General features: G+C 39.1%; 1 protein-coding gene across 1 annotated transcript; it reads right to left on the reverse strand.

The window, feature by feature from the left end:
- Window positions 1-13,736: 13,736 nt before the first annotated feature.
- LOC124554971 (hippocampus abundant transcript 1 protein) lies at window positions 13,737-111,991 on the reverse strand. Its single transcript, XM_047128709.1, has 12 exons — window positions 111,694-111,991; window positions 92,439-92,534; window positions 80,866-80,928; window positions 71,834-71,961; window positions 69,011-69,125; window positions 68,001-68,219; window positions 66,596-66,709; window positions 44,527-44,708; window positions 43,671-43,768; window positions 38,999-39,186; window positions 24,032-24,158; window positions 13,737-13,845 (listed from the first exon to the last, which is right to left on the reverse strand). Exons 1-12 carry the CDS (start codon window positions 111,772-111,774, stop codon window positions 13,748-13,750), a joined length of 1,509 nt encoding a protein of 502 aa, XP_046984665.1. The 5' UTR covers window positions 111,775-111,991; the 3' UTR covers window positions 13,737-13,747.
- Between the last annotated feature and the right edge of the window lie 32,188 nt (window positions 111,992-144,179).

A 144,179-nucleotide genomic window follows, 5' to 3' on the forward strand; every position in this document is an offset into this window, starting at 1 on the left:
CAATTTTGATGAAATTGGATGAAACAAATAAGTCATAAATCCACTGGTAAATCTAAATCTGGTTAGTTAAATTACAGCTTTAATATTGAAAAGGATAGGAGGAAGGTTAAAGTTTAACATCTCATTATCACGGCAGTCACTTGGTGGTAGATAAGAACACAGCAGAAAACTGATCAGTGTCTTTTCGAAATAATCATCCTGACGTTCTCCTAAGTGGTTCTGGGACAGCATGGAAACCTTAGTAAAAAGAGTGAGAACTGACTTAGTACTAATCGCTGCCAAAGCCCTCCCTGTTGTATGAGTGTCCACTGTCTTAAACAGTGTACTACCTGCCATCTTTGTGCTTTCATTAGATATACAGTTTTTTCACTATTGCACTCAGACATGGCCTTTAATACAGGACACAATAATTACTAACTTCAAGGAAAGTACCCTAGGTTGTGTCAGTATCCCAGTTTATATGAAAAGTTATTGTCAATTATGATACACATGAATCAAATTATTTAAATTTAACAAACAGCACTTATACATTAGAGCATTACCTTCTGTAAATAATGTTCATTAATAAAGTACCTGAGTATAAAAACTGAGCGAGGTGGTGCACTGGACTCGTATTCGAGAGGATGTCTGGCCATCTAGATTTAGGTTTTCTGTGATTGGCCTAAATTGCTCCAGGCAAATGCTGGGCTTGTTCCTTTGAAAGGGTAGGAGCAATTTTCTTCCCCAATCCTGAAACATTTTGAGTGTGTGCTCCACCCCTAATGACCTTTATGTCGATGGGATGTTAAACCGGGGACTGATGACCATAGATGTTAAGTCCCATAGTGGTCAGAGCAATTTTTTTTGTGTTAAACCCTAATCTTTTTTCCTAAGCATAAAAAATATTATTTTCTATCAAGTAGACACTATCACTGCTGAAATATTCGTATGTATGGTATATTTTGAAACTAGCAAATATATACATCCTACAATTGTTATTTTTCATTCATATGTAGCAACAACGGAAAATACGTGCGAGGCCAGGACAAGAACCTGGATTGCCTCCTTATAATGAGCAGTCGCCTTCAGTACTTGGCTAACTGGGTACACCTGCATGCCTGACTCAAACTTCCATTGTCACTTATGATTTCCAGGGTCCCAATCTGACATACATTTTTAATAGGGACTGCACTCATGTCTACCTACAATTTCTTAATGATAATTTTTCTAACATAAATTTACTCTTTCAATACAATTATGCAAAAAAGAGGTTAGTGGGGCTGGGGGAATGAAGCATTGTTTGTAACAGCTTGGAGGTTTTCTTGCTACATAGTTTCAATTTTAGAAATCTTAAATCATCTTTACATTACCTACACAGTTGAATCCAGTCTCTTGGTTTCTGATATGTATGACATGTTTCACAAAATATTTAATCTTCACAAGATTTAAACATTTTTTAACTTTCAAACAGAGAATGACATATGGATAAATAAATAGTCATTATTTTCACATAATGGAGTTGAGACAGCAATATAATTACAGCCTGTAACCAGAATAAATTTGCTACAATTTACTTTTTTTTTAATTTCACAAATACACTTACCACTTAAAGGAGTGCAACAGCTTGTGCTTTCATCTTTACAAATAGGTATAAATTTAACATTAGCTAGTTATTTTGGAACTGTGCATATAATTCTAAGGATGTCGTTTACCAATATTTCTAGTTTTCATAAAATGCATAATATTTTCATAATCCACAGAATTGATATTACTCATCACACACTGTTAAAGTCTCCATTTATGAATAACGTGTTTTACTGTGAAATATCAATATCTATAAATTACAAAATCGGTGTTTCTGTATGAAATTTTTGAAACACTTTGGAACACAGGCCTCTGTGGAAAGTCTACAGTAGACTCTTATCTCTTTCCTTGCTATATTTCATCTGAATTGTGAACCAGACTAATCACAATTTGTGCACTAGGTTCAGCGTAGCCCCATCCACCTTTCCTATCATCAACGTAGCTATCACTCTCCAGCTGACATAAATAACAGCCATCTCCTAAAAATTCACTGTTTTAGATGAAGCAAACTAGTTCTCCACCATTGTTACAGATTTCTTCAATTTCTAAGTTAATAAGTGATCTCTATGTATCGCATTACTTGAATTCCACTATTTATATATTTTTAGAAATATATGAACACAGGAAGCTGCATACAAACAAGGCAGTTGATACAGAACAAAACTCTCTCCAACAATGTTTTTACCATGCATGCAGCATGTCACATTGGCACAACAGATATAAAACAAGAATTTAAATGACAACTAAATAAAATGGTGTGAAGAATAGATGACACACATTCTAAGTTAAAACTTAGTGACTATATGTAATATGCCTATAGGTCACAATCTGTAACACTCAGCTCTACCACAATATAGCAACAAATAATGAATTAGGTTAGTAATTTAATAATGAATACTAATATCTTTCAAAAGGAGGAATGTGAAATGGTTTCGTGTCATAAAACATGTATGCCTTAACATTGTGTTACTAAACAACATTCACTGGTGATTCATCATTTAACCTACAAGTTTTAAAAGCAAGAAAGCCATCAGTCTTTCCTCAGCAAAAGCGTACAATACTTCACAAGTGATATCAAGGTAAAAGAAGTTGGACTCACTTCTTTCAGAATTCATCTCAACAATATTTCACCAATATTAAGGTCTAAAGACAACTGCTAACAAAATAGAATTTTACCCCAATACAACTGGAAAGTAATTATTAATTTCAATTTTTATCACCTGTCTTGCATACAAATTACTTGCAAACTTCAAGGTAAATGCAGCTCACTTTCATGTTTTATGTATATGTTGTATGTCATGAAAAAGAATGAAGAAAATGAAAATTGATTATGTATAATAAATAAACAAGTCAAAATCCACTAAAATGTTTCCAGTTCATCAGCATCTTGCAAGTTAAATGTAATTTTCTTGTGCACTTCTTGATACACAATAAAAGCCAAATAAATAATCGAATAAAGTAAAACTGGAGAAACACTGTAGGAGATAATATGAATTATTAATTTTACTTGTTGGTGGCAATAGATACAGTTAGGCACGCATGCATAACATTTAGGATCTGGACATCCGACATACACCATAAGGAGGTAGCACCAATGGATTGGTCACTATGAATGAACAGCTCCAATAGCAATTTCAGGGGTCATTCAGTGGGCTGTCTTGCTTTCTATTCATCCTATAAGTGTTGGACTACTGACAGCTGGTTACACGATGTGAGGTTTACTGCACACCCCCACAGCATTGCACCCGACCCCCTTGATGTTGGCAATGACCGATGGACATAAGGCCCTGCAGACTGGCAATGGGTCATCTTTTGAAGCAGTCCTGTTCCTGTATCGGACGTGACAACCACCGAGTCCACGACTGGAGTGACAGTGATGAGCAATGCGAAGAGTAGTTTGTAGTCTCCCATCACACATCCTGCCAACTTGGAACAACAGTGTCTATAGCAATGTCCTATGGTGCTCATTCAACATTACTGTTCATAATGGGCTCTGTGACATGGATGAGGTCCTGCAACCACTAGCTCTGCTCTTATGAATTCCCATGACAATACCAGGTTTTGATAAGACATCTCTTGTCCTCATATTGCTGCCACATGCCAAGCATGCCCTGCAGCTGTGGATAATCTGCCACAGCCAGTGGCATAGTCCGATCTCTCTCCCATCGAGGATTTGTGGGGTGGCATGGAGCGTGTCATTAGGACTCCATCTCCAACCACCAATCTGTGTGCTGCAGTGCAAGCAGCATGCGATGGAGTATTACAGGGCTACATCCAAGATCTGCACAATTCTGTGCCATGATGTCTAGACACTTGTATTCACAACCGTGGGGGCCCCGATGCCATACTAACATGTACATTTTGTGACTGTGTAGTGCAATACATGTAGGTCCTTCACAGCTTAAAATGTAATCATTTCATATGCGAGCTACCATCTACATGGCTGCCAACACATAATACGCCTCGTCATCCTAGGTGTAGCCATACTGGTGGCAGTGAGTGTATTTTTTCATAATAATTCAATTTGCCATGTTTGTGAAAAGTTCAAACCAAAATTCCCTCAGAATACAATTTTTCGTTTTAACACCCTTCTTATAGAAAGCACAGATAGTTTTCCAGTTACAATTTAGAAGTTTTGTTATTTTGTAACCTTTGAAGCTTCAACTGGTATGAGATGAAAAACACACAGCATCTGGCAAGCATGGAACACACTGTTTTCATTTCAGTAGCAACAGCACGTCAACAGGAGTTGTTCAGACTATATTTTGTCGATGTCAACTGAAAAACTTATAACCACCGACAAATGGTAAAATTAATTGGGAATCTGATGTACATAGGAAGAAAATACTTCTGGTAGACAAAATTTTAGGTGAATTTTATTCCTAGACAACACATTTACAAGACGTCTTTGTACCGCACTACAAAGTTCTTCTCAAGTACCAATTATTTCATTTTATTCAAGTAGTATACACAATTGGTCATTTGTACAAAACAAAAGCAATTCATCTTTTACAACACACATCATTCAGGTGGTGAACCCAAACAAAAACTTGCAATGACATTAGACATTAATTTCATGGAAGTACATTCCAATCAAAAAAATAGACTTTTGCAAACCCTATAGCCAATAAAAACACACAAACAAACACACACACACACACACACACACACACACACACACACACACACACACACACACACACAAAACTTTCTCACGTGATGTTGCACTGCTGATTGAGTAAAGAAAATAATGAAAGGAAATAAAAAAATGAACCATTACAATGAAAATAAAAGGCTTGTCATTTATTTGAGAATCCTGTGATACCTATTTTGATTACATATAATTTGAGTTAATAATTGCACTCAATGACTAATCTGATACATTGAGGAAGACACTTCAGTATACTGAACTAAAAATGACTGCTCCTTGGATTTAAAAAGTGGTGATTATTATGCAATAGAAATGCAGCCGTTTATGAAAAAGCAGTCACTCATAAATGCTATTTACCATTATATTAAGCACACATTATATTATTTACACATATTGCCTCTCTGATTCAATATCTTTTAAAATAAAATTGGAGCCACAACCATGACAATAATGTATCAGATACAATCACAACATTAATACTGGTACTGTCATAAAAATAGGTCAATTTACTTTCTCTGCAACAGTCATAAAGTTTAGTTACCAAATACTACTTGTTACACAGGATGACAATTCTGTATAACAGTCAGACTGTACACATACTTTGAATGTGTAACTCCATCTGATGGAAAGATCCCACACATAATTCCACTTATGAAACACCACACTGTGCATCACCTTATTCTGCTACTGTCTTGTTACAGATATTCAATGTGCAAACCAGGTGAACATGATATAATACTGAAAAAGCATTACCAATACCTACAGAAACAAAGTTAACAAAAATATCACACAGTTAAAATACTAAAAACAGTTGAAACATGTCCATTTACATCAATAATAAACAATTCTGTAGTTGAATGTAAACATCAACTCATATTGTTAAGCTGGCTGTAACAATACTGTCATATTAAGATCAATGCGAAAATGAGTGAAGGCAAACTGGCAACACACAAATTTACTGCCTGATCTGTGGAAGCCCAAACGAGATACACAAGAATGCCTTAAAAGAAGCTTAATACCACATTTTTCGTGCTATGTATTATGGCAAGAAAGAAACATAATTTGATAAGAAACTTTACTAGTAAACTATCATCAAAGACATCATCTCAAAGAAAAGCAAAACACTAAAATTTTAATGAAAGAAGAGCAAACACAGCACCAGTTCTTTATAAATTTAACAATAAATACAGCACAGTACTTAAAGTCAGAAGCCATAATATAAATACTTGTAAGTCGTTTAAAGAAAAGTAATAACCAAAAGTAATACAAAAATGAAATAAAAATTGGGCAGAGGAGTAAGTAAGGATGGGAAACAATAAAATGAGGGGAAGGTTCCAGCAAGTAATTTCCTCTACTTCTCACTCATATCCTTCTTCTCTAATCTGTTTAAGCTTGATAGTTTAAGAAAAAATTACAGTATTTCATTTTGCATTTTACACTCCAAAAGGAGTTGACCAGTTTTGTGATGTTAAAATTACAACACAAGAAACTGTCTTAAATTGGCCATGTCCAAATTATACACGTTCTACAATACTAAAGTCTTATTTCAAAGTGGTCTCACTAAATAACTATCTCACGAAAAATTTGAACTTCGAGGAGATCACAAACAAATTAAAAAACAAGTTCTGTTTAGAGGCTGCAAATTTAGCTATGTAAATAGAATACTATACATTTACTTCAACATTAAAATAATTTTTGTTACCAACTGCAACAAAAAGAGATCAAAACAAAATAATACTATAATGTCAAACAGCACTAATAAAAGAAAAAGCTAGTCATGAACTATTTATCATTCCTTATTTAAATGAATGAAAAATGATGATTTCTTATGATTTGCAAAACATTCAATTAAGTATACAAATTTAGAAGCTAATTTTTTCCTCTATTATGGAACATTAGAGATCATTTTAATAGTTTCCTATGTGATTTTGCTATTGCCAGTGGAAATATGTAACATCACTCTGAATATGGCTCATCTACACATGGATAATCAAATTAGGTCATTCTATACGCATCTTATTTAGTGTTACCAAAAGGGGTGTTTCACACTGAGAAGTGAAACAGCGCACCAACATTTTTATGCAGTGCCAAAACTCTGTGGTATTTTAAGTTAATGAACTCAAAAATATGCATGCTTCTCTAGTTCATCAAAAGTTATTGAAATTACAGAGAGAAATGTTTCCATAATATGCCGATGTGAATAACAAATTATCTTGAAATGAGGATGACTGACATTTAGGCCAAAATATGTTACATTTCTACTTCCTTAGCTCAACTGCACATCTTCAATCTTACAGTTGGCATACATTACTTATTGTTCTGAAACAAGAATGCTATATTCACAAGAACTTTATCACAGAATAAAACTGGATAACTGAACAAAAGAAAACTCATATTCTGGTTTCATACTTAATGCATAAACAAATGTATCTTAAACTGCATATCTAAGTACAATACCTATAATAACATACAGATCCAGAGATATCTTCAGTTATGAGTTGTATCACTTAAACAAATTGGTATAAGTAATCACCAGATCTGATATTTTGGGACAATATTTTTTTACAATGACCAAAAGATTAACAACACTAAACAGAAAGAAACAACAAAGATATTCCCACTATGCTTGAACTGTATACATTATTGTTTGATAAATATGGCTGTAAAGTTGATTTCCTCCAGTAGCTTGCAAATTTCACATAAATTTAACTCATTGACACACTGTAAATACTGACTATACAGGCAGTTGTACGCAACGAAACCCGCAAGTTGAACTTTCATGTGTGGCAAATTATGAACTGAACACTGATGGCTCTACTAGCTGCATACATCTTCTAGACCAAAGGATAACTTTGGTTTTAAAAATCCTGTCTAATTATTGTAGATTTAACATATGTTGTCCTGCTGTCAATGTAACATTAGCACAGCTGAGACAAAGTTTCCAACAGAAGAATTGGTGCTGAATTAGTCTAAGTCAAGACAGAAGTAACAAAATTATATTTTCCTTATTATTAAAAATTCTTATGAAGGTACCATCTTGTCTAACACATTATTCTTACTTTACACTACCTTTTGTCTGTTCTCTCTCCATTTCTTTGGTCTACACATTCTCAGGATTTTAAAAATCACTGTGAGTTTCAATCATGTCTACTATCTCATGTTATTTTTGCACAGTATTCTATCTTCACCAAAATTTGTAGTTCAGTTGCCCTTTACCACTATTTGTTGCCAGTTATAAATTTTTCTTTATTACTGAATTCTGAAAGCAAAAATGAGACTGATTTTTCTAGCTGCAAAAAAATTATCAAATGCATATGACGAAAGGCTTAGGTTAATTCTTGTTTTGTTGAATGTCATATTTGTCAGCTTGAGATTGAAACTGGAAACACAAACAAAACCTTTCACAAATTTTAGCAGATATGCTGAGCAGATTATTATTATTATTATTATTATTTTTAATGTGATGAAAGTAATTTTACTTGTTGAATATATGTAAAACTAAAAGATTTCAACCTGCAGAGGTAGATCTGAAGAGTAAACAAAAACATTGTACCTAACTCTTTAACTTGTATTTATCTTCAGAGCATAGCTGGCAAACATGACTTGCCCTCAAAAACATACCTTCAAACACATGATATTCCTCGACTTCCTAAACACTATTCAAGCACATGTGAACTTTACTATAACAATAAATCCTCACAAAACTCTGCTGTTTTAAGATAGTTTCAGGTAACAAAACACATTTCCAATTTCATTCATGACCACTTAGACAGAGCACTCATTTGCACAATCATAAAATGGCAACACAGTTTCCAATACGACTTGACAGAATCACTGACTATATTGAAGGAAAATACTGTGTGCTTGCTCAAGCATCAACCTGAAGTACACCCTCATTAATTTGCGTCTCACATACTAAAGTTGATACATGCAAAAAGTATTGTATGAAAGCAGATCAGATTATGATTTCAATGTCATTCATTGTCAACACACAATATTATAATAAATTCAGCTTACTCTAGACAGAAAAAGTTTTCATGACATCTTTGTTTTCTAATGCCAGGCACTGACTGGAGTCGAGTTTTACAGCACTCTAATTTCCCTCACTGAACCTGATATTATATATTTATCATTCCCATTCACGACAGAATGCCCCCTATTATTCATCTTGAAATTGTAAAGGCACTGCTTCATCAATGTTTTCCATTATATACTGTTATAAGTGCATATAAGGATTTAAACAAGGAAGCAATTTCACCAACATAAAGTAAATGTTTTAAGGTCCAAAACATAAACAAGTGAAAGTGTGGATAGAGGGAGGGGGAGGGGGGGGGAGGGAGGGAGGGAGGGAGGGAGAGGAGAGGGAGAGAGGGAGAGAGGGAGAGAGGGAGAGAGAGAGAGAGAGAGAGAGAATCACGTATTTCATGTTTGGTAGGTTAACACTGTTCATAGGTATCTGCATTTTACATTCATAAAAATAAAAATAAAATGTAGAATGAAATTTTAACCAATATAAGTTATAAATGAAGAAATTCACAGCCAAATACTAAATACTCATGCAACACTGCTTCGAAATAATTGCTCTGTGACACAATTTTTGGTCAAGTAAAATGACACAGTCCATCACTTTTTACTGCCAGGAAAGTCTTACACTATATTTAATATGTTGTATACTTTGGTTTATGTCATATCTTCACTGTCACATACACTGCAAAACAAATTATGTTCTAAAAATGGCACCCAAGTCAGTATTCTGCTTGAAATTGAGAATAAATCATCAGAAATATGTGATTAACACAAGCCGTAAACATGATAAACAATGGGAAAAATATAACACTAAGCTGCTTTCGAATAATAGTATGTGCCACATACTGTGCTTTATGCACAACGGAAATCCTGCTTTGGGGGAGGGGGGCAATAAGCCATTAATAATTTGTTAGAATTTCATTATCAAGCAGCATAAAAATAAAGTGGATCTAAATGCTTTAGAGTATATCTGGGGGAGACATAAAACAGTACTATGTCAGTCCAGAATGGTTGGGATGTGGTTGTTTGGGGGAAGAGACCAAACAGTGAGGTCATCGGTTGCCTCGGATTAGGGAAGGACAGGGAAGGAAGTCGGTATGCCCTTTCAAAGGAACCATCCCAGCACTTGCCTGGAGCAATTTAGGGAAATCATGGAAAACTTAAATAAGGATGGCTGGACGCAGGATTGAACCGACGTCCTCCCGAATGCGAGTCCCGTGTGCTAACCACTGCACCACCTCGCTCGGTAGTCCAGAATGAGATCAGCAGAACATGTAGTAGAAGTGAGCATGTTTCTGTACTGCAAATAAGATTATTTCCCCCCTTCATTACAACATGATACCAGGTTAACAGTTTCACAAGTGTGATGGAGTTCAGGGAGGAAAACAGGATCACAAATCTAAATATGTCAGCTGATCTACACTTGGTGAAAAGCAGATGTTCAGAACTTTAAGAGACACTTGAATATGGGACACAAATGCTTAAAAAAATTTAAAAAAAATACAGAACTCTCAATTCTTAATACATGTTCTATAAGTACGGAATATGCTCAACATCATTGTCTTCCTACATGCAAATCTGGATATGTGGTAGGAGCATTTAATAACACAATAATATGTGGTCATTTGTGATCATTACTGTAAAACTTTTACAATTATATATTTGTAGAAAAAACGCATGATCAGAAAGGAATCGGCAGAAGAGCACTGAATTAATTGCAATTTGACATACCGATAGAAGTAAATAAGTAAGGTTCCATAACACAGTATCTGCACTGCTGGCATACTATCTGTCTCTTGAGAAGCCATTAAAGACATTCACACAGAGTTGAATAAAATCAATGATACATTATATGCCTTCTTGAACAAATATGGTTATATAGCATTATCCATGTATATCTTGCAACAGTCATTACCAGTGAAGCACCCTGGGAGGTAAGTACTTAATGACTACACACAGTGTTTTTCTGATGTACCACTACAATGTGCTAAAGCACATGGTGGCTTCACGAAATACTGATTGAGTTTCAGCTACATAAATGCACCAGTTTAAATCTTTACATTTTGATATTTCTATTGGAATATCAATTGACTGTTTTGCTTATGATCGCAATTTTAACAAAAATCATATTCAATGAATATGTGCAAAAAGTCAACTGACTGTTATGGTCATTTCTATATCTTGAAAGAAAGGCATAAAAAACTGAAAATGAGACAAAGTAACAGTTACAAAATTTTATATTGATTCAGGTTTAGAATCTTCTATGGGTAGCATTTCCACTGTTTACCAGATGAAACAATGAAAGTTGTCCTTCTAGTTGACATTAAGTAGTATGAGAATTTGCATGCAGAGACCAAAATGTTGGATGGCTAAAATAAAGTGTGTGCACATAACACTGAGACTGATCAGTATTACGTCTCTATAAATTCATCTTTATACAGGATAGTTGCACAACCTCAGCTGTTCAATATAAAATGTCAAATCAAAAGCATCTTCCGTTGTCTATATTTCCAATTTTATTTTATTTTTGCTACCACTTTCAGCATTACACTATGCCATCATCAGGCCCCCTGACCAACATGTAGAAGTATACCATCGATTGTACAATTGAAATACAGGCCAGACAACATGAATTTGGGAGTGGTGATCAAAGGGATCACTTTGTTAAAAAGAATTCTATGGATACCAGTGAGTGTATTATGGCCCCTATTTTGTTTGTACAAGAGGTGGGAATCTTCCTACACATAGTTCAGTGTAACGCCAACACTGATAGTAAAAATAAAATAAAATTGGAAACATAGATGGCTGAAGATATTTTTGGTTCAACATTTCATCAGTATTATGTCACTTTAGTTGCTCACAAACACTGTTTCTTAGAGACTTACAACTGATACACTGTAACAGTAAGTGCTAACACAAAAAAGAAAATTTCAACATATAACACATAAAATGTATTTTCCTTAATATGACATTTTTCTTTCTTCTATTGGTGCTTACTTTTTGTACTTACACTGTATCCATTATATTCCACAACAGAGTCACAATAAAGTGATGGGTGTGCAATAACAGTAGAACCTACCTCTTTTTACATTTTAGGCTACTGCCAACTCCTTGTTTATTTCCAGGTTGCTTATAGGTACAAATAATTAACTTGAATAAAAGTGAAGATGATTTTAGAACAGAGGCCTCCTTGTAAGATATGGCTGACAGAATACAATGTCTAGCAAATTAACACCTTATTATAAATGGATGCCACACTGAAGTGCTATTATGTGCTTCCTCCTAAGTATAATGCTCCTGAACTGTGTCAAGTCTTAGACTGTTGACAAACCTTGCATTACATAATTTTATGCAAACAATGCCTATGACTAATATTTACAACACAAAAAGTAATTAGATGGTTGGTGGAAACACGATGCTAAACAAATGAGCACATCATGCCACATTAAGAAAAATTAGTGCAAAGAAATATTAGGCAGTTATTTATTCCCAGGATGCCAATTTTTATTTCCTTACTGAACAATAAATGCAATCAATACCACAGTGTCTTCATATGTAAAATCGTCTTACAATACGTTTTACTGAAAGCGGTAACGTATAATACAATCAATTATAAAACTAGTAAATCAGTCTCAAAATGATTTGTTTCTTATTATACCTGGATTAAAGCCCAATCTGAGATACTAAATGCTCTTTTTCTCCCAGTTTCATTCCATCAAATTCCCATTCTTTTCAAATCACTGCAGCTTTTTAACTACAATTTTACTACATAGACACATCTTGTGATATCGCTCACTACTTTATCATTTTCTTGTACGTACAATGGAAGAGTCCTCTTCTAACACAACAAATAAGATAAATATATTGCAGTAAGTACAATAACAGCTTTGGTGGTAGTATTATCGCAAACTAAACTCATCTAATTTAGGGACATCCACCTACACATCACCACTCTCATATCATTTAAATACTGAATGACTATTAGCATTTACTGTTGTGCACACTTGTCTGACATTTCTTTCATACCTGAAACAAACACACCAAACTATTAACAGTATTTAAATGGTGTATATAGAACCTGCCACCTGAACTGCACATTATATCTGTTCTGTGGGTTGCAATCAGTAACTTCAGTTCTCCTCTCCAGAGGGAAAATGAGGAGGTAAGTACTTTCACAGTAACAACAGGTTCAGACAGACCGTAAATAACATTATTTTTTTTTAAATTGGACTCAAGCCAACAACAACAGTAATAACAACATCCACAACAACAACAACTTCAACAACAACAACAACAAACAAAGAAAAAGAAGTACAGGGATCATTAAAACCACTCTGAATTTCTGCTCAAACATCATTTTGTACTACACAATACTGTGCTCAGAACATATTACATACAATATCATCCATTTTTACTTTCTGTGCAAGTCCCAACACAAAACCTGAAATTTTCACTTTTTTGTGGAACATTACACCTAACTTCAGTATGTACACCACAGTAGAAATAGTTTCATGCACACCAGCTACTTTGTTTAATACACATTAAAAAACACTTTGGTGCAAAGACCACATGACTCCACTTGAATCAAAGTGATTTGACTTTCTTCAATAGGCAGGAAAATTTCTCATGTATTGTATAGAGAGCCAATCGGTCAGTCCAATTCACTCAGAGTCAACCACAGAATTCACGTAACAACTTTGTTGTAAGTAGACTCACCATGTCAGGGCTAATAAACAGTTCTTGAAAGTTTTCTTACAACAGTTATTTGCCATAAAACATTTCCTTGGTATAATGAACACAATATGTATTCATTATTTTTACACAAACAAGACATAAAAGAATTACAATTAACATGTAGTGTAGTATTCAATACGAATACTGTACACAGGATAGTGATACAACAAAATTTTATGTGTTTGGAAACAGACAAACAATTTATCTTCTGTAAAATCAAAGAAACAGTACTAGTCCTTGCACCAAAGCCATCATCTTTTTCTTTCACTTATGCTACAGGATGGCAGAATTGTCAACAAGTGGTGACAGAGGACTCACTCCATCGTGCTTTTTGCTACGCTCTACTTCATAATGCACCTCCATTGAGAGACCTGGAAAAAAATTAAATTTTGTCATTATATCCAAAAAGTAGAAACCCGAAGGTTGATATGGTAATAATGATTAACTTCTGTGTTTTAAATATGAGTGCTTTTTTAAAAATAGGAGTAACGTAGGGTCTACATCTTCTACTGCTTCTATTCAGTGTAGCCCCTTGTAAAATAAACCAAATGAAAGGGCACACACATGAACTTAAGAACAGTGTCTGCAATGTTACAGACTATGATGGCAGTACTAAACACTATGATGAAAAATTTTTCTTTATTAAAGGAATTACTGGAATAAAGAGTCAATAAAAGTATTATATTATTACTTGCAACTGTGAATTCAAACTACTGCAATTCACAGGGAGTTATACAAAATATAAGACCATTTATTGTATACTATGCTGTAAATGAGTAAAGGGCTCTCAATAACAACACTGTAAGACCTATATAAAGCACAGATTGACAGTGATTCCTAGATTACAGACACAAATTTACAGCTGTTTTCAGTAAGAACTGTCTGTCACAGTGATTCCATCACTGAAATGAGATGAAACAATAAATATGGTACAGGAACTTGGACTTCTGAATAAACAAATCCCTATTTCCAAAGTATTAAATGGTGAAACTGAAGATTTTGCTGCTGCTAGACTAAAAGAAATTTCCATTGCCATACCAACACAACTATCATATTTCTTCTGTACTACTGTTTGTGGTGTAGTTAATAGGAGTGTTGGCACCAGCTATCAAGACCACAAAGATGATCCTTGCTATTGGAACATCGCTGGCCACACCAGTGAGAATGAAGTAGCAAGAAACATCTACGTAAGTTCTCTGCACCACTGATGGCAGCCTGTCTCAAAATATGCCAACACATGGACACGAGGGCAGTTCTATGCCAGGCTAAGTTCCAGTCAACACCTAGTCCATGGCAAGTAGCAAGAAGAGTACTGTGTCCGGCAACAACAGAGTTAGAGGCAACCAATTAGACTCTTCAATCTGCAAGTACTTGTATATGTTTGTGGACTTTATCCTTGAACAGTGATACGACAAAGGGTTTCCATTTGTGACAACCAGTTACTACACAGCCCACAACCAAATGTTCATTCTTGCCACTCTACCCAATATGATGTAGTCACATTTCCTTTGAATTATTTTTTATGAATATGGGATTATTCACCAATGAAACTGCTGCCTGCTTCACAGATCGTTTGATAAACATTCTCTTGAAAAGTTTTCTCCTCAAAATTATTTTCTTTCATAGTGTGTCAGTAACATTATCTTGCAGAAAGGTAAAGAATGAACAACAGTATATCCAATAATTTTCTAAATGTGTGAAAGCCATTTAGCCCATCACTGACACTAAAGACCAAACTGCAGAGGTAATTGGTCCCTAGGCTTACACACTACTTAAATTAACATATGCTAAGAACAACACACACACACACACACACACACACACACACACACACACACACACACACCCCGAGGGAGGACTCGAACCTCCAGCGGGAGGGGCCACGCAATCCGTGACATGGCACCTCAAACTGTGTGGCCACTCCACGTTGCAAGACAAATTCCAACGACATTGCTAGAACAGAATGATGAAAATCTGCTGATTTAAAATGAGAAATGAATGAAGTAAACTCTTTAACTGCAATTTCACAGAAATTTTATCTAGAAAAATCAGAACAAAACATCAATTCTAAAATTACTACCACAAAGAAAGATTGTAAAGAGAATAAGTTAGATACTGAGGAAAGAATAATATAAAAAGGACAATGACATCTGAGGTAGCTACCTTAAGAAAGCGCCTGATTAGTGAGAGAATATCAATATCTTTAAGCTAAATTTGCACAACCTGAATCTTCTTGAGAAGTATGAAGAACTACTAAAATATCTCTTGATGTAGGTACTGTTCAACCCGAGTGTAGCGAATTGTGAAAAACTGAAATGGAAGCTCTAGTACTTACATCGTTTAATGAGTTGTCAAATGATTTGCATGCAGAAGTAAATAATATTGATCAAAAAGAAGACCCCCTACTGCAAGCTATGACAGTGAATAAAGAGCAGCAAGGAATTTGGTTTCAAAAGCTGAAATCCAAAGTGATTTACAAATCTTGCAAGTGTCTTACACGGAGAATGGCTGTAAGGTTGTCAGCAAAAATATTAGAACAAGAATTGATAATATCCCTGATGCGTGCACAAAAGATGATGGAATATTCAATCCACTGGGAAAACTTCAAGAAACAAAAGTATGGAAATTATTTGTCATTGGGACTACATCTGAAAACAGAGCTTACAGGACATGGAAAAAGTTCTCCTCCAACTAACTTGGCACAAAGACAGATAGCAGGTAGCTACTACCTGGTGCAAGTCTTTCGGTTTGACGCCACTTTGACGACTTGCGCGTCAATGGGGATGAAATGACGATGATTAGGACAACACAACACCCAGTCCCTGAGCGGAGAAAAATCTCCGACCCAGCCGGGAATCGAACCCGGGCCTTTAGGATTGACATTTTGTCACGCTGACCACTCAGCTATCGGAATGATGAAACCAGACATCATGTACTCTAACAATTGGTCCCCACTCTGGTTGAGTTAGCAAATGTGGTACATGAAATTATACTAGTCAATAACATTAAGCAAATAAGTAACAACATAAAAAATAAGGACTATAGAGGGCAAAATGCCAACACTGTTTAAGAAGGAATGAATGTGGACATTTTTGGCATATTTGGGAATCTTATTAAGCAGGTCAAATTTAGAGTCTCTTGCTACCCAAGAAGTGAAGGTAGACTTTGATGAAGTTTACAAGTAGGAAAGTGGGAGTATTGAGCAGGCTTTCATCACAGAAAAATGTTTAAATAATGAATCATTATTATGCAGGTCCAAATCTGACATTAATTCTAAGTTCAAACTTGTCCAAAAGCAGTGATCACTGACATCACTCAAATAGTGTAATCGATTATTACAAGAAAGATAAAAGCAGTCTTGAAAGAGTATCACATTATTACTGCCATGAGGCCATATGCACAACTGAGGTCCATTCACTCATGCATAGGAATTTTGTAATGAAGGAGCCATTTAATAAGTAAACTGAATGTATGCTTGAATTATGTACTGCAGACAAATTTGCCAGTCTGGATAAAACGCTCCAAACTGATGGCAACAAAGATGTGTGTGCTCATTGTGACTCATGCTTCACTCAAAGCAGATATGTAAAACCCTACTGGCAAAGTAGCCCCTGAAGAATTCATGAATAACGTTGTGTATCCGACTGTTACGTTAGAATCCATTGGAATGAAAGTACAATCTTTGGTAGATGGCAGTACTGGCGTATGTGTACTTTTAATTACAATTATGGAGAGTGTTCTACTTAAGAAGGCACAAGTCATTATGCCTGGTATAAACATCCTCATGATTGGCACTGTTGACACAAGGAGCACTGCAATTAAGCATGAACTGCAGCCCCTGATACACTTAAGTGCTGTAAGAAATGAACAAGATATCATGATCATACTGGGTCCAAGTACAGTAGCCTTAACTGGTACGACTTTTCCAAAAACCATCGAGGAATAGCCAAGTTCCGACATGTACCGTCTCTCATATCTAACAAAGCAAGATCTTTTATTAGCAACTAGGTATTTCAACTACCACGATTAAGGACAAAAATGTCAAGTTTAGCTGATCCATTAAAGGAGAGGACAGGGATATCAGTGAAGAAATTTTGAAGGATATGTTGAATGAATAAAAAAAGTACATTCTGATCAACCAGTGATGGTGAACAGCTTCAAATACAAATCCAGCATTAAAGAACATACTCATTTCTGTCCATTGCCATATCCTATTCCTGTTGTATGGAAGGAGGCATTCGATAAGGAAATTTAATGTCTGCTTGAATGAACTACTGTAGAAAATTCTGCTAGGTATACAATAATTTCCTCTTGGCAATGCATGTGTTTTGTTCTCAATGACTGTAAGTTGAATGAGATTGTAGACAGAGAAAGTTATCACAGGGCACTGAAGAGCTCTTACAGAAGTTCAAACGTGCTGCTTTCCTCAAGTATTCAGCCATATTCAACTATTCCATAAAATTTTGGGTGTGCAGCCACATAAATTCAGCTTCTTCTTATAATATTTCAGCTGAATACCATCCAGCCATCTTCAGAGTGAGCCGAGGTGACTAACGCCCCAGCACTTGCTCCGTCCTTTTAAACTCGAGGACAGAACCACTGTGTATACGCAAGGACGGAGCAAGTATTGGAGCGTTAGTCACCTCGGCTCACTCTGAAGATGGCTGGATGGTATTCAGCCAAAATATTAGAAGAAGAATCTGAATTTATGTGGCTGGACGCCCGAAAATTTATGGAACAGTCTTTATGCCACGAAAACATGAATATGCATATTCGCCTATGTCTATTTTTCACAAGTTATTCTTCATAAGTCAACATCAGACATCAATGAGTATATAATGAAAGTTCTCAATCAAGCGACATTTGACATAGCTGAATTTCAACTTGTGTGAAGCCTCATTCATAGGCCTGAAAATACTGACTAAATGGCTAATGATGAAGAAGACAGAAGAACAAAAAACGAGTCAAAATGAAGGACAAACTGAACAATCTTAGTTTTAATGGAAATTTTAAATCTACACTGCAAATACACAGTGTGTCCCAGGTCTGTTACGACTGTGGCTATGAAAAATAAAACTCATGGATTATGTTTACAAAGTCACTGTTTTCATTTAAAATACTTTCCCCCTGAATCAATACACAGCTCAAATTTTTTTTACAAGTGTTCTGAAACAGTCACTGTAGTCCTTCCTTGGAACTGCATTTAGCAGTACAGCTTTCTTGGATGTCCTTAATTGCACTGCAACAGTGTTCTTACTTGCAAACTTCAATTTTGGGAACAACCAAAAGTAGGCTGTGGTCTAATCTGGTGAATACAGTGGCTGATCCAGGACTGTAATTCATTTGCTGGCCAAAAAATCACATAAAATCATCATTTTGTGGACTGGGGGGTTGTGGAACAGAGAGCACAAACCTGCCTCTCGGTATGTGGGTCAGATTTGACGTATTCTCACCCTCAAACACAAAACTTAAAGCAAAGTTTGATGTTGCCTTGCTGCTCCACTGCCACTGTCTTACAAGTGTCCGACATGAGCTGTTACATTCGTGGCCGTGATGCCTGCTGCAGCATTTTACATTCTACATGACTGTTGTTGAAACTTCAAGGATCACAGTGCCACAACTTACGACAAAATAGCATTGCAGTTTGGAATTTCACTGAAGCTGTCCTTACGGAACTGGGACACACTTTGCATCTATGTATATACAGCAAAGTGCTTTGGTACCTATGCTTCTACAAGTAGAAGCTGCCTGAAAGCCTATCACTCGTAATTTTACAAAAAAAGCCATCCTGATATTCCCCTACATCCCTGTATGTGTTCTTTCTGTTCCCTCTACACTGAACTTCTCAGTAGGTACCAGATTTCAAACATTGGGCACTATGTGGTGCAGGCATGCTGAAGAAGAATGTATGGTATATTTCTTTTGTTGTGGAGATTTTTGGTGCAACATGTTTTTGGCATACAGGTTCAGTTTCATCAACTTAGCTACGTGTTGCTTGCACAATGACAAAACTGTTTGAGAGTTACTTCAAGTGTCTGATGATAGTGAAACTGATTTTTCGGAATATGATCTTGCAGATGACTCAAAGAATGATGTGGATTAAGTTCAAAAAGAAATTTCGGAGAGTTTATGTAAGAAATGTATGAAAATAAATACTAAGTATTTTCATTTGCATTTAAATTTGAAGAACTTTCACTGCATAACTCTGAAGTGATTTTATATTTAAATACAATTTTTTGATGGAGAATCAGAAAAGGAGGACAGATAACTAAACACTTGAGAGGCAAGTGGTATTGTTATTTCTCAAGAAATTACAAGGGAAGAGCACAGAGGACGAAGGACAAATGTCTGGTCTCTGAGGATGGTTGGATGGTGACTGATTGTGTGCCAGAAATTGCTGTATGTTGACAACTCTATGAGAACCTTATGTCACTATCTGCAGTATATAGTTTTAGCCAGTCTGAGGCAGGTACAGCTTGTAATTAAAGGCTCTGAGGTGGAGCCACCCAAAAATATACATTAAAATAAATTTCTAAACAATGCATTACAGAATTTCCATTATCACAATGTATTTCACATATTCCTACATGGATTTAAATAATATCAGTCAACGTTTTTGGAACTGTTTGTATGTAATATCACACAACGTTTTTCAAACAGGTAGTAGCTAGTCTTAAGGCTATGCCTTGAAATCCTGCTTAGCTCAACGTAGCAGAGGTTTGGGGGCGTGGCTTCCTCAGAGTACAGCTCTTATCAGCAACCTGAAGGCTCTTGTGTTTCAGCCTAAGGTTCTCCTACCAACCTGCACACAATTTTGATGTTCCACTGCTTACATCAAAAGGGAATGAACACCACTATTCGAATAAGTTTGCAAAGGTCTTGCCAGAGTGCAATGGAGTACGGTAACAAAGTATCACCATATAGTGAGAGTTTCACATATGATTAGAGGAAAAAGTACATGAAACATACCCCTTGCCGAAATATGTCCCGTCACTTTAGTTTCCTAGCTGGCTGACTGTGGGTAATGTGTTATTGGCAAGTTTATTTTTGTGAGTGTCCTATGTATGAATTTAGTGAGTTTTACTTTCTTGTGAATAACAGCAGCATACCTAAGTTCGAAAACAACACAACATAATTCAGTGTGCAATGTATTAGGTAAAATTGTAGAATGTGGAGTTAGGATGAAACTGAAGGAACTTGGTGCATCCAGACCCGATGTAAACATGCATCAAGAATAAAAACTGTGTAAATCCAAGAAAGGATTTGTTTGTTAGTTTGTTTTGTTTTAGGGCACAAAAACAATTAGGGTCATAAGCACCCATGTCAGAACTGTAGAACACAAAGACAAAGAGAGGAGTTAAAAATGACTACATTTTAATCCAAACTGGCGGAAGAGAAGACAGCTAAAAACATGGATGTGGAAAAAGGTCTATAAAATATGCTACAGAGAAACGGAGGCCATGAACTAAAAATTAAATAGCCTTTGCCGTATTGCTACGATGTAAACACAAACAAGAACGTAAATGGTTAAACAATGGGCATTCCCTGAGGAAATGGTGGACCGTCAAAGGTTAAGCACACTCAGTATAAAGTGGTGGGGGAGCGCCACTCAATAAATGGCAATGGGTAAGAAGACAGTGTCCGATATGCAACCTAGCTAAGGGGGTCATCCAAGCTGCTGGGAGAGGCTTAATAACCCAGAGCTTGTTCCCGTGAAGGGAGGTCCAGTGGTGATGCCAAAGTGATACCACTTACTGACAGACGGCAACATCATCAGAGTGAATGTACGAACTAACGGGCTGAGGTACGAGGACTGCAGCCTCAGCTGCAGCGTCAACGGCCTTGTTTCCTCTCAGACCAACATAACCAGGAACCCATGTAAACATCACAGTGGCTCTATCAAGAGTGAGCAAGTGACAGCTTTCCTGGACCCGTTGCACTAAGGGATGAATGGTGTACAGTGCACAGAGGCTTTGAAGGGCACTGTGACAGTTGGAGCAATGACACAATTGAATATCCTGTGTTGTCGGATGTACTGCATGGCCTGATACAGGGCGCGAAGAGCTCTGCTGTAAATACCGAGCAGCGATGTAGAAGCGTAAGTGTCAATGACAAAGGCACACCCGACACCACGGTCAGTTCGAGAGGCATCAGTGTACACAAAGGTACTATCGCGAAATTCTGTGTGGAGGTTGTTAAACTGAAGGCGACAGAGCGAGGCTGGAGTACTTTCCTTAGGAAGCAAATGAAGGCCAAAATGAACACCGGCTGCCCCACAAAGCCAAGGTGGTGAAGGGTTTACACCCACCAGGAAAGCTGCAGGAACGTGAAGTTAAGCTGCCGGAGCAAGAGCCGAAACTGAACTCCAGGAAGTAACAAAGAAGAGAGACATGCCCCATACTGGCAATCAAAGGAGTCATCAAGCAAGGAGGCATAGAATGGATGGCCACACATTGCAGTCAAATGGCATGCACATCTGCTGAGGAGAAAGTAACGGTGGTAGGACAGCAGTAGTTCGGCAGCTTCTGCAGACAGGCTCTCAACCGGGCTAGTGTAAAAGGCGCCAGTGGCCAAACGGATGCCACAATGGTGGATAGTATTGAGATGGCATAAGAGGGACGGACTTGCAGATGCATAAACAAAGCACCCATAGTCTAGTTTCGAACACACAAAGGACCGGTACAAATGGAGGAGGGTGGTTTGATCTGCTGCCCAGGAAGTAACATTGATGACACGCAGGACACTGAGGGACTGCGTACAGCGGGCTGCCAGGTAAGACACGTGGGTGGACCAAGAAAATTTCCCATCGAGCAGGAGCCCCAGGAATTTCATAGTTTCAATGAACAGAAGAGCAACAGGCCCAAGATGTAAAGATGGTGGAAGAAACCAGTTATGCACCAGAAATTCATACAAATGGTTTTGTCAGTGGAAAAATGGGTGCCACTGTTGATGATCCATGAATAAAGACGATCAAGACATAGCTGGTAACGCCACTCAATAAGAGCAAGTCCATGGAGAACTGCAATATGGCAAAATTGTTAACGAAAAGGGAGCCGGAGATGCCCGGCAGGAGACAGGCCATTATAGGGTTTATGTCAATGGCAAAGAGGACAACACTCAGGACGGAACCCTGAGGCACACCGGTTTCCTGAATAAAGATGTCCGACAAGATAGAGCCCACACGTATCTCAGTCTTTTAAAAATTTCTGAAGGGAACTAGGCATGCGGCCTCGGAAGCCCCACATGTAGAAAGTACAGCCAAGAAAGGGTATACACACAATTTTAAGAGAGCATTGTACTCTGCAGCTGAGTTGTTGGTTTGCTATATCACTTAAAATGCAATTATTGTAACACACATGTATAAATATAACAAATATGTTACACAAATTACCATGGCAATTGCTCGGGTTACTCATGTCAGTTAATCACAGCATAAGATCCTTGACAACATGTAAACATCACTGTTTCATCATGTGAACTCATAAACACCACAGTTTCAGTGCACAAAACATAAAGTGTCTGAAGTTTAGAAATGAAAATACATTAAGCATGTAGCGAAGCTAACATACGCCACATTAAATATCTCTTAAAAACACGTCTTTTAGTACAATTTCTTGTGGTAAAATGTCACAAAATGTGATGTTGAGGGATAAATGAGCTACCTAGAGATTTTATTTGGAGGTAGATTTTGATGTTAGTTAGTTGTTGATTATGAAATGGAAAGAAGATACAGTATGTAAACATATGGCTAGAGTGTAATATTGTCCCCCCTCCCCTGCAATCTTGGTTGTGGTGACAGACTGATCTGTAGATTAGCCTGAGGTCTAGGTTAGTTCCAATCAATAATGTTTCAGCCTTCCCCAGTATGGAAACCACGAGCTGCACTCGTGATCATAACTACTAGGTGCTCAGAACTGATAACTGCAGTTCAAAATGCTTTTGTGATTGTTGTCGCAGTAAGAGATGAAATTATCTGCTACTTTAATTTCCCCTGCTATTATCTATTGCCCTCATTTCTGTTTTACTTCAAAGTTTTCTTTCCCTCTCCCAGTCCAGACTAATCATTGTCTTCTACAACTGCACTACACTTCTATTTCTCTTTCTTTTTATTTTTAATTTATCCTAAACATTTGACGCATTGCTGGTGTATTTACATTGGAACAGATAAAAAATCCTAGCCCAATCTGATGAGCAAGATGGCAACATTCAACATTTATAATCAAATACAAATGAAAGATATGATGGCATATTTTTGCATACCATTTGTCATTTGTTTTACAAACAGGTGGAGGATATACACTACAAAATCAGCAGTACATGACCAGTGATCTCATTTTCTCAATTTTCCAGCTATCTTTAAGTGCTGGCTTTCCTAAGGCCCCATAATTATGGATGTTTATATTAATAAATGTCTTTGCTAATTACTTCATAAAAGCTTTTAAAAGATATTTTATGAAACAGATTCTCAAGTTTAATGTCACACATATGTATTCTGCAACACAATTTCAAAAATTATACTCTTAGATGAAACAATGTCAATTATGATAATTTTCTTACCAGATTGTCTCCGTGAATTAGTTCGAAGGTTGGAACCCATAGAGTTGCCTTCAGGAATGAAAACTGCTACCAGCAAAGCACAGATCACCAAAAAGGAACCAAAAACAAATGGTGGACCAGGAACCAACTGAAATGAAAAGAAAGAAAAATGTATTTAAATAGATATTTTACAAACATAACGTAAGATCAGATGCACTGTAAAAAGAACTAGATTCTGAATATGTTACGACTATCATAGTACATATTTCTGATCTGCTCGGATAGTTTTGTGCATTAGCACACTGCTCCCACGATTCAAAGAGGCATGCTGGTCCTGGATCGAATCTGCCAAGCGGGTTAACGATGAGGACGAGTGTGCTGGCTAGCCTGGATGTGGTTTTTAGGCTGTTTCCCACATTTGACTATGTGAATACCAGGTTCACATTCTGCCTCACTTACGTGATTAAGAAACATTTAGAAAATGTTTGTACACTTTTACATGGGATGACACTATGCACAGACTGCTGGGGTACGCAAATTCTGTCCCAGAGGGACAAAGCGGAAGCGGGGGGTGGGGGGGGAGGAGGTGCGACAGGAAGGCCATCCAGCCACCCTCTTTCATTAACTCTGCCAAATAAAAAAATTTAACGCGCTAACCCTGTGAAGATATGGGATAACGGTCAAGAAAAGGAAGTCATAGTACATATTTCTACACTTTATGATGTGAAGGCTTCATTAAAAACATCTGTAGCACAACACAATTATGATTTCAGCTCTTACCATGTGACACTATATCATGATTTCAGTCTCTGAACCATGAAAATTTTGAATTTTTTAAGCTATCTGTTATTTTGATAACATTTTTCAGGTTGCACGTATTTATCTCTTTCCTATAATGTAGAGAATGAAAGTACACAGTTACAACACTTTTGACTAGAAGTATTCATTTTGGAGACTGATACTGCTTACAAAACACTTTGATGGAAAATACAGAATGAAAAATAGTAAGTTTGAGAAAAATATATCAGCAAAAGTTTTGCATCACCCCTTTATTTTGAAAGCACACGAAAGAAAAATTGTCTCTGAGGCATTCATTCGTAATGTGCCCAGATCACAAATAAAAAAAGCAAGCATTTGTTAAACATTAAAATAATATTTTTTCATTTTTTCATTGGAAAGGGGGGGGGGGAGAGGTGTTCACAGCATTCCTGAGCAATGTTAATATGTGGTGGAATGTCCCCTTGCTTGGATGCATCCCTGTATCTGTTGTGGCATACCATCAATGAGATCATCAAGCCAGCTCTGGTCGAACTGTCCCACTCTTCAATAGGGATTCCGTGTAAGTCTCACAGAGCATGCGGTCATTGTCAATGACCAAAGTTCATTTCAATTGATCCCACACATGTTCAAATGGGTTAATTTCAGGGGAACAGGCAGGCTACTCCATTCTAGTGATCATAGCATGCTCAAGGAACATGTACATGAAAACAGCATAGCAAGCGCACAAGTTAGCATCCATCAAGACAAAATTGTCACCAAAATGTTGGCTATACAGTCCCACTATTGGTTGCTGAATCTTGTTCCTGTACAGCAGAGCTGTGAGACTGCCCTCTACAATCATGAGACGTGTACGATGGCCCCATGTAATGCCACCCCAGACCATCACTCCACAACACCTTGTTCCACATGTGGGACACACTGTTGGAGGCATTTGATATGACTGGGTTGTCTCCAAACACATTGTCTACGATTATCAGTGTACAAACTGATTTGATTTTCGTTTGTAAAAAACATATAAGGCCAACCCTGGGGCATCCAATCTGCACGATTTTGTACCCATCTGCAACTTTTTCATAACTGTTTGATACAATACGTGGCATCTTGTAGCCTCTTCGAATGCCGAATTCAGTTCTGGAGCATTCAGCTCAAAGTTAGCTTGACTCGAAGATTGTAGATATCGATCATCCCATGCACCTGTCCAATGTGGATGGCTTGCGTGGTGTAAGTCCTCAACACTTCCTGCCAACTGGAACTGACAGCACGTTCGCACCACATTACTTTGACTCTGGCGTGCATGTTCAGCAACTTCCATGGCTGACAAGCCTTCTCTACATACATGATGATGTGGGCCCAGGGTGTAGACCATTGTGATAGTGTGGTGGCATGATTTGATAAGGTACATCTTTGCTGAAAATGTATTTATCCTACATTAAAAAGTATACGAACAAGTGAAAAAAATGAAATTCCATTGCAATGTCTATTAACCGGTGACTGTGATAATGGCGTTTGCATAACAGTTTCACACAAACACCACGCCTGATCACATCAGTGCAGGAAAACAATGGATGGGTGTCCGGAAGGGAGAACAACGGATGGGTGTCCGGAACGAAGCAAACTTTCCTCACGATCGCAGGACACCGTGTATTTCATGGATGCAATGAACTGAAAGTGGAAACGAATGGAGATTTAATGCACTTCAAAGTACATTTCTCTCTGCCTTTAAAAGCTGATTCCCAATGAGAACTGTGAAATATGGTATCAGTGATATCTGGGATAACAAAAGACATTACAGTATCATGCAACAGGAAGAGAGATCTATAGAAAATGGCTGGGATAATCACAGATGTTCATCTGCTTTCATATTACAGAAGGTATTGTTCTTTATCGAGAAGCATAATTTATAAACCTTGCTTGTTATGTCAGAAATAAATAATTCTGAAAATAAAATCAAGATAATATCGCATACAGGTGGAAGAGAAACTTGGAAAGGAAGAGGTGACCTGGTAATTAAAAATAATGATCAAATGGTAAATGAAAACAAACAACTAGCAATCTACTGTAACAGCCACTGTCAAAACATAACAAAGAAACTTGATATGGTGAGCTCAAAAGGGAAAAAAGTATTATAGTGATTGATGATGAGAACCAAAAACTTTCAGTCAATTTGACACCAATTATTTCTTCCAAGGAAGTAAGAAAAACAATAATTTTTTGAAAAATTATCATCAGGTTGATAGAATTTTCCGTAAAATACGGGATGTTCAAAAAGTCTCTCCGCAGTGTCGTATGATTGACAGCCGCTCGTGCCATATGATTGTTCACCTTCCTGGGTTACTTCCCTTCAAGTAGACTCTCCCAACATTCCACTGTTTCGTTTATCTCAGCCAGCGTCAGTAGTAACGTTGGTGTGTGTCGTTACGTGTTGACGTGAACGTTTAAGTTCAGTTCCTTTGTTTCGTTTTTGTCATTGTTAAAATGCTCACCAATGAAGAACATTTGGTTTGAACAAGTGGCGGTACATACACAGTTTCAGTTCATCACACATTTAATTCAGTTTTCCCAGAGACAACACTCCCACATCGCGATACTGTGCGGGATTTGATTAGCAAATTTCGAAGTATGGGTTCAGTGACAGATGCACCAGGAAGTGGTCGTCCTAGCGTTTTGTCTGAGGATAAACTACTCGATATTTCTGATAAAATGTCCATGAGTCCGAACAAGTCAGTAAGAAAACTCGTTCTGGAAATCGATGTTAGTGTTGGAACGGCCCACACAGCTGTAAGGAAAAAATTAGAACTTTTCCCGTACAAAGTGACAGTCATGCAGAACTGAAAAATACTGATCATGGCAAGAGACTACATTATTTTCAATGGTTCAAAAATTTCGTTCAACTGACCTAACACCACCTCCTACCCCCATGAACCATGGACCTTGCCATTGGTGGGGAGGCTTGCGTGCCTCAGCGGTACACATGGCCGTACCGTAGGTGCAACCACAATGGAGGGGTATCTGTTGAGAGGCCAGACAAATGTGTGGTTCGTGAAGAGGGGCAGCAACCTTTTCAGTAGTTGCAGGGGCAACAGTCTGGATGATTGACTGATCTGGTCTTGCAACACTAACCAAAATGGCCTTGCTGTGCTGGTACTGCGAATGGCTGAAAGCAAGGGGAAACTACAGCCGTAATTTTTCCCGAGGGCATGCAGCTTTACTGTATGGTTAAATGATGATAGCGTCCTCTTGGGTAAAATATTCCGGAGGTAAAATAGTCCCCCATTCGGATCTCCAGGCGAGGACTACTCAAGAGGACGTCGTTATCAAGAGAGAGAAAACTGGCGTTCTATGGATCGGAGCGTGGAATGTCAGATCCCTTAATCGGGCAGATAGGTTAGAAAATTTAAAAAGGGAAATGGATAGGTTGAAGTTAGATATAGTGGGAATTAGTGAAGTTCGGTGGCAAGAGGAACAAGACTTTTGGTCAGGTGAATACAGGATTATAAATACAAAATCAAAAAGGGGTAATGCAGGAGTAGGTTTAATAATGAATAAGGAAATAGGGGTGCGGGTAAGTTACTACAAACAGCATAGTGAACGCATTATTGTGGCCAAGATAGACACGAAGCCCATGCCTACAACTGTAGTACAAGTTTATACGCCAACTAACTCTGCAGATGATGAAGAAATTGATGAAATGTATGACGAGATAAAAGAAATTATTCAGGTAGTGAAGGGAGACAAAAATTTAATAGTCATGGGTGACTGGAATTCGAGAGTAGGAAAAGGGAGAGAAGGAAACATAGTGGGTGAATATGGATTGGGGGAGAAAAATGAAAGAGGAAGCCGCCTGGTAGAATTTTAAACAGAGCATAACTTAATCATAGCTAACACTTGGTTCAAGAATCATAAAAGAAGGTTGTATACATGGAAGAAGCCTGGAGATACTAGAAGGTATCAGATAGATTATATAACGGTAAGACAGAGATTTAGGAACCAGGTTTTTAATTGTAAGACATTTCCAGGGGCAGAAGTGGACTCTGACCACAATCTATTGGTTATGAACTGTAGATTAAAACTTAAGAAACTGCAAAAAGGTGGGAATTTAAGGAGATGGGACCTGGATAAACTGAAAGAACCAGAGGTTCTACAGAGCTTTAAGGAGAGTATAAGGGAACAATTGACAGGAATGGGGGACAGAAATACAGTAGAAGAAGAATGGGTAGCTTTAAGGGATGAAGTAGTGAAGGCAGCAGAGGATAAAGTAGGTAAAAAGACGAGGGCTGCTAGAAATCCTTGGATAACAGAAGAAATATTGAATTTAATTGATGAAAGGAGAAAATATAAAAACGCAGTAAATGAAGCAGGCAAAAAGGAATACAAACGTCTCAAAAATGAGATCGACAGGAAGTGCAAAATGGCTAAGCAGGGATAGCTAGAGGACAAATGTAAGGATGTAGAGGGTTATCTCACTAGGGGTAAGATAGATACTGCCTACAGGAAAATTAAAGAGACCTTTGAAGAAAAGAGAACCACTTGTATGAATATCAAGAGCTCAGATGGAGACCCAGTTCTAAGCAAAGAAGGGAAAGCAGAAAGGTGGAAGGAGTACATAGAGGGTCTATACAAGGGCGATGTACTTGAGGACAATATTATGGAAATGGAAGAGGATGTAGATGAAGATGAAATGGGAGATATGATACTGCGTGAAGAGTTTGACAGAGCACTGAAAGACCTGAGTCAAAACAAGGCCCCGGGAGTAGACAACATTCCATTAGAACGACTGACGGCCTTGGGAGAGCCAGTCCTGACAAAACTCTACCATCTGGTGAGCAAGATGCATGAGACAGGCGAAATACCCTCAGACTTCAAGAAGAATATAATAATTCCAATCCCAAAGAAAGCAGGTGTTGACAGATGTGAAAATTACCGAACTATCAGTTTAATAAGTCACAGCTGCAAAATACTAACGCGAATTCTTTACAGGCGAATGGAAAAACTGGTAGAAGTCGACCTTGGCGAAGATCAGTTTGGATTCCGCAGAAATGTTGAAACACGTGAGGCAATACTGGCCCTACGACTAATATTAGAAAATAGATTAAGGAAAGGCAAACCTACATTTCTAGCATTTGTAGACTTAGAGAAAGCTTTTGATAATGTTGACTGGATTACTCTCTTTCAAATTCTAAAGGTGGCAGGGGCAAAATACAGGGGGCGAAAGGCTATTTACAATTTGTAAAGAAACCAGATGGCAGTTATAAGAGTCGAGGGGCATGAAAGGGAAGCAGCGGTTGGGAAGGGAGTGAGACAGGGTTGTAGCCCGTCCCTGATGTTATTCAATCTGTATATTGAGCAAGCAGTAAAGGAAACAAAAGAAAAATTTGGAGTAGGTATTAAAGTCCATGGAGAAGAAATAAAAACGTTGAGGTTCGCCGATGACATTGTAATTCTGTCAGAGACAGCAAAGGACTTGGAAGAGCAGTTGAACGGAATGGACAGTGTCTTGAAAGGAAAATATAAGATGAACATCAACAAAAGCAAAACGAGGATAATGGAATGTAGTCGAATTAAGTTGGGTGATGCTGAGGGAATTAGATTAGGAAATGAGACACTTAAAGTAGTAAAGGAGTTTTGCTATTTGGGGAGCAAAATAACTGATGATAGTCGAAGTAGAGAGGATATAAAATGTAGACTTGCAATGGCAAGGAAAGAGTTTCTGAAGAAGAGGAGTTTGTTAACATTGAGTATAGATTTAAGTGTCAGGAAGTTGTTTCTGAAAGTATTTGTATGGAGTGTAGCCACGTATGGAAGTGAAACATGGACGATAAATAGTTTGGACAGGAAGAGAATAGAAGCTTTTGAAATGTGGTGCTACAGAAGAATGCTGAAGATTAGATGGGTAGATCACATAACTAATGAGGAGGTATTGAATAGAATTGGGGAGAAGAGGAGTTTGTGGCACAACTTGACAAGAAGAAGGGACCGGTTGGTAGGACATGTTCTGAGGCATCAAGGGATCACAAATTTAGCATTGGAGGGCGGCGTGGAAGGTAAAAATCATAGAGGGAGACCAAGAGATGAATACACTAAGCAGATTCAGAAGGATGTAGGTTGCAGTAAGTACTGGGAGATGAAGAAGCTTGCACAGGATAGAGTAGCATGGAGAGCTACATCAAACCAGACTGAAGACAACAACAACAACAACACCTGACTTTCTTCTGGGTTGCAGCGAAAGCAACTGTCTATAAAAACCATCCAAAATCCATCGTTGAATTGAAAACTGCAATATCCTCTTTCACTGCTTCTGTTACAGAAGAAATGTTACAACTTGTGTTTGGAATCATGATTAGATGAATTGAATTGTGTATTCAACAACATGGGGGACACTTTCAGCATTTAATGTGAAAATTTGTAGGTAAAAATGAATATTAAATAAATTAATAACTTATATTTCACTGAGTTTCATTTCAGTATATTCACTGCGGCATACGGCACTGTGGAGAGACTTTCTGAACACCCCATATTACCACCATGTTCTTCCCTACTACAGCTACTGTACTTGGGCATTAACGTAATTTATCACTTTCACAATGTATCTTTCCAGATTGACTAAAATGTGCCATCAATATACAAGTAAAGGAGACCACTCATCGAATAGCGGAAGCGTTGTGTCATTGACAGGCACAAACAAGAGAGAAAGAAAACTGAGTGTGTGTGTGTGTGTGTGTGTGTGTGTGTGTGTGTGTGTGTGTGAGTGGTCATACACGTAGTCTAGCTAGCCAAAAGATTTCTTCCGGAAGACAGAAAGTTTTCATTTTCTTTTGCATGTGCCTGTCGACAATTCAACACTTCTGCTCTTCACTATTACAGGAGTGGTCTCCTTTACTGCTAAATTATTTACATTATATCTCAACTTTCCTTACTACTCTATATTCAATGTATGCCACCGTTAGACCTCTCTTTAAGATACGAACTTTGACTGATATTAAACTATCAATCTGTCTCACAGTTAACTTTCTTCTCAAATGTTTTGGTAAAGGTAGTGTACTTACGAATAGTTGGGCACATCTGCAAATATGAAATTCTGAGTTGGCCGCAATTTAGATTCCAGAATGTCCTCTCCACTGAACACACATTGAGGTGACAACAGTCATGGGATAGCAATATGCACAATACAGAGGGCAGTAGTATCGCGTATGCAAGGTATAAAAGGGCAGTGCATTGGCGGAGCTGTCATCTGTACTCAAGTGATTCAGGTGAAAAGGTTTATGATGTGATTATGGCTGCATCACAGGAATTAACAGACTCTGAACGCGGAATGGTAGTTGGAGCTGGATGCGTGGGACATTCCATCTCAGAAATTGTTAGGGAATGCACTATTCTGATACCCACAGTGTCCAGAGTGTGCCAAGAATACCAAATTTCAGACATTACCTCTCACCACGGACAAAGTAGTGGCAAACGGCCTTCATTTAATGATAGAGAGCAGCGGCATTTGCATAGAGTTGTCCATGCTAACAGACAAGCAACACAGTGTGAAATAACCACAGAAATCAATGTGGGACATACAACAAACATATCCATTAGGACAGTGCAGCAAAATTTGCATTAACGTGCTGCGGCAGCAGACAACTGACATGAATGCCTCTGCTAATATCCTGACATCGCCTGCAGTGCCTCTCCTGGGCTGGTGATCATATCAGTTGGACCCTACACAACTGGAAAACCATAACCTGGTCAGATGACTCACAATTTCAGTTGGTAAGAGCTGATCATTGACCTTTATTCACCTACTTGAGAGACCATTTGCAGCCATTCATGTACTTCATGTTCCCAAACAGCAATGGAATTTTTATGGATGACAATGCACCATGTTAATTGGACACAATTGCTCAGTGAATGATTTGGCTACCCAGATCACCCAACATGAATCCCATCGACCATTTATGGCACATAATCAAGAGGTCAGTTCATGCAAAACAGCCTGTACCAGCAACACTTTTGCAATTATGGATGGTTACAGAGGCAGAATGACTCAATATTTCTGCAGGGGACTTCTGATGACTTGTCAAGCCCAAGCCACCTCAAGTTCCTGCACTATGCTGGGCAACAGGAGGTCTGACACAATATCAGGAGGCATCTCATAACTTTTGTCACCACGGTGTATTTAAAAATAGGTTAATAACACTATCCCACCTACTTAGATATTATGTGATATCTCCAAGTTATTCCATTGTGCAAATCACAATCTTCTTTTGGAGGTACAATGAGTAAGTAATTTAGTTCATATTTAACTAATAGGAAACAAAAAGTCACATCAGATAGTTTACACAGTTTTCATGGTGAATTTTCTTATAAGTACTGGTGTTGACTGGGTTCAATACTGGGAGTGCTCCTTTTCTTGCAGTTAATAACTTTTCACCTTAAAATTATAAAGGAGGAATAGTACTCTTTGTTGATGATGATTGCATCATCATAAAGCCCAACAGAAGTGTAACAGCAAAATGAACAAAAAATGAGATCTTCAGTAAAGTTCTCAGTAAACAGCCTATCATTTAAGTTAGAAAAATACAGTTTGTTTAATTCTGTACAAGACACAATGTAACAACAAAGTACAGAGACAGGAAATTCGTAAAACTGAATATTCAAAATTTGTGGGTGTGCATATACTATAAGAATTTGAAATGAAAATCATATATTATATAGCTTCTCAAATTCTTGAATTAAGCAATATTTGCTCTTTGTGTAATAGGGTGATGAAAGCATCAGAAAGTTGGCTGACTTTGCATACTTCCATTCCCACTCACGACATATTTACTGTTTTATGAAGCTTGTTGTGAAACACCAGTCACAACTTGAAAATACTAGCAGCATTCATAAACATTACACTAGGAACAAAGATAGTCTCCAGCATTCACAACTTAATTTTACTCTACCATAGAAAGGAAGAAAGTATGAAGCCATAAAAATAACCGACCTCCTACCATGTAAATGAAATATGTAGGCAGAGAATTGAAATAGTTTTAAAACCAAATTGAAATCACTTATACCTGACAACTTCTATTCCATACATGAATTTGTTAACAGATAATAGCAGTATTGGTCGGTTTATGTTCATCAAACTTTCCCGTACGGTAAGTCTCCCTGACCCTCAGTTCTGGGTGACTTTCCCGAAATCTACCCCTTTTCCTAGACCTCTCCAGTCCTTTTCCTTCACCCTTTGTCCTTCCCCTTCAACCCTTCTGCCCGAAGAAGGAGTCACTGGCTCCAAAAAGCTTGCAAATTACAACAATCTTTTGTGTGTATGTTCTGCCGCCACTTGGTGAGTAGATTTTTTCCATCCAATTAAATTATTTTCTCAGCAACAGATTGTTTTCGTTTTTACATCAAACTTTATTGTATGTTACTTTAAATGGATCAATAAAAAATTATACTCATATTTTTTCCTGCTGCCGCTTGTTCAGATTATTTTTATCTCTCTAATTATATTAGTTTTCAAAAATTTGTAATTTTCATTGATCTACTGTATATTAAGGTTGAAGTAAAAATCCAGTTACATCAACGAAAAGCATGTAGCCATGCTTTCAAGAGAAAATACGATATTTTAAAATTGAGTGACATATTCAATAGTATAATGAGTAGTCACAAATATGATGCGCGGAACATGCAAACTAACTAAATTTCAGGGCACAATGAGTGGTAGTCAAAGTCCTGATGGAGAACATGATTTAGATGATTAGTACTGGATGGCATTACGTGGCTGTTCACTGCTCACCATCTCTTCTAGTGGTGAGTAGTGATCTATTCTCACGTACATATCGTTTACAGACTCTGGAAATACTCTTTACCTATTTTTTGTTTGTTTTAACACCATATTTTGTTCCCTTACGACTGAAACTTTATGTTGTATTTGAAGACATGCAAATAAAATGTTATTCCCAGAAAAATACTGGTGAGTTCTTTTAGAAAATGAATACGACATCAGTTTTACAATTACAGTAACTGATAAACGCAGCATTTCCCGAGTATTTATTTATAGGTGTGCCCGAAACTTTGTATACATGCAATTTATTTTGACTTAAAACTTATAAAGCTTCTTTGAATACAATGTTTTGAATAAGTATGCTTGTATGTTTCTTTAACATGGGAGAGAGGCATGTAGAGCTAACTGTGACAAAAGCAACGGACACTAAGGTCCACACCTGCCATATGTAGTGTCTGGTCTTGTGCTTTGTTTACGGTCATGGCATAACATAAGCCCACCTGGAACTACATACATTTAAAGTGAAATGGTAAACCGTTAGGAATAAGCAGGATTCAGTGTATAAAAACTCACTCGCCTGTGCCACTTCCCATCAAAATTTCCACTTCTATGAGGTCACATTGGAGAGAAGTAAATTTAAGACTCTGTGAGTGGAGGGTTTTGAGGAGTGAGATAATGCATGATGTTCATCATCAGAGTTACACTGCACTTCAATTTCAAAAGGAGTTTCCACAGAGCGAGCTAAACCTTGATGTTCCCGGGCAGCAGCAAGTCTCACCTCACCATCTTCAGTGTATTCTTAAGACCACATAGTCCTCAGTCTTTTAGCCTTTCTGGTATATTCAGAAATACTTGACCATTTTCTACACATTTTTAGTTGTGAACAAAATTAAATCAAAATGTAGTGAATAGGTACCCCAAATTACAAAGCAAACTTAATAAGTTCATTGTTCCTAGCAAAGAACATAAATAAAATCTATTGATAGCAGCAGCACAATTTCAAGTTTTTAATACACCAACCAAACTCAGTAAATCCATATATCCTAGACAAGACAATTCAATGTTCGTGTGGTGTCGAAGTTGAGCGATTGTAGGAGGATACAAGATGACTTAGATATAATTTCTAGCTGGTGTGATGAATGGCAACTAGCTCTAAATGCAGAAAATGTAAGTTAATGTGGATGAGGAGGAAAAGCAAACCTGTAACATTTGGATACAGCATTAGTAGTGTCCTGCTTGACACAGCCACATTGTTTAAATATCTGGGCATAGCATTGCAGAGCAATATGAAATGGAACGAGCATGCAAGGATTATGGTAGAGAAGGCGAATGGTCGATGTCGGTGTATTGAGAAAGTGTGGTTCATCTGTAAAGGAGACCACATAGGACACTATTGTGACTTAATCTTGAGTACTGCTCGAGTGTTTGGAATCCGTAACAGGTCAGATTAAAGGAAGACATTGAAGCAATTCAGAGGTGGGTGGCTAGATTTATAACTGAAAGTTTCAAACAAAATGCAAGTGTTATAGAGATGCTTGGGAAACTCAAATGGGAGTCCCTGGAGGGAAGGCGAAGTTCTTTTCAAGTAACAGCATTGAGAAAATTTCGAGAACTGGCATTTGAAGCTGACTGCAGAACGATTCTACTGCCACCAACAAGCATTTCGCATAAGGACCACAAAGATAAGCCCCATATGGTGGCATATAGACAGTCATTTCTCCCTTGCTCTATATGTGAGTGGCACAGGAAAGGAAATGACTAGTAGTGGTACTGGATACCGTATTTACTCGAATCTAAGCCGCACTTTTTTTCCGGTTTTTGTAATCCAAAAAACCGCCTGCGGCTTAGAATCGAGTGCAAAGTAAGCGGAAGTTCTGAAAAATGTTGGTAGGTGCCGCCACAAATGACTTCTGCCGTCGAATATGTGTAGCGCTGCATAGGCATGCTTTGCAGCACAAAGATAAATACTAGCGCCAAAATCTTCGCGTCAGTAAATAAATTAAAAAAAAAAAAGGGTGGAAGACAAGCCTTCTTCTCCGCCCCGAGTTTCGACCACTGCATTTTATACATTATCCAACGAAGTAAATACAAATTCCGTATCGTTCATCTTTGAATGTAGCAGCATTTCAATGTACTACGAAAATCCGACTGGCAAGACTGTTTGAGATGTTTGTCAATATGGCCAACACTACGTACTGAATTTATTCCTACCTGTGAGAAGAGATGGTTGCTAATAGGAACTTTTATGAATTGTGAATCACATACAGTATTCTCTTCGCCATAAGAATAATACGAATATAAACATTTTGCCATGTATTCTTTCGTGTTTGCTGCTATCTCATTTAAATCCTATCTGCCGAATAAACTACGAAACTAGGGTGAGACAACAGCAAACGCGGAATAATATACACATCATGTCATGTTTATATTCGTATTATTCTAATGCCTAATAGTGATACAGGCAGAAATGAAGCACGACAATTGACTAGATTTTTAAATCTAAGATGACTAATTTCTGTGCAGAATGTAATGTACTAAAGAGGTGTCTGCAAAGATTTTCAAACGGAGAAAAATTTTCGCTAAACTCTCGTTCAGAACGTCTTCTATCAAAAGCAATATATTATTTGGTTCTTGTTGATCATTATCAAAGTAAGCAGCAGTGTAAGTAACAACAAATAGCAGTCTCTTGCCATTGTTTTGCTAATGAAACAATTCCTCTCTTTTTTAATTGTAAGCGGCGGTAGCGCGCACGAAAACAAGCCATGCCGCTAGCACGGACAGGCCGTAAACACTCATTATCAAAATGCGACAAACAATTCATGACACAGTACAGTAATGCATTTTCAGCTTAGAGTGATGCAAACACCTATAACAAACAGAACGGCACTTACCAGATCAAAGCAAAATAAGCAATTAATTCAAACCAGACGAAGCACGTGAAAAAGGAAAGGTACCCGTATATGCACGGACGGAGCGCGTGACGCATAGCAATGGCTAACTAGTAAAGCTTAACTGCTAAGCTTACGACTCGAGCCTACTGTAGCTGTATCGTCATTCATTCGACCTAAATTGTGTCTCATATTACAATGGCCCAACTTTGTTTCGATCGGGAGGTGCGGCCTAAAACTTTTCTCTCCCCTTGAATTTCGAGTCTCAAATTTCAGGTGCAGCTTAGATTCGGGAAAATTTTTTTTTCTTGATTTCGAGTCTAATTTTTCAGGTGCGGCTTAGATTCGAGTAAATACGGTACCCTCTGCCATGCACGGTAGAGTGGCTTGTAAAGTATGTATGTAGCTGTAGCTGTATCCATAAAGGTAAGATAGTGATGCTTAATTCTGTCAGTGATATAAACTTCTGAATATCGATCTGTTACTGAGTTAAAAGAAAAACTAATAGCACCATCTATTGGAGCTTTGGTGTACTACAAAACTAACAGCACCATCTGCTGGTTCTTTAGTGATTTACACCATGATGATTAAACATTCCAACTACTAAGCTGAGCTGACAATTTTAGATAAAACTTAAAATTACAATGTCTTTTCTTATTTTGTGTTACAGTTTTCATGAAATAAAGCTTATATGTTTTCCCATGCTATAACTAAGTTACCTACGAAAACACTACGAAAATTCACTTAGTAGCTTTGGAGATTAACACATTGAAACAGACAGACACAACAGGCTTACAGTTTTATTATTAGTACAGATTTAGCATGATAGTAAAAAAAAAAAAAAAAAAAAAAAAAAAAAAAAACAACGCACGAGTCATATTTAGTAGTGCCAAAGTCATTCATATGTGATGGCATTACAGTACAATAGTGTAATAAGCCCCTGCACTGGTCCCAATGTGTTTGCATAGTGTGCCACAAGAAAACACGTATATAACAGTTAACTTAAGTGACAGAAATACTTCAGCTTCAAAACGTAACTGCAAACCTGTACCTGGATACTGGTACACCCTATAATATTATATTTCAACACTGTGAAACAGAAATAAGCTAAAACAGTGAAACAATAAACCTGAAATACAATGTGGATACAGTCTTGGGGGCATAAAAGTGCACATATACATAACGTTCAAAGTAGCTATTGGTCCTTTAGGCAAGTTACAAGCTACCGTATGTCATTTTTCTGATTACTCTCTCTCTCTCTTTCTTTCCCTCCCTCAAATCAGTAGCATTTTTTCACTATAACTTTTGATATGTTATATTCTTGTCTCCTCTTCCCTCTCTTGAGATGGAAGAAGTACAGTAGGGGAGGGACTTTATTCTTACTAATGCAAATTGGAATGCAAAGGTCTGTCTTATTACATTCTGGACCTCTTAGCAACTATTGTATTCAATGCTGTAAACACTATGTTAAAGAAAAGAAAGCTTGATAATCAAAGAAAAGACAAGGACACCCGAGAAAATGCGCTTGTGTCAAATGTATCCATTAAGCATAACAACATAACTCACAGGTTGTAAAGAATCGTGCATCTGTCCTGTGGTACCATTATCTCCCAAATTAATAGGACGTTCAGATCTTATTTTTGAAGGATCTTCATTTAAGTCAACATGAAAGAGGTAGAATATTACACCAAACATAGCAGGTCCGAGGCCATTACAGAGCCCTCTCATTCCAGTTACCATTCCTTGTACTAACCCTGAAACAAATTAAATCTGTTACAACATGGATGCTCCAGTTAACAAAGGACTACTGTCAGCTCACAATAATTGATTTTTAATTCTATCACAATAAATCAATGTAAAAAATTTGGAACCTGCTATGTTGTTCAAGTGGTACTGCATTAACTACTTGAATTGGAAATTACTTTATTGTGAAGCGACTGGTAACCTAGTTACCTATTTCTTATTACACATGCCTAGTCTTATAATTTTCTTAACCCATTATATCCAACACATCTAATTTAATATTAAATCTCCTTAATACTATGATAATATTAAACAGTGCACGTGCTGATTGCAAGCTTTGCGTTTGTGACTTACAGCACAACAAGATGAATTTTAAAAGGGTTATAAGTTAACAATAAGTAAATATTGTACTGAATCATAAACATGCAAAATATTGGCTTCCAGAACTAGAGATAGAAATGGAATAAAATTAAACAAATAAATAAATAAAAATAAAAAACTGCTCTTGCAAACAGAAATGATCACATACTCAAAATGTTCAATAAATTATCTTTCTCCCAGAGGAATTTGAAACAAGTGGCTTGGCACTCTATCAACTAATTTCTTTAAGAATGGCAGATGTATCTGACTTCATGTAAACGATACACATTTGCAGTTCATCTACACTCTCCATAAACACTACTGTACAGGACTTCCCACAGGCCACATCTTTTTTCTTTTCTTTTCTTTTCTTTTCTTTTTTTTTTTTTTTTTTTTGGCTTCCCACAGCCTCCATCTTCTTTTCTTTTGAGTTTTGGGGGAATCATCTGACCATTTCATTGTAGGAACTTCCTTCTAAGAAATCAATCAATTGTAGTCCTGGCCAGGATAACCACAAATCTACTAGCAACAGTTAACTGAAACCAACTACGAAGAATTTTCTGGCAATGGCCTTCATGATGCCCATAGATAACGTCAGACTTATTACTTATCAATAGCTACATATATTGTCACTTTATTCACTTTCTACCATTCCTTAGTTTCTTCAAAATTCATGGAGGCATGTTCCATCTTTGCAACTAAATGAAAGGCAACGAAACTTCCTGGCAGATTAAAACTGTGTGCCGGACCGAGACTCGAACTCGGGACTTTTGCCTTTCGTGGGCAAGTGCTCTACCAACTGAGCTACCCAAGCACGACTCACGCCCCGTCCTCACAGCTTTATTTCTGCCAGTACCTCGTCTCCTACCTTCCAAACTTTACAGAAGCTCTCCTGCGAAACTTGCAGAACTATCACTCCTGAAAGAAAGGATATTGCAGAGACATGGCTTAACCACAGCCTGGGGGATGTTTCTAGAATGAAATTTTCACTCTACAGTGGAGTGTGCGCTGATATGAAACTTCATGGCAGATTAAAACTGTGTGCCGGACCGAGACTCGAACTCGGGACCTTTGCATTTCGCGGGCAAGTTCTCTACCAACTGAGCTACCCAAGCACGGCTCACGCCCCATCCTAACAGCTTTACTTCTGCCAGTACCTGTCTCCTACCTTCCAAACTTTACAGAAGCTCTCCTGGTGGAGCTTCAAGGAATCCTCAGAACCTTAGGCCCCTTACAAAACCTTTCACCTGACTCCATCAACCTCCTGACCCCACCAACACCCCGCACCCCTACCTTCTACCTACTTCCTAAAATTCACAAACCCAAACATCCCGGCCGCCCCATTGTAGCTGGTTACCAAGCCCCCACAGAACGTATCTCTGCCTACATAGATCAACACCTTCAACCCATTACAGGCAGTCTCCCATCCTTCATCAAAGACACCAACCACTTTCTCGAACGCCTGGAATCCTTACCCAATCTATTACCCCCGGAAACCATCCTTGTAACCATTGATACACAAATATCCCGCACGTCCAGGGCTTCGCTGCGATGGAGCTTTTCCTTTCACACCAATCACCTGCTACCCTACCTAAAATCTCTTTCCTCATTACCTTAGCCAGCTTCATCCTAACCCAAAACTTCTACACTTCTGAAGGCCAAACATGCCAACAATTAAAGTGAACAGCCATGGGTACCAGGATGGCCCCTCATACACCAACCTATTTATGGGTCGCTTAGAGGAAGCCTTCTTGGTTACCCAAGCCTGCCAATCCACAGTTTGGTACAGATTTATTAATGACATTTTCATGATCTGGACTCACAGTGAAGGACAACTCCAGAATTTCCTCTCCAACCTCAACTCCTTTGTTTCCATCAGATTCACCTCGTCCTACTCCAAATCCCATGCCACTTTCCTCGACGTTGACCTTCATCTGTCCAATGGCCAGCTTCACACATCCGTCCACATCAAACCCACCAACAAGCAACAGTACCTCCATTATGACAGCTGCCACCCATTCCATATCAAACGGTCCCTTCTCTACAGCTTAGGTCTTCGTGGCAAACGAATATGCTCCAGTCCTGAATCCCTGAACCATTACACCAATAACCTGAAAACAGCTTTTGCATCCCGCAACTACCCTCCCGACCTGGTACAGAAGCAAATAACCAGAGTCACTTCCTCATCCATTCAAACCCAGAACCTCAAACAGGAGAACCCAAAAAGTGGTCCCCCTTGTGACAGGATACTTTCCGGGACTGGATCAGACTCTGAATGTGGCTCTCCAGCACGGATACAACTTCCTCAAATCCTGCCCTGAAATGAGATCCATCCTTCATGAAATCCTCCCCACTTCACCAAGAGTGTCTTTCTGCCGTCCACCTAACGTTCGTAACTGCTTGGTTCTTTTCTATGAAATCCTCAAACCATCTTCCCTACCCTCTGGCTCCTACCCTTGTAACCATCCCCAGTGTAAAACCTGTCCCATGCACCCTACCACCACCACCTACTCCAGTCCTGTAACCCGGAAGGTGTACACGATCAAAGCCAGAGCCACGTGTGAAAGCACCCACATAATTTACCAACTGACATGCCTACACTGTGAAGCCTTCTATGTGGGAATGACCAGCAGCAAACTGTCCATTTGCATGAACGAACACAGGCAGACAGTGTTTGTTGGTAATGAGGATCACCCTGTGGCTAAACATGCCTTGGTGCACGGCCAGCACATCTCGGCACAGTGTTACACCGTCCGGGTTATCTGGATACTTCCCACTGACACCAACCTATCAGAACTCTGGAGATGGGAACTTGCCCTTCAATATATTCTCTCTTCCCGTTACCCACCAGGCATCAACCTTCGCTAATTTCAAGTTGCCGCCCCTCGTACATCACCTGTCATTCAACAACATCTTTACCTCTGTACTTCCGCCTTGACTGACATCTCTGCCCAACCCCTTTGCATTTACGTATGTCTGCCTGTGTCTGTATACGTGCGGATGGATGTGTGTGTGTGTGTGTGTGTGTGTGTGTGTGTGTGTGTGTGTGTGTGTGTGTGTGTGCGCGTGCGCGAGTGTATACCTGTCCTTTTTCCCCCCTAAGGTAAGTCTTTCAGCTCCCGGGTTTGGAATGACTCCTTACCCGCTCCCTTAAAACCCACATCCTTTCGTCTTTCCCTCTCCTTCCCTCTTTCCTGATGAAGCAACCTTGGGTTGCAAAAACTTGAAATTTGTGTGTGTGTGTTTTTTTTTTTTTATTGTGCCTATCTACCAACGCTTTCTCGTTTGGTAAGTTACAGCATCTTTGTTTTTTATATATATTTTTCCCACGTGGAATGTTTCCCTCTATTATATTCATATAATAATATTTTAGATATTCATGAATATCTTAGATGGAATAAGGGTTTAGCTTAGTATTTTCTCAAATTTTATTTATGTTCCTTTCGCTGGTTTCTACACACGAGTGATTACATAAAACTCTCAATTCCTATACTGAATCTTATTTACTAAATTATCTGGCATTATAATTACCATCTTTAAGTGTTAACATGTGGATAATTGTGAGAACCTGTACTTTGCTAAAAATGACTCAGAATATAATATAGTTCCATGAACAAAGCATTTGTGAAACCACATACTTCATAACCATGCTGCACGTAGGAACATCTTGTTTGTAAAAACACTGATAGATATTCCTCCAGTATACTTTGTGATTGTGCATTGTACTGCTTTAGGCCCGTGTTACACTGTCAGGGATCTTTGACAAATCTTTTATAAAAGCTAAATTCACACACTAACTTTTATGATATGATCGAAGTACTCCACAGCACACTGACGTAGATTTTATACAATGTAATTTACAACAGCCATTTGACAATGTTATTTTACAGTGTCATAAAGGCCTTAGGCAAATTATAACAGAAATATAATGATAAATTCTGCCATTATGGAGAAAATTTCAAAGCACAGACTTCTGTTTTGTATCCTAGGTGAATATCAGTGTGCTATTAGGAGCACAAAACAATATATATGTGACAAGAAAGTGAATTTATATGTATTTTATGTCTGCATCACAACAAGCCTGACATAAAGGCTCTCTTTGGAGTACAAAGAAACACTGCACCTACATTCATACCTTGTTTGTCTGCATCAGAATGCATTGATACAAAGGCACTAATAGCAGGATATGTGATGCTAGAGATTGAAGCCAGGACCCCAGCGGCCCACATCATCCTGTTGATAACACAGACAATTTTAGTTAAAATTGTTAATCATCTATTAAGGAAAAAATTATACAAAACTTCTTTAGCAATTATAATTTAATATGAGATGAAATAACATTAGCGTCATTCAATAGCATGTACATGAAAAAAAAACACATTAATGGAAAATTAAAAAACTCTTGGTGTTTCCTATTTCACGGATCTGTGACCTGATGAACAATAAACATTCAATTTTTGCAACATTTACAAGATGCAATTCACTGATTTTCTAATCTTTGTCAGTTATTCCACTGAATCAATTCTGTAACTTCTCAGCTGATATTGTACTATTCAAATTCTGAGTTAAATGTAAGTCCCCCATTACTGACTAGGTAGTCAGCTCAAAGGTCACAGGAAGGCAAGGGTATGACATCTCGAATAAGACAAAGTAAAGCATTGCAGTGTTAAACCAACCATTGGATTGATGACAGTTTTACTTGTTGTACACACTGGATTCTGACAATCTCTGTTTTGTATTCTTCACATTTTCAGTCCTTTTCTTTTTCAATCAAATTTTTGTTATCTCATCTCATGTTCAAAAAATTTCCAAATAGCCACCCCCCTTTTCCCCTGGATAGCTTACTTGCATAAACAGCACATGTGAAAAATTTATGACAGTATAGATTTACTTCATGACAAATAACACTTCTGCATGTTAATGACAACAAATGGCATGTAAAAAGAAACCTTTTTGTGTTAAGGTTTATAGCTTTATCCAGTTTCACTAACCATGTTTGTGAGCCGAATCCATACCACATTAGTTGCAACATTTCAAACACAAGACCAACAATAATTGTGTGCTTACTGCCCAAAGAACGCATTAGGAATCCTAAAATGATCTGCGCACCAACAGACAGTATACCCACTGTGGCAATAAAGACAGCGACCATTACAACACTAAAATCCATCACCTGGAAATCAAACAGAGCAAAATTAGTAAAAAAAGATAAATCACGTTGAGTTGGTTTTTATAAAACAGTCAAACATGATTAAGGTTTCAAAATATCCATGACATAACAATCAGACAAAAATTAAAATTTATACGTGTCTCCTTACATTTCTATCGTGAAATGGATTTTTAAATACAAATCTGTGAAAGAAATAATGAAGTTTGGTCAGCGTGTCCTTTACAGTATTCCACTGAAATGTATTAACAGCAATGAGACATAGGCACAGTACTTAAATACAGTCAATAGATGCCAAAATTAACAACATTAACTTACGCAAATAATTGTTCTTCAGGCATTCTGCATAAGATGAAAAGAAGTACATTGTAACTCAAAACTTTATAAAGGCCCCACAAAACTTCATGAATGAAACTTGACTTAATTCCTTTGACCTTTGGCCCCTACGGGAACATAGGGCATCTAGGAGAACTCGCCATCCGTCTCTGTCTTTGGCCATTTGCCTCAATTCTGCCCAGGTCTTGCCTACTCTTTTTGCTTCCCCTTCCACTGTCCTCTTCCATGTGCCCCTTGGTCTTCCTCTCTTCCTTGTTCCCTGGGGATTCCATTCCAATGCTTTTTTCTCGATGGTTCCATGTGGTTTTCTCAAGGTGTGCCCCAACCAACCCCACTTTCTCTCTCATATCTGGTCTTCTATAGGTATCGGGTTTGTTATTCGCCAGAGCTCCTCATTACATATTTTTTCTGGCCACCAGATACTCATGATGCATCGAAGACATCTATTTATGAAGCTTCATGAATGAAAAGAGTGGACAAAATTATTATGATAATTGCCTTAACATACACTGTAGATTTGTATTTAATTCAAGAAGAGAACTGTATCTTAGAGCTTCTTCAAACAACATTATTTTTTCTCCAGTCTGGTGAGTTTTGGTTACAGCAAATATTTTTTGGTAACATTAATATTTTTGTAAAATTCTCACTTTATAATTAAAGTTCCAGTTTCAAAATGGTGTAAAAAAAAAGAACCACTGCTCAGAATGGCTTCAATTTGAATGGAATATCTCTGAAGAAAGGGGAAATAATATGGAAAGAAAAAAAATTAATGAAAGTTTTACCACTAGATGGTGCTGTCAGTGGCAGGATATGAAAAATAAGAGATACAGTATACACAACTGTTCCTCAGTTTGCGTGTGAGACGCTTGGCATGACTGTCTCAATGCAGGATTGCATGGCACTGGTGAAGTTCTTTTACAAGAACAGTGACTGTGTGCCAATAGCTCTACAGAAGTTCTGGAAACATAAGGGTATGAAAAAAGGTGTTGGTCCAAATCCTGCAAGAGACTAGAGAAAATTATTACTTTGCGGTGCAGAGTGGCAGAGGGAGGAAAACAACTACTCTGACATCAGTAGAAGACATGGCCACAGCATTGCAGGTGGAATTGTGCAGTGGCATGCAAAGCTGCAGTGTACACGAATTATCAGAACTTTGCACATACCTGTGAGCATGACACACAAAATTCTACGAAACATCCTGCATTGCTAGCCATACAAAATTACCCTTGTTCAGCAGTTGCTTCATGTTGAGCTGCCAGTATGGAAAATGTTTGCGTTACAATTTCTTCTTTTCATGGAAATGGACAATGAATAGCCATGGAACATTCTATGGACAGACAAAACCCTCTTCCATCTCCAAGGACACGTCAATACACAGAACTGCAGAATATGAGCAACGGAAAATCAGCTCACATATCAACTAGGACACGCTCATTCTGCAAAGGTAACTGTGTGGTGTGGGTTGGTGATATTGTTTAACATAGAGCCCTGGTTTTGTCACGCAGATGGGTCCTGCGAGACCTGTTACCTGTTCTGTCACTCATACACGCTATGAGTGTGTTTTGCGCACCCACATCATTCCAACCTTACAACAGCATGGATGTGAGGGTAGGACCATTTTTATGCAAGATGGAACTCTCTACACACTGCACAGCCAATGAATCAGCTGCTACAGAGGTATTTTAGAAATGCTAGAATTATCAGCCGTCACTTCTCTACAGCCTGGCCATCCAGATCACCTGATCTTAATCCATATGACATCTGGCTGTGGGGTTATCTGAAATATGCTGTGTTCAGTGCACTGATTACAAATGCAGCTGGACTAAAGATGCACAATGCATTCTGAATGTGACCCCTGAGATACTCTGATCTGTTGTAGAACATGCTGTTTCTCAATTTCAACTTGTGGAAAGAAAATGGTGGACAGCATGTGGAACATGTATTGCCCAATCTCATGACAATTAGGAACAATTTCAGTGTTGCTTTTTTTGTGGTTTTTGGCCTCTGGAAAATTAAAAATCTATTTCTACCATCCCATGTGGTATGACCTAGCCTGAGTGAAAGGGCTTACCTAACTAACAGCAGCACACCTGACAAATGTCAAACATATACAGTAATGAATGGTTGGTTTAATGTGCAACTCACACCACAGCTGTCATAATGTGATTCATCTGTCAGTTATAGCTGAGCCCATTTATGTTACGATGCACTGGGGGAAATTTTTTTGATTTTTTTTTCTATAACACTTCCCACTTTTTCTATAACATTCTGTTCAAATTTGATGTCATTTTGAGCAGCAGTTCTTTTTTTAGAGCAGTTTGAAACTGAAACTTTAATAATGATCACCCTGTATATTACTGGAAATAACATTTGCATTGAGCCAAAGAAACTGGTAACATCTATGGCATTCAATGAGAGCAGCAACCTACATCTACACCTAAGTTTCTGGATGTTACTGTTTGCAAATCATGAGATTCAGACCTCAATAAATGTAACAAACAGTGTTGAGAAAAAGTATTGTAGTTAGGAAAAGTTCATCAATCACCATGACATTACATATCTTATATGCTCTATTATATTAAAGGTGACCAAAAAATGCAGGCGAAAACATGAAGACTCATCAATAATATCAGGAACACAGCCAGCATGTATTATTACAAACACTTGAAAGAAAGGCGAGAGAATTTTTGTTCCTGTAAAAAAACGTGATGGAGAGTATTATGTGAGAAAATGCAAAATAACAAACCACAGTAGCTGTACGAGTGCTGACCCTGAGCAGAATACCTGGGTATGTGTGAAATGTGATGACGACTTGCACCAATAGCTAACCAAACAATATTACATTAAAGAGATCATTACTTTGTCAACAGATGAGGTCATCTATTAAAACAAAAATATAAACCATTACTTAAGTAACAAGAAGATCGTGAAGCAAACTGTATGCTATGTGTGACAAACAAAGTGTAATGGCTCTGAGCACTATGGGACTCAACTGCTGAGGTCATTAGTGTGGTGTCACCGCCAGACACCACACTTGCTAGGTGGTAGTTTTAAATCGGCCGCGGTCCATTAGTACATGTCGGACCCGCGTGTCGCCACTGTGTGATCGCAGACCGAGCGCCACCACAAGGCAGGTCTCGAGATACGGGAGAGCACTCGCCCCAGTTGTACGGACGACGTAGCTAGCGATGCACACTGACGAAGCCTCGCTCATTTGCAGAGCAGATAGTTAGAATAGCCTTCAGCTAAGTCAATGGATACGACCTAGCAAGGCCCCATTAGTAACATTGCATGTATCTATAGAGTCTCACTTGTATCGCCACAATCTCCAGATGTACCAAAAGGATGGATTAAAGTTAAGTATTCCAGAAGCTACGTAATTTTCTTTATAGCATTCATTACGTATCCTGTTTCAGACCTCACGCCATCCTGCTTTAGCTTAGCGCGTGCCTTTCGGCTTCCTCTCATTGTGTCTAGGCTGTCTTGTCTAGACACAACAATTAGTCCCCTAGAACTTAGAACAAGTTAAACCTAACTAACCTAAGGACATCACAAACATCCATGCCCAAGGCAGGATTCGAACCTCCGACCGTAGCGGTCTTGCGGGTCCAGACTGCAGCGCCTTTAACCGCACGGCCACTTCGGCCGGCCAACAAAGTGTACCAAGGAAGAAAATGGAGGTGCATCGCTTCAAAATACTGCTTTGGAAGCAGAGCTTTGTAACAAATGCTATAAATCTACAAAAACTGCAATTATGTGCAGGCAGTGCAACAAAATACGTCATTTTTGCTGTGGGAAAGTGAAAAATGAGAACTTTGCACTGAAATGGAAATATGATGATTGTTAATTGCAAAGCTCCAACAAAATTGTCTCATACTAAGGATTTAGCTAAATCATCCAGCAGATCAGAAACACATAGGACAGTATCTCATATACAGTATGTGATCAATAGTATCTGGAGACCTGGCTGAAAATGACTAACAAGTTCATGCCGCCCTCCATCGGTAATGCTAGAATTCAATATGGTGTTGGCCCACTCTTAGCCTCGATAACAACTTTCACTCTCACAGGCGTATGTTCAATCAGGTGCTGAAAGGTTTCTTGGGGAATGGCAGCAAATTCTTCATGGACTGCTGCACTAAGGAGAGATACTGATGTCGGTCGGTGAGGCCTGGCACCAAGTCGGTGTTCAAAAACATCCCAAAGGTGTTCTATAGGATTCCTGTCAGGACTCTGTGCAGGCCAGTCTATTACACAGATGTTATTGTTGTGCAACCACTCTGCCACAGGCCATGCATTATGAACAAGTGCTCAATCATGTTGAAAGATGCAATAACCATCCCCGAATTGCTCTTCCACAGGGGGAAGCAATAAGGTGCTTAAAACATAAATGTAGGCCTTTGCTGTGATAGTGCCATGCAAAACAACAAGGGGTGCAAGCCTCCTCCATGAAAAACACAACCACACGATAACACCACCACCTCCGAATTTTACAGTTGGTAGTACACACGCTGGCAGATGACGTTTACAGGGCATTTGCCATACCCACACCCTGCCATCGGATCGCCACACTGCGTACTATGATTCGTCACTCCACACAACGTTTTTCCACTGTTCAATCGTCCAATGTTTACGCTCCTTACACCAAGTGATGCATCATTTGACATTTACCGGCCTGATGTGTGGCTTATGAGGGATCATGCAAGTTTTCTCACCTCCCGCCTAACTGTCACAGTACTTGCAGTGGATCCTGATGCAGTTTGGAATTCCTGTGTGATGGTCTGGGCAGATGTCTGCCTATTACGCATTATGACCCTCTTCAACTGTTGGCGGTCTCTGTCAGTGCACAGACGAGGTCGGCCTTACGCTTTTGTGCTGTACGTGTCCCTTCATGATTCCACTCCACTAACACGTTGGAAACAGCGGTCACAGAGATGTTTAGGAGTGTGGAAATCTCGCATACATACGTATGGCACAAGTGACACCTGACCACATTCAAAGTCCGTGAGTTCTGCGGAGCAGTCCATTCTGCTCTCCCACGACGTCTGATGACGACTGAGGTTGCTGATATGGAATACCTGGCAGTAGGTGGCAGCACAATGCACCTAATATGAAAAACATATGTTTTTGGAGGTGTCTGGATACTTTTGATCACATAGTGTATGTTGTGATAAAATGAACAACAGTGCTGTAAAGAGCCCAAAGATAATAATCGCCTCCAGAAACAAATTCATAAACAAGTTAGTACTGACAGAAACCTTCACAAAGATACACAGAATATTCAGGGCGATGTGATGTAGCCCGATAAACTGTCAACAAAGTGCAAAGCAAGACCACAGTTAATATAATCAAAAAGGTCCTTGTACTTGGCAGCAGTCATTGTAGAGGGAATTTCACAATTATTACAGAAATCTCAATGAGCACGACCATATAATAATAATAGATGGGCAAGGAATAGTTTGCGCTACAACTGCATCTACAACACTGAAGAAGTCTGCTGAGAAATCATCACACGCCAATGTGAATATAGTTTCGCTTTTCCCGTGTTTTGATAGGCCATGGGTGAAACATTCCATGAAACGTGCCAATAAGGAGTTTAACAGAGCCCTGTGGCAGCCAGATTGATTACACATGGAACTGGTTGACACAATGCCACAAGCTCATAACATAACACACACTATGGCTTGCATTTAAATGTAGCAGGGAAATAGGTTATTACACAGATCACCACCAATAGCATTACATACAAGCTAGACACCATCCACCCAATCCCAGTAATTTCTAATATTCACTGTAGCTCATTTTCATATAAAAGAAGAGACACTGTAAAATTTGTAGTAAGGAATATGATAATCATCATTACTTAAAAATATTTCATCAGAATATATGAACTCTGCTAAATAAAATGGAAGAGCTGCTGCTTTCATTTCACAATACAACAGATTCAGATGAGATAGCTGTTGGTGCACTTTGCTTGACAGAGTATAATCTAGGAACTGCAGAAATTGAGCAGATGAACTTAAAAAATTACAAAATTAGATGTAACTATAGTGGAACTAACACATGAAGAGGAGGCACTGCAATTTTCATTCACAACATTCTTAGTTCACAGGCTATAGATATAAGGCAATGCTGCAATGGACAACATTTTTAATGCTGTGCAGTCTACCCAGAACTGCTTTTCTAGCAGTACATCATAATTATAACGCTCTAAAGGGCACCAATAGCATATAACCCAGAGTTCTTTGCTCAGCTAGACACCATCCCTACAAAACTTCATAAGAGTTACAGTAGGATTAATATATTTTGTGATTTTAACATTTACCTTCTATCAAACAATAGCAATCATAGACAATTAGAAAAATTGATGTCTTACTTTAACTTACACCCAACAATTTCATTCCCCCACTAGGATAGATGACTGCAGCAGGACTGCTCGACAATGATTTTCTGAGCCCCACTTATAATGATGTAAAAATACAGGTAAATGACCTATTGGATCATGATGGGGAAATGGCAATCCTAAAATTTGTCAACAGGAAAACAGTTAACTAACACACACATTCAGGAATGTTACAATACTAAACAATGAATCCACCAATATGGTTAGAAACAGTTTGCAACAGGCATTATGGGGAGAAGTCTGCCATGAACACATAATGGATAAAAAAGTTAATTCATTCTTAAGCTCTTTCTAAAACACTTTGAAGCCAGCATCCCCCACAGCAGGAAGACTGGACAACAGCTGGGAATAGAATATCATGTGCCACAAAAAGGAAGCTTTATTTAGTACAGAGATATAGTACAAACATATCAGTGAAAATGCACTGTAAGAGATACCATAAAATCGTACAATGTATAATCTGAAAGGCCAAAAACATGCATTATGCAGAGAAAATTAATGGGCAAACAATAAAACAAAAACTGTATGGAAAATCGTAATAGGCAAAATGGGAGAACATAATAAGCTGAAAACAGCAGTCTCACAATTCAATAAATTTTTACTGGATAGTTAAAAATACAGGAACATAAACACTATGCTTTCCACAGAAACCATAACATTACTTAGTTTTACTCAACATACACCAATGATGACACTGCACTTTAAATCCACAACACCTAATGAAATTATAAAAATCATCAGGTCAATGAAAAGCACCAGTCCTTCTGGGTATGATGGAGTATCAGACAAGGCACTAAAATTATGCGGTGATTTAATTAGCTACATTTTGTGCTATTTATGTAACTAGTCTATGAAAACCCAGGATATTTCCTTAGAGATTAAAACAGTCTATGATAATACCAACACACAGAGGTGGTGAGGCACTTTTAATATGTATCAGCCTGCCTCTCTGCTGTCAGTTGTTTCGAAACATTTGAGCACGTAGCATACAAGAGCCTAAATGGGCACCAAGCACAAAATGGCTCACTGACATCCTCCCAATTTGACTTTCACAAAGGGCTCTCACCATTAAGAGCAATATTCAGTCTCACAAAAGAAATTCTAGATCAACTGAACTATAAAAGGTATGCTGTGGGGATTTTCTGTGACCTCGCTTCAGCTTTTGACTGGGTAAAATGTAATAGTTTAATACAAAAACTCTCACACTGTGGCATCCACGACAAATCATTAGCTTGGCTAGAATCTTAATTACATAATAGGAAATACAAAGTTGTCCTAGCAGGTGCAGGTGAAACAATAAAATGAGAGTGGAGAATTATTAAGTATGGTGTTTTGCAAGGCTCGATCCTAGGACCACTGATCTTCTTCGTTAACATTAATGACCTATCAGCATTAGTAAATAACAAAGTATAGTAATGTTTACTGATGATACAGGTATTTTTATCAAGGGTGTGGTGTCCTCTGTGCAGATTACAACTGAAACAATAATACACCAAATATTCAAATGGTTCACAACACAGTCTATCATTAAACCTTTCAAAAAAATCTAATGTCGCTTCAGGTAGCAAATAAGAAGCTACAAGCTGAACTGGATATCAATCGGCAGAAAATTAATGAAACGCCACATATAAAATTTCTAGGCATACAAACAGATAATCAAATAAGGTGGAATGAACATATTGATAACCTGCTCAAAAAACTAAGCTCATCATGCTTTGCACGTAGGGCTATTTCACCATATGTTGACAGGAAAAATAACAACATTGTCACATTTCACATATTTCTATTCTCTTGTGTCATATGGTATAATATTAATGGAAATGTTGCAGAAGTGGAAAAAGCTTTTAAACTAAAACTGAGCTGCGAGTCTGATCAGTGGTGATACAAATTAGTTTTGTAGGTGCTTACTCATGATCCTTGGGATATAGACACACATTAGTCAGTATATTTACTCACTGATGGTGCTTGTAATAAACAACGAAAATATGTTTCCAAACTAATCATGACAATCACAATCTTGATATAAGGCAGAAGCAAAGACTTCACAAAAACTCAATAATTCCCAATATAGTGCAGGAGGAGTTATCCAGTGTGAAATAAGTACTTACAATAAGCTTCAACTGAATAAAAAAAGGACATTAAGAACCCTCATATATTCAAGAAAAAACTCAAACAGTTCCTTATAAACCACACTTATATAATTTAAATTAATTTATAGAGCAGTATGTTATGTAAAGGATGTATCATACTACAAATAATACTGTAGTAGTGTATTCTATGTATGAATGTCATACTGCAAGCCCTGTATGTATATTTTTGCACTATTGTTGTTTTTTTTCCCCTCTCTTTCTCCATGTAATACTGTATTCTGTTATTTGTTCTACATTACAATATAACAGTTGTATACATTTGAATTTAACAGGATCAAATAAAAATCAAATCATCTACATACATTAACCGAAAGTCACTATATGCTGCATGGCAAAATGTACCTTGTACCACTGCTAGTCATTCCCTCTTCTGTTCTGTCTGTAAATGGATCAAAGGGAAACAACCGTCTATACGCTTTCATATGAGTCCTAGTCTCTCATATCTTGTCTTTATAGTCCTTATGCGAGATGTACATTGGTGGTGGTAGAATCATTCTGCAGTCAGTCACAAATGCTGATTCTCAAAACTTTCTAAATAAAGTTTCGTGAAAAGAATGTCGTCTTCCTTTCAGGAATTCCCATTTAAGTTCACCAAGGATTTCCATAATAATCACATACTGATCGAATTTACCTGGTAAAAACTAGCAGCACGATTCTGAATTGCTTTAATGTTTTGGTCTAATCTGACCTAGTGGATCTCAAACACTCGAGCAGTGCTCAAAACAAAGTTCTACACAAGGTCACCTTCATAGATGATTTACACTCTCCTAGAGCTCTCAATTACAATTGATCTTATGAACTCATTCCATTTTATATCGTTTTGCAACATTACAGCTAGATATTTTATCAATGTGACTGTGCCAAGCAGAATTTAGAGGAAGCTGTCATTCATCAAACCAAACAGAAATTCTGGTCAAGTACTCCCGTCTCCTCAAACGGTCACTTCAAGACAACACTTTCCCATTCACTAAAGCATCACAGCAAACAGTCACAGTTCAATGCTCTCCCACCCATTAGTATGTTTGTGTATACAGATGACAAGAGCAGTTCTTTCACACTTCCCTAGGGCACTCCTGATGATACCCTTGCCTCTGACGACACCTGCCATAGAGGAAACCTGGGCTTCATTACTTAAAAAGTCTTCGAGGCACTTACATATCTGAGAACCTATCGTGTACGCTCAGCCCTTGCTAACAGTCTGCAGTGGGGCACTATGTCAAACTCTTCCTGGAAACCTAGGAATATGGAATCTGCCTGTTACCCTTTATCCACTGTTCATGGAATATCATGCAAGAAAAGGGCAAGCTGAATTTTGCATGAGTGATGCTTTCTAAATCTATGCTGATTTTTGGACAGAAGTTTTTCAGTTTCAAGAAGAATTATTATGCTTTAAATTAGAATATGCTCAAGAATTCTGCAGCAAACTGACACCAGAGATGAAACTTCCTGGCAGATTAAAACTGTGTGCTGGACTGAGACTTGAACTTGGGACCTTTGCCTTTCGTGGGCAAGTGCTCTACCATCTGAGCTCAGATGCCGCGAAATGCAAAGGTCGCGAGTTCGAGTCTCAGTCCGACACACAGTTTTAATCTGCCACAATGTTTCATGTCAGTGCACACTCCGCTGCAGAGTGAAAATCTCATTCTGGAAACATCCCCAGGCTGTGGCTAAGCCATGTCTCTACAATACCTTTTCTTCCAGGAGTGCTAGTTCTGCACGGTTCGCAGAAGAGCTTCTGTGAAGTTTGGAAGTTAGGAGATGAGGTACTGGCAGAATTGAAGCTGTGAGGGCGGGTCATGAGTCATACTTGGGTAGCTCAGATGGTAGAGGACTTGCCCGCAAAAGGCAAAGGTTCCGAGTTCGAGTCTCGGTCCGGCACACAGTTTTAATCTGCCAGGAAGTTTCATATCAGCGCACACTCCACTGCTGACTGAAAATCTCATTCTGGAGACATCAGGGATATTGGTCTGTAAATTTGCAGGTCTGTTCTTCTGCCCTTTCCATACATGGAAGTCATCTGCACTTTATTCCAAACATTTGGGGCTTTACTCTGGGCAAGAAATTCATGATAAATGCAAGCTAAGTAAGGGGTCAATGCCACAGAGTACCCTCTATAAAACTGAATTGGGATGCCATCTGGACCTGGCGACTTATTTGTTCTCGACCTGACTCCATGCCAGGGATGCCTATTTCTAAATCCTCTGTATAGCAATCTGTGTGGTGGTGTGTCTGTACAAACCACCTGTGCGAATGACTTTTTAAATGTGACACTTAAAATTTCAGATTTCCTTTTGCTATCTTCTATTGCCACACCAGAATGGCTGACAAATGACTAAATAGAAGCCTCTGACATGTTTAGATTTTATGTATGACCAGAATTTTCTCGGGTTCTCTACAAGGTCTTTTGCTAACATACGATGGCAGAAATTGTATGCTTCACACATCAATCTTTTTATAGATGCATGAGTTTCTAACTCTTGTCTGCCAATATTTCTACTTTTTTTTTTTTTTTCAATCAAGAGATCAACAACCTATTCCCTCAGCACTTTCTGAATTTTATTATTAAAGATGATAGGTCTTTTCCATCCTTGATCCACTGACTTGGCATATACTTCTCCAGAGCACACTTCACAATCAATTTAAACTTTGATCAAACAGTCCATGGGTGCACTGCCAGTCCATAGTGTACAACGGGCACAATATTTTGACAATTAGACCTGTTGCCATCATCAGGTGTGTATATGTACTGAGCTCCTGAGGATTCACTGCTGACTTATAACCACTCCCACCACAAACCATTTCCCCTGCTGTTGCAGAGATGCTTGTGCCAGCATCTGCACTAGCGTGAATGTAGTTGCTGCATCTGCCCTGATCGCTGTATCATTGTGTTTGCTGAGTATCTTCTTACTCAGACCCAGTGCTGGTTCACAAGCCCTGTCAAGATTATAGCCACAGTTCCGATTGATAAGATTATACCTGATGCAAATTTTGATGGCTTCTCTAACGACATTGTCCTAGTACTTGGAAGTCTGCACTAAAATCCTGGTACATTTGTATTCCATTGCATACTTCTCTAGCAAACAATGGTCTGGAACCACCAAATTTTTGGGGTACATTAGTCGAGTGTGCCACTGGTGTTCTCAGCATCAATCTTCAATGATGTCCACTGTTTTACAATACATATCTTGCAACACTGGCACGGAATCTGATATACTCCGACCTTCCACTAAGTGAGCTCATCCTTGACACTTCCCAAGAATGGCCGTGTTTTATTGGGTGGGTAAAAGATAGTTCTCATGTGATGCTTTTTTAGTATGCACCCGACTTTGTCCATTATTCCTCTACATCCATCATATTGGAACTAAATGATGTCCGTGCAATGACAAATCAGTTGTAACTGACATTGAGATGTTGCTGCCTACAGCCTTGCAAACCAGCAGTGAAAGTGGTAGCATCTATAATGAAACCATGCCCCCTGGTGGCATAGCCTGCATTGCTATATAAATGATTTAAATATGAGTGCTCAGCTGGCCCTACTGTTTCATCTTCTACTTCCTGCTCTTAAGTTAATCATCAAGAAAAAACAAAGACAGCCCTGGTGCATGGAGCCTTGCCAGTAGTTCCTGTTAGTCAAGACATTTTCACAGGCTGTACTGAACAATCTCCCTTTCTACATAAACCTCACTTTCTCATGACCCAGTCACCAGCACTTTCCTTCTGTAACCAGTCATCACACTCAACTTGTGTTTCAGAAATCAGATGCAATAAGGCTTTATTGGCAATGTTATACCCTTCAGGTGGTTCTTACCAGGCCCTTTTCAAGTTTCTGACAATTTTTATTTGGCAATGCTTCCCTGCAAGTTTGGTTCCATTTCATGTAAAAATGGACTCTGTGAAATTTGGGTGCAATAGGATTGGGGGAATCTGGGCCTACAAAACTGGGAAAAAAATAAAGAAATAAAGGAAAATATAACTTCTATACCTACATGTATACTCTGCAATTCACACTTAAGTGCCAGGCAGCAGGTTCATCAAACCTATTTCACATTATTTCTCTTCCATTCTATTCTCCGACAGCTCACAGGAAGAACATACACTTAAATCTTTCCTTGCAAGCTCTGATTTCTCTGGTTTTATTACAATGATCATTTTCCCCTTTGTATGGGGGTGTCAACAAAATATTTTTTACATTCAGAGAACAATAATGGAGATTGAAATTTCATGAAAAGATCTTGCCACAATAAAAAAGCTTCTGTTTTAATGATTGCTACCACAGTTCGAATATCATATCCAAGAAATTCTCTTCCCTATTTCACGATATCACAAACTGGTCTGCACTTCTTTGAACTTTTTTGATGCCCCCTGTCAATCCAGTCTGGTAAGGATCACATGCTGCACAGTAGTACTCTAGCAGAGGATGGACAAACATAGTGTAGGCAGTCTCTTCAGCAGACCTATTGCATCTTCTAAGTATTCTGCCAATAAAATGCAGTCTTTGGTTTGCCTTCCCCACAACATTACCTACGTGATTGTTCCAATGTAAGTTGCTCATAACTGTAAATCCTACTTATTTAGTTGAATTAACAGCACTTAAATTTGTGTGATTTATCAGGCAATCGAAATTTAATGGATTCCTTTTGGTACTAGATGACTACACACTTTTCATTATTTAGGGTCAACTGCCACTTTTTGCACCATACTTACATCTTGCCTAAATCATTTTGCAATTGGTTCTGATCCTCTGATGACTTTACTGGATGGTAAGTGATAACATTATCTGCAAACAATCTAATGTGTGCTCAGACTCTCCCCTAAATTGTTTATATAGATTAGGAACAGCAGAGGGCCTATTACTCTTCCTTGGGGAGTGCCAGACATCATTTCTGTTTTTTCAATGACTTTCCATCAATTACTATGAACTGTGATCTTTCCAACAGGAAATCATGAATCTGGTCACACAACTGAGACAATACTCCAGGGGCACGGCACTTGATTATATGCCACTTGTGAGGAAAGGTAGCAAAAGCCTGATGCAAATCTGTAAATGTGGAAACAATATGGGATCCCCTATCGACAGCAGTCATTATTTTGTGACAATAAAGACCTAGTTGTGTTTCAGAACAACGATATTTTCTAAATCTGTGCTGACTGTGTGTCAACAGATCATTTTCCTCAGTGTGATTCATAATATTTGGACATATTATACATTACAAAATCCTATTGCAAATCAAAGTCAGTGATATGGGTCTATAATTCATTAGATTAGTCCTACTTATTTTCTTGAGTACTGGTGTGAACTGTGCAATTTTCCAGTCTTTAGGAATGGATCTTTTGTTGAGCAAGCAGTTGTATATGATTGTTAAGTACAGAGCCATTATATCAGCATACTCTGAAAGGAATCTCACTGGTACACAATCTGGACCAAAGGACTTGCCTTTATTACATGATTTAAGCTGATTTGCTACACTGAGGATATCTACTTCTTCATTACTATGTTGGTAGCAGGTCTTGATTTAAATTGTAGAATTCTTTCATCACCTTCACTGGTGAAGGAATTTCAGAAAACTGTATTTAGTAACTCCGCTTTAGTGGCACTGGTATCAGTAAAAATATCTTAGCTATTGTGCAGCAAAGCTACTGATTGTGTCATGTAACTTACATATGACCAGACTCCCTTTGGACTTTATGCTAGATTTTGAGACAGAGTTTTGCTGTGGAAACTATTAAAAGCATGTCACACTGAAGTTCGTGCTAAATCTCAAGCTCCATTCTTTTAAATTTGGCATGCTTTTTTTCGTTGCCTCTGCAACAGTGTTCTGACCTGTTTTTTCGCCAACATATTGTGGGTCGACTGTAGTCACCACCAAGTAAGTGTAAGTGTATGAGTGGGATACCTACTTGTAATGAGAGTCAGGAAGTCGGTAAAAGAAATCAATTATTAATTTATTCTAGTTGCAAATATAACATCTGCCCATACTAACTCACAGGAACTATTTACGTGTGAGAAAAAATACTTCTTACAGCAACAAACACGCCACAACCAACAGTATTTAATTTATCCTTTCTGAACTCTGTTAGATCCTTTGTAAAAACTTTGGCTAAACTTATCTCCAATTTTAGCCAGCTTTCAGTATCTATAACAATTCGTACTTCAGTGCTTTCTATTGGCACCTGAAGCTCCAATTCTTTCCCAACACAGCTACAGCTATTTACTACTATAATATGTATAGTTTCTACATCAACACTTGTCCTGCATTTGATCGGCACTCTTTGGGACTTAAACCTTTTTGTTCTTTCCCGAGACCCTTTAACATAAAAACTGTCTTGTCCACTTCACATAGCTCCTGCTACCCATGTAGCCACTTCGTGTGTGTAGTGGACCCCTGACCAGTTAAGCGAGACCCAATAAACCCCCCCCCCTTCCCACCCCCCACTCTACGGCGCAAATCGAGGAATTTGCAGCCTAAGCAGTTGCAGAACCGTTTGAGCCTCTATTCAGACCCTCCACTTGGCTATGTAACAAAGGTTTGCAATTGGTCCTGTTGATGATGCTACAGATGGTGAACTCTGCCTTCATCTTACAAGCAAGGCTGGCAGTCTTTACCAATTCTGCTAGCCACCCAAAACCAGAGAGCATCTCTTCTGATCCAAAGCAGCACACATTGTTGGTACCAAATAATCCATCACCTGCAGTCGGCTGAACCCTGTACTCTTCATGGTATCCAGAAGGTCCTGTTGCACATCTTGGATGGCTCCCTCCACCCAGTATGCACACAGGGCACACATCGGATTTCTTCCCCTCCTTGGCAGCCATGTCACTATGAGGCCTCATAATGTGCCTAACACTGGAGCTCCCAACTAACAATAGTCCCACCCTCCGTGACTGCCTCGATTTTGCAGACTAAGAGGCTTTCTCTAGAACAGGACGAGAGACTGCATATGGCTCAGGATCTTCATCAGCCATAGACAGCAGTTTAAACCTGTTTGTCAGATGAACCATGGATGCCTTTTATCGGTTCCCTGGAAGGTCTTTCACTGCCTGCCACACATTGGTATGTCCTCCCACTCAACCACTGGTGAGGGGTCAACCTGAGTGCAGGCAGTAACCAGGGAATTCACAGCAGTGGACCAATCGGGGGACACATGGGACGTGCTGGATGTTCCCGGAACCCCAAGTCCGGTCTTCCACAGTGATGACCATTGGCAACAGTCTCAAACTATGTGGCCAAAGCCAGCACCCCTTGAAGCTGTGAGTGAAAAGTCACCAATTCAGCCTGCATCCTTAGACAGCACAGACCCTTTCCATGCTAAAGAAGGCAGTACTCTACACTACACAGTTATTGAAACACTAGACTGTGCCTAGTAAGTACAAAACATGCAATAAATTTAAAAATTAAACTAGTAACCACTCAGATAACTGAAAATAAGTTGCTCCTGTTTGAAGCTCATAAAAATAAATCACAAACGAATGATGTACTCGCCTGATCTGCTGCTAGTGTTACACTAACTGTGCTGGAAATGATTTGTTATTGGGAAAAAGCAGAGATTCCAACACAGGAATGATTTGTTATTGGGAAAAAACAGAGATTCCAACACAGGAACTGTGGAGCTTCTGAGTGAATTTAACACAAGAAAAATCCACTAACTATTCAATGCTGATAATTTTACATATATTTTGGTCATTTAACTTACTATGGAAAATAAGAAAGTTGTCTATGAAACTCTACCTGAATGTGGTTTGCAGTCGTGTAAAAGCATCAGTTTTTGACACATCAACATCTTTATGGATGAGTGTGGTTTGTTTGAAATCTTTTTGGAAGAAGCCCTCTTGTATTTACTTTACAGGTATTAGAAAATGAAATCATTCTCCCAAGCATTTTAGAAGTGCTCCGGCCATAACAATTTCAAGAAAACTTTCAAAGTATTTTGTCTGGAATTGATGTTAAAATGGAATTCAACGTATGAGGGTCAAGGAGCACTTGGATCAAATGAATGTAAGTGTCTGAACTTCTCAATTTTGATTTAGATATGTTGGGGAGGCTTAGAGGGGTTTGTACTGAAGCTGCAGGCTTTCTTGACAAAGCACCAGCTTTTGGAGTATCTTTCCATGCTCCAGACGCTATCTGTCATGCAAGGTGCTTGTCAGTGTACATGTTTGTGATGAATTTGAATTATTGCCCAAAGAAGAGAATTTAGTTCATGATATTCATATTTTCTTTATCACTGTGTAGATCGAAAGAAGTTTGTGTGTCCCCCTGAAGCTCATGCACTGTAGTCTGATTTCAGTATTCTTTCAAAACTCAATAAAAGTCCACATGGAACGGGTGTTCCTGGGCAGCTCTCAGCTTACTTATGAGCAGGCACAGGTGGGGTAGGCTACCCACATGGTTGCCCTACTGCACACATCATGAGTAGGGATGTGTAGCTCATGAACGAACTAGTTCAAATGAACTAGTCAGGGAAAGGAACTGCTTGGAACTGTCCTTCTTTTAGTGAATATAGTTCTTTTACTCTGAGTTTCCCCTACCTATTGGACGTTGTAATGCATATGAATGAATTTCCCCTCCCTTGATACTGTGTACACACCACTCTCAGGACCTAAACGTCTGTAGTTGTGAACTCTAACAGTAACTTTGTGAACAGCATGAGATTGGAAAACTGAAACCATTCCGTCAGTTCACTTACTCCAGTTCCAAACTGTGCGAACTGCTTTCGATTGGAAGACCAAAACTGTTCCATTAGTTTGTGTTCAGTTTAGTCTCCAGTATCTGTAGTTAATTTTTCCTTTTTTCACACTTGTATCAGGTAATAAAAAGAACTAGGAAGCAGATAAACCTTCTTGGTGACAATGATAATACTTAAATCTTTAGTGCTTCCCAGTTTTCATATTCCCAAGTAAAGGCCTGTACTAAAATTGAAAGTGGTCAGCTGATTCGGACAAGAAGTTTGAAAAAGAGAAAAAAAAATGGGGAAGGGGAAGGTGAAGAAGAAGAAGAAGAAGAAGAAGAAGAATGCACAATGGTTTGGTCCTAAAGGCCATTAAATTTTTGTAGGCAGTAAAATTATAAAATTTTGTTTTCTAGTTTATTAGTTTAATGGCTTTTCTAAAAGATTTTATTTATTTGTACTTTTAACACTAAAAATGAACTATGTAGTTCAGTTGAACAAGTTCATCAAACTAGGACACTCGTGCCCCCACGCATTCTGCAGGTAAATATTCACGGATATGACATGGATGATCATTCAAAGTATAAAAGTCTAGTAAAAATGGACTCTAAAATGCATACCTTAAGAGCTATGAGCACCTCTCTGTCTTCGATAATGTGAAACACATCTCTTCTACTGAACAAGTGCTCATAACTGTTCAGGTGTGCATATTTTAGAATCTATATTTACTGAATAATTTTTTCTTGCTTTGGTCCATACTACCTTTATCCAAAACACGTAAAGCAAAGAGCTCTCAGGAAAAGTGATTTATTTCATAATACTGATGATGATGACATGCTCATAAATCTTAAGCTATGCATTTTAGAGCCCACGTTTACTTGACTTCTTTGTTTTGAATGACAATCATATCCCTGAATTCTGACCATTCCTCCTGGGACACCCTGGATAAATACTACAGTGAATATAGATTTCTCTTGTGTGGCTTTACAAAAACTTTGCTGTTTCTCTCTCTCTTGGTATTTCACTTTGGCCACCTCTGGCCACCTCTGACTCTAATTTATCTTCTGAATCAAAAATGCACAATGCACTGAATCATGAGGCAGAGCCTTCAGACAAAAATATTAAAAAGCATTCAGGAAGGAACTGATCAAATCCCAGAAATAATCAATAGTAGGGTTGAACAGTCTGTTAATAATAAAATAAGAGCACTTTTTAACAGATTTAAGTTGAGTGATGAGTTTCTCAAGACACTGCGACATCAAACTGAATATTTCATCAATGCTCTACACCTACAGTCTTTTCTAAACTGTTGTTATGAAAATAAAGGAACTCTTCTCCACTTGAAAAAATAGCTCTCAGAAAATCCAAAAATACTAATGCAGAAGAATGCTCCACTCAGTTACAGACCATATTAGCCCTCATTTGCAATTTTTAATGTGGTGAAGGCTATTCCATATTAGACAGCTCAAAAGATTGATTTTAGGTTACTAGCATCATCATATCTATTACAAAGTAAAAACAGCACTAATGTGACAAAACTAAGTTCAATTGGCTCAGCACTAAATATTCAGAAAATCTGGGAATACATAAAAAAGATAACATGGACAGCAACCGAAAATACCATTAAACTTACTCTGATGCAAGCATTAACCTCAAATGATCTGGGAGTGCCCTATACTTATACAAACATAGTAGCTGGCAGTAGAGGGTGCTACTGCTTAGGTACATAAGTGATCAGCATCAAAAATTCAGTAGATTAAAAAAGAATATGCATAGTCATCAATAAAAAGAATTTCATATGGAAAAATGTGTGTCCAATGGTCCATGCTAATATTATAAATGTGAAGGTAACTCTGTTATGCTTCCACGACCAAACTGCTGAACCAGTTTTGATGAAATCTGCTATGGTGATAGCTTGAATGCTGAAGAAGAACATAGGCTACTTCAAAAAGTAGCATAGAGAACATGTTTACTGATGTGAAGAATATAATGTGAAATATGGAACAATATTTACTCTCATGATTCAATGTCATGAATACAACACTTATACACAATCCTCTATGTGTTTAATACATATTTGTATACTAATTTCAGTCATAAGACCATTGCATTTTAGCTGCTGAGCATCATGTGTCTGTCTAAAACATGCTTTGATTTGTGTCAATGGCTCATGGCCATATGCTTAGCATTACTGACTCTGAATCATAAAGTGACCGGTTTGATTCCTGGCTGGGTCAGATTTTTTGAGCTTGTTACTGGATGTGCGTTTTGTCCTCTTCATCAATTTATCAACAACAACACGTTAGCCACCAAAGTGGCATCACATAAAAATACTTGTACCAAGCTCCCGAACATCCCGACTGGGGTCTCCTGGTCAATAAAACCACACACACACACACACACACACACACACACACACACACACACACACACACACACGTCATAGGCAAGTGCAGCTGTGAGTAACAGGTAAAATACAATGTCTATACAATCTTCAATGTGCTTAATCCATACCAATCCATATTTCAACATTAACATTATAAATGTGGAAGTAACTCTCTCTCTGTTATGTTTTCACGACTAAAATTCTGAACCGATATCCATGAAATTTGGTACGAGATAGCTTGAATCCTGAAGAAGAACTTAGGCTACTTAACAAAGTGTGTAGGAAAGGATTTTTATTGATTTGATGAACCCAACACAAATTAAGGAAAAATATTTACTCTTTGAAAAAGCTACTTACTCTTTCACTTTTAAACTTTATCACATTTGTGAAAATGCTTTAACTGGTTGATATGTTCTATGTATTGTGATTCAACATACCCAAAGCACCAACACTCAGCAAGTAACTCACTCCTGTGCCACCTGTGTGGAACATCTGGCATCAACTACACCGGAGTTTTACACTGTCTTCACCATTACATATGTGAGAGCATGTATATACGGATTTCACATGATTACTTCACAAATAAACATGATTAATTATTACTGATAGCTAGTTCTTTTTTCAATAATGTATCACAATTTGCACCTAAATCCTTCAATGAGTTTTGTACATGGAACACCATCAAGCATTTTGCCACAGTTCTGGCAAAACCATTGCCACAGCTTTAAAAATGACACAGTAGAAATCTGTGCAAGCAAGAAACAATGGAGATGTGCCCATGTCATTCCTAAGTACATACTTAACTGTGGATTTTTATGATAAGAATCACCGTAACTTCTGCAAAGTGGCAACAACACAATGCTTTACATTCACTACAATCTAATGGCCACATATTTGCCACAAAGATTGTGCCTGCTGTATAAATCACAGAACAGGACGGTCACCTACAGCATTAGGAATCAAAGGCAATTAACTTCCAGCATTGTCATTACTACCAGCGATCTACAATGGTGAAAGTACAGACACTGAAAGGTATGGTAACTCCCATTAGCACAAGATACAGAATTGGACAACTGGGTTTTGGAATGGACACTCAATTTGTCTCAATGATGTACTTCACACCAAGAGGTATGTACACGCACTGCTTCTGCATGCCCACCAATGAATGACGACCCTCTGGATATATTGGAAACCGCCAACCATAAAGCTCATGGCATAATATTTAGCTTGACTGTTTCACCCATGAATTTGACAGGTGAAAATGGTTGGAGTGAGGGAGCAGCATGCAGGGGGGATGGGGGGGGGGGGGGTGTTAGGGTCAGGTCTGCAATAATGTTACGGCAATGATACCAATACTGAATTGATTGCAACTGACACTGAGATACTATTGTCTGCAGCCCTGACAGCTCCTACCAATGGTGCTGATTTCTACAAGAAAATCATGCAAATAACTGTCTTAGCCTGAAAAAGTACTTCTGGGAGTTAAATGTCGGCACACACAATTCACATGGCACTACTTCTTGATGTTCTGCTTCTCACTCTCAAGCTCATCCGAGAACAAGTCAGTCACTATGTATACTGCCCCACCACCAGTCCTTATTTATCAAGACAGCACTACATATGTATTATACTTAATATGCGAGTGTTTGCCACTTTTGTACAGCTATAATGTGTCCCTAATGATCATGCAGGTATCACCAGTTTATGAATGGCAAGATCTTATACCCAACAGTATTTTGTCTCTGCGAGTAAGTCTCCCCCCCCCCCCGCCCCCCCACACACAAACACACACACTGAAAGAAATAGTACAGACCAACAAGAAAAAATTTTTGTCCTCTGCTCACATTCTCCTGCTGTCTAAAACAAATTAAATATAAGAGAATATTAAAAAAGAAACAAATTATTAAGATAAAGTGTGATAAATACAGAATGTGTAAAAATGACAACTTACCAATTTGAGATAAACAAAAATGCATGAATACTGTCCAGCTTCAGGTAAGTACGATAAAAACACTGTCACACACAGCATAAGTATGGTGTGGTCCTTGCCAACCTTACGAAGTGCCTAAAATCATACAATAAATAAAAATTAGATATAAATGTTTGGCAAATGTAGACCACAGGTGAGAAATAACTTACATGCATTCAAATGCATTTGTGGAAGTTTTAATGGAGCCTGCAGTGAACACATGGAAGTAGACACAAAAATCAAGAGTTTGGAAACAAAAGTATGAGATAAAAGATGGTAGAGGCAGTAGAATAGAGGACAATAAATACTAGACTGGCAGAATTAAAAGGGCATAACTGGGAATGTATAGTCTGATGACCATTTCTCTATGTAAATTCTTCCAAAACTTCCTCTCATATAGTGTGGAACTATTATTCCAAGTTCAACCTTATTTCATGTATTCCATTCTTTAAATGTCCACATACGAACAACAAATATTACTAGCTGACTCAGATTCAAGAGTTATTTCTTCATTTCACTATTTCACCATTCATGACAACTAGCTTTCAGCATTTTTAAATGTACCAGTGTTTACTTTCTTGTTTGGATCAATACTTCTGTTTAAAAGAACTTTGACCAGCTTGAAAAATACACTATATATCATGTTGTATTACAAAGGTGACAGAAATGGTTAAGTTTTACAAAAAACTTAAAGTAAGCTATATAAGCATAAATATGCATGTACATTTCTGTGTAACAATGGACCAAGCTTGTGTATGGAGATTTGCAACAATGGCACAAAAATGCTTTTTTTTTTCCTTTCTGTGACAGCGCTGAGGGCACAAGTACTGTTTAAACTATTGTTGATCATTTCACGCCAGAGTCTTATGAGCACTGTTTCATCATTTTTAAAATACCACAAAAAGCTGCTGCTCTTACCAAACAAATGGCTCTCCATGTTAAACTCAATAAACTGATGTATACAGTGAAGTATTCTTAATATGTAATTCTATTGTTTTTCAGCATGAATCTGGTTTATGAAACCTTAGATCTACAGCTAATCAACCAAATCTTGCTAGCATGATATTTAGGCAACACATTCCAACATCTTCATTCTAGTACGATATTTAGGCAACATGTTTCAACATCTTCATTATCATGTTGCCTGATATACATACAAAGCTGTGTAATGAAAGTGTACACAAGTAAAAGTATTACAAACTGACAAATTGAACTGTCCATGCAATAATAGTTTCTTCAATAATAGAAACTCTGTCAATAAACAAGTGTAGAGAAGGGTGGTGGAAGAAAGGCTGCATTTAAAATGAACACTCCTTTGCATAAAAAAGAGAGTTTTCTGAGCTACACATTTATTTTTAACAATAATTTTACAACAATCAGAACTCACTGCAAATGGATCAGCTTGTTCCCAAGAAATAGGTGCACCCCACGATGATGGTCGGACTTTTTCTGGAAGGGATTCAGGAACAGCCACAAGAATAAAAAATACATCAAGTATAGCTATTGCTGTGGCCAATGCAACAACTAAATTTTCACTGTAGGCATCCATCATATACGCTCCCAATGCTGGGCTGATAACCATACTTGCTGCAAATGTTGCAGAAACCTGTTAAACAAGAGGCATAGTTTTTTAGACATAATTCCGAGAGAGAGAGAGAGAGAGAGAGAGAGAGCAGCAACATCATGCCTTTCAATAAAATATAATGAGTGTAAAACCTAATGAACACTAAACAACTGACTAAAACAAAACACCACATGTTGTACATTTCATAGTCACTCAGGAAAAATCAACAGGCTACTCTCCTCAAATCACACTTTACATGTTCCTTCTTACAAATTCAAGAAAGAATGCATCCTTTCATACAGAATTTTGAAAACATTGATCCAGGCATGGCTCACTTCCACTTAAAACTGACACTAGGTGCACAATAAACTGTACATTTCCTCACTTGTTTGATTCTACGATACATTTGGTTACAATGTTTCACACTGTAAACCATCACAAGGCTCCAAGGTTTTTTTTTCCCCCTCCTCATGAGAGAAGCAGCCATGCGTCTGGAACACTGTGTAAGTGTGGTGGAAGGGAACTTCACTTTAAGTATTTTTTTCATTTTTATGCCTTTCACTATTGCAGCCAGTTCCTTTGCTGAAGATATCAAATTCTACTTTCCACAGTGCCTGATCCACTTGTTACTAATAACAATATTTTACACAGACAATGGAAAAAATTCACATACCCAATTCGTTATCATATTTTTTAATCAAATGCAGATTTTAAGATTTAAAAATGTTCTTATTAATTAAAATTCATTTCACCTATACCTACCAGTCTCACAACACAAAACCCATAAACATACTAAAAGCATATTGAGCCAATATCCGTAATGTAATACTTACAAGGCCATAAGCAAGACTTCGTTCATGCTCTTCTGTAACATCCGCAACATAGGCAAACACGACCGAGAACGTTACAGCAAAAACCCCTGATATGCTGATCATGGCAAAAAACCACCTGAAACAATAGCATTTGGTAAATATAAAATTAAAATCATTACTGGCGCTACACGAAATTATCTTACATGTTGGACACAAATTACAATAATTCAATGAAACTAAAGAAGAATCCTGCATGTTTCTCCTGGACCACGTATTAGCCATTATTCTTTGTCAACAGAGGTTATAGTGGCGTTTGCATAAGGAGGCAAGTGACAATAAGCAGCGTACCATGTGACGATCCAGTCAATAGCGCCATTCTGTCACGTCTGCCTGCAGCAAGCTCTTTGGGATGTTTGTAGAGTATTAACATTGATTTTCATGTTAGTTTAGGTGTGGTGAGGCTACTTAGCCACTACATTGTTCATTATGGATGGCATAAAGCACACATACTGCTTGATGAGGCCAAAAAAACGGCTGCAGTTTGTCAGGCCAGGATAGGAAGTAAGAGTAAAGCAAACATGACAAATATTATGTTAAGAAGCAACAGAGACAGTTTACCAAGCACATAAATTCTATTACGGAGAGTCAGGAGCAGAAACAGTGTCTTGGTGCCATGCTCGCCCCAGCATCGCCAGTTACCTGGGTATGCTGGAGCATGAGCATGGGACAGAGGCAGAAAGCATACTGACGCCACTGAAAAGCATTATCCATATCTCTCTCTCTCTCAGTGTAGAATGCTCTTGCAGCCGCCTTCTAATGTGCACACCACTATAGTAAATGTTCATGTTAGTTATGACAGCAAATATAAGTTTTATTTAAGGTTTCTGATGAATATTATTTAAAAGTCCCATCTCAGCAAGAACAAAATGACACCCTGCTGCTCATTTTATGAAAAATTCTTGTTATATTACACTTAAAAAAAAAAAAAAAAAATCTAGCTCAAAAGTAATGTTTAACAGAAAAAAAAAAAAATTAAAAAAAAGAGCTCCTAGCCCTTGATGTACCACTGAACAAGTGCAGTAATGTCTTCTGTGAAGCTGAATTAAAATAAATTCAGATGACCTGTTGACAGTTTTTTTTAACCACATGTCAAAGCGGGAGTCACTCCCAAATGTAACATTTCAGAGCCCTCTTCTTCTCAGTCTCCAATTCACTCAGGTATACAGGGTGAATCAGGAGGAAAAGTACGAACACTTTTAATGCACATTTCTATTTATTTTCTGTATTATTCATTGCCATTGTTTACAATGTACCACAGTAATATAGAGGAAGTTGAGATGAACATTTTGATACAGGATGCTTGTGGTCTATCAAGTCAGAAAACTACCTCAAACTGGCCTACAAAAAGTACCTAAGCTACAGCGCACATGCGTCATACGAGATTTTCAATATTCCCGTGATATCTCTGTGCAAACTGTTAGTCCTAGACAAATTTTCATTGGGGTGTGTGGTTTTCGAGTTATTAAAGAAAAATGTACAAAAGTGATATTAAATGTGTTCCATAAGAAGTTTTTTGTTCAGAATCACTAATACTATTCTGTCTCAAAGCATGTACCTTTCCTTCTGACTCACCCTGTGTGTGACTGAGAAAGACTGTGCACTCTGTACTGATGGCAAAAGCACCATTAAGAAACTACAGTAAATTACAATATTTGCAGTGAAGAAGAATACATTGCAGAACAGATATTCGGCATTGTTATAGTGCATGATATCACTGAATTCTTTCCTAATATATTTCTTACCATATCAATATTAAACATGAATTATTCCTAACAAGCACTGACACGAGAAATGTTTTAAACTGATGAAATTATTATTATATTTCAATGAGTGAGATGCTGATCCCCACTAACCACACCAGCATAGGGATTGCTGGTACTTTATCACATCACAAAACAGCCTTCACAGACTTCATCTGTTATAGTTAATAATAGTGGAGCTCGAGAATAATAGAAGAACAACTGTCAAGTCCGTGTGAGAGTATATGGAGATGCTCATCCTATTCCAGTGGCAGACACTAAAAGTTATGCATTACACATGATGGAGAGGCTCAATGTTCACATTACAAGGGTACATATGCTAACAAAAATAAAGAAATGGATTACTTATTCACAAATATAGCTGGCAAAAGTAAGAGTTATTTCAAGTTATACAGCAGCTCACGCACATTTGTTCTTCGCAAGCATCATCTGCGAGTGGAAAAGTCCTGGAGGGGAGGGGGGTTTGAAGGGTACACTTTATCACATACTGTAATGTGGTCTGTAAGAAGGTCTTCTGTAAAAAATGAAATCCATGATGACCTGAACAGTTTGCAATTTGAAGAATGAAACATGTTGTCAGTTCCTTTCTGGCCACTGTGTACTCAATAACAGTACATATTATGACAAAAAAAGGAAGGAAGACGATTAGCATTTAACATCCCGTCAATAGTGATCATTAGAGACAAAGCACAAGCTCAAGTGGGGAAGGAAATTGACTGTGCCCTTTCAAAAGAATCTGGCTTTAGGCATTTTAGGGCAATCATGGAAAACCTAGATCTGGATGGCAGGGTGGAGACTTGACCTGACATTCTTGGGAAGAAAATGTCCAATGTGTTACCCCTGTGCCACTGCACTTTGTTAATACTGTCACTATGAGGGAATAGAATTGTAATGGAACATTTCAAAATCTGTCTAACAATAAAAGAAAAAATGTGAATAAGATTTACCAATTAAGTTCAAAATTGAATTTCAACTACTTAGTTAAGAGAGCCGATACAATGAAAAAATTAGGTATATAACTTACCATGTGTTGATAGTCATCAGTGGTATTGGTGCACAGGTAAAAAATACTGTTATTAATAGGAAAAACTTCCGGCCCCAAACATCAGACAGTGCACCGATTAATGGTGCACTTAGAAAAGACAGAAACCCCTGAAAAAATAAAAAAAGTATCGACCATAAAATTTTATGAGTACTGTTGTGTGTTACTGTTATATATTTTGTACCTATTTTCCTTTCAAATTCTGAAATTTAAATAAAGATTGAGATGTTAAAAAACTGAGATAGTACATCACTTCCTTCAATTTTGTCAATTATTATCATCATTTCAAAATATAGTAGTGCTCCACCTCAGATACGAAGATAAAGTACAAGCTTAAACGAGACATCAGTGGATAAAGAAGACAGCCGTAATCTTTTCAAAGGAACCATCTTGACATTTGCCTTAAATGACTTAGGGCAGCAACACACAACCCATGTGCACATGGTGATTTCAGGCCCGCTCGTTCCATACATGAATCCAGTGTCTGAGCCCTTCTGGCACCCTTTTCTGTAAACTAGAGTCCTGGGTCATTATGGTGTGTGTGTGTGTGTGTGTGTGTGTGTGTGTGTGTGTGTGTGTGTGTGTGGAAAGGGGGGGGGGATGGAGGAGGAGAGCCAGAAGAAAGGGCAAATGTATGGGAGGAACTGGTGGGATGGTACGGTTTGAAATTTAATGCAAGAGTGTGTGAAGTGACGGCGAATACGAGGAATAGGATGACAGTAGCAATCGATACGCATGTTAGAAGGCAAGCACTAAAGAAAGTGGAAACATTTCTAGTCTCTTGAGAGTGTAATAGAAGAGAGTGGAAGAACAATAAGATGATTAGTGAGAAGGGAAGGAAGACACATGAATTCAAGTAGAGTCTAGGAAGCCGAGTCTGGAGCAAGGAGGTACCACAAAAATGCAACAAATGTTATAATGACCACATTAGACTCCAATATTCATGCATGCATTGGAAAAGTGGGTAGTGAAGGAAAGGCAGGTGAGCAGGAGATAGGTTTCAGAGATTAAATTTCAAAGAAGGATGGGGCTAACTAGAAGGGATAAAGTAAGGAATGAGAAGGTGAGATTAATAGTACACGAGAAGACTGTGCGAGAGACTGTGGGAAAGACAAGATTACAGTCATATGGACATATTACAAGAATGGAAGTCAGCAGGGCACCAAATACAGGCTCATAATATGACAGTATGAGACGAGACACCTACAGGAAGACTGACATACTGATGGGTTGTTGGAGTGAAGGAACTTATGAAGAAGAGAGGAGAATGGAACACAGTGGAGAAGGAAACATGGAGGGAAAGGCTTATGTTCCAAACAGACCAGTAGAAAGAGGAGGCGGAGGAGAAGAAGAAGAAGAAGAAGAAGAAGAAGAAGATGACGAGGGTGTTGGTGGTGGTGGTGGTGGTGGTGATCGTAGACACTGTGTCATGTTGTTTGGTACAGTAATATTTGACATTAGTTTCAACACAGAGAGGTTTTCTTGTTGCAAGGCCTTATGTTAGAATGCTGTTTTTATTACTTTTGGATGACAAAGGTGCAATCACAAACTGTTTCCTGTTCATTACATAGTTTACTGTCTCTCAAATTCTAACACACAGAAATGGTTCTTTCAACTAAGACATGAAATCTTGCCGTTTCAAATGAAATCATTACTCTGTAACATTTCTGACAACTCACACATCCAGAAAGAATGGCTTAAATGAATCTATATTCAGAGTCTATGTTGAAAAGTGTATCAACAACAAATGATTGAAATTGCAGGGTGACAAAGTACATGTAGCACAGCAGTGTTAGTGTAAGCAAAGAGTTCAGTATTACACCAAGCTCAGTGAAGTGCTGTCGAACCAGTGGGCATACGAAATCAAGAGTCAGTATGTATGTTATTGCCAAAGGGTGCAATATTCACATGAGAGTCTGAATGAAGAAGAACGACCCACCTCTGGGAAATGCCTTTTTTCTACAGTGTAACATTTTGGCCTGTACATTGCATGCTGCTATGTCAAAAGTGTTTATAGGAGACCACTGGACAGAAGAAGATTGTAAACAGCAACAAATGTGTACTGGACAACAAAATATGACTAAAACAAAGATGGGCAAAAATTTTGTTCACCAAGTGGCTAAAATGTTTTTGGAAAGGCCTCACTTCAATCTGTCCCCATTACACACTGCTGGCAGCTTAGAGAAGCATTTAAGGGCAGCATCAAATGTTATGTTTTTAACTGCCATTGAGAACAAGATGTGATCCTGATTCCAACATACTAAGGGCACTCTGAACAGCAACTAGTACACTGAGGAAATTTTAGAGACAATGCTGCACGACATATTTCATTAAGATAATGCTTAGCCGTGTGTGGAAAGGAATGTTTAAGCATTATTCAAAGTTTGAAGTGTAGCACAACATTCCTGGCCTGCAAATTGTCTGATATGATTGCGATACAACTGGTAGTTGACCTGTCCGACATAGTCCTATGGCAACCACAGCTGATCCTTTGTGGTCTCACTTAGAAACTATGCAGAGAGAAATTCTGCACGAAAATAATTACAACTTCTTTCATTCCATGCCATGACATTTAGAGAGTTTGATAGCAACATTGGAAGACTTTAAACCACAATGAATTCTCACTGAGATAATATACAGTTCAGTAATCCCAATCATTTATGATCTGTGGTGTAAAGTCCATTTTCGCTGCACGTACTACGTTTATTATGCAATTCAGTAATGATGATTAGCAGTTGTGCACACACACACTTATTGTTGAAATAACTTCTCAATTTGTAATGCTCTCTCTCGATCTCTCACCCCAACATACTTATTAAATTGTACTCAGTGCCCACAACAAAGAAAATGTATTTAGTTGATTGTTTGCTTGCATAAAGTGATAATATTCTGTGGACACCATTTACAAAACATTTGAATCATATAAAAGATACAATAACAACCACAACAACAACTACTGATAGCTTAGACAACAAAAAATTATTGTCAAAAGACGGACAGGGACAGAAGATATAGACGACAAAACTAGTTTTACAAGTGACAATGAGAGCATTATGAAACATGGTTCATGAAATTTATTAACTTTAAATTTTTTTGAGCTTCTCCATGTAAGGAAAATCATTATCTTTCATTGAAGTAAATGGTGTTGCTCAAATTTATAATAACCAACTAAAAAGTTATGGCTTTATAATACGTGATGTTCTCAGTCAGATGTGTAATACACCACAAATTTAGTATATTTTCCTATACAAATTCAAATTTACTAATTTAGGCCCCATTATGAGAAAGTAATAGTTTATATGGGGTTGGTGAAATTTACAATAAATACTGAAATGTTATGACTCCATAATATGTGATGTTCTCAGTCATACATGTAATACATCACTGATTCACTATTTTTCCTACACAAATTAAAATAAACCAATCTAGGCCTCTTTATTGGAAGGGGGACTCAACAGATATGAGCAACTAAAGGCTAGTCTCTATCTTCAAACAATTTTCCAACAATTTTGAGAAGATAACTGGACTGTCACCAATCTCTTCAATAATGGGATACATAGTCAATTACAATTTGGATTTCAAAGAAGCCACTCCCATAATGCAATTATTTATATATTCACTGACTACACAATCCAATTTTAAAGCTATAAAATAACATAAACTGTGTTCTTCTGTGACACATCAAACAGTTTTTTTGAATCAGTACTTTGCAGGCAAATATTTTCAAGCCAAGTAAAGCAGCTTCAACAAAGAAAACAGCAGCAGCACTTTCCCGCCAAAGTAAAATGGTGTCAACAAAGACAGAGTTTGGAAATAATAAAAATATTCATACATTCTAGGAGCAAAAATAATCTGCACTACACTTTAGTGTACATTTGGCCCAGAAGGGACTGAAATACAGTTACTAAAACTCTTTGACAAACTACCGATGGAAATAAAAGTGCCAGACAGACAACACTGGTGTTTTCAAACACAGGTTAAAGTTCACCTTTGTTAATAACTACACCTACAGCATCAGAAATTCTTGAATAGAAAAAAGTTGTCAATTATAAACATATAAAGAGCAAGCAGGTAGTGTTAGCAATATACATTTTTAAAAGGAATAGAAGCACCTTTTGTTTGACTGACACATGCTACACCAAAATATTTCTTGGGATTATGATCTCTGGGGATCATAACTAATTAGACTACAATTACATTAAAGTGGCTTGAAATTATTTTATTAGTGTGAAGGTGGCACCCACTGAAAACATTTTAACAGTAAAACCACACACTATATTATATTGTCTTAGTAAAATTATTCAACTATTTTATTACAAATAACATTTAATCTTAATTTGTTACGCACATAATAATATGTAGGCAGAAAAAAAAATCAATGTACCATTCATTCAAACCTGATTTTTGTTAATTAACAAGACAAATGTAGGAAATGTACGTTAATTGGAGAAAACATTATGCTGTTCAGTATATAAGGTGAACCAGAACTCTACCAACAAATTCTCAGAGGTTGTTCAAGGACACCTTCTGGGTATTTTGGTATAAAGGACCACCAGTCTAAAGTGACTCATTACAGACTAATAATTTAATCATGATTTATTTGGTTTTTTGCCACAATTATCCTTGTTTCTGAGAAAATACATTCACAATAGAGAAGATGCCTGTAATATGCAATAACCAAAATATGCAACACAGAGTAATGTAACAACCCCAGACAAAACACATGCACTTTAATCATGGTGTGTTCAATCTGTTCTATCTGTGTACAGTACAGCATGTAACAAATACAGAACTGCTCCCTTACAGGTATTGTTCAAAATTTCAACCACCATGGTCATGGCAGATGCACCATCAACTGTCTTACACACTAAAGAATTACAGGAGTTTGACGTACTACTTCTGCAGCTGCAATAATTCCAGGAACCAGGTCCATGTGAGTAACTATCAGAGTCTTGTGAGTACGCAAATTGAACACATTTGTTTCCAAACAAGACACACAGCTCATGCCATCAACATCTGCAATGTTGTGTACTATTTTCAGTGTAATACACATGCAAATGTTAATTGGGGTAGGAAACCAAATGAAATGCAACAACTCTGTAATGAGCCACCAGAGGCCGTGTGTTCCGAATACCAAAATACTCACAAGGCATCCCTCAATAACCTCTGATACTTTGTTGATGGAGTTCTTGTTCACCCTGTACATGTAAAGTAGCATATGGATCTCTGAGAAAATGTTTTCCAAAGTACTTCTGGTATACCAGTCCGACAATTCTGACAGCCCGTCAGATGGCAGGGACATAGATGACAGCCACTAGGCAGCGCCCCTATAATCTGCGAATGTTGCCACCACCACCACCACAGCACTATGCGCGGGTCATGCCTGCCATGCCAGCCTATCAGAGCTCACGGTGGTCCTATAAAGCCGGCAGTGCATGGGCTAAACCTACAGTTGTGTTACAACAGTGCTTGTGATCGTTTATCTATTCATCATTGCTCTGGTCACTGATAGTTGCCATGTCTTGGTATTCAATTTGGCTTTGCTCTGTCGTCTTGGTATTTCGGCATGTGGCCTGTGTTGTCAGTCGTCCCTGTTGTGTGTGTCTATGTTGTACTGGCGACTGATGCCGTCAGCCCTTTGACCTGTGTGCTCTGGTCTCGCTCGATTACAGTTACTAGAGTACTGTGCACTTGGAAGAATGCAACAGAAACAATAATGGCAATGAAGCCTATACTTCTGATGCAAAACTTATTTGGATGTACACGATAAGAGAACGCAAAATCAATAACGATAGTTCCTGGAAGTCTTTCCCCAATGAAATAACACTGCAATCTTTGAAAAAGTAATCAACTTAGGACAGATGACATTTTGGGAAGCAATCAGGTACCCTATGATACGAGAGCATGTTTTCTGAACAGGAAAGTAGAAAATTTACACAACAAGGTAAAGCTTTATCATAGGACATTGCGCTCAAATGTTATACTGCCAGTCAATCTCCATCTTGATTAAAAGGTGTGGAAAAGTTCATAGTTGTTGCTGTCGAGCAGCAATTTGTCTCCCCAATGTATCCCCAACATTCCCTATAGGATTCATTCCATATAACTAGCTGGCCATTCATACAACAGATACCTCAACATGCAAGAAATTAATTCTCTTCAACAGTTTGTTGCAGATGAGCAAAACTGTTCACAAAGAAGAAGCATGGACCAACTGCACCTCTGAAAATACACATGTAGTACCTCAGAGTATTAAGAGTATTTCACTGGCCATCGCTGAGGAGCTGAAGCTCCATATCCATATACATATCACTCCACACCAGGATTCCTACCTCTAATTGGTCTCCTTCAGTAGCATACATGTGACTGAATCAGCTACAGCTTTCCCTCTAGATGTGCAATAAGAATAATTCAGAAAACTTAATGATGGTTTAATCTGGAAACAGCACAGTCCTCCATTTATTCATGGTCCAATTTTGATGTTGCTGACTCCACAATAAATGAGTTCATCTCTACACTGCCACAAACAGAATACACAAGGCCAGGTGTCTGGCACATAGCCATACTACCTTGAGTCTGCGATACGAAGTATGACGTGAAACTGCAACCCCTAATGAAGACAGTTGGAGTTAGGTTATTTGGGGGAGGAGACCTAACTGCAAGGTCATCGGTGTCATCAGATTAGGGAAGGATGTCAGCTGTGCCCTTTCGAAGGAACCATCCCGGCATTTGCCTGGAGCAATTTTGGGAAATCACAAAAAACCTAAATCAGGATGGCCTAATGAAGACAACTGATTTGTAGAGACCAGTGGATTTTTCTGTGAGTTAAGGCCTCTTGTGGTGCATATACTGTTGGTCGACGTTGTGCTTGTCTGAAATATTTTTAATCTCCTTCAAGGTATCTACATACTCTACTCGACAGAATAGGATCTATGTCATTACGCTGTAAACTTCACCAACACTGCTCACAACGCACATACTAACATAAAAGAGACACTATGCGTTGAACATACTGATTTTTGTTACCTTTGAAACACTTGCCTATTCAAAACAAAGATTATGCCTTTCTGACAGAGAAAGCACATTTCTGGTTTATTTTATGCATAATTGTAAGTTGATAAATTGTTCATGAAGGCTGTGGCATTCTTTTGAAAAACCACAGTATTAAGGACTAAAACACCTTAAAAATTGTATATCTTCTTTATACTGTAGCCCAACTTCTGTAGCTGCTAATGAAAGCCATGAGGACAGGTGTGGGTTTGGGGATATATACACAAAGATGAGAAAGTTTCTGTTAAGACTGAAACTATGTGCTTGTCACTGACTCAAATCTCAACCCCTGCCCATTATTCTGGAAGCAGATTAGCTGACAAATAAAGCAAAAGGGGAAAAAAAACCTACAAACATGTAACAAAACAAGAGCTACAATCCGAGGAAGTATTTACAGCATCCAACCATTACAACAAAAACAACAACAACAACAACAACAATAATAATAATAATTAAAATAACGCAAGGAACTGACACGCAGCCTTCACTGATTGCCAGTAACTTGTCTATTCTATCCTGTAGTGTTTGACAATGCACTAAACATACCTGAAATCCACTGGCTTGCAATCGAGGCATTGGCACCACTCAGTAACTTGTGAATGGAGACCACCATTTCAAAAACATTTTCGTACTTTTTGCTATATTTCACTCACAACATAATTGTGGTCTAAAATGTATCTAACAGTAAGCTACCCACTATCATTAAGAAGTAATGATGCTATATTACCATGTGAACAAAAATCCAATTTCTTAAGCACATACTTTCTTCAAAATCATTTGGGAAACATTACAGAACTAAAAATTCATGTGTGATGAAAAGTAAGCATTTTCTTTTTTCATGAGGAAAGTAAATCTTTTATGGAAAAAATAAGTTCATAAAACACATAAAACAATGTGGTTTAGTCTTGTATACTGTTTAGGGTTTTTACAACATGAAAATCTGAAATTTTCCCCATTTTTCCTGTCCCAGCCCAGAGCGCAGTGTGAACACCCTGAATGGCGGCTTGTGCTGGCTAGGTGTGAGCCAGTCCAGTACACTTCATCCCAACCTGTCCTGGCATGCAGTGTGAATGCAGCCTTGGAGTAGGGTTGAATTGTCTGGGGGCGTCACCAGTGTTGTCAAGAACACTGTCATGTTGTTCATCGCTCTGCAAGTTGTCATTTCTGACCACAAAATGTGTGGGAATCAATGACTCAAGGGAAAGAGTGGTTTCATAGGTGCCCTTTATGCCACCTCCTGAGGATGTTTTGTGTCAATTCTGAGTGGTGATGTGCCTGAAATGTTTTCCATGGACACCCATAAGAAAATCACTTGATTTCAATGCTGGGTGTTGAGGTTCTAACCTTCATCATAGATGCGTAAAAAGAGGGGGTAAAATGTGGGTAAGAGGGAGTGTAGTGACTTCCTCATTGTGTAACATATCTACGATGGTATGGGGAAGAACTATTGTGAAATTTGGTGCCAATGTGACACCATTAATCCATCTTACACCCCACATGAACTTCTGAGCTGTGGCCTCCTTTTTGCATGTGTCAACACTTTTCTGTTCGAAGCACTGCCAAGCCTGGATTAACACTGCACTGCTACATTACAGAGAAAGATTGTAGGCACCTTTGAGCCAAATTTCAAACTTGTGTGTCACAATGGGAAACAATTACGGTGTTTCAAAAAAGTGATACATTTTGTGTACAGTGTATATTACAGTTACATGTTTCCTATTCTCTTATGTCCAATTGTTTATGTCAATACCAATAATATACAAACAGTATTCAACTACTAATACATGAATAATGAGAAACCAAACATCACAGCAAGCATAAACATGAAAACAGTTGTTGCTCATCCGATACATATAACAAACATAATCTACAAATAAAATATTTAAATGTATTTTGACACTTTAAAAATGTCTCATTTTTAATATCTCCAAACAAAAAAAAATTAATCAAATGAACACTGCCATTACCTTAATTCCCATAATTAGTCCATTCATAAGGAATGTGTGATCTGGAAATGTTTCATTGAGAACCTGAAACATGTAATAAATAATGGTGTTTGTACTAGGTAAACATAACATTCCAATTTTTAACTTACATTAAATCAAGTTAACAATAAATGCAATTGAAAGTTCTAAAGGTTCTAATTATTCTTTTATACCAATCACTGAGATTATTTCTACCAAAATGGGATGCATCAATGCCATTATCATCAATCTATGTTGTTTATATGAGAAGTTGCAAGATGTGTATGTGGGCCTATGACAAGCAAAATGTTTATAATAAATACTGAGAGACAGTGGTTGTCACAGAACACAAAAATCTGCTAGGTACAAGGGGAGTGGGGAGAGGGGGAGGGGAAGTGAGAGGGAGAGAGGGAGGGAGGGAGGGAAAGGGAGGGGGGAGAGAGAGAGAGAGAGAGAGAGAGAGAGAGAGAGAGAGAGAGAGAGAGAGAGTGCACAAGAAGAACCACTCTATACAGGGTATGACTGAATGGGCCACACTACTGGGATGGGAAAGTGCAAAGACATAAGTACAGTGATATACAAATGCTCTGTAATCAGACAGCCATTCCTTCTCTGAAAGTGTCTCCTATATTTGTGTTCCTCATGGGACTGAGACTATAATACAAAATAAACACAGTGCAAATGAACATACAAAAGAAGAAATCAGGAATTCATTATCAGATTCAGCATTTTATTAAGTGGTTCACAAAAGAAAATCTTTTTCTGGTCATTACCAATGAGGCACTGGATACATAATGCACAGAGTCAGCACGTTTGCTCTGCAGAGATATATATTGTGTAGGGAAAGCTGCATCGCAAGAATTTGGATCAAAAAAGGTACAATTGGGTACATTTGATGATGGCTTTCTTCCCACACAGCGATGCTACCTTTGAAAACAACACAGCTGACCATCTTGCACATCCTGAATAGCAATGGGTCAAACAGAAGTGAGACCACTTTAATTGTTTTGGGTGGGCTGCAAACTCACAGACCTGTTTGCTTTTCTTCACTTATTACGAGTGGTGGACCTTTGTCACAATAATCCAGTGCATTTTCCTCTAGATAACAAACCTTGGTCATGTACAATTTACTCAAATATGTTCTTGCTTGCAAATTCCTGACTATTCTCAATGAAATGCATTGGGAGCCCCGTCTGGTGTGTTTTCACACTACCAGAAGCTGCAGGATGTGTACTGAAACACACCATTAATCTGAAAAACTCACAATGGATGAAGGAATATATTCATTTTGTGATCATATGAATTACACATAAATGTGTTTGGAAGCCTTCTTCTCTCACTGCAACAAACAGGGACTATGATATAAACTTTAAAGTTCATACATCAACAGAGGTTCTCTGCAACTCAATATGAAAAATAACGAGACAGATACCTGACAGCAATCTGTTGAGGGACATGAAAGAAGATCAGAGATAAATATCTCAAAGCAAAGGTCATTAGGGATGGTTCATTAACTTAGTTGTGGAAACAAAATGGAAGTGATATGTTTTAAAGCAACATCCCAATACCTTATGTCTGGAGAAATCACATTAAAAACTTTAATTAGAACAAGTGAAAGATAGCATAGGATGTTAAATGATTGTGCACGAGGCATTTAACACATACGCCAAAGAACAATGGCACAGTTGCTGAAGTTTATTTCAAATGTTAGATCATAATTAATAATGTAAACAAAAACTATTGATGTTCTACAATGTTTATTTTGTAGGCTGAAAGCCTGTACACGAAATAAATATTGTAGAACATCAACAGCTTGTATAAAACCCACTTGGGCTACTAGTCGCATCAAATACAGGTACAATTTTGAGCTTTCAACAAAATTCTCCATCATTTTTGCCAGGGACAAGTGACCACCGTGGCTGTTGCTGTGTTAAGTGTTTATAGTCCATATGTGACTTGGGACTGATCATCATATATCATCATTACACCATACTGCCAGAGATTGTGTCCAAGTCTGTACTGGTGATGCCAGCACTCTTGTAGGAATGTAAGGAATTCGGCACATTTCTATGTGTCTTCTCAGCATTAAGAGCTTGCTTCCACACACTACTAAGATTATAGCCACTGTTCTCGTTGCTGTTGTTTTCACACATTCTAATTGTTGCTGCTTCTTTAGCAGCAGGTCCCCTGTATGTTGATGTGTGGAGCAAGATTTTAATTTCATGCAATATTATTTTGTGTTTGTAACTCTCTATTCAGCAACTGCTGTTTTCTTAATTTACCAATTTTTAATGTGCAATTGATGCTGTGTAACCAGTCACAAATGGTAAGGGTACACTGTGACCAATGTAGCTCCTGCTGTATTCACAAGGAATCTTATAAATTCCAGGGACCCTGAGACAAAGACTGTCTTTAATTGTGGGCAGGACTTCCTTTATGTTCTTGGGCAGTAGAAAAATAGGTATCATGCCTCTTCTGCCCAGGACCCTACCTACTTTGGTAGATGTGGACCCACAGACAGGATGGAATACAATAGGTAGATTATCATGTGATTGTTCAACATTTTTGAATTTTTGTTTATTTATATCTTGAGCCCATAGCCATTCTTTCAGAACAAATATTTAGAGATTAATCTTGCAGTCTTGGTGGTTCTGGTCACAATTAGCGGTAACTCTACATATTAATGTATTTGCAACAGATCTCTTCCAGACAGGGTGGCGAAAAAATCTACACCAAGATGTAAAATGTGTGTGTGTGTGTGTGTGTGTGTGTGTGTGTGTGTGTGTGTGTGTGTGTGTGGCATACACGCCATGCATCTGATTATCATTCGACCAAAGCATCTAAAAATGGTGACTTTCCGTATCTCTCTGTCGCAGTAGTGAACCAGATGTCAAGATACATGCTGTTCATGTGAACAATGAACTGCTCCAGAACTTTGGCACATTGTGGCCAGACGATCAATATGTCATCAACATATTGATAAAATGAAGATGGGTAAAACACAGCCAAATTTAATGTGCATTCCTCAAAATGGTCCCTAAAGAAGTTGTCCACTGATGGAAACAATGGAGAACCCATGGCCATTCCATTGGCATTTTCATACAATTTACCACCACACAAGCAGTAGGTGAGTATCAAAGCATGATGGAACAGCTTCAAGGGAGTCCAGGGAAGAAGAGGCATAAGATGTATTTTCTGACTGCCCAAGAAGATAAAAGGAGATACTGTGTGTGAGATTAAGGACAGTCTTGGTCTCTCAATCCCTGGAATTTGTGAGTGTGGGAGCAATTACATCGGTCAATCTATCAGTATCATTTCTGACTGCTGTGCAGAAAATCAAAGACATATTAAAAATTGTGAACATTTGCTGAACACAGTGTCACAAATAAACACAGAATAATGTTTGATGAATCTAAAATCTTGTCCCACACATCTATATAGCGAAATTCTGTTATTATGGAAGCAGTAGAAATTAAAATGTGCAAGAATAACTTGAACCGGGACAGCAGGTATAATCTTAGTAGTGGGTGAAAGCAAGCTCTCGAAACTGCGAAGACACACCAAATGTGATGGATTGCTTCTTCCGAGTGGGCTGGCACCACCAGTGGTGACATGGAGACAATCTCTGGCAGCATGACACAACGATGGTATACTCAGCTCACTCACAGGCTGTCTATAGGCTATAAATGGTTACCGCAACAGCACCATTACAGTCTGTTGTTCCTGACAAAGAAGATGGAAGATTTCATCATATGCTCAAAATTAAAACCAGATCTGCTGCAACAAGTAACTGACAATGTTTAATATGAGGATGGCATAGTGAGAAACTTCAGTCTCATATCAACAGTTTGTGATTTTACTGTTATTTTTGACAATGACAAATATTTCTTGAAGTAATTAATAGTGACATCTTAATTTTGAACATGTCAACTCACACTATTAATGTGATTATTGAGGAAAGTTAACAATTTGTCCTACAGAGTAGCGCATTTCAGGTGACCATCTTGAAATTTCCTCAGTAGTTGCAAATACCAAACTGTCGTTTATACTAACTGATATTACATAAGGGGATTAGAACTTTTTCACATAGTGCATCTTTGTAATACGTGTATGAGCGTAGAAACTGAATGCCTCTTTCATTAGGAACATACAATGTGTAATGATATTTGAAAGTATCATTACAATCCTTCTGGGTGTATTACCAAATCACCTTATAAAATATTTAAAATGCTAAAATACTAAAATAACAAATTTTTTGGCCATGTTGCAGTGGCCTTCCTCAGGGTATAGGCAAATTAACTGGATAGAGGATGCTTCAGTACATAGCATTGATAACAGTGTCATAAGACTACCAGCACCACCTTTCTTAAATTTTATTGGCCACAAAATATCACTGGTCAGTGTTAGGAGAGAGGGAAGGGTTACACAGCTTGCTCGTAATTGGTAGCCTGCTATGAATCAGGAAGAAGGTTGTAGAGCCTATATTTTCCTGCTGTTTATTTTGGAGAATAACACCAGTTATGCTTGCACTTTTTGTTTAGCTGGTCATGGGGACGCTGCTGCTCTATGATCACACTCGGCCCATCGTACCTGGATTATTGACAGCAAGGGACACTGGAACCCAGAAACCTGCAACCACCCTCTCTACTGACGTTGTAAGGCTGCCCCAGCATTTCAACTCCCATTTTCCATGTGGATATCTATGGCCATGTTGCATGTACTGCTTGTTGAAACTTAATAGCCTGCCCAGAGTTGTGACGGTGTTCCACTAGTGCTGATTTGTTGTGCTGTCCCAATCAAATAGCACTCATGCTCTGCTATGTAGGTGAATTCAATGACTTCCTGTTTCCCCAATCTACATGGTGCCACACTCATGTATCTCGTATGCACCTGTGGTGTTTGAGAGCTTTACTGCGTCATTAGTGGACCCTACCAAACCTTGGATCTTGCAACCATTCTGGAAAACTGATTTGATGCCTCCTTTGTGGAGCACCTTGGCTAATCGATTACAGACATCCTTGAGAAAAGGTAAGTGCACCACTGGCACGTGTTCTTTTATTTCATTTTCTGGGTCTAGCTTCCTTTTGAGCTTTGTATCTCTTCCTATAATTTTACTGACATAGCAATTGGCTCTTTCAATTCATGTTTCGTATTGTTTTTATCTCTGAAAGGGTCACCCAAGGTGTGTGTACATTTCTGGTATGCCTTGTATCCCTATTTGACATTGGGAGTTACGCAGACCTTCACATCCAGGAATACAACTGCACCATTACTTTCTTGTTTTAGTACGATCTGGATGTTATTACTCAGGCTGTTAATTTGTGTCCAAATGGTTATGGTGCCATCCCAATACTGTGCAAACATAGTAGGCAGAATTGTGCAGAGATTAATGCTCTTTGCTCAAATGCTTGCTTTCCAGTTAATTAGTCAAGAACACCGCAACATGACTGAAAACTTAGTTATTTTAGTATTTTATAAGAAGATATGGCAGCAAACTTAGGAGGATTTTCATAATGATTAACACCAACTGCAGAAGCCTACATACCTATCTTCGATATTATGTCCAAAGATGACAACAACGAATAAGTAAAGTGCACTTACAGTGTATGAGGCTCTTCCACTGAAGAGTGCTGCTGTTGGAAAACTAGATGTGCTGACAGACTGACCTGTAGCACAGCCAGAGGTCTAGGTTAGATTGGAATGTGAAAATTTGATTGTGAGTTGGCAACACGACAGCCATCATGGACTAATGTGTAGCGTAGATTGAGATATACATCTGTCATAGCGATAAACTACTTGTGTGTCTCGGTTACGATTTCATCAAAAATTCTGACGATGTGGTTAAATTCCAACTTAGTAGAACAAAATACCTGCTAACTTTATTTACACACCATAGGAAATTATGAGCTAGTATTCTGCATGACACAATTACTGGAGCAGTCAAGACTCATGCCAATTGTGGGTAACAACAAGAAACATGCCTCTTCCTGGTGTGACTGCCCTCTTAGCAACTGTGCACTGAGGTAACAGAGTAATAAGCACTATACATTTTAAGAGCAATGAAAGTACTTTAACAGAGGAAAAATTTGCAATGAGTGTGCAGTAACACACTTAATTCAAACACAGTTTCACTAGATTTGTTTTCTAGCCATTACTGTACTGTGTAAGAGTGAATACACATGCCCGATTAAAGTGGAATGACTTAGCCCAAGAATAAATTACATAACATTCACATACATAGTAACAAATGGTGCTCTTCTGGTTAAAACTGCTTCATGTTCGGCCTTTTCACAGAATGTTCTTAATCTTTCCTCCACTGACGGCAACAAAAATTGGTCAGGGGACATGTAGTGAATAAAAAGCAGTTTGAAAAGTATCTACAGTAACACTGCAGTAATATGGCATAACATATTCTCTGCATATGAACCATGCTATACAAAGTATCTTCCAACGTTCACTACAAGTTGGGGAGTGAGCTAGTCAATTTACAATAAAATCAGACCCTATGCATTAATTTAGGAAAGCTGTTTCTAACACTTAATTCACCAACAAAGAAGAAGCTAGATGATAACCTTCATTCAGATACCACACGCCACAACAAATTGTAATAGTATTTGACCAGCAGTTCTGATAAGATCTCTAGGGCAAAAACATTGAGTTTCTGCATTTCTCACATTTCATTCTTTTGTTGAACTCACTTTGGGGAATTCTAATCAATTCAAGACAGGAATCCTTTGAGTATCTTGCAATTACATGGATTTCTGATCAGGATATTCTCGAATCACATTCTGATTACTTCCCTGGCATTCCTATCAGAATTATCATAAATAAGTAGCGTGTCCCACTTTTCTTCATTCTACATCTACATGACTGCTCTGCAATTCACATTTAAGTGCTTGGCAGAGGGTTCGTCAAACCACAATCATACTATCTCTCTACCATTCCACTCCCGAACAGCGCGCAGGAAAAACGAACACCTAAACCTTTCTGTTCAAGCTCTGATTTCTCTTATTTTATTTTGATGATCATTCCTACCTATGTAGGTTGGGCTCAACAAAACATTTTTGTATTCGGAAGAGAAAGTTGGAGACTGAAGTTTCGTAAATAGATCTCGCTGTGACGAAAAACGTCTTTGCTGTAATGACTTCCATCCCAATTCGCGTATCATATCTGCCGCACTCTCTCCCCTATTACGTGATAATACAAAACGAGCTGCCCTTTTTTGCACCCTTTCGACGTTCTCCGTCAATCCCACCTGGTAAGGATCCCACACCGCACAGCAATATTCTAACAGAGGACGAACGAGTGTAGTGTAAGCTGTCTCTTTAGTGGACTTGTTGCATCATCTAAGTGTCCTGCCAAAGCAACGCAACCTTTGGCTCGCCTTCCCCACAATATTATCTATGTGGTCTTTCCAACTGAAGTTGTTCGTAATTTTAACACTCAGGTACTTAGTTGAATTGACAGCTTTGATAATTGTACTATTTATCGAGTAATCGAATTCCAATGGATTTCTTTTGGAACTCATGTGGATCACCTCACACTTTTCGTTATTTAGCATCAAATGCCACCTGCCACACCATACAGTAATCTTTTCTAAATAGCTTTGCAACTGATACTGGTCTTCGGATGATCTTACTAGACGGTAAATTACAGCATCATCTGCAAACAACCTAAGAGAACTGCTCAGATTGTCACCCAGGTCATTTATATAGATAAGGAACAGCAGAGGTCCCAGGACGCTTCCCTGGGGAACACCTGATATCACTTCAGTTTTACTCGATGATTTGCCGTCTATTACTACGAACTGCGACCTTCCTGACAGGAAATCACGAATCTAGTCGCACAACTGAGACGATACCCCATAGGCCCGCAGCTTGATTAGAAGTCACTTGTGAGGAACAGTGTCAAAAGCTTTCCGGAAATCTAGAAATACGGAATCAACTTGAGATCCCCTGTCGATAGCGGCCATTACTTCATGCGAATAAAGAGCTAGCTGCGTTGCACAAGAACGATGTTTTCTGAAACCATGCTGATTACGTATCAATAGATCGTTCTCTTCGAGGTGATTCATAATGTTTGAATACAGTATATGCTCCAAAACTCTACTGCAAACCGACGTCAATGATATAGGTCTATAGTTAGATGGATTACTCCTACTACCCTTCTTAAACACTGGTGCGACCTGCGCAATTTTCCAATCTGTAGGTACAGATCTATCGGAGAGCGAGCGGTTGTATACGATTGCTAAGTAGGGAGCTACTGTATCAGCGTAATCTGAAAGGAAACTAATCGGTATACAATCTGGACCTGAAGACTTGCCCGTATTAAGCGATTTGAGTTGCTTCGCAACCCCTAAGGTATCTACTTCTAAGAAACTCATGCTAGCAGCTGTTCGTGTTTCAAATTCTGGAATATTCCATTCATCTTCCCTGGTGAAGGAATTTCGGAAAACTGCGTTCAATAACTCTGCATTAGCGGCACAGTCGTCGGTAACAGTACCATCGGCACTGTGCAGCGAAGGTATTGACTGCATCTTGCCGCTTATGTACTTTACATACGACCAGAATTTCTTCGGATTTTCTACCAAATTTCGAGACAATGTTTCGTGCGGAAACTATTAAAGGCATCTCGCATTGAAGTCCGTGCCAAATTTCACGCGTCTGTAAATTTTAGCCAATCTTCGGGATTTCGCGTTCTTCTGAACTTTGCATGCTTTTTCAGTTGCCTCTGCAACAGGGTTCGGACCTGTTTTGTGTACCATGGGGATCAGTTCCATCTCTTACCAATTTATGAGGTATGAATCTCTCAATTGTTGTTGCTACTATATCTTTGAATTTGAGCCACATCTCGTCTACATTTGCATAGTCAGTTCGGAAGGAATGGAGATTGTCTCTTAGGAAGGCTTCTAGTGACAATTTATCCGCTTTTTTAAATAAAATTATTTTGCACTTGTTTCTGGTGGATTTGGAAGAAACGGTATTGAGCCTAGCTACAACGACCTTGTGATCACTAATCCTTGTATCAGTCATGATGCTCTCTATCAGCTCTGGATTGTTTGTGGCTAAGAGGTCAAGTGTGTTTTCGTAACCATTTACAATTCGCGTGGGTTCGTGGACTAACTGCTCAAAATAATTTTCAGAGAAAGCTTTTAGGACAATCTCGAAGATGTTTTCTGCCTACCACCGGTTTTGAACAAGTATTTTTGCCAATATATCGAGGGAAGGTGGAAGTCCCCACCAACTATAACCGTATGAGTGGGGTATTTATTTGTTACGAGACTCAAATTTTCTCTGAACTGTTCAGCAACTATATCATCGGAGTCTGGGGGTCGGTAGAAGGAGCCAATTATTAACTTAGTTCGGCTGCTAAGTATAACCTCCACCATACCAATTCGCACGGAGTATCTACTTCGACTTCACTACAAGATAAACCACTACTGACAGACACAAACAGTCCACCACCAATTCTGCCTAATCTATCTTTCCTGAACACCGTCTGAGACTTCGTAAAAATTTCTGCAGAACTTATTTCAGGCTTTAGCCAGCCTTCTGTACCTATAACGATTTCAGCTTCTGTGCTTTCTATTAGCGCTTGAAGCTCAGGGACTTTCCCAGCACAACTACAACAATTTACAACTACAATTCCAACTGTTCCTTGATCCAAGCACATCCTGTATTTGCCATGCACCCTTTGAGATTGCAGCCCACCCCGTACTTTCCCGAGGCCTTCTAACCTAAAAAACCGCCCAGCTCACGCCACACAGCCTCCGCTACCCGTGTAGCTGCCAGCTGAGTGTAGTGAACTCCTGACCTATTCAGCGGAACCCGAAACCCCACCACCCTACGGTGCAAGTCAAGGAATCTGCAGCCAACACGGTCGCAAAACCGCCTGAGCCTCTGATTCAGACCCTCCACCCGGCTCTGCACCAAAGGTCCGCAGTCGGTTCTGTCAACGATGCTGCAGATGGTGAGCTCTGCCTTCATCTTGTAAGCAAGACCGGCAGCCATCAGCAAATCAGACAGCTGCTGGAATCCAGAGAGAATTTCCTCAGATCCAAAGCGACACACGTCATTAGTGCCGACATGTGCTACCACCTGCAGCTGGCTGCACCCTGTGCTCTTCATGGCATCCAGAAGGACCCTTTCCACATCAGGAATGACTCCACCTGGAATGCACACAGAGTGCACACTGGATTTCTTCCCCTCCTTAGCCGCCATATCCCTAAGGGGCCCCATTACGCGCCTAACATTGGAGCTCCCAACTACCAATAAGCCCACCCTCTGTGATTGCTCAGACCTTGAAGACTGAGAATGATCCTCTGAAACAGGGCAGGCAGCTGCATCTGGCTCAGCCAGAGACAGTGCCTGAAACCTGTTTGTCAGACGCACCGGGGAGGCTTTCTGATCAGCCTCCGGGGACGTCTTTCGCTACCTGCCATGCCTTGGAACGACCTCCCAATCAACTACAGGCGAGGGCTCAGCCCCACTGCGGGCAGCAACCGGGGCAACCACAGCGGCAGACCGATCTGGGGACAGACGGGACGAGGTTGACATCCCCGTGATACCCAAGTCTGGCCCCCCACAGTGGTGCCCATTGGCAACAGCCTCAAGCTGCACGACCGAAGTCAGCACCGCTTGCAGCTGTGAGCGAAGGGATGCCAACTCAGCCCTCATCCGAACACAGCAATCACAGTCCCTGTCCATTCTAATCGATGTTTAACAACGGTTACTGAAACACGAGTCAGTGCCTAGATAACGCAAGGGAAACACGCAAAGAATGTATTAACTAACCTGTACAAATGCCTAACGACTGCGCTACAATCTGCCTGAATTTACGATTACAGTAACTAAAACTCGAAATTACACCTCCTATACGAAACTCACACGCAATTTAAGTAAGAATCTACGAAGTAAACACTAAAGCGCGATGCTACAACTCTCAAATACTATAATACGCCCGAAATTTATGAATTAAACAATGCAAGTACCCAAAAACATGCAAAGAAATTAAGAATTAAACTACGTAACAAATAAGTAAGCTAGGGGTATACGACTTGCTGCTGCAGCTGCTTATCCAATGGCGGCAGGGAGCTTCCTTTATATACATATATGCAGAGACAACACTTGTATCACAACAGATTATAAGTACTGATACAACAGAGCTAGGAAATGTTCAATCAGTTAGAGCCACGGTGATCATCATTTTCTACAGTTGAGATTAGCTGTCCACTGCTTCATTTAGCTGAAGTTAATCATATCGGCACATTAATTATATCCTCTTATTTGTATTTTACGTTGAACATCCTTCATTGTATCCTCTTTGCACACACTTTGAAATGCCATTAAAACATATGTATTTTATAGTTTAAAAGACATGTTTCGTTTAGTTTCTTTGTACACAAATATGGTATAAATAGGTGGAAGACTCTAAACAGCAAAGTATTCACCCCCTTACACACAGTCAGTTAGTGAAAATGGCATTTCAGTATCTATAATTGTTGCAGAAGTACCAGACACCACAACATTAAACTCTCAAATTACCCAATAATTTGAAAAATATGCCTTTTCACTTACAGAAATAATGGGCATAGTCAAAAGTCCCCATGCAAAGAATTCCAGAAATATGACAACAAGGGCATGGTATATGCTGGGCTCTCCAATTCCTGAAGTCTGAAACAATAAATACACAATTCAGAGGGTAATATGATTAATTAAAACAACAAAAAAATTAACTATTTTCATTACTGAATTAGCTAAGAAGTAAAAAGAGCTACAGGCAGGCTGTTTGATATACTGTAAAAACTGTTACTTTTTTCTTTTCAAATAAAATAAAAAGCACCAGCACAACAAATGCATGTTCAACACATATCTACACAGAGGGTGTCCCAGGAGGAATGGTCAGTCATTACAAAAAATAAATAACAATGTACATTAAATGTGTACCATCTCAGAAACCATTCGGACCAGAGCATATGTCCATATGAAGTCTCTGGCATCAAAAGATAGTACCTGTCATATCCCTGAATATTGACCATTCCTCCTGGGACACTCCACACACAAATTTTATTTTGGGTGGCAGTAAGAACAATTAATATATACACCACCCAGTCACATTAATGTGATCACCTGTCAAAAGACTGAATAAGCACATTTTGCAGCTGCAAGACATGCAGGAAGAGAGCCAACGTCATTCTGGAAGGTAGTGACAAGGATTTGGAGCTATGCCGACTCCAGTACCATGGCCACACGTGCTGAGTTGTTCCCACAGATTCTCAAGTGGGTTTAAACCTGGGAAGATTGGCAGCCACTAGAGTACGGTAAACTCAACCTGGTACTCTTCAAACCATGCACACGCACTGCAAGCTGTGTGACACATTGCATTGTCCTGCTGGAAGATGCCATCTCAAACCAAGAAGAAACAAAATGCATCTAGGGGTGGACATGATACCCAAGTATAGATGCATACTTGTGTTGAGCCATTGTGCCTTCCAGAAGGATATCACCCACAGAATGCCACAGAAACATTCCCCAGCCCATTACGCTCTCTCCTGGTTGCAGGATTGCTTTCAGATGTTTCACACCATGCACACCAATGGCCATCTGTCCCATGGAGCATAAAACATGATTCATCTGAAAAGATCATCTCCTGCCACTCAGTGGCTGTCCAGTTGCATTTGTTGACCATGAATAGCAAGCAGCATGGATGCATGATGCAGGTACCTGCTGCGGAGGCCCATATGCAGCAGTGTTTGCAAACAGCTGTTGAGGAGACACTATTGACATCCCCCTTGATTTATCTGGGCAGTCACTTGCTCAACAGTTGCATGTCTATCCACCTGTACATATCTTCGCAGTCATCATTCACGCCTGTAATCAATGGCCTATAGTGCACCACAGTTGTTTCGGCAGCAGTTTTAGTAGTGCCATTTTGCCATGCACGGTATACTTTAACCATGGTGTCATGTGGTTAGTTTACAAACTTAGGCATTTTGGAAATGCTTCCACCCTTGGCCCAAAAGCCAATGATCATGCCCTTTTGGATGTCAGATAAATCACTTTGTTTATGTGTTATGACAACAACTGAACTGTTTTCCACATCCCCCAATACACTTTATTTACCCTCCACATCTAGTGCTGCCACCTGCCGTCTGTGACTGGTTACTGCACACTTACATCGAACACAAGCGGTTGTCACATTAATGTAACGGAAAATAAATTATATTTTAAACAAACAGATTAAAATGTTACGGCATCTTTCAAAGTAATAACAAATGGGGCTACTTAGAACAGATGAAACTATTATGAATAGAACAAGCAAACTGTTCAAGGATTTATTATTCACAAAAGTTCTCTAGCAACATCAAATTTTGCCATAAAAGGTTTTGCTTATATTGTTGTGTATCCTACCATTCTGCTGAACATGTCAAATTTTGCCTCATATGTTCACATAACATAAACTAAAGAACTTCAAATGCTTGCAACAATTAGACCTGTGGTGAGGCTTCTTGGAATAAGCAATTCTTTTCCTTGGTGCTAAAAAGAAATCCAATATTTGAAACCAGATGAACATAGTTAGTTACACATTAAAACTCACTGAATCCTTATTAATAAATTGAGTATCACTTTACAAAACCAAAAGCCTTTTTTTTTTTTTTCTTTCCGAAGTGGGCTATACTACTTCACAGGACAAACTTTGCATCCAAGCAAGTCATCATTCCGTAACTGTAATCAAGTACTTGATACATTCTTACTACAGAGTAAGCTCCAACTGTAAGTGCATTAGATAGTTACATTTTATGATAATCAAATGACAACAGCACTAAAGTTCTGCAACAATAAAATTTTGATCAAAGTGGACACCAGATAAACTAATATACAAAGCGTAACAATATTTGGCACCTTCAGGAGCAGATTTCAATACATGTACAAAGAAAGTAATGTATGTGCATCACAGACAGATGCAACAAGGTCCTAAACACTCTTTCCTTGCTTCATATTACTTTTTGGATTTTTTACATGGTGGAAATTCATATATCCTAAATTTAGCAGTTAGGATATTACACTGACATGTGTCATTAATGTTAGCAATATATGGTCACCAGAATAAAAACCTAAAATTATACTGACATACAGATCTGGTTTTGGAAGGAACCGAACATTAGTCTACTAGGGGCCGCATGTTACTGTGCCAATTTTCTTCAATTTCTTGGGAGTAAAAAAAAACAGCCCTTGGTCCAAAAAACACTGTCTTAATTAGCAAAGTCACAAACAGATACTATTGTTCCTTTCACAAGTTGCACACGGGACGAATGCTATCTCATATGCCTCTCTGAAGTTAATCTGAAACAACCCAGGTCAAGCAGAATATTCTATGTGAGTCATTGGCTTTGGCCAGTGACACAATGTTAATGGGTGTTGTTATGTAGCCTTTTGGTGCATATATGCACTGTCTTGTTATCAGTTGACAAGCCAATGAATATGACACTGTAAAAAACTGGTTGTGGTGACAGACTGATATGCAGCTTAGCCTGAGGTAGAGGTTAGGTTGGAAGGTGACAGTTTAGCTGAGAGTAGGTGAAGCCAATGAATGTGAAATAAATAAATCTGGTTTTGGTGACAGACCGATCTGTAGCTTTGACCAAGGTCTAGGTTACGTTGGAAGATGACAGTTTGATTGAGAGTTGGCAAAACCACCAAATGTGATATATATAATAAAAAATATATAACAACTGGCTGTCATTACAGACTGATCCACAGCTTTGCCTGTTTGAAAAAATTGTCAATAACATCACATTGTACTCGCCATATTGTTTATGGCATTTGCCGCACGTTTCCCATGTCACTTGTCAAAGCTAAAGTTTGTGTCAGACATTCCTCTGTATACAAATCACCCTAGGGATCCACTGACAAGATAGCATCAGAATATTTTCATCATTAATAACAGAAACTGATGGCATGATGCTATAACCAACATTTCTTGATAGTAGTACCTTAATTTCAGTGCCTGCCAATCTCGTGTGTACAACATTTCTGCATCTTCTCCTTTTTCTGCATGGATAGTTACTTAGTTTGGTGTTCATTTGTATGATGAATCATAATGATGTGAAACAAGTCATTCACAATTACATTACACATTCATTATAAATAAGGTTACATGCTGACCATTTACAATTTTTTTTATACATTTGTGAGTTGGTAATTCCCATTCACTACCTTTCATACATTACAAAAAAGAAAGTCTTCTACAGAATAGAAGTTGTCAAGGAGAAACTTTTTCAGTTTATTTCAAATACAACTTTGCTGTCTACGACGCTTTATATCATTCGATAAGTGGTCAAAAATTTTGGTGGTAGCACTGGGCACCCCTTTTGATGCTAAATATAACTTTGATGTGGGGTAATGACTGTTATTTTATCTTCTGGTATTGTAATTATGTACATCTTTGTTCCTTCTAAATTCCAGTGAATTATTTACAACAAATTCCGTGAGGAAATAAATGTGCCATGAGGCAGTAGTCAAAATGCCTAATTCCTTAAACAGATATCTACAAGATGATCATGGGTGAGCATCACATATTATTCTAACAGCTCATTTTTGAGTAATGAACATTTCCTTTCTTAAAGACGAGTTACCCCAGGATATTATTCCTGATGATTCAAAGTGCAAATGTGGCTGAACTCATTGATGTGTGGACAACTAAATTTTTTCCACTTTTTGTGGAGTATCTCTAAATGTACAGAACAGAATATGTTGTAACACGAGGCCATCGCAGACAACCATACAACAATACTTTCAAGAACATAACCTAAAATTTCTTGTGTTGTTGTGTATGTATGAATGAATGTATGGACTGATTACAATACTAGAGTCATCTGCTAAAAGAACTAATTATGTTTGTTGTATATTAGATGGAGGATCACTTACATATATGAAAAACAATGCTGGAACTGAGACTGAGGCTTGTGGAATCCCATAAGTGATTACTCCCCCAGTTATAAGAATATCACCTTCTTATATTGGTTGAATGATTAAGTATAGATTTCTGCATTCTTTTGGTTACATATAACATTATCCATTGGTTGGCTCTACCATCAGCCATAACACCTCAGTTTATCTATAAGAATACTGCGATTCACACAGTCGGATGCCTTAGACAGGTCACAAAAAATACCAATTGGTAGTATTTTGTTATTTGATGCTTATAAAATTTCGCGAGTGAATGCATAAATGGCAATCCCAGTTAAGCAACTCTTCTGAAATCCACACTATGAATTCTTGTGAACTATTCTTAAAAACATTTGGCCTGGAGTCATTAACCATTCTAAATGATTCCCACGAAGGAATATCTACACTGTAAGGCACTGCATTATTTAACTTAACTAACTGTGCATCGTGATTAGAAAGCATTTGTTACTGGATACACATTATTTTCTTACTTTGAGCTTTACCAAACAAAACATTATCAATTATGGTTCTACTGCATTTATCCACCCATGGTGGAAAGTTAATTACTGAGATAAAATTGTAGGATGCAAATAAAGTTTCCAGATAATTTTTCCACTCAGAATCCTTTCGAAAAACTACACTGAAATCACCACAGGCTTATTAACTGCTTGTTGCTGTCTGACACATAGCATAATAAGGAATCCAAATTTCTCATAAACAGTTCAAAATTTCCCAGTGGTAATCTATATGGGTCATTCTCACAAAAGCGGATCTTTTGATGAAAAATTTTCTAAAAATAAAATGTATTCAAAACATTTATTTAAAAAAATGGTGGAATAATACTTTTGAAACTGATTTTTTCTCAGTTTGTTGTTGTTGTTGTTGTTGTTGTTGTGGTCTTCAGTCCAGAGACTGGTTTGATGCAGCTCTCCATGCTACTCTATCCTGTGCAAGCCTCTTCATCTCCCAGTGCCTACTGCAACCTACATCCTTCTGAACCTGTTTAGTGTATTCATCTCTTGGTCTCCCTGTACAATTTTCACCCTCCACGCTGCCCTCCAATACATAATTGTCGATCCCTTGATGCCTCAGAGTATGTCCTACCAACCGATCCCTTCTTCTAGTCAAGTCGTGCCACAAATTTCTCTTCTCCCCAATTCTATTCAATACGTCCTCATTAGTTATGTGATCTACCCATCTAAACTTCAGCATTCTTCTATAGCACCACATTTCGAAAGCTTCTATCCTCTTCTTGTCTAAACTATTTATTGTCCACGTTTCACTTCCATATTGTCCACGTTTCACTTCCATACATGGCTACACTCCATACAAATACTTTCAGAAACGACTTCCTGACACTTAAATCTACACTTGATGTTAACAAATTTATAAACTCATTTACTACTTTAAGCGTCTCATTTCCTAATCTAATTCCCTCAGCATCACCCGATTTAATTTGACTACATTCCATTATCCTTGTTTTCCTTTTGTTGATGTTCATCTTATATCCTCCTTTCAAGACACTGTCCATTCGATTCAGCTGCTCTTCCAGCTCATTTTCTGTCACTGATAGAATTACAATGTCGACGGCGAACCTCAATTTTTTATTTCTTATCCATGGATTTTGATTCCTACTCTGAATTTTTCTTTTGTTTCATTTACTGATTGCTCAATATACAGATTGAATAACATCGGGGATAGGCTACAACCCCGTCTCACTCCATTCCCAACCACTACTTCTCTTTCATGCCCCTCGACTCTTGTAACTGCCATCTGGTTTCTGTACAAATTGTAAATAGCCTTTCGTTCCCTGTATATTTTACCCCTGCCACCTTCAGAATTTGAAAAACAGTATTCCAGTCAACATTGTCAAAAGCTTTCTCTAAGTCTACAAATGCTAGAAACGTAGGTTTGCCTTTCCTTAATCTATTTTCTAAGATAAGTTGTAGGGTCTGTATTGCCTCACGTGTTCCAGCATTTCTACAGAATCCAAACTGATCTTCCCTGAGGTCGGCTTCTACCAGTTTTTCCATTCGCCTATAAAAAATTCATGTTAGTATTTTGCAGCCGTGGCTTATTAAACTTATAGTTAGGTAATTTTCACATCTGTCTGAGGGTATTTCGCCTGTCTCATACATCTTGCTCACCAGATGGTAGAGTTTTGTCAGGGCTGGCTCTCTCAAGGCTGTCAGTAGTTCTAATGGAATGTTGTCTTCTCCCGGGGCCTTGTTTCGACTTAGGTCTTTCAGTGCTTTGTCAAACTCTTCACGCAGTATCATATCTTCCATTTCATCTTCATCTACATCCTCTTCCATTTCCATAATATTGTCCTCAAGTACCATCGCCATTGTATAGACCCTCTATATACTCCTTCCCCCTTTCTGCTTTCGCTTCTTTGCTTACAACTGGGATTCCATCTGAGCTCTTGATAGTAATGCAAGTGGTTCTCTTTTCTCCAAAGGTCTCTTTAATTTTCCTGTAGGCAATATCTATCTTACCCCTGGTGATATACGACTCTACATTTGTCCTCTAGCCATCCCTGCTTAGCAATTTTGCACTTCCTATCAATCTCATTTTTAAGACGTTTGTATTCCTTTTTGTCTACTTCATTTACTGCATTTTTGTATTTTCTCCTTCCATCAATTAAATTCACCTCTTCTGTTACCCAAAGATTTTTATTAGCCCTCATCTTTTTACCTACTTGATCCTCTGCTGCTTTCACTATTTCATCTCTCAAAGCTACCCATTCTTCTTCTACTGTATTTCTTTCCCCCATTATTGTCAATCGTTCCCTAATGCTCTCCCTGAAACTCTCTACAACCTCTGGTTCTGTCAGTTTATTCTGGTCCCAACTGATTAAATTCCCACCGTTTTGCAGTTTCTTCAGTTTCGATCTACAGTTCATAACCAATAGATTCTGGTCAGAGTCCACATCTGCCCCTGGAAATGTCTTACAATTTAAAACCTGGTTCCTAAATTTCTGTCTTACCATTATATAATCTATCTGATAACTTCCAGTATCTCCAGGCTTCTTCCATGTATACAACCTTCTTTCATTATTCTTGAACCAAGTGTTAGCTATGATTAAATTATGCTCTGTGCAAAATTCTACCAGGCAGCTTCCTCTTTCATTCCTTGACCTCATTCCATATTCACCTAGTACGTTTCCTTCTCTTCCTGTTCCTACTATTGAATTCCAGTCAACTATGACTATTAAATTTACGTCTCCCTTCAGTATCTGAATAATTTCTTTTATAATAAATCATATTGTGGCAAAAAAGTAAAGGTTGTACATATCCACACACGACAGTGTGATTCAATGGACACAATATTTTGGTCTATGGACACAATTATAAATTAGATAACAGTTTGCACTTTCTTTGGTAAATAAAAATGAGCTTAAATTTCAATTACAAAAGTATTATTATTCTATTATAACCATAATTGGGTTTTGATTTAAGCAATATTAGATCAATAAGTTATTTTCCATTCCATTTATACCCCCCACTTTATTTTTTATACGAGGTGCATTCAAGTTCTAAGGCCTCCGATTTTTTTTTCTAATTAACTACTCACCCGAAATTGATGAAGCTGGCGTTACTTCTCGACGTAATCACCCTGCAGACGTACACATTTTTCACAATGCTGACGCCATGATTCCATGGCAGCGGCAAAGGCTTCTTTAGGAGTCTGTTTTGACCACTGGAAAATCGCTGAGGCAACAGCAGCACGGCTGGTGAATGTGCGGCCACGGAGAGTGTCTTTCATTGTTGGAAAAAGCCCAAAGTCACTAGGAGCCAGGTCAGGTGAGTAGGGAGCATGAGCAATCACTTTGAAGTTGTTATCATGAAAAACCATTGCATAACGTTAGCTCGATGTGTGGGTGCGTTGTCTTGGTGAAACAGCACACGCGCAGCCCTTCCCGGACGTTTTTGTTGCAGTGCAGGAAGGAATTTGTTCTTCAAAACATTTTCGTAGGATGCACCTGTTACTGTAGTGCCCTTTGGAATGCAATGGGTAAGGATTACGCCCTCGCTGTCCCAGAACATGGACACCATCATTTTTTCAGCACTGGCGGTTACCCGAAATTTTTTTGGTGGCGGTGAATCTGTGTGCTTCCATTGAGCTGACTGGTGCTTTGTTTCTGGATTGAAAAATGGCATCCACGTCTCATCCATTGTAACAACCGACGAAAAGAAAGTCCCATTCATGCTGTCGTTGCACGTCAACATTGCTTGGCAACATGCCACATGGGCAGCCATGTGGTCATCCGTCAGCATTCGTGCCACCCACCTGGATGACACTTTTTGCATTTTCAGGTCGTCATTCAGGATTGTGTGCACAGAACCCACAGAAATGCCAACTCTGGAGGCGATCTGTTCAACAGTCATTCGGCGATCCCCCAAAACAATTCTCTCCACTTTCTCAATCATGTCGTCAGACCGGCTTGTGCGAGCCCAAGATTGTTTCGGTTTGTTGACACACGATGTTCTGCCTTCATTAAACTGTCGCACCCACGAACGCACTTTCGACACATCCATAACTCCATCACCACATGTCTCCTTCAACTGTCGATGAATTTCAATTGGTTTCACACCACGCAAATTCAGAAAATGAATGATTGCAAGCTGTTCAAGTAAGGAAAACGTCGCCATTTTAAGTATTTAAAACAGTTCTCATTCTCGCCGCTGGTGGTAAAATTCCATCTGCTGTACGGTGCTGCCATCTCTGGGACGTATTGACAATGAACGTGGCCTCATTTTAAAACGATGCGTATGTTTCTATCTCTTTCCAGTCCGGAGAAAAAAAATCGGAGGCCTTAGAACTTGAATGCACCTCGTATATTATACAAAATAAATTAACATTTGTTTAAATAAATTTTTTCCAGTTAAATTTATTTTTGTTATAAAATATCTTTTGCAATACTTATAAATTTTTAGACCAAAATAAAAAATTCAAATTAATTTGTAGTAGAAATGTTATTCTTTATTGTACTTGTCAATATTTACTAGTGAATGTTGTTGCTTCTTATTCATAGCAGGCAGTTCTAATTTTGTGATCATGTCTGCTCTATATACATTATAAGAGCAATCAAATTTTGGTACAAGACGATTGTCCTTTAATTTGTGAAGGTATTTAACACTATACTTATTGTCACTAAATTTGAAATCAATCATAGCTGCATATTGTTTTCAGGTTCATTTCACCTGCCTATTTAACAATTACAAAGTTGTTGACTTTAAACTGGGATTCCTGGGAACATGTATTGTCCTAAGGAGGGTCCTCATTTTGTGCCAGAATAAACGTCACTGTGACCCAGTTTTTTTCTTGTTTGATGACCTGAGACACTTGGCAAGCGGATATCAATTTCATGAAATGTAACTTTGGCAAGTGTTTCAAAGACTACAGTAAATAATAATAAAATTCTTTTATCAGTCACGTGCTCCTATGCATTTATATGTACAAAATTTTAATGTTATGAACTCATAAGTGCAATAAATATATAAAACAGATACTTTTTGTAGTTTTCACTTTAATTTTTCCAATAGTATAACGTGGACAATGAATACTAGCAGTACATTCTATGCATCTTAGTCTTCTTGCCCAGATGGTTGACTTTTCTCTGAACTCCAGATTACTTTATGTATGCACACAGTTCCTTTGAACACAGCCAGCTTAGTGGGAAGCACCTTTTCAAGTTGAGTTATATCATCATGTTCAGTTTTGCAAACAATTCCCAGGCAAGATTTTTCAAGTTCTTGTAAAAAATTTCAGTATCTAGAATATCTGTACTGCAGATAATCAAATTGTAAGTAGTTCTTTTTTGAACAACCTCCAACACCATCTGGGGATCCTTTACCATGGCCTTGTCCGCCCCCCATAGCTGAGTGGTCAGAGCGACAGAATGTCAATCCTAAGGGCTCGGGTTCGATTCCCGGCTGGGTCGGAGATTTTCTGAGTTCAGGGACTGGATGTTGTGTTGTCCTAATCATCATCATTGCATCCCCATCGATGCGCAAGTCACCAAAGTGGCGTCAAATCGAAAGACTTGCACCCTGCGAAAGGTCTACCCCACGGGAGGCCCTAGTCACATGACATTTACATTTACCATGGCCTTTCTCAGAACACCAACACAAACTTTCAGTAGTAACCTGTCTTGCTATGGAGAGTGCAGAATGACTGACACTGCATTGAATTTTTAATTGTACAGGAGTAATAGGGAACACACAAGCATAATCAGGGTTGCCACAAGTTTCCCCAAGTGAAATTCCCTGATTTTCACACAAGTTTTAGCTCCCTTTTTTTTTTTTTTTTTTTTTTTTTTTTTTTTTTTTTTTATAGAAATTCAGGCAAATGGTACATATGCTTCATTAAAACCACTGATGTTATTTTATTTCAATAAAGCGAAACACATTTGGTGACAAAAATACACATTTTGTTGGAGTCACAAGACAGATTTAAAATACCTTCATTGCTTTCAGAAATAACCTCAGAAAAAAGTAGGCGCCTCAAAAGAAATGTATAAGGTGGGGAAGAGTTGTGTAAATCAACACGATAAGTGACCGTCAATAAAATGCTGGTTCTACTATGTTTCTTATTGTCAGTTATTATCCACTGTGTTATGTCTATTATTCTACAGGTAATGTGATTTTTCTTTCAAGAAATACACGAGCACATAGCATACAAACTGCCAGCGACTGCCACAACTTTCTTCTTCTTATCGTCCATACTTTCTAATATATAGACTACTTCTGAAGTGCCAAAATGTACTACAATAAATAAAATGCCTATAAAATGCTGCACTGTACAATGTACTTCCAGTGAGACAATCGCAATTCCTGAAATCCATCGCCAAGGCCATGTCCTGCCGAGGAGCACCACAGTCCTGGGCCCATGGACAAAGCATGAAAATTCACCAAATTACACCATAGATGTGTGAGACTAGATCCGACTGCAGCACCTGCATATTAGTAGGGAACTATGGGCTTCAGATCAGCAGGCCCGATCTGTTAAGGTACCCACAGAAATGGCCTGTGATTTTGGCCCATCATGGAAGTCCACTCGTGTGGCCAGCTATTCACGTGTCACAGACACCATGCTGATGCAGTGAAACTGCGACAATCACCCAAGCAACAGATAACTTGTGCAAATACTCTGAAAATCAGTATAACAAGGGCAGGTAGTAAGTCACCGTAAAGATGACCACTGAGCCACAGACAGGCACGTAGAAAAGACAATCACACTCTCAACTAAATTTTCGGCCATTTTGTCAAAAGAAGTGAGCGCGCACACATTCACACAATCACTCAGACACAACTCGTGCACACATGACCGTTGCCTCCGGCTGCTCGTCAACAACAAGCTCTGAGAATCAGACCCAAACAAACCACTCCTCACACCCCCTCTGCCTGTCATCGCCAGCTGCTAGGCTAGCAGCAAGTAGTGGTGGCAGCATTGACTGCAAACTGAGGGGAGGAGTGGGAAGGGCAGAAGCAGTAAGAATGAGAGAGTAGGGAAGCGGCGCATGTACTCAGCTGCACCCAACCAGTGACGAAACGTGACATCTCAGTAAACAAACAGTTTCATGCTACTGAGGCAAAAATGAGATTTTTCCAGTGGTTTTTCTTTCTTTTTTTTCCCTGATACATTTAAAATTCCCTGATTTCCAGAACTTGTGGCAACCCTGGTAATGTAATCTGGTTTCTTGAACCTTCGAGGTAAACTGATTGTATTTCATGATGATATTTACTGTTATAATTTTCAGAGAAATCACAGTGAAGTAAAATCTCTCAGACAAACTGTTTTAAATTGTTCTGACTATATCATATTAGTGTTCTATATTACTCTTGCTATATCATAAATGGTGGTGGTAAATATTTAAATTCAGGAACAATGTCGCCTATAGTAGCATTTTTTCTTCTTTGACAGTTTTTTTGTACCATCTTCATTTAATTTTTGCTAGAACTTCAACTTTCTTGGCAATCCACTGAAAAAATATTGTTTTTTCATTCTCATCAAACTGGTTCACATCTACATTAAGCTGGCATATTCCGGGTAAGTACATTCCAAACACTTTCCTTTCAGTTTTCCATTGCATGTAAGATTCTGTAGAACTTCAGTAGATGTGTTTTCCTTTATAATTTTTAGTGCATTTAATTTCTTTACTAACAAATAAAAGTCTGTAGGAACTTTACAAAGACACGTGTTTTGGTTATTGCAATATGGTGAAACAATCCAATAGGGTCGAAGTTTACAAAATGTTGCATAAGACATCGTGTAGTTTTTTCCAGAAATAAGTTCTTTATGGAGACTTTTCAGTCTATTATTTAATAAACAATCTATTTTTTCTTTTTGTTAAGGTTTCTTCCTTTCCAGCAATTCTATGACATCATTACGTGTGTTACTCAACGTAGTAAACTGTGAAGTTGCTAAAGGCAGCTTATCATTTTTATAATGTTATGTGAAGTAAAACTTCCAATAGCTTTCATTAACTTACATCTTTGGATAATTTTTCCATTGACTTTTTTAAAGTTTCTTTTCATTTTCAAGGGCATGGTTTTATCAAAATTTTTCTGAATTTGATTCTTTATAGCTTCACCTAACAATAATCCTCTTGTAACTAGTGGTGAACGCTTTTTCCCCCTTTTAAATTTTTTCCACATTTTTCTGCGGAGTATCTTCTGTTTTATTGAGAAGTCTTTCATACTTCTTTTTTTACCTCTCCATTTTCTTTTTATATTTATTTTTCTCTTTCTCTAATTTTGTTATTTTATTTTTCAGACCCTGTCCATTTCTTCTTCTAGTTTTCTTTCACACAACTCTCCTTACAGACATTCCTTCTTTACTTGGTCCAGGAAGATCTTGCTGACTTAACTTTTTCATTTCGTCCAGCAAAATCATATTCATGTGGTTCTGTACTGTGAGTATATTCTTGACCATCTCCAGATTTGTTCCTTTTCGCATTTTTGGGTCCTGTCTTTCCATTCTATTCTGATCTTTCTTTTCTCTCTCTGTGTCATGACACATATTTTTCTCTTTGCAGTTTTTTCCTTGTGCTGTCTTTTTTCTCCCATTCCTCACGTTTCTGTGGGACATTTTTAATCCTCTCCCTTGCTTTCTCATACTGGGTTGCTTTCACTATCTTCTTTTATCAATATGACTCTTATGTATTCCCCAAAGTCAAGTTATTGTATAGTAAACTTTTGAGTTAAAATATTTTTACATTCTCATGAAAGCAACACTTTTACTTATTATCCTAAGAACTAAAATTATGAAACCTTGTGAATTTTAACCATACCTATCTTCTTACCCTTATTAACAACCAATTGAGATGGCACAGTGTCAGCACACTGGACTTGCATTCAGGGGTTACAATGGTTCACACTCATGTCCGGCCATCCTGATTAAGGTTTGCTGTGACTGCCCTAAATTGCTCCAGGCAAATGCCGGCATGGTTTCTTTGGAAGGGCATGGCCGACTTCCTTCCCCATCCTTCCCTAATCTGATGGGACTGATGACCTCCCTGTTTAGTCCCCTCCTCCAAATCAACCAACCAATCTTATTAATAACATCAAATGTAACAATCACAGCAGCATCCACTGTCTAGTTTAGTGAAATGTCTATTTAAAATGTATATATGCATAGGTTCCACTTAAATATTTTCTATATGACCTTTTTTATTTGGTAATATGCGATAAAATAATGGCTGGCAAAAAAGGTAGCTCATACAATGAATTATTACAATTACACCTATTTAGTTATAGTATAGGCTAATGTATTAAACTAAAACTTATGAAAGCTAAAATAAGAAAACATGCAAAGTTTTATAGCCTGACTTAAATGTTTGTCCCATCCATGGGTATGAACTTCACATCTGTGGACACACCACAGTCATGGATGTGATGCCTACAGACATGACAGGTTTTATAAAATGCTGAATTTAAATAGTCACATTAAATTTATAAGTAATAAATTATATAGTTAATTTAAACTAATTAACATATACCTTTTACACATACATAATTACGAGTAATTTTACATCTAATTGTAACGTAGTAATGGGCACAGATGGACACAGTGAAGATAGGATTGGATTGTTTGGTGGGAAGAGACCAAACAGCGAGGTCATCGGTCTCATCGGATTAGGGAAGGACAGGGAAGTAAGTCGGCCGTGCCCTTTCAAAGGAACCATCCCGGAATTTTCCTGGAGCGATTTAGGGAAGTCACGGAAAACCTAAATCAGGATGACTGGACGCGGGATTGAACCGTCGTCCTCCCGAATGCGAGTCCAGTGTGCACTGAAGATAACCACGCACAAAAATTTTTATCTTGGCAGGAGTCTTTCCTCTCTACAAGTAAGTCAGCAACCACACACAGCAATGTCCTTTGACAAAACAGCTGCTTGCTAGTCTTCATCAATATTATGAAAGTACTACTGCTGCTCTCTGTTGTGATCTACAGCAATTAACATCTGTGTCTGTGGACATGACATAAAATTTGGGGACATGAGTTTAGAATATTATAAAATATAGTCCCTTTAGTCTACCCTCTGATACCAGTAACAATAGTGTCAGGTTGAACAAACTAATAATGATCCCCTGCAGATATTTAGTGTCTACTAAATTCTCTTTCCAAAATCAACTTGGAATCACATGTGCTCACACAATGAGTTGCAGAAGTGTTTTTGCCAGCAATCCCAATTGATTGTTAATGAACTAGGAGCTGTCATTTATTTTAAATGGCAATTAGGCAAGGTGGCCATTCCATATGTTTCACCAAGCTCTATGATTCACGTAAGTTCGTATCAGTATCCCAAACTGTAAGTTTCTTTTGGGTACTTAAGATACTGCCAGTCAAATGATACACCACAGATGTTTGGCAACTGATGGTTACATACAATAAATTCACCTTACAAACTATTATTAGAACATACAGCAATAAAGATTCCTCTTCATAGGTAACACTATGAGGAGTGAACTACCACCAATAACTTTCTCTAAACATAAGTTCAATTATTTAGATGATTGTAAGAAATCTGATTATGCTAATCTACATTTGTAATTATGGGAGGGACTTTGCACTGCTCTTATTACAGACTTGTAGATACAAAGTTCCCTTGATTTTGGTTTTTCCATGTCACAAACCAGTAGATTAAAAGGGAAAGAGGGCAATTACACAATTTTCCCCTATCCTATGGTAAGATAACAATTTGATTAGGCTTTCTCTGCCAGAAATGTATATAAAATAATAGGGGCTAAACTGGGCTCCTAACTGAATAATCCCAAACGGGAAATTTTGAACTGTTTATGAGGAGTCTGAATTTCTTACTCTGCTATGTCACCCAGCAGCAAGTCTGTGGTGACTTCACTGCAGATTTTCTACAGGATTCCAATAGGAAAAATTACTTATTTGGATCTTCCAATTTGATCTCAGCAATTAACTTTCCAACACGGGTGGATAGAGACAGTGGGACCATAACTGACGTTTTCCTTAGTGAAGTTCAAAGCAAGAAAAATAACAGTTTCTCCAATAGCAAATGTTCTCTCTGATCATGAAGCACAGTTAGTTAGGACAGTCCGCCCCCAGTAGCTGAATGGCCAGCGTGACGGATTGTCAATCCTCTGGGCCCGGGTTTAATTCCCAGCTGGTTTGGGTAATTTTCTCCGCCCAGGGACTGGGTGTTGTGTCGTCATCATCAGCATCCTATCATCCTCATTGATTGCAGGTCACTGAAGTGGTGTGAAATTGAAAGACCGGCACCCGGCGAACGGTCTGCCTGCTTGGAGGCCCTAGCCATACGATTAAATAAATAAAGTTAGGACAAAGAACATAGTGCCTTACAGTGTAGATACTCCTTTGTGGAAACCAGTTTGAATAATTAATGACTCCAGGGCAAATGTTTTTAAGAATAGTTTACAAGAGATGACCTGGGATGAAATTTATATAGCACCAAATGCTACACAATATCTAAACTTTTCCATGATAAATTCATATCATTATTTTAAAACTGATTTCAACATAAGCTAATCAGATATGACATTAAACATCCATGTAAAAAAACCATGGTCCACTCAAGGCAATAAAGTATCTTGTAAAACGTAAAGGGAACTCTATCTATTGGCGAGAACAAGTAGAGATCCCACAGTTGGTGCAGTTTACAAAAACTACTCAAAATTATTAAGAAAGGTTATAAAAAAAAGTCAAGGACCATACACACAGTGCCAAAAATCATTATTCCAACAACAGACTTAAGGATAATGTAATGTTGTAAAATGAGACACACAGCAATCACTATTTAACTGCATGGAAGAGCTATAAATGATGTGACACACGTAGCAAATATATTTAATAATCATTTTTTAAATATAGTAAAAAGTATAGGGACAAACAGTTGAAGCAAAAAAACATGGCAGTAGGTTGAAAAGTAACTCACAAAATTCAGTCATACAAATACATTGCCAACTTCTCTGTCTGAAATTAAGAAAATTATTCATTCTCTCATAAATATAAAGCTCATTTGGTTTTGATGTGTTTCCACTAGAGTACTGAAGATCTGTTCGCGTATAATACGGCCATTCTTATCTGAAACATGTAACCCATTACTAACTAAAGACTTTTTCCAAAGGGACTGAAATATGCCATTGTTCTGCCCCTCTTTAAGAAAAGTGACAAGACACACATTAATAACTACCAACCTTTTTCACTGTTGACATCATTTTACAAATTTTTAAGGTGATGTATTCTTGAATAGTACCTCACCTTAGCAACAATAATGCCCTCAGTGAATCACAGTTATGGTTTCAGTCTACTGAGAATGCCATTTACATGTTCACTCACCAAGTTTTACAAGCATTTCATAATAATATAGCATTGGTTGGTATTTCCTGTGATCTATCTAGGGCATTTGACTGCATGAATTATACTATTCTCCTAGAAAAAATGAAGTTTTATGGGAATGATGTACAGCCAACCAATGGATGTCAAATCTTACCAGCAGAATACAGAAAGTAGTGCTTAGTAATTCAACCAATATAGTCTGGGGACATAATTCTGACTGGGGAGACATCAGATATGGCATTCCCCAAGGCTCAGTATTCCGTCCATTATTGTTCCTCACATATGTAAACGATCTTCTGTTTAATATACAACCAGAGATGACACTAGCATAGTGCAAGCATATATACAGAACAGTCTTACCATATATACAGAACAGAAGAAACTGTGCACAATGTTTTTAAAAGTATCAGTCACTGGTTTTCTGTGAATGGTTACACTCTCAGTTTAAAAAAGACACAACATATTCAGTTCTACGTGAGGTACTAAACCAGTGATAAGTAGACCCTACATTACATGGTGAAGAAATTATAAATAGTGTGGAAACTTCAAAATTCTTAGGTGTCCATACTAATGAGAATTTAAACTAAGAAAAAACACATTTTGCACCACCTAAAACAACTGAGTTCACCCACATTTGCACTTAGGATCACTGCAAATCGTGGAGAGAGATAAATCAGTAAGGTGACATACTCATCTTTAATAAAGAACATCTTTGTTGCTCGACAACTTGATGTAAGAATAATAAGTGGTGCTAATTCAAAATCATCTTGTACACATCTGCTGAACATTCTGACTAATGCTTCACAGTATGTTTATGCTCTCATGAAGTTTGTTGTAAATATTCCACTACAGTTCAAAAAGATGATGTATATAATTACAATACCAGATTGAAAAATTGCATTCATTACTCCACATTAAAGTTGTCTTTAGAACAAAATGGGGTACACAATGATGCATCGAAATTTTCTGATCGCTTACCCAGGGATATAAAATGTCTGACAGACAGCAAAGTAAAATTTGAAAACAAACTGAAAAAGTTGCTCCCTGACAATTCCTTCTATTCTGTAGAAGAATTTCTATTATTTTAATGTGTAAACGGTGGTGAGCAAGAATTACTAACACACATCTGTATATAAGAAAAATAAATAAATAAAACAAAAATCATAAATTTCAGAATGTAACCATATTCACAACTTACTATGCAATGTAATGTAAAACGATTTTGTTCCACATCATTAAAATTTATTGTGCAAAATGATCCCTGGAACATGGAACTAACTTATCATGAAAGATTATGTTTATCAATATTTATTTAGCACTAATGGTGAGATGGCATATGATAAATTGTGTGTGATGACTGCTACTAGTAGTATTCACTGTATTACATACTGAGTGTCAGTCATATTGTAGAGGACATGCTACTCATCTTTAACAGCCTGTGAAAGAGTTACTGCTGTAACACTGTGTATGGTTAACAAGTGTCCTTTACACTCAATTCATTAAAAATTTCGTGAATAACCAGAGTCTGTATATGGATTACAAGACAGTATGAAATTTTCTGTAGCTCACAACAAATAATTTTTTCATTATAACCTTTAACGACACTATTTGCCTCATATGAAATTGTCTTTTCCTGGTGTGCTAACATGAATCTTTTTCAAATAATCACTGGCAGTGTGGCATTGAAATTATAAGAACAATCTCTTGAGAATTGTTATCAACAATATATTTCTGTTGTAAAATACAAGGGCTTTTGTGGGAAAATGGAGAGGTTACTAATAATAACGAACTGAGAGCACATTTCTTTCCTTTTACTGATAGCAGTTTCACACTGATGTACATACTAACTCTTAAGTCATCCACGCCAAATTCATAACTAACAGCTTAGTGTGACCACTGCTCATCGGGTTTCGGATCATAATGTTACGTATCGGTCTGGTAAATAGTTCGAATATACTTCTCAAGAAATTTCGCTATTATTTAGCAAACGACACACGTTATGCAGAATAAACATCTCGACACAGTCATTATCGCTCTTGGTACATACCGTCATTACGCCATCCTTCATTATTGTTTTTCTGCTCCTTATAATCATTCCAACAACTTTCTTGGATGCTTTAGTTGGCATATTCCTATCCAACAAAGTGAACCTTCAGAATTTACATTTCTTTCGAAGATAAGTCTGACACATCACACACACATCACATATCAACTTTTGCACTGCGCTGTTGCTTTTACAAAATAAAAGTTAGTAACTCATTAAGCACCAAAAACACGAACCGCCGATAAGTAAACTTTTTTTTTTTTTCAAACTGAACTAACCAAGATATTAACTATACACGCCATGTTGGCTATTTACTTCTGCCAAACGCAAGGATTACCACAACACATGAAATTCTGTGAACACAACAAACATATGACAGATGTCGATCGAATAGCAATATCTTAGGGCGCTGGGTTTCCACAGGCAATACCGCCGGGACAAGCCGTTGTGCATTGTTGTTCACGGCTTTGTTGGCGGCTTACAAGATGTAGTAAGACCAATAGAAATTAATTTGTTAGTACCTAAAGGAAAATTTTTAGTACCTTTTATCATTTTATTCATTGCTGTAATCAATATACACAAACACATATTTACTTGTGAAAAACGTGTTATGATAGATAAGTCACGTAAATGGGTTTGGACAGAACAGAACCGTAAATTACATATTCATATGTGTTTCGAAGTGTCCTCTTTTACAACCTTACTAATTCATAACACAAACAAGCTAACAAAAATCTACTCAGTAATTTTTCATGGTGCTACACAGTATTTTTGTGTTCCAATTGCTCTTGAGAAAGAATTACGTATTAATAAAAGGAGGCTTGTAGAAGCATCCATATTTCATTAATCAGAAATGAATACATCAGTGTACCACATCTATCTTCATCACGTTGGCGGCAGTTGGAAAATGACCACAATTTCGCAAACACGAGATTATGAGTGAAGCTGTTCCGCAGTGAATACGTGTTTCGCGTTTAGATGGATTTAATTGTTGTCATTGCAACACTCTGGTAGAGCGTGCTGAACAGTATGTGACTACAGTAATTCATCTGAAATAGGGTTTGAACGCCAAAGAACTTCACTAAGCATGATTCGTTTGGAAGTGATTTGGCTTTAGTGTCCGAACTGCGGATCTGATCAACAAATTTATAGGAATTTTTCAGTTTAATGCGAAATTTAGTAGAATATGTAATACAGTATGCTTCACAGACACAAATTAGTGCTATGTTTGAAGATCAAATACAAGTCAGAAAAATAACAAGCAATTTTGTCAATAAATGTCCCGCTGAGGTCACCTGGAAGTGTGGTGCGATCTGATCGATTTTCGTTTATTTATTTATCCATCAGTATACAATCTACGTTTTATGGAACTCATCAAAACACCATGGTAAAGTTTAAAAATATAAACTGTGCACATAGTTCAAATACACACAAATACATGCAGAGAATATTCGTCATATAATGTTACATGTTTGTGTAGTCCACGTAAATATTCTATTGTATAGTGACTCTTGATCATAGTAGTTATTATTTTTTTATTTTATCCAGGTAGTGAGTGAATCACAAGAATAATGAACGTGTCTAATAGTACAGATTTCAACTATAGCTTAAATGGCAATACAGATGTAATCTACATAAAATACTAATTACAGAACATACACTGAATTAATGGAAAACTGATCCACTTGGAAGGATGAGTAATATACATACAGGAAACAAAGTTGTGTTAAATATTGCAATACAGAAATACATGAATACAAAACCAAATTTTCAGTTTATAACGGTACAGCCTCCCTCAGGACTCATAAAATGTCCGATCCCACCTTTATTTATATATGCATCCAGATAGTTATCAGACAGTTCAGTACTTTCTAAAGGCTTGTACGTGTGTTTTTATATATGTAACCATAGACTCCTTTATCTTGAGAAACAGCTTAAAAGTTATTATCAAGCGATGTATTTTCTTTTGTTATTTATTTTTATATCTTCCTCTGTAATCAATATTCTTTGTAATTACATTTCGAATTAACTCTCCAATTGTTTACATCTCACAGTTTTCCAATTTCCAGAATCTGAGGCATTATTTGTGCATTCTAAGCATTCAATCTGATAAAGTACAAGCTCTGTACTATCATTATATGTTAGTAACCAAATCCAAACTTTAATTAATTATGTAACTAAAATAATTAGAGAGACATTATTGTAATTAAAGTCAAGTACGATTTTCTTATGGAAAACTAAAGATAATACTATAAAAGACTGTCTTTCAATATTGTATTTTATACCTTATTCGACTGTAACATCAATTTCTTTACATTTTGAAACGTTTTAATTGTAACACCAAAATTGTACAAATTTAATAATGCTTTATTTTGGAAGCTATTGTTAAAATTTTATATAAAGCAATGCAGAGAGGCTGCGAGTTAGTTGTTGAGTTGTAGTTTTGTCAGTCAGTTTTTGAAGTTACTTTGGAAGTCAAAGAGACCTGTGAACTCTGTCCATGTTTTGTTTACATGACGAGTGTGTAGTTTGGAAGTCAATTAATGTGAATAAGGTTTTGTGAAGCATGAAAATTTCCCATTCATTCATCAATGGACCAGGCAGAAGAAACTTAAGTAACATTCAATATGAATCGTTACAAATTCTCTATGATAGTGTTCAAAACAAAAGAGTGGTAAAAGTTCAAATAAGATAATAAAGATGAAAAATGTGATACAGATATTGTAGGTTGCACTGTTCTTGAGTCGTGTAACAAAATCATCTTTAGAATAAAATATTTTACACAAAATTAATTAAAATTACTTCCAAAACAATTGTAAAGTTAGCAGAGACAGACAAATGAAAAATGTGATGCAGACATTGTAGTTTATACTGATTGTTAAGTGGTGCATCATAATACTTTTTAAATTATGTATCATAATATAACATAAATCAAAAAAAGTTCTAAAATTATTGTAATTTTATCAGAGATACTGGTATTCATTTTGCCTCAGAAATTCATGAACCATATAACAATGATTCTGCTTTAGGTACTGTTTGAAAATTTATCTGAATTTGGGCAATTGTTTATGAAAACATTTAAGATGAGATAGAAGTGCATTGACTAGTTTACTGGTGGAGTAATAAATTCTTTCTGAACCAGATTACAATTTTTAGTTAAAATTGCAGATTATTTTTGGATCATGCGTTGTAGGTGTGATATTTGCTGTTGTATTTGTAGAGAGAAACGTTATTAGAGACAAAAGTCAACAAGGAAACAATAATTTACCATAAATGCATATAAGCTGAAAATAATTTTTAAAGCAATAGAAACAGTATTTTTAAAGGGATAAGTACTTCCAAGTAGCGTCAATAAATAGTATCATAGAGAGAAAACCGATACATACAAAAAGTGGTGTGGAAAAAGGTCAGCAGGAGAGTCCTGGTAACATAAGAGCTATAATTGTGGGTCCATCCAACTGCGGGAAGACACATTTTTTCATGTCACTACTAACACCCCTGGATGCAGTCCACTGTCAGAGTGTATGTGTATTTCCATAAACACTGTTTCAACCCAAATATCAGCTACGGCAAAAGGAACTGCAGGTTGTAGGTGGTGTAACTTACATGAAATCCAGTGAAAGCAGGCAAATAATTCTGCCAGAAAAAGTAAGGCCAAACACAGTGTTCATATTTGACGATGTTGCTGGGGAAAACAAAGATCAAATTATATTATATTTCTGTTTTGGTCGTCATATGGGTATTGACATATTTGATTTGAGTCAGACATATTCCAGAATCCTGGAACAGTTGGTGAGGGGTAATGGAAATCTCATTATAGCTTTCAGACAAGATTCAAATGGCTCTGAGCAGTATGCGACTTAACTTCTGAGGTCATCAGTCGCCTAGAACTTAGAACTAATTAAACCTAACTAACCTAAGGAGATCACACACATCCATGCCCGAGGTAGGATTCGAACCTGCGACCGGAGCGGTCACTCGGCTCCAGACTGTAGCGCCCAGAACCATATGGCCACTCTGGCCGGCTTTCAGACAAGACAATTTGAATTTAAAACATATTTGACAGGCACATGTAGGAACCGATTTTGTAAAGATACATGCAGATTGCTGCAATCACACACAGTACAAGTTTCTTGTTGTTGAAAAATCGAAAACTGAGTGAGGGTAGGTGTAGACAAAACTTCCAGGAGTTTCTCTCTCTCTCTCTCTCTAGCTAAGAAAAATGTGATGAAGTATGTTGGTATACATCATACCATGGACAAGTTCGCATGTATGTGAGGCACTTAGCCCAAGAGGATAGATATGCACAGACAGAAAATGCGTGTGTACATAGATGGAAAATTTCAGTCTATCAAACATAAAGCTAAGGAGCTAGAGACGTATGCCCATACCGTTCTGAGACTGGTCAACGAATTAGATGCTAGGAGTAAGGAATTAGAGACAGACACTCACTTAATTCAGAGAAAGAAAGTAGGCATCTTAGCTGTAAAAGTTGATGGAATTGAAAAAAAAGTATATGACTTGATTGTAAAGATTGAGTGAAATGCATACAAGGTGCAGCATGTGAAGCAGTCCACTTAGTACATAGCAAGATGTCAATTAAGCATACAGTTATTGGTGCATGGAAGGCCATTCGAGAGAAGTTAAGGTTGCTGAGCTTAGGACATTTGGATCGAGAGCAGACACTGTGAGAAATGTTTAGACAAGTTACTGAATCTCTCAATGAATTGTCAGTGAAATTACAAAATGATGACAGTTTCATAACTGTCTCAGGGTCTAAGGTAGACAAAACATTCGGTGTCAGTGGTGAAAAATCATACACGTTGGGCACACAGCATATAACTTTAAAAGAAAAAACAACATAGACAGGGGATAGAAACCAGACCGCAAAAACGTACCCTTATAGGAGTGTTATTACTATAGGTTTGGATGACATATGGCAGGCAGATCTTGTAGATACGAGAGAATATTCGCATGAGAATAATGGATTAAAATATATTTCAGCTGTTGTGGCTGAGCACCTGAAGGATAATTTGGAAAATATTTCGAGTAGATTTCCCCACCATCTTATAGTTCTGGGTGGAGAATTTAATTTGCCGGATATAGACTGGGAGACTCAAACGTTTATATCGGGTGGCAGGGACAAAGAATCTAGTGAAATTTTTTTAAGTGCTTTATCTGAAAACTACCTTGAGCAGTTAAACAGAGAACCGACTCGTGGCGATAACATATTAGACTCTCTGGTGACAAACAGACCCAAACTATTTGAAAAAGTTAACGCAGAACAGGGAATCAGCGATCATAAAGCGGTTACGGCATCGATGATTTCAGCCGTAAATAGGAATATTAAAAAGGGTAGGAAGATTTTTCTGTTCAGAAAAAGTGACAAAAAGCAGATTTCAGAGTACCTGTTGGCTCAACACAAAAGTTTTGTCTCAAGTACAGATAGTGTTGAGGATCAGTGGACAAAGTTCAAAACCGTCGTACATTATGCGTTAGATGAGTATGTGCCAAGCAAGATCGTAAGAGATGGAAAAGAGCCACCGTGGTACAACAACCGAGTTAGAAAACTGCTGCGGAAGCAAAGGGAACTTCACAGCAAACATAAACATAGCCAAAGCCTTGCAGACAAACAAAAATTACGCGAAGTGAAATGTAGTGTGAGGAGGGCTATGCGAGAGGCGTTCAATGAATTCGAAAGTAAAGTTCTACGTACTGACTTGGCAGAAAATCCTAAGAAATTTTGGTCTTATGTCAAAGCGGTAGGTGGATCAAAACAAAATGTCCAGACACTCTGTGACCAAAATGGTACTGAAACAGAGGATGACAGACTAAAGGCCGAAATACTAAATGTCTTTTTCCAAAGTTGTTTCACAGAGGAAGATTGCACTATAGTTCCTTCTCTAGATTGTCGCACAGATGACAAAATGGTAGATATCGAAATAGACGACAGAGGGATAGAGAAACAATTAAAATCGCTCAAAAGCGGAAAGGCCTCTGGACCTGATGGGATACCAGTTCAATTTTACACAGAGTACACGAAGGAACTTGCCCTCCTTCTTGCAGCGGTGTACCGTAGGTCTCTAGAAGAGCGTAGCGTTCCAAAGGATTGGAAAAGGGCACAGGTCATCCCCGTTTTCAAGAAGGGACGTCGAACAGATGTGCAGAACTATAGACCTATATCTGTAACGTCGATCAGTTGTAGAATTTTGGAACACATATTGTGTTCGAGTATAATGACTTTTCTGGAGACTAGAAATCTACTCTGTAGGAATCAGCATGGGTTTCGAAAAAGACGGTCAGGTGAAACCCAGCTCGCGCTATTCGTCCACGAGACTCAGAGGGCCATAGACACGGGTTCACAGGTAGATGCCGTGTTTCTTGACTTCCGCAAGGTGTTCGATACAGTTCCCCACAGTTGTTTAATGAACACAGTAAGAGCATATGGACTATCAGACCAATTGTGTGATTGGATTGAGGAGTTCCTAGATAACAGGACGCAGCATGTTATTCTCAATGGAGAGAAGTCTTCCGAAGTAAGAGTGATTTCAGGTGTGCCGCAGGGGAGTGTCATAGGACCGTTGCTATTCACAATATACATAAATGACCTGGTGGATGACATCGGAAGTTCACTGAGGCTTTTTGCAGATGATGCTGTGGTGTATCGAGAGGTTGTAACAATGGAAAATTGTACTGAAATCCAGGAGGATCTGCAGCGAATTGACGCATGGTGCAGGGAATGGCAATTGAATCTCAATGTAGACAAGTGTAATGTGCTGCGAATACACAGAAAGATAGATCCTTTATCATTTAGCTACAAAATAGCAGGTCAGCAACTGGAAGCAGTTAACACCTTAAATTATCTGGGAGTACACATTAGGAGTGATTTAAAGTGGAATGATCATATAATGTTGATCGTTGGTAAAGCAGATGCCAGACTGAGATTCATTGGAAGAATCCTAAGGAAATGCAATCCGAAAACAAAGGAAGTAGGTTACAGTACGCTTGTTCGCCCACTGCTTGAATACTGCTCAGCAGTGTGGGATCCGTACCAGATAGGGTTGATAGAAGATATAGAGAAGATCCAACGGAGAGCAGCGCGCTTCGTTACAGGATCATTTAGTAATCGCGAAAGCGTTACGGAGATGATAGATAAACTCCAGTGGAAGACTCTGCAGGAGAGACGCTCAGTAGCTCGGTACGGGCTTTTGTCAAAGTTTCAAGAACATACCTTCACCGAAGAGTCAAGCAGTATATTGCTCCCTCCTACGTATATCTCGCGAAGAGACCATGAGGATAAAATCAGAGAGATTAGAGCCAACACAGAAGCATACCGACAATCCTTCTTTCCACGAACAATACGAGACTGGAATAGAAGGGAGAACCGATAGAGGTACTGAATGTACCCTCCGCCACACACCGTCAGGTGGCTTGCGGAGTATGGATGTAGATGTAGATGTAGATGTAGATACATGCTCCAAATCTGGCTGGACATTACCTCTTAAAACAAAAACAGGGAGAAATGTTGTGCAGGTGTTTGAGTGTTTTTTGCTGACAGAATAGATGCCCTTACAGCCTCCAAACCGATCACAGTGGAGAGTTTTACATATGTACTTCAACACCGTGATGCAGCGGTATGGAATACATCACTATTTAGTATTCGGACACCTGAAGGCGAGCATCGTGGAACACCTGAACAGAACAATAAAAGGTCAAATGTAGATGCATTTTAATCTTCACGGCTCATACAAATAGACAGATATCCGCCCAGAAATAATTGCACAGTATAATTGGACCAAACATAGCACAATAAAAAAGAAGCCAGTCGATGTTCATGATGACAGACTCATGGGTACGGTATACTATCATATTCTAATGCTAGATCCATGTAGATGCAAACTGAATGTATGTGATTTGGTACATGTCTCGAAACATTAGACAGCATCTGAGAAGTCATACCTCCCAAACTGGTTGAGTGAGATATTCATAGTTTCCAACATGCAGAGAACAAATTCCAGAACTTACATCTTTGAGGATAGCAATGGCATTGAAATTTCAGGATACTTTTACATGAAGGAAATGCAGAAGAACTCAGAACCATATAAATTTCTCATAGAACGTGTCAGAAGACATCGAGGGAATAGAGCACTGGTTAAGTGGTATGGTTTTCCAGTGACACAAAACAACTGGACTGACGCTGGCGATTTGCTATGTACATAATGAGGGACACATAGCAGAACCCACACAGTAGCATAACTTGTGTGATAGGAATTGCATTATGGAATGTGGTGGTATTCTCGACAAACTGCCTATGGAATTGCACATTCCGGTGTATAATTACGTGGATATTGTACAAAGCTTAAAAACGTTTGGCTCGTGGTGATAAGAGGATTAACGTGCTTGACGAGGTGTGTTTGGAACATGACATTGCATACACAAAATATAATGACCTCCCAGGACTGGCCAAGCCAAGGCAATATGTGTGAGAAAGGATATTGGCATAGGACAGTGCATTGTAGCATTTGTAGTTGATCAAACCATGTGTGGTGAAATTAAATTGGGCTTACAGGTGAAGAATGTCAAGCAAGTTAAGAAGGCTACACATCGTGTACTGAAGAAAAAGAAGACAACGATCATAAAGAAGAAGGAGTGTTTAAAAAACTGTATCCCGATAGTGATGTATGCAACTAACAATGCCCTGAAACATAAAGGACCTGTTAAAGCACCCAGGGTTCTGCCGATACCCAAGACATCAGGTGGAGTTATTACCTTCCTCATTCCTGCCTTTGCAGGTCTCTCAGTAATGGGTTCACTGGGTGGTGGCGCTGTAGCTATTGCCAGAACGGTGAAGAACACACAGAACTCTCAGGAGCAGCTAGAAGAAGCAAGAAGTCATAACCTCTCTAGTCATGGAACAGCATAAACCACAGTGACTTTATAATGCAATATATACATATTTTACACAATATAAGCCCAGTAACTTTACAATACAATATATATACATTTTATACCAACAGTGCAGTTATCTTTTATATCTGTACAGCACCCAAAAAATTGTGGTACTCCCACACTCACTCCAGCTATATGTCACAATACTCCTCAGTCCTAGGGAGGCACTGTCTGCCTTTTATTTCTTTCTACAGACGTGACATTCAGCGGCAATAAACTATTTTACACTGATCACCACATTGCACCAACAACTAAACCTCTCAAAGTGCCATATATATCATTAACTACGGAAAGAGTTTTGCTCAATTACACTGCTCTCTCACTGAGGACAGGAGACTGAATATTAGAGCATGAAACTGATCTCCAACCCAGCAATATATCACTGCGTACTGTGTCGATGTAGTAAACATACAATTCGATCCTCCGCCATACAAAATCCTCCCTTTTACATCAGAAAGCCGTAAGTGGATTGAAGTCACTCTCAGAACTGTTATGAAAAGACTGGCTCGTTTCCCCCTCCCCCCTCGGTACAAAAGCGTTACTGTTTCTGGTCTGGACCTGTCTGCTTGCTCGCATTTCTACACCCATCTCCAGACTCTGGGATTACAAGAATATATCTAATTTTGCATGGTTCGCACACAGCAGTATCCAACCGAATGCTCATGCAACATAATTCCGAAGATATAGACTGATAATTATTTCTATACAAACCCAAAACTTTACCTAGGTGGCGCGTGCTCTTGACCACTAAGTAACTAGAAACAAACAGACGAAAAATGATATTTTCACTCGCAAATACCGATATCGGTGATGTAACAGATTCGAATTCATCCCTATAATTTACAAGGTCAACTAAGGTGTTTCTCATGTCTAGAGAACTGGCAAACGTGTATTCCAGATGCTAGATGCACACGCCACAATCGATCTTTCCTCAACTAAATAAAGGTGCGAAATGTGCAGAAACAATCAACCGAACAATTTACATGGGAGGGACTAATGGTCCAGTGTAAACGCACCTCCATATTCATTTTCAAATTTCCAAGCAATCACGAAAGCTATCCAACACATACTAAGTATTGGTTCGCTATTCAGTAGTCTAGAGGACAGACACACAGGAAACAGAGCAAACGCTCTCTGAATGTGGAGGTAACTGGAAACAGTTGAGTACAGTGCTATATTACGCCTCCCGATCAGTGCATTTGGGCTAGTTGTTGGCAGCTGTGCTACATTTACAAGCAATTTTAGAACACAGAACGATAGGTTATGTCATGATCGTATGGATAGGTCTGACAAAAAATCGATAGAATTGCAAAAAATGACGAGGGAATAGGCGTAAATTGACAGAACATACACCGAAATGCGGGGAAATTGAGGAAGTACTTGCGTATCTTCTGGTTCGCGCCAATCAATTTGTACATGGCAATAAGTATGTGGCAACAAGAGAAATCCGAGAAAACGTCGACATCGAAACGAAGGCAATCAGGGAGGCAGTCAATTTTTTTCTGTCGAGGCAGCATTATACTGTATGACTATTGAGGAACCTGTGATACACGCGAGTTGACTACTGTGTTTGATGCTTTTCAGGAAGAGTGAGGACCATTGACCTCTAAACTTACTTGTATCTGTGTTAAAGGATAGCAGAGAGTGGACGGGGTGATCGATTGAGATGGAGCTGTAACGATGTACGATTTAATGGTAGACTGATGCATTCAGAAGGAGAAGTTGCTGCAGGTAAATTTTTCCACCGTTCTGTCAGGATGCATCTGTCACATGACATAGCCTGCGTTGTACTCGTATACAGCCATTTGTTCCGTATATGGTCTGAAGCATTGTCTACTTACGATCTTTAATGGTATACCTGTCGGTCATCAGAGGACTTCCATCTCATGTGTGATGTAGCTTGACACATTCCTCTAAACGAACTTTGATTTATCCAATGTACTCCATCCCCCTGACGCACCTTGAGTGTGAAATCGTGACTTCAGCGTCATAACTAAGTTAGCGATAGGTGCTTGTGAGGTGCTGCAATCACTGTGCACGCATTTGCCTGGCAGATGTGCTGTTTACAGAGTTAGTGACGGAATGACGTGCAATTTTCACATGTCGGACGATGCTGTTATGCGTTTATCTCTTTTCTTGTAAGAGGTATCCCCTGCTACTAATCATCATTTTATATAGACCTGATGCAGCCATCGTATAATTCCGATCCATGATCGGATGTGAACAGTGGATGCTATACATCTCTGGAAAGTTATATCGTGCATGTATCAGGCATAGCCCGTGTTTTAAGGCAGTAGTTTTCTCGTTTTACGGATCGATACCGTAGTTTATCGTTGAGAAACCGATTGGAATATTAACAGCGCTACATTCCATAAGACTGATAGGTCGGAACTGCAGGCGATCTAACATTATAGCCCATTTTAAGTGCAGAACGTTGTAGCCTCAGGAGTGTGTGTGTTTATGTTCTCTCTCACCAATACCTTCCAGGTACCGATCCTAGACTCTAGAACAATACTTTAGAGTTGATAGCTTGGTTGATTTACGTAAAAATGCGTCGAACTCCATCTGTCTGGTGCTCCATCCCACATAAAAATTATTCGTTTCTTGTTCTTCTTAACCGTCTGCTATTACATCACGACACTTTGAAATCTGGCACTATACATCGATGTCGAGTGCTAAGCTCCTTGACATGGGCGCATCTCAAGAAATCTTGTGCACTTGGATGGACGAGGACTCGGTAAGCTCCATTGATTCACGAGATGTGGAATTTAGTAACCTATTTCTGGTCCGATGCAGATTAAATTGGTAGTGGTGCTGCAGAGTGGGCTGGTCAATGACAGTGCGAGAGGGTCTTTCACCATCTAATTTTACCCTAAGACAGCGAGAATGCTCTGTGAATCTCATCAGCATAAATTATGCACTATGCTCAGGGTGTTAGAAATATGTAGAGTGTTGTCTGATATACTTTGATCATGCTTGTGCTCGAGAGTTAACATTGAATGGATGTACTGCAGTCATCTATGTACATTCACTCATAAAGTGGAGTAGGGATGCTTTAGCTATGATACTGAAATTGGGAAACATGCTGTCACATCATTGGTTCATGTTGAAATTAGTGTAAAATTGCTAAAATAATTTGCACTATCAACTGTGATGTTTATTATTAGAGTTTATGGATCTTGACTTTTCCATCCCATCCATCCACTCGTATGCTATTGGTTACCATATAATGATTGACTGACATCGCTTCTTTGAGTTGGAGTGAGAGTTTTGGTGGCTGGGCTATACCTTCTGAGGTGGATATCACCGAAACAGTGATAGCGTACATGACTGCAGTATGAGGAATCAGTTGAAACAGAACATAGAGTTAACAGCTATTCCGTCAGTGTGAGAGATGAGTCTAAAAGTAGAGCTCGTGAATCACCTTCAGACTGTAGTTTAGAGACTCTACACAATGCGAGCAAACTCTTCCGGTTTCCTTATGCTGTAACTGTCTTTTATTTAAAATCAGCCGATTTGTGGCATGTCATGGTATCTGCTATAAGAACATGATTTACACTGTGCAATACCTAGTTTCGTTTGAAGGGCCGTAGATCAGAACTTCTTAATGTCAGTTTATAACCTCGCACAGGCCTTGAAGTCATGGCAGAAAAACGAAATGTTTGGCATTGTACAAAAGGTTGTTAGTAAACAGTGTTTCAAACAACTAAACAGGACCAGAGGGAGCGTCTTTTGTGACTTAGTATAGTCTGTGGGATACGATCATTCGCCTGGAGTATAGGTGATCAAACTTTAAAGCGACCTCTGCAATGGATCCAAAGCTGTATATTTAATAAGCTCATGCCACACAGGCAGCAGTAACAGTTTGACAGGATGTGGTGACCTGTTAGCAATGTTATTCTGGGGAGCATTGCGAAATCTCTTTCTCCGCGCTGGACTGCACCTGGACTGCATCACAGCTATGAGTCATTGCGCCAGCATTGGTGCCTTAGTGACTTCTATATCAGATGAAGTTAGTGGAGCTTCTATAGTTCTTAATTTTTCTCCTCCCTCGCCTGAAGATCTCTTTTAACACCTCTAATAAATATGGCAAGCTGCGCTGTTCCAGTGATATCAACACTTTCGTCCAGAGCTAAAGAATAAGCCATAAAATCTTTACAGATATTTGCAAGCTGGCTCTGGACGTCGTCTGCCATGTCCTGTATGCGACGCATAATGGTCATGTCAGATAATGGCACAATCCGAAACTGTTCAACTTGAGATGGACACAAATGTTCCGCTGCAACTGCCAAACATCTTTTATTAAATCGCCATCAGTGAAGGGGCGCAGGGATTTTGCTAAAAACAAAGCAATTTTGTAACTCACTCTGAGAGCTACCTCAGTTGATTTTTCTTCGTCGTCCAGATCTTCTTCGGATAGCTTCCTTTTAAGTTTAATAACTTCCTGTGCACGAACTGGTCCATCACATTTTCCACTTCCGTAGTCTTTCGCGTGGTACGACATATAATGTCGCTGCAAATTAAATTTCCTAAAAGAATTCAGCGTTTAGTGACATACTAAACATTTTGCAACACCATCTTTTTCTGTAAACAGATACAATTCCTCCGAATGGGGGTTGAACTGCGAAAGCATGATTGGGGTTACACAATGGCGAGTTGACGTGATTCTTAACCAGCGAAGTGACTGTTAGCGCTGATCGTAGTACTTTTAACTTTACACAGTCGGCGCGAATTCAATAGGCACGCTGCGGTCCTATTCATACGTGCGCGCGCATTTGCCCTCCCTCCCGCCCCTCCCTCCTTCCCCGCGACCTTGCACCTGCTCGCGAGCACGTGCCTGAGCAGACGCGAGTACTCGCGCTCAAAACCGGCCAGTTGTTAAGCCTTGCTCTACAGGTATCTTACAACTACTCCTTCAACACTGTCAAACTTTTCTTGTCCGCTAATAATCTATTTACACTGAATACTGATTTCAACCTCATCATTGGTTATCTATTTATATTACGTTCCACTATTCCCGATCCATCCCACAGGTATTTGATGTACGGTTGTTATTTCAGAACGAGACATCTTTTTCCGTATACAAAAGTAAGTTGCACAAATAAACACAAGAACTAAGATTATGCTAGTCGTTGACACACAAAATACAGGGTGATTCAAAAAGAATACCACAACTTTAAAAATGTGTATTTAATGAAAGAAACATAATATAACCTTCTGTTATACATCATTACAAAGAGTATTTAAAAAGGTTTTTTTTCTCTCAAAAACAAGTTCAGAGATGTTCAATATGGCCCCCTCCAGACACTCGAGCAATATCAACCCGATACTCCAACTCGTTCCACACTCTCTGTAGCATATCAGGCGTAACAGTTTGGATAGCTGCTGTTATTTCTCGTTTCAAATCATCAATGGTGGCTGGGAGAGGTGGCCGAAACACCATATCCTTAACATACCCCCATAAGAAAAAATCGCAGGGGGTAAGATCAGGGCTTCTTGGAGGCCAGTGATGAAGTGCTCTGTCACGGGCTGCCTGGCGGCCGATCCATCGCCTCGGGTAGTTGACGTTCAGGTAGTTACGGACAGATAAGTGCCAATGAGGTGGCGCTCCATCCTGCTGAAATATGAATTGTTGTGCTTCTTGTTCGAGCTGAGGGAACAGCCAATTCTCTAACATCTCCAGATACTGTAGTCTAGTTACAGTAGCATCTTCGAAGAAAAAGGGACCAAAAACTTTATTGGCTGAAATGGCACAGAAAACGTTAACCTTAGGCGAGTCACGTTCATACTGAGTTGTTTCCCGCGGATTCTCAGTGCCCCATATACAGACATTGTGACGGTTGACTTTCCCGTTAGTGTGGAAAGTTGCTTCATCACTAAACACAATCTTTGAAACGGAAGATTCATGTGTTTCCATTTGAGCAAGGATAAAATCACAGAAATCGAGTCTTTTAATCTTATCAGCTGCAGACAGTGCTTGAACCAATTTCAGACGATAAGGTTTCATAACTAACCTTTTTCGTAGGACTCTCCATACAGTTGATTGTGGAATTTGCAGCTCTCTGCTAGCTCTGCGAGTCGATTTTCCTGGGCTGCGAACAAATGCTTGCTGGATGCGTGCTACATTTTCATCTCTCGTTCTCGGCCGTCCAGAACTTTTCCATTTGCACAAACACCCATTCTCTGTAAACTGTTTATACCAACGTTTAATACACCACCTGTCAGGAGGTTTAACACCATACTTCGTTCGAAATGCACGCTGAACAACTGTCGTCGATTCACTTCTGCCGTACTAAATAACACAAAAAGCGGTCGCCATCTTAGCATCAACTGACGCTGACGCCTAGTCAACAGCGCCTCAAGTGAACAAATGTACAACTAAATGAAACTTTATAGCTCCCTTAATTCGCCGACAGATAGTGCTTAGCTCTGCCTTTTGTCGTTGCAGAGTTTTAAATTCCTAAAGTTGTGGTATTCTTTTTGAATCACCCTGTATAATTGTGTTTTGCTTACATTTCTCCCGATATTGCTGCATGTGCTGCAGTAGTTGATTAACTGAGATCTGCTCTTTTTCTGAGATAATCAGGCTATCTAAAGATTGTAGCAATGTGGGATCCAAGGACTCGTTAGTAAACGTTAGGTTCTGGCGAGACAATATGAGTGGTGGTTCCTCTGGATAATACAAGATAGGCTGTGTCACGTTAATCATTGTTGTACCCATGAAAGTAGCCAGTAGGTGAAAATGCTTCCCCACTATTTCACATCCAATGCCATTAATCAATAACCCACTGCCCTGCAATTCAAGCTTTGATATATCTGTCAATCTACCATTTCTGTAACAAGTGGCAACTTCGGTCTCTAGTTCGAACACAGAGTAAATCCAATGTTCCCCAACTTTCTGAAATTTCGGTCTCGGAAGTAACACCTTATTTTGGCATTCTAAGGTTCCCATATTCCCCAAGAACAACTGCATCTCACACGAATGATTGTGGGTTGCCACCTCGTTTGCTGGACAAATAAAAACACTTCCCCTGAAACAGTCTGTCAAATCTTCCGTAGACATGACCACATGAGCACTCTTCCATCTTGACACTTCCTGAGTTTGCACTTGCTCCCACTTCCCAAGTGCACCCCATCTAATTGGATACGGGTGTACTGTGTAACACTGGTACCGTGAATTGATACCCATCATTGGTATTTGCACTTCTACGTGTATACTCACCTGATCCGTAATTACTCTCACTTTAGACATGCGATAGAATAACGGTAAATTCCGCTTCGCCGGAGGCACGACATGACGCACTCCTTCCGAGAATTCTTTCTGCGCTTTCAGCAACACCTTCAGCATCTGATCTGGACCTAACAAAGTGGCACTCAATTGCCCATGCACTGTGTGATGCATAGCTTTATATAACGCTTCCAATTCGACACGCGCATCATCCACCGTGTCTGCTAATGCCCTCAATAAAGCTGCTACTTGTATTTTCCTGTCTATTCGGCTCAATATCGCCTGTATAGCCTCTATAACCCCATTCAACACTTTCCTGGTATTTGCTGCATACCGCTCCAGGTCTGACGTCAACTCCTGCACTGTCCTAGTGACATTCAATATCCCCTGCTCCATGTTACCTATACGTGTCGTGTGCCAATCCACTTTCGACTTTGTCTCCTCCGCCAATTCCTGCACCTCCCCCACTGTACTATTTAAGCTCCTTATATCTTCCTTGTCCGCGGTTCCAAATACTGTTTTCAACAATTTTCCCCCTGCATCCAACCACCCTCGTTTCCTGCGAACGAGCGTTTGCGGGACCGCTTCTGTTACTTGTTGCAGCTGCCTTCTCAGCTTTTCGTATGAGAGCTTCAATTCCTAATACTCGTTCCGTATGTCTTGAAACAACCCCTCCTTCTCCGTGACCGCCTGTAGCGCCGTAAACCTATCCTGTAGTGTCCGTACATCATTCCTCACTCCCCATATATTATGCGTGAACACAATTGTCCACCTGCGGTTTAACAATACCACGTCTAATTATCTTGCGAACAAAATTCCCTTATCGAGTGGCTGCACCTGCACCACCTCTCCTCTGCAACAGTGTAGCAGTACCAGACTGACGAAAAGTTTCCCGGGCCACATCCTGGCACGGAACCTGAAGGAAAAGGAAGCCATGTCAAGCGTTCCCTTCCTTATCACGTCTAAAACACACAAATGACAAGTAAAAACTACACATACCCTATTACCTAATAACAATAGATACGACATGTTCCTCCCCGATGACACTTAATCTACTTATCTCTAGACGTAAGTGCGTAAGGAACGTTCCTCTGCTGTTCTTTTAGCTTTGGTACCCTCACACCCTTTGTTACTGCTGGAGGAATCTGCGATAACGCATCCACTGCGCCCTTAAACGGCTTAATCCTACTCACATGATCTACTGACGACTTGGTTGGTAACTGCAACTTTACGTTCACTGGAGACACTATTTCATTTACCTGATACGGGCCAGAATATTTCGTCAAAAACTTCTTCGTTTTACCCTTTGGAACATAAGGATTAGCCAACAATACCCATTGACCAATTCTGTATTGTGGCAGTTTACCTGTTCTTTGCCTAATACTCTCTTGTTTCTCCAAATCTTTAGTATTAGCACGCCGTACCCTTTACCAAATCTCTCTCAATTTCTTGGCGAAATTCTTCACTGACTCATCCTGTGAACCTACCTGAGGTTTGAGCACGTCAATTGGTGATGGCATTTTCCGACCATAAATTACCTCATACAGAGAGAGCCCCGTTCCTGTATGAACTTTCGCGTTATATGCGCTTGTCAACAGATTTAAATACACATCCCAATCTGTGTGTTCTGAATTTACGTAATGACTAATCATCTTAACTAACGTCCTATGAACCCGTTCTGTTCGTCCATTCGACTGTGGATGAAATGGGCTTGTCCGCAATTTCTTAACATTCAATAAACGGCATAACTGCTTCATCAGCTCCGACATAAGGTTCCTACCCTGATCTGCAATTATAGTATCAGGCACACCATACTTCAGCAACTAGTTATTTACTAAGGCTTGCGCAACAATGCTTGCCTTCGATCTGGAATAGCTACCATTACCAGGTATCGGGAAAAATGATCTAATATTGTTAATACGTATCGATTACCCACTTGGGTCTTGTAAAATACTCCGATTATGTCTAATCCGATGAATGTGAATGGACGATCCGCTTCAGGTAGTCTCTGTAACTGAATTTTCTGATGACTTAAATCTGCTCTCTGCACACACAGCATACAATTTTGCACGTACTGCTCTACATCATTGCGACGTGTCTTCCACTAAAACCTTTCAGCTACCCGTCTATCAGTCGTTCTTTTACCACCATGACCCGACAATACATGGACGTGCGTTTGTTTCAACACTTCTTCCCTCAGCGACTCCGGTACTGCGACACGTAGTCCGCACTTCGTCTTCCTGAACAGTAACCCATCCTGCATTTCAAACTGCGGTTGCATTCGGAACAATTGACACTCTCTGTCAGTGGCTTGCGCCTTTATCCACTCCTTCTCACTCATGCCCACAACTTGTACAGCTGCTATTTTTCTACTAACAAGGGAACCTCCCCAGCGCACCCCCTTCAGATTTTGTTATAAGTTGGCATAGTGGACAGGCCTTGAAAAACGGAACACAGATCAATCGAGAAAACAGGAAGAAGTTGTGTGGAACTATGAAAAAAATAAGCAAAATATACGAACTGAGTATTCCATGCGCACGATAGGCAACGTCAAGGATAGTCTAGGCTAAAGAGCGCCGTGGTCCCGTGGTTAGCGTGAGTGGCTGCGGAACGATAGGTCCTTGGTTCAAGTCCTCCCTTGAGTGAAAAGTTTACTTTTTTTATCTTCGCAAACTTATGATCTGTCCGTTCGTTCATTGACGTCTCAATTCACTGTAATAAGTTTAGTGTGGTGTCACCGCCAGACACCACACTTGCTAGACTGACAACTACGCTCTCATTTTCCGAGACGATAGTTAGCATAGCCTTCAGCTACAATTGCTACGACCTAGCAAGGCGCCATAATCCTTTGCTATATATATTGTGGTTATAACATGTATCATCAAGAGCGATGTTCTACAATTGTGGATTAAAGTTAAGTATTCCAGAAGCTACGTACTTTTCTTTATAGCATTCATTACGTATCCTGTTTCAGACCTCACGCCAGCCTGCGTGAGTTTAAGCGCGTGCCTTTCGGCTTCCTCTCGTTGTGACTTGGCTGTCGTGCTAAGTCACAACATTTAGTGTCTGTGTTTTGCGACCGCACCGCAAAACCGTGCGATTAGTAGAGGAAAGGACGTACCTCTCCAATGGGAACTGAAAACATTTGATCGCAAGGTCATAGGTCAACCGATTCCTCCACAGGAAAACACGTCTGATATATTCTATACGACACTGGTGACGGCATGTGCGTCACATGACAGAAATATGTTGTTGACCTACCTAACTTGTACACTTAGCGAATGGGTAAAAATATTCTTCTGCCTTACCCGATTTAGGTTTTCTTGTGGATGTGGTAATCACTCCCAAAAAAGTGATGAAAACATAACTGACGGACAGATAATAATTGCCTGAAAATAAAAAATTAAACTTGTCACTCGATGGAAGACTTGAACCAAGGACCTCTCGTTCCGCAGCCGCTCACGCTAACCACGGGACCACGGCGCTCCTCAGTTTGCTCTGTCCTTGATATTGCCTATCTTACACATGGACTACTCAGTTTGTATATTTTGCTTATTTTTTTCATAGTTCCACACAACTTCCTGTTTCCTCGATTGATCTGTGTTCCGTTTTTCAATGCCTATCCACTGTGCCAACTTATAACTAAATCTGAGGGGGGTGCGATGGGGAGGTTCCCTTGTAAGAGCATCTGCATTCGTATGTTTTACCCCTGGTTTGTGAATTACCTCGTAGTCAAATTCACTTAGTTTCAGTGCCCATCTCGTTAAACGATTCGAAGGATCTTTCAACCCCAACAACCACTTCAGTGCTGCGTGATCTGTAATCACCTTGAACTTATGCCCATATAAAAAAACAGCGAAAATACGTGATACCGTAAATCACTGCTAACATTTCTTTCTCTGTAGTTGAATAATTCTTCTCTGCCTTATTCAGTTGCCTGGAAGCATAAGCCACTGGATGTTCCTGTCCATTAACCCTCTGAGAAAGAATACAACCTACAGCAATATTACTAGCATCACAAGATAGTATGAACTCTTGTTCGAAATCAGGAAGTATCAACACTGGGTCTGATGTTAGTATCTGTTTGAGGTTCTCGAATGCCTCCTGACAATGCGCTGTCCATTCAAACTTAACACCTTTCTTTAACAATCTCGTTAATGGATGTGCAATTTCCGCGAACCCTTTACATATCGTCTGTAGTAATTACATAAACCGACATATTGCTGAACTTGTTTAGTAGTCTGTGGTACTGGAAAACCACGCATAGCCGACGTCAGACGAGGATCCGTTCTTACCCCATCCTGACTGATAATATGCCCAAGATAAGTCACTTGCGTCTGCGCAAACTGACATTTCTCGACATTAAGCATCAGATTTGCCGCTCTTAGCCTACTAAATACTTCGTTTAGTCGTTCCACATGCTCTTCTATATTACGCAAAAAAGTAACAATATCATCGAGGTGTACCATAGCAATCTTCAATTTCAGTACCTGAAGCACACCATCTAACAGACGCTGGAAAGTAGCAGGAGCGTTTTTCAACCCAAATGGCATTCTGCGATACTGAAAGTGACCAAGGCTTGTTGTAAAGGCCGTCTTCGGTCTATCCGCGGGACTTACTTCTATCTGATGGTACCCACTCTTTATATCTAGTGTCGAAAAATATTTACACCGACCTAGATTGTCCAATGTTTCCGTGATGTTCGGTATTGGATACGCATCTGTTACAGTTCGTTCGTTCAAAAAACGATAGTCACAACAAAACCTATACTTTTTAGTACCGTCCAGTGACTTCTTAGGAACTACCACTATGTTGGCATACCACGGGCTTTCACTGTTCTCTATAATGCCGTCCCTTAGCTGTTGATTAATAAATTCTCCCACTAGTGGTTGTAGGTGTTTCGTTATCCTGTATGGTTTTCTATAGACCGGCGGACTATCGCCAGTCGGTATACGGTGCTGTGTAATAGGATTTGCTGGTAATGGACCTTCTGAATTAAACAAATCTAAATACTCTAATAACAAAGCTTCCATAGCTTTCCGATCACCATTCTCCAAATTATGAATCTTATCACGTAGTACAGATACCTTGACGGTTTGCTTGACGTTATAATCACCTTGGGATTCACCTATATCCTCATCTTCGAGTATTTCCAAACTTGCTACCACTAAACCCTTTGGAAGATCCACTTCATCTGCCCCAAAATTGTCTACACTGACCGGAATCATCAGTTCGCCATTTATATCCGTTACGCGCGCAACGATCCTCCTAATAAAACAATGCATTTCATCCGATGTTTCATTGCTCTGCAGTGGCTCCACCACACATAGTCTCTGCTGTGGTACATCGGTACCTACTGACAACCAAACTAATTTCCCTGTACCCGAAGGCACTTTGACATGCGTCATCATCCTTAATGCCCTTGTACGCGGTTCAATTGGTGACATTTTAGCAACGGATACACCTCGCGACGTAGAAACATTTACAGCTGTTTTACCCATTGAAAACAAGTTTCCACTAAGTTCAACTGTACGCTGTGAAAGATTAATTTTGGCATGGTGTTTATCGAGGAAGTCCAGTCCGAGAATCACAGAATACCCTTGTCCCACAGTTGGCAACACTTCCATTTGCTCTCCGAACTCTACAGTTCCAATCTTAAAAACGAGCTGTGTTGTACCCAATGATTGCAACTCATTATTCCCTACTCCACGTAATGCGTAATCTATACCTAGGAGTACCTAGTCTTCTCCTACCCACGAGGTCTAGACTAGCAGCAGATACATGTACCCCTGTATCAATCAAAAACTTACATCTGTTGTTCCTTACAACACCCATCAAGCAACAATCCGTCTCTGTACTAGTTTTCACCGTACTTCTGCTTACCGGGAATGTCTTCCGCCGGCCGAAACACTGCCGTTCCCGTTTAACGCTTTTTCCTGTTTATTCCTGTTACCATTCTGCTTACTACGACACTAAATGGTTCAAATGGCTCTGAGCACTATGGGACTTAACATCTGTGGTCATCAGTCCCCTAGAACTTAGAACTACTTAAACCTAACTAACCTAAGGACATCACACACATCCATGCCCGAGGCAGGATTCGAACCTGCGACCGTAGCAGTCGCGCGGTTCCGGACTGAGCGCCTAGTACCACTACGACACTCATTCGCCTTGTGACCGTAGCGTTTACAAGCATAGCACTGCGGTTTTCTGCATTGAGCCTTCACGTGACCTTTCCTCTCACAACGGTAACAATTCCTCTCCGACGCAAAGATGCGTTTATCATTGCAAACCCTTGTTGCAATGTCTATCTCCTGCAGATGCGTTGCAATACGCAGTGCTGCAGCTAAATCCCCAGGATTCTCCATCCTAACCCTACGAGAAAATTCTGCAGGAATTCCCCTGAGGAATACATCGAGGGCTCTGTTTTCTGCCTCCCGCAGTAACACACGATCCGCATCAGGATTACCCGATAATTCATAGGTCTGAGAATTAATTTTCCTTATCCTATCTGAAAAAGACTCCACTGTCTCATTGACCTTCTGTGTCAAATTAGCTAACTTCTCCCTAAAAAATCTTGCACTATTCTGCTTACGATATCTTTGTCGTAACCCATCTGCCAATTCTTCAAACGTGCTCGCCTTACTAAGCGTCTCATGGTACATCACGAACGTCTTGGCTTCCCCTGCAAGTCGCAAATTTGCCATACGTAACGTAGTTACGTCCGACCAATTGCTCATTGTAGCTGTTGCCAAAACATCGTTAATGAACGCTGTGACATCCTCTGTTGTTTTACCTGAGAAAGGCGTGATCAGGTTAGCTACTGAAGGATATATTGCAAGGTTGGACATTGCTACTGACTTGCACACACTTGAACCCATTTGCGACCAGAACTGGTACTGTCCCCTCACGTCTGCTGCTGGATGGGCTGCCCTTACTGCAACATCTCCTTAATAAAGATTAACATGTCGATCTCGCCTGTTGTGTGTAACCAGGCCAGTGCCCCTGTGTGACGACACATTCCGATATATGTGCAATCCTCTTACCTCTTGGCTAGCCTGCTGCCTCTGGCTCTCGGCATAGGCAATGAAACATTGACAGTATTCCACATTTCCAACTCTTTACTATTCCGCGACACTACAGATGTACCACATTGTGTGCATTTCCGCCGAATGGTCAAAACACGGTCCTGTTGCACTAACTCAGGTAGTTCTATTTCTACATGGGTTGCAGAAGGTGGTGGATATCTCTTTCTCCGACTTCTGCTCAGTTTCGACTTAAATTCGAACGATCACATGTGGAAAGCTGTATAAATGGGATCAGTTGCAAGATGCAAAGGGGGTGACTAAAACCACATTGGAATTTTACTGTAACAGCTAGGTTTGGGAAAGGTGACTCGTTTCGAGATACGTGAGTGCCAGAAATATGATTGAGTAATAGTTGTAGTAATTAAAGGAATTGTCAATAGGATCCAACGCAGGTATGTGCTTGAATGGAAAGACTTGTTTCCAAATCCCGGACATCATTCCTAGCGGACAGCGTTACACTAGAGATCTAAGAAGCTAGTGTACATTTTCTTATGACCTCAATCAGCACTCCATCTACTACTGTTTGTGATCCTTCTCAGTCAATCATCGTCTATAGCTCATTGGATGTATCACCGAACCTCTGACAAATGATCAAGACAGAATGCGCTACAAATACTGTAGAAATATCTAGCTGCAGTGGCGTGAGGGATTCGCAAATACCAGTTTAATACCATGTTCCTTAGCCGAACCACTTTCTAAATTGAGTAATTTTATTACAAGTTTGCACCATCAGCGACGTGTTGGTCTGATACTATATATACTCCTGCAATCGCCGTCATGGTATTTGTCTGGGCAAAAAACCACATCATTCAGAGCCATAGCCGTCAACAGGGTGTATCTCCGTTACTTCGCTCATTGTCGAATGTCGTTCAACTGAGACTGCGATCGTAACATTTAGTTGTAAGTACAGGGATGAAATATATATGTGACTGATGATTGATTCTACCTGGGCTTTCTCGGCCTGCAGCGCCGGTGACCTGTGAGGGGGTGATTCATGTTTCCCTTTAATGGTAGGAGCTGTCAGAATCGACAGGCCTGTTGGAGTGTAGGAATGTAGATGAATTAAGGTGTTGTCCTCTGGACTACCGAATAGCGAACTAATGCTTAGTATGTGTTGGATAGCTTTTGTGATTGTGTGGAAATTTGAGAATGAATATGGAGGTGGGTTTGCGCTGGACCATTATTCCCTCCCATGTGAATTGTTCAGATGACTGCTTCTGTACATTTCGTGCCTTTATTTAGTTGAGAAAAGATCGATTGTGGTGTGTGCATCTAGCATCTGGAATACACGTTTGCCGGTTCTCTAGACATGAGAAACACCTTAGTTGACCTTGTAAATTATAGGGATGAATTCGAATCTGTTACATCACCGATATCGGTATTCACGAGTGGAAATATCATGTTTCGTCTGTTTGTTTCTAGTTACTTAGTGGTCTAGAGCACGCTCCACCCAACAAAGTTTTCGGATTTGTATAGAAATCATTATCAGTCTATATCTTCGGAATTACCTGTATGTTGCATGAGCGTTCGGTTGGATACTGCTGTGTGTGAACCATGCGATATTAGATATATTCTTGTAATCCAAGAGTCTGGAGATGGGTGTAGAAATGCAAGCAAGCAGGCAGATCCGGACCAGAAACAGTAACGCCTTTGTACCAAGGGAGGAGGGGGGGGGGGGAGAAACGAGCCAATCTTTGCATACCAGTTCTGAGAGTGACTTCGATCCACTGATGGCTTTCTGATGTTAAAGGGATGATTTTGTATGGTGGAGGATATTAATTGTATGTTTACTACATCGATACGGTATGCTGTGATACATTGCTGGGTTGGAGATTGGTTTCACGCTCTAATATTCAAGCTCCTGTCCTCAGTGAGAGAACAGTGTAATTGAGTAAGAGTCTTCCTGTATTTGATGATATGTATGGCACTTTGCAAGGTTTAGTTGCTGGTGCAATGTGGTGATCAGTGTAAAATAGTTTATTGCCACTGAATGTCATGTCTGTAGAAAGAAAGAAAAGGCGGATGGTGCTTCCCTAGGACTGAGGAGTGTTGTGACATATAGCTGGAGTGAGTGTAGGAACACCATAATTTTTTGGGTGCTGTACAGATATAAAAGAGAACTGCACTGTTTGTGTAAAATTTTATTGTGGCTTATGTTGTGTAAAATGTGTATATATTGCATTGTAAAGTTACTGTGGTTTATGCTGTTCCATGACTAGAGAGGATGACTGTGTGTCCCAACGTGAGGGACGTATAGATTCAGCACATCGATAACCACATGGGTATGAGAGAGATTTTTTTATGTGGAAAATTATGTGCGCTATAGATACTGAGATCCGCTAAAGAAGCACAGTCGTCAAGAGGAGATATCACCTGTACAATGATCTGTGTCAAACTGTAGCAGCAATCGTAATATATAATTGTAGTTACACTGGTAAATATGTTCCTGGTTTCCAATATTCTTGTGAGTCTCGTATGTATTTGATGATCTGTAGACGACTTAGAGGGTTTAACTGTCAATGCAGTTTAGAGATCTGTGCAAAATAATTTTACCATTGAAAGTCCCATGTGCAGAAAGAAAGGAAAGGTAGATGTTGCTTCGATACCGGCGGCATCAGTAATTCGGATAGTAAATTCCATAAGAACCAATTATAACGCTCGGTTCATTCCCATTCTTTGTGCTGGGATACGGGAGCCTCTACATAGCAGTGGGAACGTTTGTGTGTGTTGAAAGCAGGAAGGGTGACATGTGATGGATTGGGTACCACGTTAGATCCTCGAGGAAGACTGCATTCGGCGTTATTCTGCGCTATTTTCGTAAACAGGTTCTGTTAGGGGAATAATTTCCATGCATACAAGCTGAGACATCAAGAAAGCGAGCGTTAACTATTTCTGGGACATTATACAATTTCCGTGAGGTTGACTTGGTTATTTTAGATAGCCATGCGGCTTCAGTATAACATTGGGAACGTTGCTAGATGTTCTTGCGATGGTATGTAGCTACACGAGGCGTTGTGTCAGTCACGCTGGGCAGTTAAGTAGGGTTAGACACGTCTCTCAGTGACGCTAGGAACAATGCACCCTGTGTTACTCTGTCATCAATGGTAAAGACACATGCTGACCGGAAGTATCTCGCATATGGTAACTGCATGAGCGAGCCTTGGAGTTCTGTGAAGTAAGTATAACACTGGCTGTATATCCGAAAATAGAGACGACTTTCACCTGCGTCCGGCAGTGGCTCATGGCTGTGAAAGTGCCCGCATTCCTGGAGCATCTGCGTCCCCACTCGGTTGCGTCAGCAATGATGTCTAGGTAAACACGTATTTCGAGAGGAATTTCTCAGGTATCAAGTATGAAAGGGATGTCGACGCCTCATGCTTGAGGGCACCTGTGTGTAGTTTGACAGCTTATGGCTGCATCACTTTGCTGAGGCTCCCTGTAGTCTGTAGTCTCCTGTGGACAGTGGACAGGGGGTGGCGGAGGGTGTTTGCGTGCATTGATTGCATGTCCGTTGGATTATTTTGCGAGTGTGTCTATAGGCTGTGCAGTGCATTATTTGGACAGTTTACGAGTTGATTTCGTGTTTGCACATCAGTGTACTACATTATTTAGGAGGAGTTTGTATGCCTGTGCTGAAATTATTTTGCTAAATTAGGAGTTGTTTGTGTGTCCAGAGAGCATTATTTAGAATTAGTTTACAGGTCTGCAGACTGTGTATTGTGACCCCAACCACATCAGGACGAGTGTTTTGAGTCATTGTGATAAATATACTCCATCCCTAAATAAAATGTTCCAAAATAAATAGAGTATACTCCTTCCTTACTCTCCCCAGCAGCCCAGCGCAGGCTGAGTCATTTTTGTGCCATTTTCCCCCACCAGATCAGCATCTTGGATTACATCACAGGAGGGATGACAGTACTGTCTGGTGGCAGAACTGTGTACTAGCTCAACTCATGGTGGAGAGGCTGCCTGCAAAATAAAGACTCATGTCCATCACAGGCAGAATCATTTTACCACCATGTCACCCCACCGTCTTGGATTACGTCATGCAACAGACGACAGCGCTCTCTGTTGGTGGTACTGTGTACTAGTTCTAGACCTTGTGGTGAACACATTGCTTGCCGCCATCTTGGATAACGGTACTTGCATCTTCAGCTGATGTCAAGGCTGCCATCTTGAATTACATCACGGAAAGGACAACAGCACACTCTGGTGGTGGTACTGTGTACTAGGTCAGTTGGAGTGCAGACCTCCTGGCGAACACACTGGGTGGTGGTGCTGTCTCTAATTGTTTAAATAGAGACTGGTGGATTATTTCAACAGTTGATGATTAGCAAGCATGTTTGAAGAGTCTTTTAGATGGATTATTATTTTGACAATTTACAAGTTGTTTGGCTCTCTGGACGAAAATGTATTGCATTATTTACAAGTGGTTTGCAGGTCTGTAGGCTGTGCAATGCGCTATTTTGACATTAGCAAGCGTGTGTGTAGAGCATTATACATGAGTTATTTAGGAGTAGTTTGCAGGTCTGTATGCTGTGTGGCATGTCAAAGCGTGTGTTCTGTATCACTGTGATAATAAATTGTTCCAAAATAAATAAAGTACACTCCTTCCTCTCTCCACCAGCCCAGTGCAGGCTGAGTCCTTTTCCCAGCAATCCCTAGGAAGAGGTGGTGGCCGGGTGACTTAGGTTAGTGGAGGTGAGCCTTGTTTCCCGAATTTTCTTAGGTTAGTAGATAAACCCCAAGTGATCTTTCTTTACCGCCAAAATTTTAACTTGGCGCCAGTTCCTAGGAGAAGGTGGCAGTTGGGTGACTTAGGTTAGTGGAGGTAACCTTTCTTTCGCGCCATTTTCTTAGCTTAGTAGAGATATGTGTATTGACCAATCTTTACAGCCAAAATTCAAATTTGGCGCCAGTTCCCAGGAAGAGGCGGCGGTTGGGTGACTTAGGTTAGTGGAGGTAGCCTAAGTGACCCATCTCCCCGCGATTTTCTTAGGTTAGTAGAGGTGTGATGCATTATCCTGTTGGAATTTGAACTTCCCCTGTTTTTCTGGGGAAGGGGAGAGGAGGGGGGTAGGTTAGTGGAGGTTGCCCAATTGAACTATCTTCCCGCCAAAATTAAAACTTCCTGCCAAAATCCGCCATCTTGTATGACGTCACGGCCGCCATCTTGGATGACGTCATCACTGACATCTTAAATAATGGTACTTTGTGCCAGAACATAGGTTGTCCCAATACTTATAATATATATTTACGAACCAAAACATTATGATCACCTGCCTAATAGCTTGTTGGTCCATCTTAGGAACACACTACAACATCGATTTTGTGTACTGTCGATTCTACAATTTGTTGGTTTGTGAAAGTATGTGGCATCGGGTTCTACACACAAGTCATGTAATTCCCGTAAATAACGGGCCACTGATGTGATCTTGTGGTGATAGCTACCGAGAAGGGTTCCATCAGATTCACTTCAGGCGAATCTGGTGGGCAAGGCATCATGCTCTTTAAACCGCAGCATCACGATTTTGGCTCGAAGGGACAGACAGTTACACTGCTGAAAGGTGATATCTCTATCAGGGAAGATATGAAGTATGAGAGGATGTAGGCGGTCTTAGATTACCACTACAGGTCCAATGCAAGCAAGCGCAGGAGAATGTTTTCCATAGCACAATACTGCTCCCACCCGTGGTGCTGTGCACGTCTGGAGCCACCGTCTGCCTCGATGACTGCATCTGTGGAGACGACCATCGACCTGGTGTAGCAGGAAACACGATTCATTCGAAGAGCCGACACGTTTCCAATGATCCACAGTCGAATTCCGATGACCCTGTGCCCACTGCAGTCGTAATTTGTCGATGTCGTCGGTTCAACATGTCTGCTGCGAAGTTCCATATCCACCAATGTACCGCGAACAGTGTACTCCGAAACTCTCGGGTGTGCCCCAACACTGCTCTTTCGGCAGAGATACAACAGATTATCACCTATCCTAGTTTACATAGCAGACAAGCCTCTGATTCCCACGTTATATGAAGAGTCCTGGACATCAAACCACTTAGCACACAGCTGTAGTATCATTGTTCTTCTGCCACTTTCCGTAGATGCTCACGACTGTAGCACGTCATCATTCGACCAACTTGGGGATTTTCGAGATACTCGTTCACAGGCTCTGCATAATAATAAACAGCCCTTATCAGAGTCGCTTACCTCAATGGATTTCCCCCTTTGCAGCCCATATCTTCGCTAGGCTAACCTCCTGTCCGTCTCTGCTCGGCTTACATACTTTCCTTACCGCGTTACGTGCCCACAGTGCCACCAGGCGGCATAAAACGTCGCGGTAACAGTGGTCAGAATGTTTTGGCTGTTCAGTGTAAAATTGTTAAGTATGTAGGGCTGCCGCCTCTGCATATTGTGGCCAATATACTTAGCGCATGGGCCGGCCGGTGTGGCCGAGCGGTTGTAGGCACTTCAATATGGAACCGTGCAACCACTACGGTCGCAGGTTCGAATCCTGCCTCGGGCATGGATGTGTGTGATGTCCTTAGATTAGTTAGGTTCAAGTAGATCGAAGTTCTAGGGGACTGATGACCTCAGATGTTAAGTCCCACAGCGCTCAGAGCCATTTCAACTTAGGTGTATGTTTCGCAGGCCAGGTACGTCCCTTCCTCACCTAGGAGGTTATTTGTAAACAAAAGAGGCAAGGTGCTGTCTACAGCCAAGCCACCAGCACTCGCCACGCCATTCCCATAACTACCTGGTGTGCAAATTGCAGCACACAGCGCTGCAGTCGCGGGCGCTAATATGCGTGCACACGGTCGCATGCTCACGTGATACCTTCCACAGACATGTTCGTAAGTCGGCGCTCCGCCCACTGAGAGACAGTTACGTCACGAACTCCGAGCAACCGACAGCTGCGACCCCGCCTACTGCTGCAGCCAAGATGCTGAGCCACGTCCGCCGCTGCGCTTCCACCAGCCGCTCCGAGGGCACCGCTTCGCAGTATTTGCTGTGACTGCCGACGTGCTCATTGCGTAGTGGGACCACAGGGTTACCAGCAGACTGCCTACGAACCTTCAGCCTCATAGGGCCGTGTCGTCACAGCACCTTCTGCTCATCAGGAAACTGACTACAAGTTATCAGCCTTGTGGTTCTGCGTCGTTGTTAATCTTCCCTGCTCCTCAGTACATTGTTGTTCTAAAGTTTCGCAGACATTATTCTCAGAGGTTATATGTAGCTCAGTTATTGCAAAAAACAGATGATGTTGAGGAGTGTATGTCTCACTTCAGCGAGTCTCGCTCCTCTAGCACAGGATAGATCAAAAATAATTGTGTGTGGAATACACTAATATTTCTGTTTCTCCTGATAAGTTGATTTCTGGCGACACGTGCCTCTTTAGACAAAAACGATTCAATTCTGCTTCCTAGTAAACAAAACACAGTGTTGATTATTGGTTAGGTAGCAACTGAAAAACTGACTTTCGGGGGAACAGGAACGACTTTCTCAGTGGAAAGTAAGCATACAGAGAGAAAATGTAGTCCGACGTACCTCAAGAAGCCTGACAGGATTGTTTCTGTTCTGGATTAGTGTAGATACTTACAAACAATGACTATATGGTGAAATACGGAATTGCCCCTGTGCATACTGTTTTGAGTCAAAATCCTCCAATTTTTAGCAGTAACCGTTTATGAAATATTAACTTTATCGAAATGGGATGGCAGATAAAGTTATTAGGCAGTTATGTAATAGGAAATTAGGAAACTAGTGCCACCAGCCAACAATGCTAAACAACTTCACTGTTCCTAAATACAGATATAGCCGCAGATGATGGACACTACTCGTTGCTTCCAAGCTCTGCAAGTAGATTTTCAATTTCTAGATGCACAGTGCCCACTCCACAACACTTAGATACAACGTAATAGATCCTTTTAAGCAGATTCAAATGGAATCTGAGCTTTATAAAGGTTTTTGCTGCATTCTTTAACCCGTGTAAAAATGTTCCTTTTGGAGCACAACAAGGCTAATATGTCCCTGTTTTAATAGATTCTGAGTGAAAAATGGGATACCAGCTGCCTCATTCTGCCTTCCTCCAGTGGCTAGCACACTGGACTCGCAATCGGGAGGACGACGGTTCAATCCCGCGTCCGGCCATCCTGATTTAGGTTTTCCGTGATTTCCCTAAATCGCTCCAGGCAAATGCCAGGATGGTTCCTTTGAAAGGGCACGGCCGGCTTCCTTCCCCGTCCTTCCCTAATCCGATGAGACCGATGACCTCGCTGTCTGGTCTCCTTCCCCCAAACAATCCAATCCAATCTGCCTTCCTCCACATCTTTAAAAATTTCCCCAAAAAATTTGGCATGCGAACATACTCGTGCTCTTTTTAACATACAGCTCACCTCTTACTCCCACAAACTCTCCTAACTGTAATTCGATCACACACACTAGTCGCCCGCATCTCGTGGTCGTGTGGTAGCGTTCTCGCTTCCCACGCCCGGGTTCCCGGGTTCGATTCCCGGCGGGGTCAGGGATTTTCTCTGCCTCGTGATGGCTGGGTGCTGTGTGATGTCCTTAGGTTAGTTAGGTTTAAGTAGTTCTAAGTTCTAGGGGACTGATGACCTAAGATGTTAAGTCCCATAGTGCTCAGAGCCATTTGAACCATTTGAACACACACTAGTCCATCACTGTAAGTTGTTCACAGCCTTCCACTCCCACTTGCCCATTCTCACTCACACATTCAGTCCATCTCGTTGTCATGATCACTTTGTGTCTCGCTGTCATTGTCTCTCGTGTCACAGCCACAGTCCCCTCCATTCTGTCCTACTACTACTGTTCCTCTCACTGTCACTGTCTCCTTCTTGCTCTGTCTTCCTGCTCATGTCTAACTCCTTTCTTCCTGCAGCTTCTGTGTCTTTTCACTGTCACTATCTCTCTCTACATCTGCATCTACATCCATACTCCGCAAGCCACCTGACGGTGAGTGGCGGAGAGTACCTTGAGTACCTCTATCGGTTCTCCCTTCTATTCCAGTCTCGTATTGTTTGTGGAAAGAAGGATTGTCGGTATGTCCCTGTGTGGGCTCTAACCTCTCCGATTTTATCCTCATGGTCTCTTCGCCAGATATACGTAGGAGGGAGCAATATACTGCTTGACTCCTCGGTGAAGGCACGTTCTTGAAACTTCAACAAAAGCCCGTACCGAGCTACTGAGCGTCTCTCCTGCAAAGT

This window comes from Schistocerca americana, chromosome X (genome assembly GCF_021461395.2).
Source record: "Schistocerca americana isolate TAMUIC-IGC-003095 chromosome X, iqSchAmer2.1, whole genome shotgun sequence".
Lineage (NCBI taxonomy): Eukaryota > Metazoa > Arthropoda > Insecta > Orthoptera > Acrididae > Schistocerca > Schistocerca americana.

Coding starts and splice junctions, on each gene's coding strand:
- LOC124554971 (XM_047128709.1), bottom strand. CDS start 111,774: ATGCCAACTAAAGCATCCAAGAAAGTTGTTGGAATGATTATAAGGAGC. Junction 68,220..69,010: donor GAAGTCTTGCTTATGGCCTT/GTAAGTATTACA, acceptor CTTGTTTAACAG/GTTTCTGCAACATTTGCAGC. Junction 24,159..38,998: donor TGCACGATTCTTTACAACCT/GTGAGTTATGTT, acceptor TTTTCATTTCAG/TTGGTTCCTGGTCCACCATT.